The sequence below is a fragment of the Poecile atricapillus genome, chromosome 1 (assembly GCF_030490865.1).
Source record: "Poecile atricapillus isolate bPoeAtr1 chromosome 1, bPoeAtr1.hap1, whole genome shotgun sequence".
Taxonomy (NCBI): Eukaryota; Metazoa; Chordata; class Aves; order Passeriformes; family Paridae; genus Poecile; species Poecile atricapillus.
The window spans coordinates 113905520-114045029 of NC_081249.1; positions in this window are offsets into that span (position 1 = coordinate 113905520).

The following is a 139510-nucleotide window of genomic DNA, read 5'->3' on the forward strand; positions in this document are numbered from 1 at the left end:
TTCATGCATATGGAACCTGCCTCCTTCTACCAGTCTGTTTCTGATGTTTTAAGTTACAATACACTTAGCTACTCAGGAAGGTATTTTGGCATTGTGTTGGCTGGTTCCTGTTTAAAATAAAACACTGTTGTTCAGGACTTGTATTTTCCACCTTAAGAGCATAAATATTAAAATCAAATAAATTCTTGCTTTCCTAAACAATATTTTATAAGCAAATATATAAAAATACCCTCTGAGATTACTGACACTGCTTTTATTGAGGGTGAAACGTGGGCCTTCTATTAAAAGAGTTAATGTAGAACATTGGCATTAATTAGATAATATTTTAAAGTTTTTTTTCAAGAGATATGCCATATTCCATAACTTCCCAGCTCATTTCCAGCCTCCTTGTCAATACCTCCCTTAGGTAAAGCACTGCTTTGGCTTGTCATTTCCCAGTGGCTTGAGAGCTTTTCTGCTTTGGCTTTGGTCTAAGGAAACTCTGCTGTGGTTTGAATGATTCCTACTCCTTTTATTGTTCTCAGCCTGTTTTTCCCCTGCTGTTTCTGTCTGTCTCTCCTCACCCCCTCTCCCAAAAGCCTCCCCCAGCAGGTGTAGCTTGGGCCATCCTTGAATTTCTCTCTTCTCATCCTTATTGGGTATTACCACACTGATTCAGCCTTTTCCATTTGTCCATCTGTCTTGGTTGTGAACTGCAGATAACTTTTTGCATATTTCTGCATTCCCGAATTGATTCCTCTCACATCCTCCTACCCTTGTCCCTCATCCCCCATCCCCCAACAATCCAGGTTTTGAAAATCTGGGGTGTGTTACACTCCGTAATATCTGGTAATTTATAGCAGAATCTAATCCCTTCCCTCTCTGTGGTTCCTGGCTGTACCCTAATAATAATAAGTTATTAAATGCTTTAGACAGCTAAGCAATCTGGTTTGGCTTTTTCAGATCTGTGTTTCAGTGCTCGAAACCCATGTGATTTTGTTTTCCCCCTGTCACATGTGTGTCCATTTGCTTGTCTTGCTCTGTTTCCTGAACTCTGCCATTCTCACTCTTTCCCAGCACTGAAAGCCTTTCCATGCCCTCCACACTTCTGGAATTCTCCTTTCCTGATTTACCTGCCCTCCCAGGGGACACAGAGCAGCTCGGCTCAGCCCAGCTGGGAGATCCCACATGAGGCTGCAGAGGTGTGTGGTGTTCACAGCCCAGAACTCAGGTCTCTTTCCAGAGTTATTCCCTCTGTGGTGACAAATACAGGACTGAACTCCCTGGCTGCTCAAAGGTTTTCTAGTCAGGAGATTAGCCCACAAAGTCACTGCAGGGGTTTCCCCTTAGAAGGGTAACTGTGATTTTGCAAGGCATGTCCTACAATGGAAAGTTTACTGGAATAGGAATTTACTTAACAAAGGAATGTGATTTTTTTAAAATTGTTTTTAGAATAAATACTTGGACCAGCAGACAGGCTATGGTAGGTGGAATGGTATCACTAAAATGTGCTGATATTGAAGATTGGTCTCAAATGCTGCTTCCTCCTGTGAGGCAGAAGTGGTTTTCTAGATTTTTAACCCATAAAATTTCTTGTTCAACCAATCATTCCCTACTGGCAACTATAAAAAATTCTAGAGAAATGAGAATTTTTTCCAAGGTGGTGTAAAAACAATAAATTTCAGACATTGCAATGTCATGTTTATTGATATTTTTAGAGAGAGAGACTTAGCTTTGTGTTCTCAGCCATTCTCTGAGGGATTATTTCAGAAGGTGAGTGGCATTCCAGCCCTTCTGCTATCCATACTGTGTATTTAAAACAAGACATTATCTGCAGAAATTCTGCTTGTAAAATGGAACAGTGTTGAAAATGTGACTGCTTGAAGAAGCCCTGCAGGCTCCTCAGGAGGATTGTCAGGTTAGCACAACGTGGTGGAGAGAGCCCAGGCCAGGGAGGTTATTCCAGCTCCTCAAAAAAGGGGAGAATTCTTGGTGGGGAGAGTCATTACCTAAGGAATGCAATGACAAAACAGCACAGTATTCCAGGCTAGTACTGGACATTTTGCAGGATCATAAAAATCTTGGCTTCCAGTCATGAGGGCCTTTAAGCAGCTGAATGATCCAACTACTTTCAAATGCTTAGCAGAACAAGTGCTTTCTTAGTGTTACATTAGGGTTTGGAAATCTAGCAAGCAAAACTAGGTGAAGTTCATTAAAATGAAAAAGAAAGTATTATATTTCTTTTCTTTTGGGTAGAGAGCTGTGTTCCTCTGTAAATGAGAGGATGGTCAGGGACTTTAAAACTGTCCAAATACTTTCTGGCTTCATAGAAAGTCATTATTGTAATTCATAGTTTTAACACAGGCTCCTCTCAGGAAAGATCTGGAGATTACTGGATTATAGAAATTAACTGTTTGCTTTTTGGGGTTTTGGGTTGGTTTTTTTTTTAATAATTGAGTGGTAAATAATTCTTGTTTTCATTCACATTGAAAAAAAATCATGTGTTTGTTCCAGTTACACTATTTTGCATCTTTTAAAAGTTGAGATGGATTATTCATGTTGCTCCCAGCAAATCTCTGTACAGTAGTAGAATCACTTGGAAAAGCTGATCTTAATTTTAAATGCTCGTTGCTCCAATGTGGCCATTACCTGGTCCTGAAAACACTTGAGTTATAGCACAGCTGAGGCTTTTTTTGGACAACTACTCCAAATTTTTAGGCAAGCTTTGATAACAGTTTGGCTGGACCAGCCTGCCAATCAGTTACAGACAACTCCTCCATTTAACATGAAGTCTAGAGAAATAAATGTGTGGTGGGTTTTTTTATTCATATTTAGGGCGTTGGATAAGCAGGATAGATTTCATGATGACAAACCAGAAGACAAGAATGCAGGCCTACACGTGCCATGTTCCTTCCTGACTCAACTTTCAAGGGCTCCTTCTAAAAATCATGGATTTGTTGGTGTCAGTTTATCCAAAAGCGGGGGAAGGGTGAGCAAGGTATGAACTTAAGGTATTTACATTTGAACACTAAGCAATTTCTGAAGAATGAGGTAGGAACTAGTTATTGCAAGAACTGTTATTTAGTTTAATTGATCCCAGCTGGGCCTGGAAGAAATTCCAGCCAAAAGCCTGGGGCTGCTTGCCAGGAGCCTGTCACATTTGATAGCTCACACTGCTCTGAACTTGGCTGAGAGGGGTCAGGAGCACAGCACAAACTGAGCTCTCCTCCGCTGTATCCAGGCTCGCTCAGAAATGCAGAGAAGCTGCCAGCTGACTCGCAAGCCTCTCTCCCTTCAGCCTTGTTTGAAGAGGCCCCCGGGTTCTTGGAAGTGAGGGAGCCCAGCGCTGGGAAGCCACGGGAAGATGTTCCGCACATGGAGCCAGGGGCAGGCGCAGCTGCTGCGGGATCCTCCGGGCATCTGCTCCCATCAAAGCCTCCCTGGTGCCTCTGACCTGGCAGGGGAAAGGTACACAGTGTGTGCAACACCGCTGATCCATTGCTGCTCTAAAATATCCCTGTGCCAGAAATACCGCCTTCTTTTTAGGGTACCTCTCTCTCGGGTTTTTGATTAGGATTAGGAGATTAGGAAAGTTTGTGCAGCGTAATTTAGCATAAACCGTCACAGCAAATGTCCCATATTCATCACAGGAGCAGGCACCTTAAATCTGATGAATTTTGCATTGCTTTCCTTCGTTGATAACTACCTGAATGATAGGATAAACCAACAGTTTTGAAGGAATAGTAAATGTGTAGTTAAAGACAATTAATTTGCTATTGAATTACACCTTTCCTTGTGAACTCATGTGGTGAGTATAACTATTTATGTTGTTTGAAAGAGCTAAGCAGGCACCTCTCTTTCCCATAGACATCTCTTGGGTTTCCTATGTCCATTTTATCTTTTTTTCTCTTTTCTGTCCATAACCACCATGGGAGAACTTTCTCAGCCTCTCCAGAAATGCATTTCCACTTTGCTTAAATAATTAAATATTCCTTGGACTGGAGGACTGGAACCTCTACAAAGGGTTTATTTTTTCCCCTTTTTCTTTATTCTTTGTTTCTCTGGTACCCAGTGAATACTTAATTACAAGCTGGAAAAGTCCAACTGGAGAGATGAAATCAGGGAAGATCCTCTAGGTCAGGGGAATTGGCTTTCAAACAGCATTGTCCCACTGGAGTGAAACAAAACTATCCTTCCACAGCTGAAGATCTGGCTCATTTAATCCAAAGCACTGCCCTTCTCCTTTTCCTAATAAAGACGTTCAAGGAACACTTTCCGTGACAAAAATCAAACTGCTATGAACCTAATTACTAAACTTCAAAATAAACGTTGCACAGGTTCATTATTATTGAATTTACCAAGTAAGATATAGAACTGGAGTGAATAAAATGAGGGTTTCCCTAGCCTGGGGAATGAGGAATGGGGTATGGAGATTTAGAAAAGAACTCTAGGGATGTGAGTCATCCAGACCACTGTCTGGTTGCAATTAAAGCTTGCTACTAGTGCAATTTAGTGCCTACTAAATTCAAAGATAAGCTATAAATCTCCTTCCTGCTCGTGTGAACATAAATATGTAGCATCTTTGTGATTTTTAGATGGTATTCTCATCAGTTAGGCAGATGCAGGGAATGCATTGTCTTCTCTTGTATTTCCATTTAACAGCACCTACCTAAGTAGAGGGAATGTATTTCAGATGTGGTCTGGACAGAGACAAAAATCAGGAACAGATTTCTTGGCCACTTTATTGTGTAAGCAGAGAGAAACACTGTGAGGGAAACACTCTGAGGGCAAAGTTCAACACTGGGTATTCAAATAGAGTTATTTTGGCAGTCAGGTACTAGAAATGGATATTTAGATGCCAGATGTGTGTGTTTATACTTGAGCTGAGTTCCACCTTTTCAGAGTACAGCACCTCTACTCATTTGGTCAGGTGTAAAAATTGTTTACAGCAAAGAGAGGCAAAGCTGACCTAAGTCTTGGATTCTAACAGTGTGATGTGGGTGGCTGGGCAGAGCCAGGCAGAGATACATCTTTGATTATTTTGTATTCTCTCATACATTGCAAAGGTTGAAATTCTGCCTAATTTAGCCCAGCTCAAGCTTTTAATAACCTGAGTCCCTGAGCATTTGCCCATTTCTGGACTGAGACAGAGCATGAAAGTCAGTGTGGATCCAGTTGAGGCACATGAGTCTGTGATGCTGTAGGACTTTTTTCCTGGTGTTCATGCTAGGAATTCAGTTGCCTGATATCTGCTGGTATTAGCAGCACTCACAGTTGCTTTAGGCTACACCAGCCCCATCTCCTCTCAGGCACTAGACGAAAAACTCAATGTACTTACTGTAGGTACTTGACCCCAATCCCATTTAACTTGAGCAGTCTTCTTGTGGCATTCCTGCCTTGGCTCTTAGTCTTGATTGTAGCAGAAGGACTGGAAGTGGTTTTCATCCTTTGGTCTTACTTCAGTTCTCACTGTTAACCACCAGCAAAGTGTAAAGGGAGCCCATCATGCCTGTGATGCCTGCTGCAATATCAATTTATATTACATTAAAAGCAATGCTGTAGTCTATTAAAGTGACCTTGTGGATTACAGTCTGACCCTCTGTTTTACTTAGCATCAGTGTTGTCAGTTATGGATTAATTCTCATTTTCCTCTGCCCTGAGCTCCAGGGCAACATTTTAAAGTACTGTAGAGGAATTGTTGAGGTTTAAGAATGGTATTCTCCAGTTTAGTGTTCCCACTGAAACACCTTACACCCTATCCTGGCCAAAAGGAGCAGATAGAGGTTTTTTTTTACTGCTTGTATTCACTTCATAATTTTTGTTTTCCCTTTCTTCCCATTACAAGTTTTGTTTAGCTATTTTTTTTCCCTGTCACTCAATTTTTAATTTTTCCAATGGCACTTGAAAGATACTGAATTTCAATAATGTTAATCATAGGTTTAAAGTGCACCTTAATTGTAGATATCTCTATTTATTCATTTTTTCTTTTATACTTCTTTTCAAAAACTTTTTAAATTGGTGAATAGTGGACAACTTCCATTTCAAATCTTGGGTTACAATTTTTTTGGTATATTCTAATGTTTTAATTTCAAGCTCTCTATTTTAAAGCTAACTGAACATTTCATCTGAAGTCTAGATAACTCCTTAGCAATCAGGAGCATTTTCCAAACCATTTTTTTCCCTGTTTTTGACCAAGAAGGGAAAACTGACATTTATTTGTAGCAGCACTAGCTTGTAGTACAGTAAAACTAAAAGCAAAGCACTGCCAAGTTTTCCAGCTGGAATTTCCCCCTTCAGCTGTACTGATCCTCCTTTCTGTTCCTTTGGATAATTAGTGATGTTCCTGAGTGCTTCTTTTATCAGCAGGGATAATCTCTGTACGTCAGCCTTGCAGCTTTCCATGCGCTCCAGGACATGTTTGCCTCAAATATAAACAAATCTTGCAGTACACTTTGTCCACCCCAAATGGCAGCACTTTTTGGATGGGTACAGCCCCACTGCAGACCAGCACAGCCAGGACCACCCTTCCCTCAATATTTTTTCACCCCACCTCTTGATGGTTTAGATATTGTTCTATTTGTGTTGTCACTTCAAAGTCCTCATAATGCAACGACATATCTCAGATTTTTGCATAATTTGTCTTATCCAAAAAGGAAAAATAGATTTATGCTGCTCTTGAGGGAGATATTTCAGCTGCTGGTGACTCAGCAGCTCATGAAAAGTTCTGCAACTCTGATGGTGCATTAGTGAGAAAAGTATATAGAGACTAATCAGGATAAAAAGGGGCAAAGTCTTTTATTAGATTTAGTATTGCATCAATGTTGTGCTTGATGGGAGTTTAGTCATGTCCACAAATATTTAATAAAATAATAAAATTAAAGGATGACTGAATCATGTGTGACTCAGTTTTGTCTTTACTCACGCTTGGACAGGGAATTTAAACAGTAAAGATATAAAATCTATTTGCACTTCATGCCACACATTATTGATGCAATTATTTGTTACTATTTTCACATCCTCTTAAAGAAAAATTTGCAATGTAATGTTGTCCTGCAACGTAACAAATGCCCAGAGATTGCCAAGAGTCCTCAAGCTTCCACCTACTCAACTTTCTCTAATGTGACTTTTATCTAACTTTTAGCTCTAGTTCCTAATGTTTCTTTTGTCTAAGAAAAAAATCCAACTTCACAAACAAAAAACCCACAAACACCTCCAGTAAGTTCCTATATACTACAAATCAAACAAATAAATAAGAAAACAAACAAAAAAAACCCTCAAGGTGGTTTGGTCAGAGGCACTCCTAGTGAGAAAGCACAGTGATGACAAGGCAGGAGAATGCTGAAATTAAGACTTGCAGGCAGGAACAAAGGTAGAAGCATCTGCTTTGAACCTGGGAGCCTCCCAAGCATGTCCCAGGTGTGGGCCACATGAGCTGGGGAAGGAATGTGGCTCTGAGGGGTGATGACAGCTCCCAGTCTGTTCTGCCTCAGTCCCAACATGCACCGGTGCATCTGTTGTGCATTTCCAAAGGGTTTGTCCTTTTCTTGCTTTCTCTTTCCCTTGGTAAATTATTTAAACAATTTAAAGTAAAAATTGAAACCATTATTCTGAATGGAAGCACAGAAAATCTCTGAAAGAAGATGTCTTCTGTGAAGACAGGCTGAGAGTGTTGGGAGAAGAGAAGGCTCTGTGGAAATCTTATAGGATTTTCCAGTACCTGAAAGGAACCTACAAGAGAGCTGAGAGGGAATTTTTAGGATAGGACAATGGGTAAAATCTGCCTCACCATTCAGGCCCTAACCATTAGAGCCAGACTGGAAAGACAAATGTTAAGACATATGTAAAAGGATGTGTGTTCCATCCATTTTCGTCATGCAAGAAATCTGACTGGTTTTATTAAAAGAGAATAGCAACATAATTCTGATATCATACTCAGACTGTAAGATAACACCCAGTCATCAGTGGGGCCTGGATCCTGGCTCAGTGTTAATGTGTTTAAGAGAATAAACTACATGGTATAGAAATCATAAAATCATTTAGGTTGGAAAAGACCTTTAAGACCATTGAGTCCAACTGTAAACTCCATAAAACCATTCCATTAATAATTTGTTCAACTCACTGTGAACACCACGAAATAATAGAAGCTGGAGTGTAGAATACAGTGAGAAAGATGAAGAAATAGGAAAGAGAACAAATGCTTGCTTGGATTTTGTTGTGAATTATATTTCAGAGAGTCCAGTTATTGCACAGAAATTAAGAGCTATGACCTCAAATGGTTGACAAAACCATCTTTCAAAATTCCTAGTAAGTGTTAAAGTTTGCAGTTTTAGAAGGACACAAACAAACCAAACAACCCTCCCAAAGCTAGGGCTCTGTCAAACACCTGCAGAGTCCCAAGGGAGGGCTGGCTGTGCAGCTGGCTGCGGGGAAGATTATTTGTAACCTCCCTGGTCCCCTCTCATAGCCATTATCCAGGGCACTAGGGGCCTTTTTGTTGTCCCCAGAGCTGGCTTGTGCTGGGACAATAAATCTGCTGTAGAAAACGTGAGGTTCTGAACTCGCTTTGGCAGATTTTAAATTTTTTCAAAAGTCCCTGTAGCCAAGCAGAGAGGGACAAAGTTGAGGTCTGTGCAGTTGCCAATATTGAGTCCTTGCCTTATATACCAGGGCTGAAGGGAATCATCTGCTCCTCAGATGTTTTTATTTATTATTTTTGTGCAACAAGAGCTAATCTGCGGTAATAACAAATATTTTTTATAAATGTAATAAACGGCTTTTAAAACTCCAAGTGACTGTGGAGCGGCTTTGGTTCAATGAACCAGTGGAGGTTTCTGGACTTTGAGCATCTCTCGTGAAGGCAGAAGCTTCTGAATTCAGGATTACACTAAAGCAAAAAGAAAACCAAAAAACAAACACATGCAGGAGAAGATCTCAGGCAGGGTGGTCCCCAGGCTTGTTGGTCTCTGTGTTTCTGTTTTGCTGAGGAGAGCAAGCGAGGCAATGTGAGACATTGCCCCAGATGTGGGGCCTTCACGTTGGCCACCAGCCAGGAGAAAGAAGAGGGGAAAAACAACTTCTAAGATGAGATAGGAGAGGGGGAAAGAGGTGGAAAGGAGCAGCACTCAGCTGAGCCAGCCAGCAGTGTACATCTTTGCCTTTCTGCTTTTATTGTGGCTTTGAAATGCACAATATTGCTGCATTTTTGAGGAAAGCTTGGAAATCACCCCTATTTCTCAATTCTTTTGGTAGAGCCTGAGCCTTCTGTTCCTCTTGACCCACAAGACACAGAAAATCAGGTCCATTATTGAGATCTCTCCTCTGCCCTTTACTACTCTGTCTCTACCTATATGACCATGGTTGTGTGGCTTCTGATAGCAAAAAGCCACAAGAAATGGGGATATTTCCCACAGTCCTCCCATTTGAAACTGTTGTGAGTAATCTGACTGGATCTGTAATTATTTTTTTTTCAGATAACAAAAGCAAAGCCACTGGTAAAGACAAGGTCATTTGACCCTAAAATTCATAATGTGAATTCTGTCTCAAAATATTTAGGATGGAGTTTGCATAAAATATTTTCTTTCTTGTTGAGAAGTGGAGATCAAACAAAGCACTTCTTTATTTTCAGTTAAAAAGATCCCAAATGATTTCATCATTAAACCAAAACCTCAGATTGTACCAAAGCGAAATTTTTTATCTATTTTCTCTCCTCCATCCTTTCTTTCCATAACCTGGAATTATTCAGAGTTCCCATTCTATACTGGAAAACTTCTTATTTTTTCATGTGCTTAAAAACAAATTAAACAGAGTCTTTTTGCTTAAGAAAGGGAGAATAAGTGCCCTTCTACAAGTATCATTATAGATTTTCTCTTTCCCAAAGCATCTACCTCCTCAATTAGGATGATTTAATTCATTTTAATGTAGTGCTAGCCACGTGGGATTGTTGCCTCCCATCAGAGAACCACTGTAAGTAGATAACCTCCTTTGTTTATAATATTCTCATGTAGAAGGCTGGTTTCTGTCTCTGGACTTGCTAAATCTTTGGGGATATGTAAGCTCTTTCATCTTTTCCCTGAGCTTGTTTTAGAATGGCATTCAGTGTGACTGTGGATGTGGTAGGATTTGCTGCACAAGTGATAAGGTTATCAAATTTTGAGTCCTTCACCACGCAGTAGTTTAATTTCCCCTTTATAAGCCAAGTTGCCTTTAGGGTTTTTTCTTCTCTCTTTTCCCCTCTCTGTGACAGCAGCCAAAACAAGCAGTTCTTAAAATCTTTACAGATCTGAAGAGGATTTTAAAAACTGGTACCAAAGACTCACAACACCATGTCCTGTGAGATCAAGGCCAGCTTCTTAGTGGTGGGCCTTGCAGAAAATCACACATTTTCCCAGGTGCTAAAGGCAATGATTCCACTCCCATCACTTCATTCACTCATCAGACAGGACTGGATTTAAATACACATCACCCCTGTAAGAATACATGTATTTGGTATAGTTTTTCCATCCTTATTTGTTAAGTAACAGAATTTCTTATCTCATCATGAATTTTCAACCTTTATCTGCAGTGAGTTTATAACTAATTGGCCCTTTTCCTGTTATGATCATATTTTTCCATTGAAATCGATTCTAATTGGATTGAATCGTAGCAAGAAAGGCCAAATTATTTATATGTTGCCAGAGAAAATGTGCTCTAGTCAGTAAATCTTGTGGTTGAATACTGATGCCATAACTGAAATAGATAATGCTCTACAGATGCATTAATTTAATAATCTAAAAATGCTCTCTAAAGTATTTTACAGGAACAAATAAAGGCCAGCTAGATGGCACAGCTTAAGAGGGCAGTGGTAAATAAATAATTGCTAACTCAAGTCTGTGACTTCAAAAAATTTTTAAAACCAGCATCTCCCACTCAGTCAAAATTAGTAAAAACTACTTTTCCCGCAGAATTTCTCTGTAACCATATTTATAAAGTCAGTTATTTTAAAGAAATAGGTGATCAAAGCTTAAAAGAACCTGTAGCAAATCCTGTTGTTTGCTTGACACTTGGATCAGTTGGCATCCAGCCTGGTGTCCTGAGGTTGTGCTGCCAAGGGAAAAAATACGACATGCATCCTTGTAAAACTTGTGCTGCTTTCTTTGGCACTCCCCCCTCTCAGGGCCCGTGTCCATGTAGTAGTTCTGCTTTGTTTTTTCTAATTACAAGCAGCTGAGAGAGCTGGTGTCCAGGGGAAAGATCTTGAAACAGCTCTAACAGGTGTTCCAAGGCCAAAGTTTCTGCGCAACACAGGTGTAAAATGAGATGTTTGCTGCACCTGACCCACTATTGATCAAATGGAACAAGCACTGAACAAGAAAATACAAGCCTGTTTTCCTAAATAGCTGCATTGTCCAAGGCACTGTGCTGAAAGAGGTGTGAAAGAGTGTTCACTTTCCTTTAACAACTCTATTCTCAGTCTTTTCCAAAGGCTTTCAACAAATAGGTTGAAATCCCTTATCTGTCATGGGCATTTCCAACATGCTGGAAGTGTTTCAATGCTCTGGAGAACATGTGTACCTTTCCTGAAATGCATCCTTTTGTTGGCTCTTCAGATATTCCTGGGATCATGGACATGGGCAGCTTTAACTGAGGTTCCTGAAAACTACTTATGAACCTTTTTCCCTTGGAAAATGTTACATTAATCACACTGGTTATGCAATGTTTGGAAACAATTGAAATGTTTATAACAGATGAAAAGAAATAGAAAATATATTCTGCACTTCTACTGCAGTCAGTAACACCTGTGTGAAGTTGTTGTTTTTTGTACTTTGCTATGAGCAAGGTCTTGTACAATCAGGTTTTATTTACACTTTATTTCTTGTAAGTTATTCGTAAAATCCAACATGTAAAATTTAGTACCTCTAGTTAAGTCCAGTCTGTTGGGTCTTTGTGCATCCAAAGGATATTTCAGGCTACGTGTGAGCAGTATTTTCAAAACTGGGTGTTTTGTTTAGATGGAGTGACCTTGATATGATTCTTTGTGCCCTAAATTTTATTGTCTTCACAGTGGAAACCTTTATCCTGCTCCCTGCAGCGAGTGCTGGTGTGGTGCCTCCTCTGTGCCTGAGGCTGGAGTCCCTCTCCCCCTCAGAGTAAGATCCAGGGGACTGGGTTTGGTTTGTCCCTTTTTAAAGAATCACTGGTGATTTGAAGCAAAAAATATGTAGAATGTTACAGATAAAATCAGTACAAAAATAGGGTGTAGGGTCTTTGAGTGATGGGAAAGGACTGGCTTTTCCATGCTTGTGGATGTTTGTGGGTATGGTCATGTTCATAGCTGTGTGCTTTAGAGATGTTCTGACTGAGCCTGAAAATGGAGATATGGCATAAATTGGACTAAATTTCAGCAAAAAACAGTAAATTCACTGAAAATATTATGATGGCACCTGCCCTGTTATGTCAGCCCCCAACTCAAGCTGCAGGTGCTTTGTACTTGGCAATTTTTGTGGGGTCTGGAGGATTTTTGTATGGAAGCTCTAGGCTATATGGCTGACCAGGGACCTGAGTTTTTGTCTAGCAGGATGATGCCCAGGACCTGACTGAGTATGGTTTCCTGCTAACACAAACCTTGCTGCAGTGGCAGTTGCTACTAAATTCATCAAAGTATTATTAACACTAAACCAAAATATCTACACAGAAATCACTGTCAAGTTTCTCTCAACAAAACACCAGCGATGGCACCAGAGGGACAGGCAGGAACTGATACCCAGAAATTCCCCCTGCACAGGAAACAGAACTTCTTCCCTGTGCACTGCCTGAACACTGAACAGATTGTCCAGAGAGGGTGTGCAGCTCTTAAATTAGTGCTAATAAAGCCAAAAACAATGAGAGAAGCCTCAAAGCAAAGAAGAAGAGACCCAGAAGAACAAAAAATATTGGCCTGTAGACAGAATTTCGAGTGTTCTGGCAAAGATGAACACAGAAATGGCTCTACTGGGAATGAAAAAAACACAGGGAACATTTGGAAGAGAAAGCACAATAAATGGGGAAAACTGGCAACAAAGAGCAATCTTAAATTAACTGCAACCTTGTGTTAAGTCTTCTGCTTTGTTGATTCTCACTTTAAATTTATGTGACACCTGATACGTTTCTTAGTTTCTCAATAAAGCATAATCTTGCATTAAAATAATGTAAAATGGGAAAAAAATGTTATTAAGAAAAAAATATATATCTAGGCATCTGAACTGTGTTTATGTGTATTTTTTTAATGGCATAATGACTGTTAAGTACTGCAAACTGTAGAGCAGAAGATCCCGTGCTCCACTTTATAATGTGCAAAATCCCCAAGTGACTAGGAATATACAGATTTAAAAAATAATCAAGTAGCTAATAAGAAGTAAATTAATGTTTTTTAAAGATTTGTGTATTGTGTATTTCAAATAACAGGAAAGGCAGAAAGTGCTGGCCTCAAGGTCTATGGCTTTCTTTTCACTTTTAAACAAAAGTTTAGTGAGAAGGAGGAAGTACTGGTCCCAATTAGAGTTTCTTTCCACATTTTTGTCTCATAAAAGGAAATTCGTGAGCATTTGCCTCAGAAGTGGCATTTGTAAACTCTTCCCTTGTCCTCCTTTCCTCAACTTGTAGGAAATAAGAATTTTATCAGATCTTTGTTTAAGACCCTTAAGACCTTTCATACTTACCTGAAATCAGGTCGAGGGGAAGACTCCATACATGAACACACACTGACCTTAAGTGCAGTAATTTCTTACAGATGAGGTTAAAGTTCTGTCCCAAGTCACTTCTGCTCACAGAAACTTGGGAGGGCTGATGTACCTCACTGTCATCCTCCTTTATTGTGCCACACTTTCTGCCTTTCTTTTAAAATCTGACCTCCTTGTCATAGCATCAATTCCTTTTTGGGTGTAACAATTTCTGAGTTCTCTGTTTATCTTCATGGTGCACTGGCCCTCTAACAGGTGGTGGAAAAAGGCTGATAATGGCTCACCGGATTGCATCCTTTACTGTGAGCACTATTTTGAGCAGGTTTTGGAAATCTGTTTTATCAGAGTTCTTTAATGATAATGTGAGCAGTGAAAGTTCTGTGATCATCTGCTAGATTCTAAATCCTGCAGAATTCCTGTTTGATTCCAGGCCAACTGTGATTCTTCTGTTGCTGTGAAACATTTGCTTCAGTTGTGCTACTATAAACCCTGCAGTACCTCCAAGCCTCTATTGTTATTGATCTCTCAGAAGACAAAAGAGTCTTCCAAGCCCATGTCTGACTTCTCTTTGGTGTATTGAAATTATGGGGGGGTGGGGAATGTCCTTTTTTCCTTTTCTTTAATGAAACAAACCTATTGGCAAGCACATTGAATTAACGCTTTCACATTAGACATGTTTTCTATGGAGACCTGCCATGTTTGTTTCATATGAAGAAATCACACTATTTTGTTCAATCAAATGCATGAAGTGTCTGATCATCCCTCCTAAGCTTTCCTCCCACGGCACTGATTAATCAGTCCCTCTGAAAAGATTGTATTTCTGCAGCTGGAAAGAAAGCATTGATAACAGATTAAGTTCTAGCTCTTCAAATGTTGCATACACATAAATACAGCATTTACACACATAAATAATTATTTAGGTTTTAGACAGACTTGCCTGTAATTTATGCCAAAATATCTGAATACTTGGAGACTTTATGAGTTTACTTTGGGAGTTTGGAGGTATTTCAATCACTGTTATAGAAGACCCACACATTTTGAGTTGTGGAGAGTTTTCCAGCCTTGATGATTCTATGAAACTGTAGATCCCAGGACAGAATTCTGCAGGAATTCCACTGGTAAGTGGCCTTCAACTGAGGTGAAAGAAATATCCCAGACTTTTCCTAAATGCTGAGACCCATGTATGTCTGTCAAAACTTAGTGGATTTTCCAAGATTTACATGTTCCTATAACTCCTAGCAGAATTTGCTTGGTAACTCCCTGAGCACCTATAGTTTGTAACCTAGCTTTTCTCATAGTCGTCACTTTTTACTCTATTATTCCTCTTACTTAGAAGAGAACTCTGAGGTTGTCAGTCCTGTAGCCTGTGAGCTGCAGTTATCTGGGATTCTGTGATAAAGGTTAACACAGCAAGGATTATGTCTTAAGTACCCCCTATACAAGGGAATGTCTCCCTCCATCAGCAAAATTGAATTTCAAGTTGCTGAACTGAAATGGTGTCAGGAATTCTCTGCTTCTTTTTGAAAGTTCAGTGGTGGCAGCTGAAGTGTCTGACACCCACTTAACAGCCTACACTGGAATAATAAAAGCCCTCAGAAACAAACTACCAAGCTTGCTGATTATTGCACTGATTTTGGCATCCTGTGGCCCAGAAATTTTTTTGCAGCATTTCATCTGCTGGGCAGTTGAAGTGTGTGCACCACCAGGACATTCCTTCATACAACTTACAAATATTTTTGTAGATAGCCTGAAATTTTATGTAAATAAAAATTAACTCCACAGCCTTATCATGATTTATACAACCTACACTGGGATTTGAAAGCCTTTTTTTTTGCAGCTTTATGTGACTGCATAGTTTGCAGTGGAACACGAAATGGGACTGGAATGGAGCCTGGTTTGTGTGAGGAGAGAGGCACCAGTAAAGTGAGAGGGAGCCAAAGCATCCAGTCACAAACCTTGTTTCCTGCAGCCCCCAGCTCTTTTCTTGGTGGTCTCCTGCTCCTGTCCAGAACAGCAACATGGCAGAGGGGCAGGTTTCCCTCCAAGCATCCTCAAACTCCCAGCACAGTGTAAATGGGAAAAGCAAAGCCAACACTTAGGAGCATTATCCTGCTACTCAGCTGTATGTGTGAGGCAAACATTAAACATGTTACTGTCCTATATCCCTAGGACGAGGTAAATTTAAACACTTCATCTCATTGGCTAAAAAAACAGGCTGGAATTCACAGGAATATTCACAGGAATATTCATAGGAACCTGTGAGCATTCCTTAATAATGCTTGGACTAAAAATTCTGTCTCAAGTATTCTGGTGAGACCTCACTGTGACCTCATGCACAGCCAAGATTTAGCCAGCTCATGTCTTGTTGGATTTCCCTCTGGAAACTTCACACTGTGACTTGATGCTCTGACCATTTGAATGCTGATTTTTTTTCCTCTGCCCCCCTGCCCACCCCCCCCCCCCTTACCAAATTGCGTGGAGTAGTTCTTGAATTTTGCAGTGGTTGTGAGAAAATAAATGTAATCAAAGGGCCAAATCTGTTAAGAACTGGCAGAGCTCCATGGACTTGCTAAGGTTGTACTGCCCCAGCATTCATAAGGGTCAGATGGTCACAGGCTCGTGAGAGCAACATGACATTTAAGGCTTTGGCCAGATTCCAAATTGGTGTGGTCAGTCTTGCTTTTCTTCATAATTTGGGGCTTATTAGCTTATATCTACTTGCCCTTTGTAAATCTGCAAAATAATAATTTTAAACATGGCCTACTTAGCAAAACAGAACACTCAGCTTGCCAAAATGTGTCTGTGCTTTCTCTTACAGCACCATGGCTTTGTATGGAGTTCTCCCTCAGTGATTTTGCACATCTACAGCTTTTATGGTGTGCTGTGGTTGTGGGTGCAAATCTCACAAGCAGGTGAAGAAAATGGAAGCTCCAGCTCTGATTCTCAGCTGCAGTTCTGAGACTACAGATGAAGATTTTTCTCCAGACAGAAATAGGGAGGAGTTAGGATGCTGTGACTTAATCTATAGGACAGCAGCACCTCTCTTATGGGCCTGACTTTCTTGAGGATGAGAACAAAATAATTTTAGATTAAATTTGGCTTGTTAGAACTGTCAGAGTGCCTTACTCTTCCACAATTTCATTCATCTTCCTGAGGAAAGAAGCCTTTGGATCCAGCAGCTGACAGGAAACAGCAACTAATGATGATTATTTGTATAATCTAGAAGTACTTTCTCTTCCTTTCATTTGGGAACACTTGCACTCTCTCTCTGTGTCCCTGAGTTCATCTGAACAGCAGCCAAACTGCATCACTCACTTATTTCATTAGTCTTTTAGAAAGGACAGGACAAGCAAGTGAGCAAGGCTGAAGTAAGAAGAGCTTCATTTCAGGGATGGAAAAAGGCTTTCTCTGTGCTCTGAGATTGCACTGGGAAACCTGAATTTTTAAGACAAATGAGAAAAAATATTTAATACTCCTGATTGTAGGATAAGCAGGAGAAAAAGAAGAAAAAAATGATGGGTAGAATTCTTTAATTCATTAATATCTTTGGAGAAAAGTTTGTGGTAAAATGTTACCTCTGACTTCTTGCAAGCCTGTGAAACTCTAACAGAGGCTCTGAGTCCTTAAATACATCAAATGCTGAAGAAAATGTGTAAATGGGAAATAAAATTTTATATCAGTTCATTGGTCATTCTTTTCATGGACTCCTAGTGTCACAGGATGGTTTGGGTTGGAAGGGACCTTAAAGCTCATCTCCATTCAGTCCATGCCATGGGCAGGGACACCTTCCACTATGCCAGGCTGCTCCAAGGCCGATCCAACCTGGTCCTGGACACTGCCAGGGGTCCAGGGCAGCCACAGCTTCTCTGGGAACCCTGTCCCAGGGCCCTCACAGCTGAGAATTTCTTCACAGTATCTAATCAGACCTGCCCACTTTCATTTTAAAACCATTCTCCTTTGTCCTGTGACTCCGTGCCCTTGTGTATAGTCCCTCTCCATCTTTTTTGTAGACTCCCCTCAGGTTCTGGATGGCTGCTGGAGGTCACCCTGAAGTCTTCTCCAGGCTGAATAATTCCAGTTTTCTCAGCCTTTCCACTCATCTGTATATTGTACCTTGGCAAGAAAGGCAGGAAGAGACATCTCAGCAGAGATTTTCCATAGGAATTAGTGTTTGATGTAATTGAGATCACTTTTATTTCCATTTCTGATGCAATAGTAGTTTTTCAGCACCTACAGCATTCACCATTTGGAGTTCAAGGAAAGCTGATTTCTGTGATCTTTATTCTGGAAAGACACACAAAGTTTAAGTGAAAAGTAGGTTTAAGTAATATAATGCATTAGTAAGGGAGCAAAATATTCGCACTATTTGCATTATAAATTAGTGTTCTTGTTACTTCACTGTCCAAAGAAAATTTGTGTGTTTCTGTGCCTGAGGACATCGTGTGGGAAGTACAAAGCAGTTTTTGATGGTCTACAAAAAAAAAATATTTTTTTTTTTAATTAAAAAAAATGCAACTTGCCATTTAGTGGGTTCGTCTGATCCTGTACCTGTGTGGTTCCCAGCTTCCAGGTACAATAAAGCGTGTTTGTTTCTGGGGGTTTTCCATTTGATTTTTGAAAAATGATTTCTCTATACCCTTTCTCAACAACATGCTTTGTCCACACCTATTACTCAAGTCTTCTGTGCTGCCAGGAACCTTTCCCAGTTATCCTTTTGCCAGACTGTTTCACTACAGATGTGTTTTGGCGTGGAAATGACATCCACACTTTTTCTTTGCAGTCTGGCAGGGCTGTGAGTGGCAGCCATGACCTCACTGATGCCATCATCACTGTGCAGAAAACATAATTTATGGTGTAGCTCTCTGAGGATCTCTGTGTTTTGTGTGGTGGTACTTTCATGCAGAAGCAAGGATTTCAGGGAGGATTGTTTTTATTCCCTGTCCATTCCTCCCCCATTTGGCTGGTTACCTGTTACCAGTCCTGCCTGCCAGGTGACTCTGCTGAAAGGAAAAAGCAAATGCCCCCTATGCCTGTGGCTGAGGGAGCAGCGTGCAGAGGGAATTTTTCAGCTGCTTGTTTATCAGAGGCTTGGGATTGAGCTGGAAATCAAAGTCTGATTTGCCTGTTAGCATCCAGCTCTGTTTAATATCAAAGACAGCTGTAAGGCTTGCACAAAGCAAAGCCTTAGCTGATCAGCTATCTCGGTTTACTGTGCAGGAAAGGGCCAGAGAATGCTTTCATTTTAATGGAAATGTGGTTCTGCAATACATAAACAAAGTTTACTCAGAAATCCTGAACAACAATCAAGCAGTATGTTGTCTTTTTGTTTTTGTTTCAGGGTTTCTGGTGTCCTTTCCAGTGGAGGGGTTGTTAATGTCTGGTGCTGCGGGCCAAGAAAAGAAGGAACAAGCTTGAAAATCCCCACATCCTCTTGTAGGACCAGATCCTTCCTTTGGATGTGGTTCCTATTGAGTGCACCAGATATTGCCCAAGTGAAGCTAAGCACGGAGCTTGACCTGGTGATTTTGCAAGCCCCAGTTTAAGTTTCATGTGTGCTTTTATCCAGTTAAGCAAACAGCTGTTTCTCCTGTGAGATAAATGCCCTCCTCTGAGATGTCTCCAGGCGATGTTTGGCTGCTCTGGCTTTTCTCCTGCTTCTCACAAACCCCTCTGTCTGGCCACTGGGTGTCAGTAAAAGACTGCAAAGTGATTTTCTGCAATTAAATATACATGGATTCCTCTCAGGTTCTGTGGGTGTTCATTTCTTAAGGTGGCCAAGGCAAATTTGAGTATACAACTGACACACACACACACACACCAAGAGTGTAGAATAATTAACAAAAGCAGCTCAGATCAGTAAGTTTTTCCTGAATCATGTTACTATTCTATTTGAATTAATTCATACTATCAGGAAACTAAATAAATTAAAGAAAAATAGTTTATTTCTTTTTCTTGTTCAAGCAAAACCACTATTCCCAACATAATCACAAAATACAAAGCTGTTGTATTTTACTGTATTCATATTTCTTTTGCATTATCCAATATGTGATTGGAGTTCCCATTCCTGAAAGGTGCTGTCCTCCTGCAAGGATCTGTAGGAAAATGCCCTTAAAAATGTATGAGAATTCAGGGGGTTCCACACCATTAAAAAATAAAAATTAAAAAAAAAAAAAATCTATTTTAAAGGCTTTTCCTCCCTCCACCAATGAGACAAAATTATTTTCTGGATTCTTTGTCAGAATGGACTCAAAAGATGTGAATATCTCACCTGAGACATGAGCTGAAAGGTCAGTCAGCTGAAAAGTGACAGATGAAAAAGAGTTTAATTGAATGGAATGGGTAATTCTGTGTATGCACATAATCACTCTTGTATTTACATGTCACATTTATTATATGTTGAATTTTATTCCAATTTTCAATATATTGAAGGGGTAACACCATTGGAATAAATCTGAAGAGTTTTGGACACTTGTCAGGAAACAAATGACCCTTGGGAGCTGGGCAGGTATCACAAATATTTGGGGTTATGTAATAGGCACATTAATTGTACAGCACTGCAAAAATTATCTGCTGTCAAAAAAAATGAGAGTTTCAGTCACTTTGGTCCTACCTCTTTAGGCTTCAGAGTTCTCTGACCACTAAAGTTAAGTAGTCAAATTACTGTGGTTTGCTGCTCCACAATGGTGCCATGTTCAGAATACTGCTGCATTTGCTCAAACTCTACTCAAACCTTAAGGCAAATTAGAAAAATTAAACCATGTGAATACTTACTTTAAAATAACCTATTTTGATGGTAATTTCTTAGAATTAAAAAAAATAAAATAAAATAAAATAAAAAAATAATATCTGCAGCAAACTCTTGGGCCATTTAAATTAATTACACATTGAACTCCTGTTCAGAGTATGAACAAAACAGTACAAAACAAGATTAGTACAAGAAGATTTCTTTTGCACATTCAAAACTGAATACTGAATTCTCCTCTAGGTGTTCTTTCTCTTTCCAGAGCGGATGGTAAAAGTCACAAGTATTTGAGAGTTACCATGCTACACAGTTGTGGTGTGGAGCAAGGAGCAAGGGTTTAACTAAACTGAAGCTGTGTCAAAAACCTCCTAATATCGTGTTTTGTAAGTGTGCACAACATGTGCGTCTAAATCAGGGGGAAATAACAGCTGAGCACTGCGGAATTCCCATTTTTTCCCTGCCCTGAGTGCCACTAGAGGTCCTTTTGTGCTGCAGACATGTCACAGCTCCTGCCTCTACTCTGTGCTGGTGGAAAAGAGCTGCAAAGTTTCCACCCTTGTCATTAATATGACAGCAGGTCTGGAGGTCAGACAAAATTTCTGGATCTAAAATGAATTACCATTATTTTCCCTGTATTGTCAATCAAATCAAAAAGAGCATTTTTGCTTTACTTTAAAGCTTGAGTTATCAACCTTCTTAAGTGTCCTAGTGAACCAAAGCATTTGCTTTAATTATAAGAATTTCAGTTATATCAAACCTGTGATGCTCAAAATTTTTTTTACAGAAGTTTTTATTTCAGCAACGAAACAAAAGACTCTCAACTGTTCTGTTGTCATTTATAGTGGTTGGAACATGAAATACTTTTCTGTTTTAACAGGATCTAGTACTGAGAGTGTTCTGTGTGTAACATGCTCTTAAATAGTTCAGATCAGAGCCTATAAACATAATGTCTTTCAGCATTAATGAGAACAGATAAGCTGGAGCCACTCTACTTTTACAAACTTGATTTTATTAGATGTAAACAGATCACATCCCAAATTAGATTTGTGCAGTGGCAGAGACCCAGCACATATATTGAATTTGCAGAGCAGAAATTTAATATTTCTTTTTTTTTAAATAGGTACTTTGGGTAAATGTTTCTTTATATATGTACAACATGATTAATTTCAAAGTATTTCAAAGTTGCTCAATAGCAATGTAATAATTTATTATTTTTGTACATTGCCTCTCCATTTTAACTACAATGACTTCAGAGAGGAGTGAAAGTGAAATAAAGGAAGGGTCAAACATCTCAGAATTGTATTTTTTGGGAAATTTGATTAGGAATCTCATCTGGGAGCTTTAGGATGATTATCAGGAGGGTGTTTGCTGGACCTGGTCCAGTTCCTGCCAAGCTGGAATGGAGAATCCTGTTAAATTATATCTCATTTTTTCAGGAAGAACCCCTTGTTTCCAGTGAAGGAATCCCCCCAAACTGTCATAGACCTCCAGGAATGAAGACTTTTATTCTACATTTTAGACTGAGGTCAAATGTAGCAAAAAATGAGTCAGCAGTGAGTGGTGGTTTTTCACAATCACAATAATTCATCACTAGACTGCCCTCATATGAGTGGGTTTTTCACCACTAGCATTTTCTGTCAAAGTCTAATATGGTGTAAAAGACAATAATTAATTTGGGAATGTCCTATGATCTGTGCTGTACAGGAGATCAGCCTCAGTTACTACAGTGGTAACTTCTAGCCTGATGATTTATGCCTGATGTTTGCTTCAGCAGTTATTTCAAATGTTTAATATTTGCAATTTCAGTGTTTTCTTTCATAAAATTAAACCTCTTGTGTTGGTGGCACATGTCATGTTTCCCAAAAGCAAACAGCATAGAAAAAACTACTGCCTTTGGCTGGTTTGAGACTAAACAAAAAAATACTTCAATTAAATCTAAGGGATTAGTGAATGTAAAAAAGAATGAGAACAAACATACAAGTAATTTAAGAGATCAGAAACACAGCCAGCTAACGTCAGGAGAGTAAAAAATGGCTTGAGTTTTAAAAGTGCATGTTAAACAAAACAGCAAAATAGCTCCTACAGCCTCCCCCTGTATAGTTAAACATTTTAAATTATGCCATCAAATTTGGGGAATACTAAACTGTGACTCAAATAAAATTACTTCAAATAACACTTTGTTTTTTAACAGAAGTAGTGATGATTTAAATGCAGTTTGACAAAAAATTTAAGCCTGAGTGTATATATAAATGTATATTCACATAAAAAATCACTTTAGAACAAAGAAAATCTATCTCCTAGGAAGCAGTCTGATAATTTCCAAGATAAACTCTCTTTGAAATGTGGCTCTGCCCCTGAGAGCTCCCTGCCACCGGTGCTGGTCCAAAGTGACCTCCTGAGAGGGTTTTAGGCAGGAAATGCCCACCAGGCTTGGGCTGGAGCTGGTGCAGGATTGGAAAGGACAGGGAGAAGTGACTTTCTGCCTGCCTGGGTTCTGCCTCTCACTCCAGAGCGCTCCACACCTTTCTGAGACATTTCTCAACCTCTCCCACCCTTTCAGTGAAGAAAGTTTTTGGCAGTGGTGTGGGTCAAGCTTTAAAGCTCTCTTAAGGGGTTCAGCATCCTCCTTAATGGAACAGATTAGGGAGTCTGCAGTTAATATTTCTCTGTTTGCTGATGAGGTGTGGAGTGACAGGGACATAGGAAAGCTGTGTTTTTCAGCTTCCCTTGCTTATTTGCTACCTCTCCATCATTTACTTTCAATTAAAAGATTAGTGGTAGTTTACTTCAACTACTGTGGAATGAAGCTCCTGCTTCTCTAATTGCAGTTGAGGAGGGAGGAAGGATAAAGAAATAATCTTGTAGGCTTGGAGAAGGAAAGAAGGAAGAGCTGCCTCCTAGCAAGAAATCTTTGCCCTGAACTCTGCCATGGCCACTGAAATTTGTTATTAAATGTGTCAAGAATGAGATGCAAATTATTACTTGTATCTCAGTATAACCTGCTGGAGTATTTTGCATTTTAAGGGTTTAATTGAAGCTCATTTGTTGCCAATGTATACAATTATTTATTTCAGCTGAAATAACCTGCTTTAAGTGAATATTTGGCCAGTAATGCAGGCTTGCCTCTAAGGGCAAATCCTCTGAATGAGCTGCAGATCACAACACCCAGGCAAGTAGTTCTATACAGAAGGGTTATTTTCTTGGGCTTTTTTTACCTTTTTAACCCTCTTATTCTTTTCTTTGCAAAATAGTGAGGCTTTTTTACAGTTACAGAATGGCCCTTTCATTATGGGTTATATGATTGGTCCTGGAAAAAGGATGTTATGCCTGCAAGTCACCCAGGTCAGTTTATGTGTAATGTGGGTAATGTCTGTTTAAAGCCTGATGTGGTAAATTTAGCCTTGCCATGCCACCTGAAATTGGGCTCTTGGAAACGTTTCCACAGCTTTATCACCAACAATGGGGCTGCTGCTTCTCTCTGATGAGGTATTTTGCAGAGATCTGAAGGGATCCAGAGCTCAGCTGTACCCTTTTGTCAGTCCTGCAGGTGGAGAGACAACGGGAAAGGTTTTTCTCTGAATTTCTCCAAGTGCTAGGAAGCCTGGTCACATTAGGTAAATTTAACATGTCAGCTGTAGCTCTAATTTTCTCAGTGGCAGGCAATGGAAGCACTCCTTCCAGTGTTTGGCATTAAGATGCTAAGCCCACTTATTTCCTTTGTTATTCAAACAAATGTATCCACCTTCAGGCTGCTTGTGTTGGTTCCATGGGAAGCAGAGCCACTGAATTCTTTGTGGTGATACAGGTGGCATTCAGGTACCTGAACACCAGAGTGACTTCAGAACATGTTAAATTTATTGAAAAGGACATTTATGGGAGAAACCAAATAACCAAACCACAGATCAGTATCATTCTGGCCTCAGCTCGGTTTAACTGAGAAGGTCATGGAGCAGAGGGGCTCAGAGTTATGTGGGAACCACACAGGAGCCATCAGGAAATAAATTAACGATGCCCTGTTGAAAAGTGTTTTTTTCTTGGAGTGCTCTTATGGATCAACAGGCTGGAAAGTAATAAAAGGAGAAGGCAAGATGACAGCCAGAGCTGGGCAGCTGTGTGGGGGTTACAGAATACCTTAAATTCACATTTTAGTTGACACTTCTCATTTTTGACCCTTGTCTTTGTACATTAACTCCTCTGGGCAGTCATTCGTGCTCATTTAAAGGCTGAATAACAAAATCTGCACGTTTCCAGACTTAACAGCAATCCACCTTATCTCGTTAAAAGTGCCCTTTTCAGAAGAGATTTCCAATTATCTTGCTGCATTTAAAATTAAATTTATTTGAATAGCGTTGGATTCTACAGCAGTGATATAATGAAACTCTAGATTGTGGCCTGAACAGCTCATTGCATGTGTTCCTTCTTCTTTCAAAAGCATAAAAGCCTATATTATTTTAAATATCCTCTAGTTATTGCTGTACTTCTGTAGTGCTGTACAAATGAGCTTCCACTAGACTCTCTCTGTTTAAGCCAGTAAACCTGAGTCCTCTTTATTCCTATCAACTAAAATGAGATTAATCAGCTTCAACTCACAACTTAGTTAGGAAAATCCATTCATAAAGCATTGTCATTGATTTCATAAATGAAGTAGCCCAAGTCTCCCCCATTTCTTCCACAAAGATGGAGCTGGGAGAAATCACCAGTGCTAAAATTCTCCATCAAGATATGGAAATTATAAATTGCCGAATGGAACTAATAAAATACCCCGAAGGCAAGTTTGCTTTCTACTTCATTGTGGCTGATACTCATCAAAATTAGTGTTAGGAAAAAGTAGGTAGAGTTTAAGGTTGAGAATAGCTCCCTTCCCCTAAAAAATCAGCATCTGTCTCATCCTGCTGCAGCTGAAATCCTATCCTGAATTGTAGGTGTTGATCCCAATGCAGGCTCAGAGAGGGGTGCCCTCAAATTCAGTTTATTTATTCAGGGCAAAATTCAGATCAGAATATTTAAACCAGAGTAAAAATAATTATAAAAATCGTGGTCCATTCCCTTCACTAATATTGTAGCATCTTTTGATCAATTCATACCTTTTAATTTATTTTTTTTTTAAAAGAAAGGTTGATAAAGAGTTTCTGTTAGTTTTGTGTCAGTAATCACTGTGGAGTGTTATCTTTATTAGTGAAATAGGGTGATACCACTTAGTCATGCTCTCATACTGCTTTGTAGTCTGGAAATATGAAACTTTAAACATATGTGGAGCAGTATTAACCCTGCAAACTCATCTGAGAAAGTGTTGCACCCAGCTCTGTTTATTCTAGAAATACATTTTTCTTCAAAGGGATTCAAGTTCCTCGAGCGCCATCCTCCCCTGCCAAAGCAAAGCCATCAAAAGAGATGCCAAGAAATTGGGCATTTGTTACTGGTATCCTCTCACAGCACACTTTCTTTGACAATGGCAGGAATTTTTGCCTTCCTCAGGTGAAGAAGCAGAGCCCCCTGAGTTCACTGCATTCGCTGCTCCTGCTGACTCTCACAAACCCTGCCTTAAAACCCCAAACCCACCAGTGGATTCTGAGCCCTGACAGATGGTCCCAGGCTGAGGGCAGGGTGTTTGGGGTTGAAGCATGAAGTCACGTGTGTGATGGATCTTCACTGCTTCTTGCTTTGACCTTTAAACATCAGTTTATTGGCTGAAAAATGAGGTAGAAGATGGAATTTGTTTGGGATCTTTCATTAAAAGTTGTGTTCTGTTTACAACTCATGCATGCCTTTTCTTTTCTCTTTTTGTGTGTTGCTGTGTTCTGAGCTCAGGGATTCTTTTAAAATGGATAAGGAGCCCCCAGACAATGTTTAGGTCTTGAGTGTGAGTATATGACAGACTGTCAGAAATTTGTGCGGCCACTTGTTGCTGTTGATATCTGCTAAAGGTCTGGATTCCTGCTTTGCTGAAACGTGGAATACTGAGAGAATCCACAGCTGCATTTTAAATATATTTCCTTAACTTGTATTCTATGAACTGTCATATCAGGGCATAAACAGAACACTAAATGAGGCTGCCAAAAAAACAAAAAAAAAACAACAAAAATGAGCTGCTTTTTATTAACCACTCACAGGATGATTGCCAGCAACAGAAATCATAATCATATGAGAAAACTTCAGATCTCATTTTGTAAATTGATAGTGATTTTCTTTTTCTTTTTGGTTTTTGTTTTGTTTTGGGTTTTTTTTGTTTCCCCTATGGGTCTGACACACAAGTTTCCACACCTCTGTGGTGGTGTTTGCCATACAATAGAACCTCTTGAAGGAGAAAAGAGAAGAAACTCCACTTTTTCTGAGAGAAAACTCAAAATGCTCTGGCCTGTCCACATCCTTTGCCTTGCAAATGATTGATGTCACTGTGGTTTCATGCAGTGACATTGTCACTTATGGAGAAAATGGTTTCAGTCTGAAGGAACACTGCCCAAAATGATCAGGGTGTAAATAACACCATATTTGTCATCAAGTTCACCAGGAAAAGGTCACATTATGCAAAGATTTACTGTAAATGGGTAGGGAGCAGGATGGGTTTGGATTTACAGCTGGAAAGCTCAACAAGGCTTGGGAAAGCCAAGGTGAGAAGCCATCCTTGGGGTGCACAAGTGAGGGGTGGCACAGAAGAGAATTCCTCCTGGTGAGGGAAGTTTATGTAAAACCAAGATTTCTTGAGGAAAAAAAGGGTATTATGTTCTCGTTTTCCTCAGCAGTGAAGACACTGTTATGAGGATTGACTAAAAAAGACTGGTGTGTTTTGGGGTGGTTTTATTTGCACCAGTGACAAGATCATTGTCTTCAGGCTCCTGATGGTTTTTATGAGAAGTTGTAATTCCAGATGATCTGTCACTGTGCAAAACTGCAGAGGAAAGAACTAGACCTGCACTCAGAACAGATGGATAGATTGCCTGTATGAAATGGTACTAAGTCACTTTTCAAACTCTCCTCTCACCCAAGTACCTCTGAATTTATCAAATTTCATGTAACTGTGGTGAGTAGAACAAGGTGAAAATTGCCTTCACCAATATTTATAAATTTGCCCCTTAATAGATTTTTGTAGTAAATTGAGGATTTGGCTCATTGGAAATACTAAAACCAGGGAATATCCAGCTCATTAGAGACCCTCAGCTCTTATAAGACCAGAGTGCTCTTACACAGTTCAGAAGTCACTGCCAAATTCAGTTTAAAACATAAAGAATATATTAGTTCTCAAAACATTAATGCTCCAGTGGTTTTAGAAATATCTGGGAAATACAGTCTTCAAGCTGTTTACCCTGTAAAAAAGGGGATTAAAGCCAAAAAAACTGCATCTGAGAAGCATATTTGATCCAAAATCCACCAGAGTTAATTACGATGTACATCATATTCAGTAGCTGTGCTATCAGCACTAAGGCAGAGTGAGATTCAGCTGCCTAATTAGTATAATACAGGAAAAAAAAGTTAATTGTTACACAAGTTTAATGCTCAAATTATTAAATTACAGAAGTCCATGGTGACTGTTCAATGGTCACCACTACACCAGCTTTGTTGGTCTTTGCTACCAGAGTTTCTTGTGATTATTTTAAATGGCTGCATGGCACTTTAGGTCACCCTTTCTAGGAGCTGTCTTCTAAGGATTCAGCTGGAATGCAAACTTCTGCTGCAGAATACCAACCCCAAAACCAATGGGAAATCAGGAACCCAGTGCAGACTCTCTGTGAGACACTTGAGTGCTATTTCCTATGTAACAAATCTTAGCTCTTGGTCCGATGTGTTCAAGTTTTACTGTGAAAATTCACTTTTACTTAAAAAAGTCAAGCTCTTTTCCTCGATAAATTTTCCATAGATTTCACAGAATATTCTGAATGGGAAAAGACCCACAAGGATGAACAAATGCAACTTTTTAATGGAAATCCCATAAGAGGATGGAACCCATGACCTTGGGGTTAAGCACCAAGCTCTGACCAACTGTGCAAATCCCAGGTTTTCCCCAGGGTTTGTGGGTCTCAAGAATATTTTGGTCATTCAAGACTTTCTCTGGTGGAAAAGGCTTTCTGATGGAAAGGGCTGTGTATTAAAAAAACTCAGTCACTTTTTTTTTCAACAAATTAAAAATCACTAAAAAATTTGGGTTTAATAACTACATTAATTTTCTATATTTTATATTTGTCTGTAACACTTAGATAAAACATATACATATAGATGTATATCTAAACATATAACTTATACATATATATTTATATGTATATATATATATATATGCAAATTATATATATAGTATATATTTCCATGCTTTCAGTTTTCATGAAATCACTTATATGGCCTAGCATAGCTTTAAAGCATAACTTTAAAGTTTTTCAGCCTCCATGGATGAGAGATCTTGAAAAATATTTCCCATTGATGTGGAAAAAATTTTGTTAGTAGTAATAATAATAATAATAATAATAATAATAATAATAATAATAATAATAATAATAATAATAATAATAATAATAATAATAATAATAATAATAATAATCTGACAATAGTGACAATGGTAAAGATTTTGGGGGGTTTTAACTGTGAAATCTCTCTACAGTTATTCTTACCTTTGTAAAACTTCATGGAATCATGGAATGGTTTGGGTTGCAAGGGACCTTAAAGCCCATCCAGTGTCACTCCATGCCATGGTAGGGACACCTTCCACTATCCCAGGTGGCTCCAGGTCCTGTCCAGCCTGGCCTTGGACACTTCCAGGGATCCAGGGGCAGCCACAGCTGCTCTGGGCACCCTGTGCCAGGGCCTGCCCACCATCCCAGGGAAGATTTTTTTTGTTTATTCAGCAAGTGTGAGTTTTTGCCCACTTCTTATTACAGAATATCCTGGAGAAGAGTCCAGTCAAGAGAATCTTTTTAAATTGAATGGGATTTTTTTTTTTTTTCCATGGACTTTTCTAGGTTTTGGATGAGTATCCACAGAAAAGCATCTCATAAATTGTAGAATAATTGATAGTTGATGACAAGAGTCTCAAATGCAGGCTTACGACTGCCTTGGGGTGATAGAAGTTATATAAATCTGGGAATAATGAAATCATCCATTTTTGCCACAGACAAATGGGATCCAGAATTGAAGCTGTGAAACCACATCTGACGTTAGACAAAGGGAATATTAACATATGTATGTGCCCAGCTTTGGGAGCATTTCTTCAGATGTCTGTTCTTTTATTCTTGCCTTTTGGGAAGCTTTTTACGAGTCCAGGTTTTCCAGGTAAAGCAGTACACACCACAGGTGAGAAAAGCAGGCCTTTGCTGATGTTGTGTGTTTAAAATCTGCTGATCTCAGGGGCAGGATACAGATGCTGTGTTGTTAATGCAATTTTATTCACCAACCTTTGTGATTTTGAGTAATTTGAAAATGCTAAACAATAAAATATTAAGGATATGCCTTGCATCAGATTTGATAGAACAGATCTGTTACTTTGATCTTGAAAGGATTGCTTATATTCCCAAAATACATTTGCAGAGACCTTTGACCAGTCACCGCCTTGTCTCCAGCCCAGAGCACTGAGTGCTGACATGCCCAGGGATGGGGACTCCAAAACTCCCTGGGCAGTCCCTTACAAGGTCTGACCACCCTTTCCAGGGAGAAATTTCTTCTGGTGTCCAACCTGACCCTTCCCTGCCACAGCCTGAGGCTGTTTCCTGTCTTCCAGTCCCTGTACCCCCAGCTGTCCCCTCCTGGCAGGGAGTTGTGCAGAGCCAGAAGGGCCCCCTGAGCCTCCTTTTCTCCAGGCTGAGCCCCTTTCCCAGCTCCCTCAGCCTCTCCTGGGGCTCCATCCCCTTCCCAGCTCTGTTCCCTTCCCCCTTCCACTCCAGCCCCTCAGTGTCCTTCTTGCAATGAGGGTCCCAAAACTGGACACAGGATTTGAGGTGTGGCCTCAGCAGTGGGAATCAAGTGAAGGAAGTGACAATCACTTCCTCATCAATCCTTCCGCAGTAATCACTTGATATGCATCCAAAAAGTCATCTTGAAATAAACTCATGTGATTGAATACATTCTATTCATTCATTTAGCTCGTTTGCTTGAGCTGTAAATTTGATTTTTACGTAAAATGCAGTCTAACTGCCCTGAAGTCCTTCAGAAGGAGATTAAGTCCACCCTTAACTGTAAATTCTCTTGTGACTTTTACTCAGACCCTACAATACATGTGATTGTCCATTATTTTATATACTATATGATCATTGTAGATTGCTAGAAGAGATCCATCTTTAAGAACATTTGAAATAAATGGAAAGGTTATTTTCAAAGTTGGTGGCAGGCATTCAAAATCTGCTTGTAAATGAGAGTATTTTTAAAATCAAATACAAAGAATCCCTTTAAGTATATATTTTCTTACCTTGAGGCTCAGACTGAAGTTTTTGTGTACGATTTGTTGATACAAAGGTTAGATCTGGCTTCAAAAATGGCAAAGTATCTTTACGTAAAGTCCAAATACGTCAGTGTCCACACAGTGCAGCTTTCTAAGACCCTGCAGAACCCAAATAAAAATGTTTATTTAAACCTGTTCCCTCCTTCCAGAAAGCCAAAAAAAGAAATACAACAAAATTCAAACTGCAACACCTCACTTGGATCCTTTTTCCGTGACGGTCGGTCCAAAAAAAAGCTGTTTCCAACACATTTTTTACAAGCAAACAGAACTCTCAGCTTATCTTGGTACACGGTGTATTTCCATGGAAAACTGCAGCCCCTGTAAATTTGGGGTTCTATGTGTGCTCTCTGTTTGGCTGTGTGCTTGTAAAGCTTCACTTGACGTGTGCAATGCTTGGGTTCTGACCCAATGGTCACCATGCCATGGTTCAGGTTGTTTTAGGGAGTCCCAGAATGAACTGGGGTGGAAGTGACCTTAAGGACCATCCCACCACACCCCCTGCCACGGGTGAGACACTTCCACTATCCCAGGTTCCTCAGAGCTCCATCCAGCCTGGTCTTGGGCACTTCCAGGGATGCAGGGGCAGTTACAGCTTCTCTGGGCACCCCGTGCCCATCCTCCCCACCCTCACAGGGAAGAAATTTTATCTATAAGAAAAATTGTCCAGTTGGTGAATTTTTTTTCACAATTCCCCTTTTTAAAGCAAAAGGAAAAAAGCTTGCCTTGGAAAATAAAAATTTTCCTTAAAGATGTATCAATTTATACTTATATTTTCTGAGTGAATGCAGGATCTGTGACAATGTCACACTTCTTTTCACTATAGACTTTTTTTTCTATTTTCAGGGAAGAATCATATTTACATGATCCCCCTAAAAGAAACAGAAAATTAGATAACACAAATATGCCATTAAAAATCAGTTATTCTACCTAAAAATTATATGCACAAGCTATGAAATAATACACTTGAACATCATGCTATATTCACTTACCCCAAGAAGTAACCAATAGAAACCATCAAATCTTATCTCAGAGCTCTGCTGGGAGGGATGTCCCTTCCTAAGAAGTCTGCTGCAGTCCAGAACTGTTCACATAGTGTAACTCAGCTCTTAAAAGCAAAAACAACCTGGTTTATCTGCCTCCAGAAAAGACTTTTTTTGGGAGACTGTGATGGAGTTTCGTTTTTTTCTGAAGGTTTTTTTTTTTATATTGATTGTTGATCCTGATTCTCAGTTTTTCAGAAGAAAAAATTCCATATTCCAGGCCTAGATCTCACATTTAGATCTCAAAGTACTGAACAAAGGTCAATTCTGCTTTCATTTGGACCTGGCTTTGTCTGTTATTTTCAAGGAGTACAAAATATTTCTGCTTTTAGGGTTTTTGCTAACTCATTCCAGAGCTGATTTATGTAAATAACATATCTCTCCTTCTCTGGCTTTCCTGGCTCCCTCTGTTCTGCTGCTGGTTTTAATTCTGGGTATAAACTCTTCAGTTCAGGCCCTGCTTTCTTGAGGGTCAGTAGAGCTCCCAGTGAAGTAACTCACTGATAAATGGGAGTAAAGCTCTAATTTGGGACTTTGGCTTCTTTAAATTTCTATTATGTACTCCTAGATAGGACATCCTGAAATACTGGGTTTCTTGTTTCTTGGTGCATGAATTCTTTTTGTTCCTTGCATTTCCTGGGTGTTTGAAAAGGCTGGTTAAACTCCTAATGTGGGCACTGTGTAATTGCTGTCCAAATCAGCTCCTCTGACCTCAAACAGATGAGATTTGTGGTTTTCCCAAGCTCAGCTAAACCTATTGAATAACTGCTGCCACAAGCTGCTACTCCAGTGGACTCTGGGAATGAAGGGATTGCTCACATCTTCTGGTGGGACAGCAAAGGCCAAAAGTGACAGTGGCACCATCCCCTGATAAAATTCAAGTCTAGATCCCTCTGACACCCAATGGTGTAACTCCTCTGCTTATACAAAATGTCTGTCAAAGTCAGCACACTTTTGCCCATCATGAAATTTATCCTGCTTTTTTCCAAAATGTGATTATTTACCAAGGCAGGCTGTCCTCACGTTGAATTTTTTGAGCCTCTATGCCTTAAGTCTTGAAGTATGTGTAGTTTATTTTACTGAAAAGAATACTTATGGTGTATAGTGAAAGCATTTGGCTTCTGTCTGCTGGCTCTGGTTCCACCAGTTCAATCATGAGGTGGTTAAGGGTTATTTATAGCTATTAGACATTCTTTGGGGATGAACACATCGGCTGAAAAAACAAACAGCCATGGTACTACTGGGTAATTTATAGCAATTTTTAAGTTAGGAGAAACCTGTGATCTCATACTACAGCTTGAAAACCTGTCCATTCATTACTGCACAGCAGTGGAATTTGGTTGGGACACTGACATACTCTGAGGAAACAGATCCACAGCATCCAGGTACCCCTGAGCTGGGAAAGGCTCAGTTACATGTCCTAAGGAATTACGTAACTTTTCCTTCTCTCATCCTCTACTAGCACAGGCACAGAGTCAGAAAGAACTTTTATTTTCTCAGTACACTCCCCTTGTTCTTTAATTTAATTTAAAAAATGAATCCCACCAGCATTGGAATACATAATTTTACAGAAAGCAGAAACTCAGGGTTTATTTTCAGCAAGATGTTTCTAAATTCTAAATCATATATTTAAATCAAAAGGTTTTTTGGTTTTTTTATATTTCCCACTTCATTGCCTGTAATTTAAATGCACATTTACATCACTCTGGGGGCATAATGAAGTCCAGCCTGGGTGTGATGTCACTACAAGACAGAGAACCTACCACCTCTCCTGTGGAGTTGTGTCACTGCTGAGATGTTTCCTGGCCTCAGGATCAGTGCTGGATTCATTACACATCTACTAATTTTAAATAGACCTTTTCTCACTTCAGACTGAATCCTGTCACAGTAGGTTATAGAGGATGGCAGTGCACCTCTGTGAGCAGCCTCTCTGGCTCTAAATATGAACTGCTGTGCCATGCAAGAGCCATAGATTTGCAGGGGAGGGAAAGGAAATACCTTTATGACCTCATGCTATCCATTTATACTCTGAGTCATTAAAATGATTGCTTCTTATAAAAGTTATCTTTGCTAGCAGAGGAATATGTGGGCAAATGCTCCCTCTGACAGACAATCAGTGTGCTTTGGATCGGACTCAAAACACACATATTTAACTTTCCTTCGCTCCTACTGAATTATTTGCCCCCAAAAGAAAACATCTGACTCTCCATAAAACTGCAGGCGATGGCAAAATTCCTGTCAAGCACTGGAGGTCCAGTGTGCTCCTCAGGTTAATTGTAAATTACTCTGGAACCTGCTGAGCAAAAATGAAATTTTGTTCCACCTGTGGCCCACCAGTGAATATGGAACAAGAGTCTATTGTCAGTAGACCAGATTTATTGCACAGTGTCCTTTCCATCAACGGAAAAAATTAGGGGATCTATAAATAAAAAAAAATTGACAACACTCCACTGTGTCCGAATGTTCAATTTCTAAACAAGTTACCTTTCTGTTTGTCAGTTTTAGTTATAGAATAACTTATAGTTGACTACAAGTTATTTTCTGTAAGTGCTAAAGGACTTACTGAAGGAAAATGAAGAGCAATGGAAGGGCAGAATGATGGACAGATGAATTTCATAAAGCTGTGGTTCAGTTCATGCACACATGTTTAGGTTTTCTTTTGATGGAAATGAAGTTACAGGACGAGGATGATTCAGAACAGATCTCACTCTGATGTGGCAGTAAGGACTGAAGTCCCTGATCAAGGAAGTAGGAATTGCTCCCAGGTCCTGCAGTTTAAATTAGAAGAAAATATATCTTGCTATAGTAGTTAAGACAGCAAACTCCACCAGTTCATCCAGTTAAATCCGCTTTTGCTCAAGCACTCTGCAGGCTAATGCAATTCAGACCCTGTGTCATTCCATTTCTCAATAATTTCATTTCACTTAACCACATTTTGCTAGTCACTATTTGTTTTTGCAACCATAGTGATGAAATATATTTTTTGGCGACATAAGCAGGTGTCTGGCTTTGTCAAATTTCAATAATTCAGAACATCTCCTGTCCATAATAGTAATAATTGAAATTGAAACAATTTTTGTTCTGGTATCAAATCACAAACCTCTAAATTTGGGATTGGCTGAGAAGATATGAGACTATTTATCCACAGTTAAATATTTTTGCCAGTGTCTTGCTAATAATTTTGTCTGATTTTTTAGATTATTGTCATTTGGTAACTGTAGTTCACATTTCCATTGAATTTGTGTCTTTTCCTGTAGGACAATTATAACTGTAATCAGTTATTATATTGTTATGACAGTGACATCGGATATTTATTGCACTGACAATCGATACTTAGAATATATTTGTTGGCTAATTTTTATGCTGGCATTTTCCTTCAGTGGAGTTGGAAATATCCTTATAACCAAAGAGCTCTCAGTTTCAGAGAAAGTTGCTTTCATTACAAAATACAACTACCCCCTTTTTATTATATCTATGTCTATTATATCTATCTTTTATTCTAGGAGATAACAAATCTTATTTGGCTTTTATTTTTGAGTTTCAAAATATTTTTAATCAGTCTTTGACTATATGTTTTTATATTCCCCTCACCTTTTTACAAGTAATCACAGATTCATGAAAATTCACTAAATTTTACATTTGTCTCAGCTATTTCAGTATTGCAAAATGCTGTATAAGATATACTCTAAAAAAGCTAACAAGGAACTTTAATACTTTTAAACTGTGTTTTAGAGGAGAGAACATTTTGTCCTCTGTTCTTCATAAAATTTAATCACCTTTTAATCCATAACAGCATCCCACCCCACAACTATAAATGTCTTGAACTACCTCAAGGGAAAATTTCCACATGGTCAAAATACAGAATATTTAAAATCAATAGCATTATGATGATGGAAATTTATCCAGAAATAGACGCTAAATTATCAGAAGGAAGTCTGCATTAAAAAGGAAGAAGGTTTGCTGATATATTTATATATTGATATAATCTTTATATATTATCAGTCTCAGAAAGCCAACATACAAAGAACATGTTTGAAAAGAGAGATGTGCTTGAATTTGATCACACCAATATTAACATGACTGATTAATTATTTGATATGGCTGAATATTCAGCCATAGAAATCACACAGTGGAAATCAAAATAGTAATAATTTTTAGGACTGTCTGATATGTTAGTGGCAAAAGGCAGATTTTTAACCAGGTGGGAGGAAGCGAGAGGAAGTCTCTATTTTTTGTCTAAATATCTTTGCTGTGGGTGTCCACAGCTGGCACTCTTTGATTCTTCACCTTCCTCCTTCCAGCTCTGTTTGCTGCTGTTTTATTTATCCTTTCCTAAGGAGATATTGAAATGGAGCTAGGCTTGGAACAGGAGTTGATTATAATTTCATCTTGGTTTCAAGTTTTGGCAGCTGAACCTGAAGACTTCTGGAAACCTTGAAAAATATATATGCAAGGGAGTCTACTAAAGCCATTAGTCAATTGGGAAACATCCCCTTTTCCCAGCCACACTGAATGAAATAATGAATAACATGGACAGAAGTACCAGTGATGTCAATTGTTGTCACTGCATCGAAGCTGATGATGAGACACTAACTCAAATTTATGATCTGAACTCTTGCTCCTCTCCGTTTCCCATAAGTAGATGTACTAAAAGTCTTATTAGAGGACATGGAATTTAAAGCAGGAATGACATGTGTCCATGGAATAGACTGAAGCATATTGAAGGAACTCCATTTGTTATTAAAATTTAATTGGAAAGATAAGATGCCAGCAAAATGACTGGAAAAATGTAATTTTCTTTCTCCGAGAAATATTATTAAATACTTACAGCATAAGAGTCCACGTGGTAGATTCCTAAACGATAATTTCCTTTCTCTGCTGCTCTATGGCTCCTTCCATTCCAAGTACTGCATGTTTCTTTTATTTATTTTCCTTTTATACCATAAAACTCCCCTGTCACTTGCTATATTTTGTTAGGATACGAAACAGCCCACTCAGCAATTGTTTTGCATTCACACCTTGCATTTGAAAAGAGAAAAAAGAAGCTGCAGTACAAAGTGCAGCTGAGGACAGGCAATATAATCTGTCTTGCTTGTGTTTCACTCTATGGAAAATAACTGGCACTGTTAATGAAGTCAACTGCACTTCATCCTAAGCAAAGATGGCAGAGTTCAAGTGCTTTTAAGGGAGAGAGAAGTGAAACTGGGTAGTTTTAAATTGTGAACACAGGAAGAGGTTAAAGAAGATTTTTTTTCCCTCTAGTTTTGAAAAACATTTAGCCTGGAAAATACAATAGACACATGATTGCCTATCTCAGGGAGTGCCACCCTTAAGGCTTACATGTCCCTGGATCACAAAGGGGTTATTGTATATAAGAATACTTCAGTTCAGGCATCAAAACTGAGGAGATTGGCATCATCCCTATGTACTTTATATATTAAACATCTCCCCTTCATCTAAAGCAAAGTCTTACACACCTTTTTCATGTTCTCCTGAGCACTTACCAAGAAATCATTTATTAGATTGCTCTAAAGGAGCAATAGTGATATTTTTATAGACAGGTTCCTACTGACTGTTTCCGGAAACCACTGACCTGTGCAGGTGAAAATACAAAGTGTACAAATGATGCAAGTTGATGGGGGCATACAGGACACTGATTATTGATGGGGAGGATGTAGAACACTGACCATTGCCACCTGTGATTCCATAACTCTCAGAACCTCTGGAGAGCCACTGGAGAGCCTGAATTAGTGCCTAAGTGACAGGCCCAGGTCCCCCTGGTAGAGAGGCCCAGAATTGCTCTGTTCTCCTTCCCCATATAATTCTCCTATAATTCTTTATAGGAATTCTTCTTCTCATAGAATTCTGTGTTCCATCCTTGAGCAAAGAATGCTCTGTAACATCCTTCTTTACGTTTGGAGCACCTTCCATCCATTCTGCTCTGAGCTGCAGCATTTGGCATTTTTTAAAATGATATCAATTTATTTTTCTGATTCTTGGCAGAGCCAGCTGTTCTTTGTAACACAGAGTAGCAGTTTCAGTGATTATTCTGTCATTGATCTAGCTTAATATCAGAGGTGCTTCATTCACTTAATCAGTTCACTTGCTCCTAATTAATTTGCTCAAACCATCAACAAAGGATATCCCTTAATAATAATCTCATAGGTGAGATTTTTGGCCAGTACTGTTGCCACAGCCATGGAGATAAAGGTTAAATCTGTCTTCTATGGATATTTACTTTGTCTCATCCATTTTACCAGCAGCTTTTATTTTTCCTCAGTATTTTTTGTTACTCATATTTTATATAATCAAGTATATTCAAGTATTGACAGTAAAACTCATATTGCAGTAACCAGCAGAGTCTCCACAATTAAAAATTAAATACTACATTAAAATACATAAAAATAATGAATTGAAATAGGGAAGGAAAAGAGGCTTGAAACAGAGGCTGGATTTGAAATAATGTATTCTTATGTCAGCCTCAGAAGATCTGCCCAGTATGGAAGGCCCTGCGCTTTAAATGCCAGATTTGTGTTATGCATTGTGACCAAGTATTTTGAAAACTTAAGTAAAATAACAGCTTCAATCACAGATCAGAATTCATAATTCCCACTCTTGTGCTTGGTCTCTTTCCCAGTGGCATCTCTTGGCCTGTGTGGATTTAAATGAGGTGGTGCAAAATTGAAGCTTGCCTGGGAAAACAGACCTCAATGCTTTAATAATGTTGATATTTTAAAAAGTGGTATTTTTTGAATGTTGAACAATGGCTTAGAGAAGATCTTTGGTAATATTTTCTTTTTCAACAATGTGTTAAGAATCATTGCAAGGGAGAAAGGCAGTTTGGTTAATGGATGATGATGGAATTGTAGTTTCTTCTGCAGTGGCAAATATGAGGTGAGTGGTAACTATTGAAAACAGAGAGTTTGGTAATAGGAATAAAAACACAAAAGCCACAGGAGAAACTGAAGTCATAAATTTCCTACAATTTCCAGACTTATCTGGCAGCTGATCTACTTGTGTGTGCAGTAATCATTGGTTTTTCATCACTCAAATTTAAAAGAGTAAAGGAAAGCACTGAGTGTTTATAAATATTATTATTTACAGTAGCTGATGTGCATATACAACAATAAGGTAATGACCTGCTACTGGGTTTTACTGGGTTAAAAGATTGGCAAATAATTCAGTGTTTATAGAACTAATTTTACCAGATGAGAAAAAAAAACAAAAAGAATTTTCTTCATGTGAAGAAAATTCTTCAGACCAGGGAATGGCAGTCAGACATGGATTAGCAGGTTTAGAAGAATCTTTAGGTTAAGAATTATGTTAATTCATATATAACATGGGGAAAAAATGCTGCGTTATATTATTGTCATAGAATTTTCTTGTCAAATTCATCAGTATTAAAGCTGCTCTGAAATTTCAAACAAAGCCATATAATCACCTCTTCCCCCCACCTCCCCCCTCCCACCATAAAATCCTATGGGATGAGGGAAGAAATAATAGCCTGTCAAAATGTTCAAGAAATAGGGTGGGGAAAGGACTCTGACATGCAGGCAGCCATTCTGAGTAGATGTTTTGCCCAAACATGGAATCCCTCATGGCAGAAAGAGGTCACACAGCCTTCCTGGGGCATGGAGTTCTCTCTGCAAGACAAGATTTATGGTTTTGTTGCCTGTTCCTCTAACAAGATAATTCCTGTCAATATAGCAAGATTGTGGGTGAAGCAAGATCCCAGCTGGAACATTCTGCTCTTGTGCCAGGTGGGAGCTGATCCTGGGCACGTGGGCTCTCTGCAAGAGGTGTGCACGTACATCCCGCTCCAGGCAAACCAGTATCAGGGCAAACCCTGGTCAGTGGCAAGGGCAGTGTCCTCTATTTTGGATAAACAAATATATAAACACACAAATAACAGCAATCTCAGGATGCAAAACTCTGTACAGCAACAAGAAATCTTCCTGGTTCAGTTTCAGGGAGGTTGCTGCCAAAGCTGAGAATCATGGAATTATAAAAACATTGAATATCCTGAGTGGGAAGGAATTCACAAGCATCACTGAATCGAGCTCCTGGCCCTGTACAGATGTGGCAGCGGCCTCAGGGAGACAAAGAGTTAACATTGTCCCACCCCAAACCCCTTGTGAAGGGCGGCCCAGGAGTTCTGATTGGGTTTGAGTCCCTGGGGAGTTCTCCCTTGGTGTGTTTCTAATGGTCCCTGACCCTGAACTCCACCCTCAAAGGTGTAAACCCTCGGTTCTGTCCCTCAAAAACCCCTGCTGTGCCCTTGTTCAGGGCTCTCTGTTCTGGACCTGAGTTTCTTCCTATGCTGAATAAATGGTTTCATGAACGGGAGCCCATCTCGTTGGTGTTTGATGCTGGTCCCCAGAATCCTGCAGCTTCCCTGGATGAAATCCTGAGGTTGCTGACTGCAACAAATGGTGAGAGAATGCGTGGCATCCAGCGAAGCACCAGGAGAACAGCAGGACCCGGCTCCATGGACACCTCATAAGTCCCCGGCTGATGGCTTGAGAGCCGGCAAGACCCCCGCCTTGGAAAGGAGGACTCGAGAGTACCTGGCAGGGAGACTGGGTTGAGAGTGCCTCGGGCATGGGGAAGAAAAGGGATTACGGAGGTGTGGGAGCCGAGACCAGACGCTGGGACAAGCACCTAACATCACCCAACGAGACGTATTATGGACGATATCAACATTATGGACGATATCAACATTATGGACGATTATATTAACATTATGGACGATTATGGACGGTATGGCTCTTCCAGTGGATTGTTTTTGTCTTCTGTGGAGTTCCTTTTTTTGGTGTATACCTCCCTGTACCTTCCCCTTTCCTCTGTTCCTAAGGGCAAGACAAAGGGTGAAAAATGCCAAGGTGGCTCGGGGTTGCTGCCGACTCCCCGTCACCCCGGTGTCTCTCTGCCATCCCATCCCCTGTTTTCCTGAAGGCAGGCAAGGGACGGGGAACATCCAGAGTGCTGCGGGTCTGCTGCCGTCTGCCCGCTGTTCCGTGTCCTCCTTCACCCCCTGTCTTTCCATATTCCCCATTCCCTGGCTGGGAAAGTCTGTCCCGGACCGCCCCCCCCATCCCAAGATGGCGCCGGCCACGCGGTCTGGGATCCCTTGTTTCCCGCCTTGCTCCTTCTTTTCCGGTCCCAAACCTTCCCTTCCCGAACCTCCCAGTAACTCCTGCTTCGCTCACACCCCTTTGTTAGGTGCTCCACCCCTGGGGGCTGTGCCTTTCCATGGTGGGCAACACCTCCTCTGGGGAAATCGAAACTGTAACCGAGCTCCCAAAGCCAGTGTTACACCGAGATCACCTAAAGAGCGATGCCCACATGGGAGCCGGAGCCGAAGCTGGAGATCGAAGAATTCTGCCCCTCGTCAGAGGAGATCTAAGAGCTGCACCCTTCCTAACAGAGAATCCTAAAGTGGAAGAGACTGAACAAAAAAAAAAAAAAAATGTTTGCATTAAGTACCATCACCGTTTAATTTGCCCGGCGTAGTCCGAGATTTAAGTGTTTGTTTTCAATTTTGTTTTTTCTGTTTGCTTAATGTATTTTGTTATTGAGCTATTGGTGTCCCACAAAGCAAAGTGGGTGCTCTGTGGAGGAGGTGAGATTTTAAGGTGTATGTTTGGAAACATTTTAAGCTCCTAATTAAAATTTGAAAAAAAAAAAAAAAAAAAAAAAAAAAGGAGCAGATGTGGCAGCGGCCTCAGGGAGACAAAGAGTTCCATTGTCCCACCCCAAACCCCTTGTGAAGGGCGGCCCAGGAGTTCTGATTGGGTTTGAGTCCCTGGGGGGTTCTCCCTTGGTGTGTTTCTACTGGTCCCTGACCCTGAACTCCACCCTCAAAGGTGTAAACCCTCGGTTCTGTCCCTCAAAAACCCCCTGCTGTGCCTCTGTTCAGGGCTGTCTGTTCTGGACCTGACTTTGTTCCCATGCTGAATAAATGGTTTCATGAATGGGAGCCTGGCTCGTTGGTGTTTGATGCTGGTCCCCAGAACCCTGCAGCTTCCCTGGACGAAATTCTGAGGTTGCAGACTGCAACATACAGACACCCCAACAATCCCACCCTGTGCATCCCTGGGAGTGTTATCCAAACACTTCTTGAGCTCTGTCATGTCAGTGCTTGCTGTGACCATTCCCTGGGGAGCCTGCCCCAGTGCTCAACCACCCTGTCCAGTGAAGAAACTTTCCCTAAAATCACAGTTGGTGATTCCCAGCCCTCTCATTTGTCTGGGTCCCTCTGTAAGGTGTCTCTGCTTTGGAGGGAGTCAATATCTCCCCATTTAGTAACTTCTTCTCTCTCGAAATTTCAAGTTCATTCCTCTTGAAGTTGTTACTCAGATAACTCTCACTGTGCCTATTGAAGTTATTTCTGGCTGCTACTCTCCTTTGCTAAAGGCTGATTCCCCTCCACTGTAAAGGGTGCAATTAAAAACACAAAGTAGATGATTTGCACCACAAATGAGCCCAGGCTTTACTGAAATAGCGGTGAACTGCACAGGTTGAAATGCAGAGACTTGGTCTGTTCTGTAAATTTTCACACGGAGGCTGTTGCCATTGGTCATTTAGACAGTAAAATGTTTTGGGAGGCTGGATCTCACTTCGTTTGACCAGGCTGGACTGCAGCAGGTGAGAGGCCAGCACGAACTGGGAGAACACCTGCTCCTTCCCAGCTGGACAATGGGCAGGACAGCATCCTCTGCCAGGACAGCCAGGGCTGGAGCAACACAGCTCATTGCATCCCTGGCTCCATTTTTCTTAGGAGGTCATGAGTTCAGACCAGCCTGTTCAAACCTTTGTCATGTGCAAAATAAAAATAACAGCAGAAAGCCTTTTTTAAGGTTAAAACATTTTTAAAAGCCAACAAATCCCAGATTTTTTTTTTTTTTTTATATATCTATATGCATATGTTTATGTACATGTATTATTCTCTTCTGAAGCTTTTTTGCATATGTGCTTGTTTTGGCTGAGGTAATTTTCTTCCCAGTGACTAGTGTGGGGCTGCGTTTTGGATTTGTGCTGAACACAGCGTTGACAACACAGAAATGTTTTTGTTATTGCTGAGCAGGGCTCACACACAACCAGGTCCTTTCCTGCTTTTCATGTTGTCACATAGGGGAGGAGGTTGTACTTTAGCAACAGGTAAAAGGAGGTGTTGAATAAATGTTTTCTGCTCCTGAATAAAATCCCCTGACTAACTTCTGTGAGGAGATTCTGGAGTTCACAATCTGTTCACAGTCTTTAAGACTGTTATGCTAAAGCTGATCTTGCCACATTAAGCCTTTAAAAAGAAAAGCATAGAGAACAGATTTTTGAACTTTCAGTCTAATGTCTTTCTCTTTACTCACAGTTTATATTCGTGTTGTAAAACTTGTGCTTCCTGGGAACCTTAGCTACTCAGGACATGCAATAAATTCACTGATTTTAGAATTCTGTGACAGGATTATTTATGTCCTTATTCCTACTAAAATTTTCCATGGAATTAGGATTGTCTGCTGCCTGTTAATTGCATTCTTATATGTAGCAAGTTTTCTAATTTTGTAATTGTTTCAGCACTTATCAATAAGAGAAAAACATTTAGTTGGTTTGAATAAATGTGGTGTACTTAAAAAGAAAATACCCAGGACTTCAGAACTGCCTCATGTCCTTGTGAGTTGGCTGCAAATAGGACACTTGGAAATGAAGCATCCTGGTTGAATGGGGTGGTTTCAAAGGATGCCTTGGCCACTTTCCTCCTCCCAGTGCAGTGACATCAAAGAAATCCCATTTCTCCTGGAGAGTTTGTGTTCTCGAGGGACTCTTTGGCCGGGAATAGGATTTCACACTCAGATGATAGCTCACAGCAGTGAGTGATGAAAACATTTTACATAACATTTTCAATAATTTGAAACCAAATTGAATTGCAGAAGGATATGGACAAGTGATGCAGAGGAGGAGGGGAAGGTGGAGGAAAGAAAATCGTGTAAACAGAAATGAAAACTTACATAAGAGCTCAATACTGGGTCAGCCTGAAGTGTCAGATCTTCTATCTCAGCTGATACTCAGTTCTTAAAGAGGAATTCATGTAAAGCAGGCATGCTGAGAGTATTTAAAGTAAGAGAAAGTCTCCTGTTTTTATTCTTCTCCCTGCACTTTGACTGGAAGGTGAGAAGAGTGGTGTTCACAGGGCTGTGTTCATGCTGCAGTCTGTCCTCAGATGCTTCTGATAAAAGCATTAAAACACACTGCTGAACTCAAGCACTGCTTTCATACATTAAAAACTGAAGATCCTGGTGGAGCAGGTGAATATCCCTGAAGATGCTGCCGGTATGGAGCGGGTAGAAGCTGCTATTTCAATCTGTCTTGATTTCTCTCTGTCCAAATGAATTTTATTTGGCAATAAATTTAATTTTTCCTAGGTTGTTTTGCCTGTGATGGCAATTGATAATCTCCCTGTCCTAATCTCAGCCCAAGAACGTTTTCCCATTTACTCTGCTTTTCATGGGTGAGGAAGAGCATGGTGACAGAGTGGCTCAGAGGGAGGCACGGGGTCTGGAAGGACTGTTCCAAACCCTTCTTGGGGTGGTGTAAAAATGCAGAATTATAAAACAGGGAGTTCTCCTGGTTCCAGCCAGGAGAAGTTTAATTTTTTGCAGTAGCCACCAGGGCTCGTGGCCAGGACCTGGAGTTTATTTTTATACCACCCCAAATAATTCCTGGGAACAGAGTAAGGGGTCCTTGGGAAGGACCCAAAGGCCATTGCTGGGGTTTTAGGAGAGCTGCTGTGGAGACAGAGGGAGTTAAAAGAACTGCATCCCAAGGTATTATCCAGATGGTAACATTATATTCTTTCACAGCTGACTTAAGTTTAAAAAGCACCTCTCACTGAAAGCAAGCAGGCTAGAACTTAAATAAATATTTTGATGACTTTCTTGCATGATTTTAATGACAAGTAAGCTACTATACACTCAAAACTGATTAAAATGTGAACTAAGCTGCTGAAAAATTCAGAATGTTTCCTTTCATTCAGACACATTAATCTTTCCTTATTTGTTTTAAGAAGGTTCTTCCTGGTTCCCTTAAGAGGCTTTTTACTATCAGCAAAAGAGCAAATTGTCTTGATGTGCAGAGGTGTTCCTTTAGAGGCACTACTGTTATGGGATGAACACCAGTAAGTTCAAGGGTAATGATAATAGGATGAGGCAAAGAACGGGGAAAGCTGTCAGAAAATGGAATATATCAGGCCCCACAATGGCATGCAAACAAAAGGAACAGAGAAATCCTGCCTAGTTCTTTATCTTTTCTGGCCTTGTTTTCTTTGCCAAGTTACAAGGTCCCTGTACCTAATTGTGGATCAAGGTCTTCCCCTTCCCCAGGAAAGAGCAGGGCTGGCCAGCCCTTGGGTCACACCACTTCTGTATTTGCCTCTTGTTTCACTCTCCCCACCCTTGAACATCTGAGGGCTGGGAACTCCACTTTGTGTCTGTGCTAAAAAACCCTTGGGAGTGAGATAATATGATCAATTAAACAGGAAGAATGCCACAACAAAAAAACACCCAAAACCCCCGAAAAAACCAACAAAAAAAAAAAATCCAAGCCAGCTGAATTTCATGCATGCTCAGATAAAGAATGCTTGGATGTAGCATCAAAACCTTGATGTCAACCAATTTTATGCAGTTCCTTAGCTAAGAATTGCATTTGGAGAAAGTAGAGGGTGAATGGGGTTTATAAGACACCAAGAAATATATTAAGTTCTTCGAAAAAGAAAGCAAACAATAGATGGGGGAAAAAATACCACTGATGCCTGAATAAAATCAGCAATTCTAAGGTGTAAATAAGGCCTGAATAAGATTGGCAATCATAAGGTATAACATAATAATTTAATATAAAATACTAACAAACCTCTTGGCCTTACTGCATACAATTCAGCTAATTTCTTTGCATCTATTTAAAAAGAAAATAAAAATTGTTTTAATTCTGGTGAAGTGTTAAAACACTCCAAAACCATGCTTTGTATATGAAAATGGTAGCTCCAGTCCTGTCCCAGACAATGGGATTGAAACCCATCTCAGAAAAATGTTCAGTGTGATATTGCCAGACCCTCTTTGCAGACCAACAATGTGTTTATATTCTGAACTTAGGATAGGATTCAGATAAGAGCCCATTTTCAGTTATTTGTTCTAACATAAGTGACAGGTTTTACAGTTTGCCAGTTGCTGAAATGCTTCGTATGAAGATAAAAGAAAAATGTTTCATTTGCGTGAGGGGGAAGTATTTGTGTGTGAATATTTGGGGCATTTTTCTTATGTAAAATGATATTTTTTAAACATGGAATTTCTAGAACTCTCTTCTGAATGAACCAATATCTGTTGTATTTTTTTAATGTTTCTTAAATGCAAGACAAACCAGGCTGTTATGCTGGCTCTGTGTTTGCCCTCTGTTTATAAACAATATTAAGGATCATCCATCATCTGCCCTGGACTTCAAAATTATGACATCTGGACTTCATCCTTGCAATTCTGTAGCACTGACACTTCAAACAAACTCAGAAAATGCTAAAAAAGAGCACAACTTGCAACCATTCAACAAGCATAATATCTGTATGCAAACAAAAGGCTAAAAGACTCATTTTGCTGGAAATAATTAAAGTTTTGGGATTTTTTTTTTGTCCTGTCTTTTTTTTTTTTTTTCCCTTCTTCCCTTTTCCTGGCTCTAACTTATTGAACTTTTTAGTTAAGGCATCCTGAAGGCATGAAATTACAGATGGTGCTCACTCATCCTAAAATTGAAGACTTCCTCTTTCCAAAGGTAATTGTTTCCAGTTGATACTTGTCACTTGAAGGGGATAAGTCAATCATTTCTAGAATGAAAATAGCTCTTATATTCATGAGAAGGGAAACTCCCTGAAAAGATCTGTGTCCTCAGAAAAGGGATTGCATCTTCTTTCCTTCACATATAATCTAACTTTAGGTGTCAAATCCACACACAGAAACTTTGGCAGAAACAGATAAAAGTAAAGAGAGTTCCTTGATTTTTGTAGTCTATGAATGCAAAAATATAAGTGGAAAAAGCAGATAATATATTTGAAAATATTCAATATTTCAAAACTTTCTTACAAAGGCTGCTCTTAGAGAGCTAGAGCCTGTAGCCTTTTGAAATTCGGAGCATTTTGAACAGCTGATCACGGAACAACTGCAAGAGTATGTAAAAAGAATATGCCAATTATGGTGTGTTTGATTATGTTTGTAACCTTCATTAAAAAAAAATAATCCTGTATAATAGTATCTATTTAAATAAATATTTTACAGTCAGAAATAAGTTAGGTTCTTTCTATGACTTTTGATAATCTTCTTGAGGGCATGCTGACCAATAAGGATGTTCTAATTAATTAGCAGCTCCAGACTGGGAGTAGGAATCTCTGGTTTTTGTCTTTACTGCCCAGCACAGATGTGAGTGCAGACCTTGGAGGGAAGTGAACTGTGCCTTTTCTCATTTGGTTTAATAAATATATGCAGACAGTAGAGGTCTGCTGAGTTTTAGGATTTATTTCATTTATTTCAGCTCTGAAGAATATCTCCTTTAGGGTTCCAAATTCCTTTTTCACTGAACATTTCCCTTTTGAGTTTCCTCTCATTGCTTTTTTCTCCCAACTCTTCTCTCTGACCCTTATTCCAGGCTTGTATTGGCCCTGTTTGCCCTCTTGGAAATAAACAAGCAAACAAACAATTGACAGCTTCTATCTGTGTCTTTCAAACACAAATTTGACAACTTTTATTTGTGTCTTTGAGCTATTTCTGAGCTGTTTCTGTCTTCTGACAAGCAGAAAAGCTGCCCTGAGTGCATACTTGCAAGAGCTTTGAATGCAAGCTCTCAGAAACGCTTCTGTGACTGAGATCTGAACATCAAGACCTAAATCTGGTGCTTAATTTGAATCGTCCCAGTGAGCTGGACTCAATCAATAGCTGCCTTTGCTTTATTCAGGAACAAACACACTCCAGGTTATTCCTGGAGTCAAAACAAAACACAAAAGTGTTCCTGTCAAAACAAGGCCATTTCCTACTGTCTGTTTGCACCTTGATTTACTTTAGCTGAATCTGATAAGGGTTGCATTTTAGGACATCGGAAATTAGCAGCAGCTACCTAAAAACTGTGTTCTCTGAGGGAAACCAGGTTGCTTGTATGTCCCATTTGTGATTCATTTTTTCAAGGAGAGCAAGGAGGAGTGAGGTCTAAAGAACAGCTACATGAAATTATTGTAAAATGTTCAAAGGAAGGCATAAGAGCTATAATTCTAGTAAAAGGGGAGGGGGGGGGGAGAAGGGGAAAAAATGAGAAAATAAAAGAACAGGAACTGCAGAACCTGCCCCAGTAATGGAAGAGAAGGACTTCACACACAAAGCCTCCAGGTCCATGGAACACCCTGGGGCTCCTGAGGTATTACAGGATCTGTCTCAATGCCTGACTTAATAAAACTCAACTGAAAAACTCCTTGTGCTTTTCAGGACTCCTGTTTTGGAAATGAAGAAGGGTTTGCAGGCTGGAAAGTTTGTCCGTGTTTTTTTTCTCCCGCTGTGCCAGCTGCTCTAGGAAAAGTTGTTATCTCCTGCAAAGCTTTCTCCTCAGAAAAAAAAAAAAAAAAAAGTGTATTTTTGCTGTTTGCTTTGGTTGGGTTTTTTTCACTTTCAGGATTGATTCACACAAGTAAAAACCTCATTTCTGTTTTAACAGAATTCTAAGGGATATAAAACCACTTGTAAATCCCTCTACTTTCTGAAAAAGGACTTAAGGGCTAGCAAAGTTAAGGAGGCCACTTTAAAATAAAAATAAAAGATAAAGCACAGCATGTGCCCAAGTATTTTGCTGACTATGATAAAATTAGGCATATTCTTGAGTGAAATGGGGCCAAAATATCCTCGTTCTCCCTGCTGGAAGGTTCAGGGGGGATGGAGGTGCCAAGGGAAGGCTTTTAAACAAAGCTGTGTTAAGTGAGTAATTCCAGTTTCCAGGCACAGTCTGTTTATGAGAGACTGAGGCTGGCCAATGATAAACACACTGCAGAGGAACTCTTTGGAATTATTTCATGCTTCCAATGCAAACTTAGTGAAAAATATCAATTAAACCCACGAGTCTTAGGAAATACACATAGCTTTTGTATATCTTCACAATGTAATTTAAATTGTTCTTTTAATTAAGGTTTCTTGATGATGAAACTAAAAGCATAATGTTTAACATAATTTAAGTTCAAAGCTGAAGAGAAAACCCAAAGAGTTTTAACTTTAGTGGCTCCAGTTCTCCTTTCCATCCCACTCTGGGGAGGAGGGAGCGGTTTTACTGGGAGGACTAAATGGGAGAATACCATTCCCAAATCATGACATGACCCTCTAAAAAAGTAATGACTGAAATTTTGCTTTTTTCTGTCTGTAGTTAAAGACAGAATAATCAGAACTGCATTAACTGAGCAAAGACTGCTTGCTCTTCGTGAAATTTGGTTGGCTTCAAAGCATACAGGTAGTAGGTAAGTATCATGATCAAGCAATATACAGAAAATTTGTCCATGAATGACAGAGTATTTGCAGAGAGATTGAAAATCAGTTTCAATCAATCCAATTTTAAAAGTTGGTAATGAGAACCTTGGCACTCAGCACCTTGGCACTCAGGCAGGTCTTTCTCATCATGTTTTTCCTACCAAATTTGCTTGTGAAAAATAATGCTTAGAGAGAAGCAAACCAGCAACTACATTTCCCTTTTTCTTTGTTTTTTTAAGTTCCAATTTGCCTCCAGAAACTGATAATTTGGCAAGACACAGAAGTTAAACTTTTTAAAAATGTAGCTCTATTTAGTTTTTGTTACACTGAGAAAGAGAACATGTATTATAATAGATGGCACTAGAAGCCAGTCTGGTAGCTTGAGAAAGCAGCCCAGGTCAAAGTAGTGAGGGTGTTGAGGGGTGAGGAGAGAAGGTGATCTCATTAATGAAACAAAGCCTGGAGTGTCTACAGAAGGACGGATTATGTTGACAATCAAGTGAAGGATGCACTTGAAAGGCAAAGGTGCCGCTGGGATATTTGACCGTGGTGCTCTGAGACAAAGCTTGATTAAAAAACGGAGAGAGCAGTCAATCCTCCATAAATGCAGGATTGTGTCCTGCTGCTCCCCACACAATGGCTCCTTTATGGGCTGCCTCCTGCTCTCTGTGCTGAGCCCCTGCTCTGACAGGACAGGTATGACTTGGACCTTGAAGATTTTTAATGTTGGGTTGTTGTTTTTTTTTTAAAGCACTTCAGATCTCCTGAGGAACACAAAGGCTCAGCTTGTTCTGAATCCAGGATTTTAAAATTCCCCCCAAGTATAAAGAGGAAAAATTAGTACTTTACTACCTGAAATACAAATAAAGCATCCTTTGACTACAATTATTGAACCCTAGCAAAATATTATTTTAAGCTGGGTAATCTAATGCTATTTCCATGCTAAACAGCACTCAAGTCCTATGATAGTAATGTGGCTGAAGCAGGGGGTGTGTGAGGGGGAATTAGTGCTCATGAAAAAGCAAAGGAATGCAGTTAAGCAGCTAGAAAAGAAAACATGAAATTAATGCATTTCCCTTGTTGTTTTAACAATGCATGTTTGCTGTGGAAGAAGAAAGGTCTTCTGATTAGGAAATCTCATTTCTGGATTAGGAAAAGGCCTCCATCACATCCACCAGTTTTTCCCAGGATATATTGTTATATTTTGCCTGAACTGTTCTATTATGAAAGAGCTGCTGTCTTAAGTGAAAAAAAATACTACAATATTTCCATCTCCAAGGTACAGAAGTTTTATTGTTTCTGTGAAATCGTTGCTTTGGTCTCTGCCAGACACTTGAGTTGTCTGAACACCTGATGCCTGCACTTGCAGTGTCTCCCCCTGAAGAGATCTGCCAGAGGTCCCTCGTCAGCTGAAGCCACCAGAGTTCCACACTGATGCAAGAGGAGCATCTCTGCCTTTGAAGTGGGAGCTCTGCTTGCTGTGCATCCAACAAAAATTGTCCTTTCCATGCATTTTGTTGAGTCAGCTCAAAGCACAAAGTGCTTGTTAGTTTTCCCATCCAGTGTTGGACCTCACTCAACAAATAATGAATCATGGGTGTGTTCTGCTTCTATCCTTTTTCACCTTTACCACTTGCTAATTTTGGAACTTGCAGTTTATAATTACAGCACTGAGCCCGAGCTCTTGGCTTGGGAAATAAGAATGTTTTAAAGGGAAGCTTAATAGCTGCATCTTGGTTGAATACACCATGAAAAGCTGAGTGTGACCTACATTAAAAGCTTAGAGCACTTTTCATTCTGCAAATGAATAGAGGGCCCTACAACTGAAGGAAAAGCACATATTAATTTCTCTCTAAATCACTGGGATCCACAGAAACAGAAATGGAAGGGGTTTTACAGCACCTCTCAGTGCTTGTTTCAGGATGATATGTGGCAGTGCATTTTGTCAGGGTTTGAGTCAGTGCCTGATGCAGTACCCTGCTGTAAACTGGACTAAGCAGACAATTTGATTTGCTCTAAAACATCTCCTGAATGCCAGAAAATTAAAGGCCACTTCTATGTTGCATGTTTAATTAGTTGCTATGTAATATAGGTAAAAGAACAGCTGATTAAGTTATTTGAAAGATTTTTCTGATGCTGTATCAGAGAAGTTTGTCTTTTAAGCACAAGACATCCATGACACCTTGGTTCAGAGTCTGCATCTATTACACTCTTGTCATGAAGAAGGGAAGCTTTTGATAAGGGGGAAGACAATTTGAGGATAATTTCATTTCCTGAGGCTGCACTTACAATCAAAGGAGGATATCAACTATCAAAAAACTCCGAGCATGGGGAATTTTACTCCAGAGAAAGTCAGTGATCAGGGTTCTTCTCTCTTTTTCTTGGGTTATTAAATATTCTCTCATAGTAAACCATCTGTCTGATGATTTTCCACTGACTGATATTTAGTTCTGGGAAAGAAAAAACTCATTTTGCCAAAATTGCCTCTGGATTAGGATGTTGCATACCTCACTGCTAGGAACCTGGCCTACTGCAGAAAACACTAAAGTTCAACTCTATTGGTGAATGCAATATTATTTGTAAAATAAAATTGCCTTATTAGGATATTTAGTCTTCTTGGGTCTTTAGAGAATAATTGTACATGATACTTCCTGGGGTTCTTTTTTTTTTATTTTATTTTTTCATTTTCCCTTAAAGAGTAGGTAAATTGTAAAACAAAATGCCAAAACTATGAAACCTAATGGAACATTTCCTTTTGAAATTCTTATGTATTTTGATATTTTACAATGGAATTCTTCCTTGAAAAAATATTGACCTTAATAGGACTTAAAATGCTTCTCAGTGTAACTTGAATTAATGAAAAGATGAAGTTATCAGTGAATTTAATGTCCATAGAAAATTTGTGGCCATGCCTACATAGAAACAATGAGTAATAATATACTGTCACTCCTATTGATGTTGTATGCTTTGGGGTAACAAGACAGTTTTAACTGTCTTGTTAAAACAATTTCAAAATACGTTCTGATTTCAATAAATGCCCCTAGTGCTTCTGATGAACAGTGTGTTGTCTGCAATCAACTTTGAAATTTGAAGCCTTTGGATTTAAGGGGGGGACTTTCAAATTAATTCAATGTTAGATATTTCTATATGTTTCATAGAAATACCTTCCATCTCTTGAAATTTCTAATCTAAAGGCTATAAAATAACTAGATGATCTTGCAAGATCTCTGCCTTATTGAATAGGAGAAGAACTTCCAGCATGCTTGATCTCTTGAGGGTTTGTTTCATGGCAGATTTCAGGCTCCGCTCAAATTTGCCCTTGAATGTAAATGCTGTTCACCATCTGCCTGTACATCTCTGTTTTATTTATCTGAGTTCTGGTGGTACAGCTCATTGTTTCAGAGGAATTAAAACAGCACCTGAATGCATCTCAGTTGTGCATTTCTTCTGGTTGTCAAGGAAACCACCCCAGGATTCCTGGCACTGGACTTCATCTCACTCAGTAATGGAAGCACCACAGGTATTGGCCAGTCAGGCACCTCCCAGGGTGCTATTTTGGGAACAAGTCAATGCATCAGATTCTCCCCTCCCAGAAGCTCTGAAGCTGTGTGAGGGTTTGCAGCGTGCCTTTGTCTCCACAGGGATCGGCTCTCTGGCAGTTTCTCTGGCAGAGAGCCATCCTCATCAGAGGTGAGACTGTTAAACACTGCTCTCGAGGTACAAAAAAGCCTTCAAAGCACTAAGATAAACCTGTCTATAACTTTCCTAAAGTCTGGGGTGAGGGCTAAAAATTATCAGGGGGAAGAACATGGTAGATTTTATTTCAGAACAACATTCTCTTCATGTACCAAAACTGTACAGAAGTGTTTACATCTAAACAAAAACCAATAATTTCACAGTTGTAGTGGATTTGTAATTTAGTCATTAAATGTCCTGAAGAAGATGACTGATATCTCCAGCCCTGGGAATGGCAGAGCATGGTGGTTGTTGTTCTGGGGTCACCTGTGAGTGCTACAGGCAGTCACCCAGACTGAGGGTGATGGTGCCCCTGCAGCTGCCTGGTCCCAAACAGAGATTGTCCAAAAGCATGCAGAGGGCTCAAGTGCTTTATTTCCATGAAGGGAAAGGTGAAGCTTTGGGTGTTTCTGGGGATGTTCATAGGAAATGACAGAGCAAGCTGGAAGGAGGTCACCTGAATGCTAAGGGGGAAAAACTGGGCAGGATAATGAGGAAGAGAGAGGCTAGGGAAGAGAAGAAAAGCTGTGATGCACAGCTGAAATGGAGACGTAAAACAGGGACTGATCACCCGGGGGATGACAATGAAAGAATTATAAGAAATGTCACTACAAGATATTGTCAGAAAGCGTTGTGGACAATTGGGAAACCAAGAACAGGGAATTTATGGTATGAAATGGATGGTTCTGCACTGTCACAGGGCTGCACGGTGTTTCAGTTTGTGAGGGGAAATGCTGAGGTAACTCAGAGGAAACAGTAAGAACTTCAGAGCTGAGGAATGGAATTCCCTGGCATCTCCTGTAGGGCCTGGAACAAAGATTTTTGGGGGAAAGTTGAGGAGTTTTATTTCCACCGCACTGTGGGAATAAAAGCTGGGCTAAACTCTGGAGGACACAGAGGGCACATTTTTGGCGGGAAAACCTGAGGGCACCTCTAGGGGAGATGGTTCTGGGAGAAGGCGGGAAAACTCTGAGGGCATTTGGGGAGGAGTGGCAGAGAAAATGGTGTGACCAAAACCTGAGGTAATTTTTAAGGGCCAGAAAGAACATTTTTTCAGGTAAAATCTCATGTAATCAGCAGGGGAGTTAATGAATATTTTGGAGGCAAAATCTGAGGTAATTTGCACGGAACAAATAGGGAACTTTTGTGAAGGAAAATCTGAGGGGAATCAGAAGGGGGGGAAAAGGGACATTTGGAGATAAAATCTGAGGTAATTATTAGGTGGCATTATGAGGCTTAAATCAGAAGTAATGTATAGATGCAGATGGGGTCGTTATGAAGGGAAAATCTGAGGCAATGTCAATGGAATAGAACATTTTGGTTGAAAAATCTGAGGTAATCAGTAAGGAGCAGAATGAAGACTGAGGGAGAGACGGGTGATGGGTCACTGAGGGAATATGAGTGTCACTGAGGGGACGCATGTCCCTGAGCGAGCGGCGGGTGCTGCACGTGTCCCTGAGGGCACAACAGGTCCCTGAAGGAATGGCCGATTCCCCGTGTGCTGCCGAGGGGACACGAGGGTCCCTGACACGATGCCACTCGTGCTGCCGATGGCACGGCAGGGCGGCGTTTCCCGCCCGGGTGCGGTGGCCTCGCCCCTCAGGCCCCTCAGCCGCGGCCCCGGGAACTCGAAGCCGCTGTGTCCGTCGCTCTGGGCGAGGCGCCGGGCGGCTTCCAGGCCGCTCTGGGACTGGCCCTGCGGCAGCCCTGCGGTGAGGAGACGCGGAGGAGCAGCGGCTGGGACAGGGCCACGCCGGGCTGCAGGTGCCGAGGACAAAGGATGAGGTAAGGCACGGGGGACAGCAAGAACTCGATCGGGGAGGGATGCGGGAATTGTGGGGTGAAATTGGGAAGAGTGGGAACAAAAACTGCGGAAATGTGTGGCCTTTATGTAGGGGACATTTTTGGCGGCAAAAGCTGAGGTGATCTCTAGGGGAGAAAGATGTTTTTGGGGAAAAGTGTGTGGTAATCTGGGGAGGACAGGCAAAGAAAACTTTGTCCATGAATAAAATATGTAATAAAATACATTATAAACAAAATATTGCATAAATATTATTTAATATTAAATAGTTAAGATTACTTGCTAATATTTAAAGTATTTATCTCTTGTTGTATTAAATATATTAATATTTATTATTTTTAATAATAAATATTGAGCCTTTAAATACAAAATCAAATATGAAATTAAAACCTGAGGTAATTTTAAAAGGCCTCAAGGAACGTGTTGGGGATAAAATGTAAGGTAATCTGCAAGAGACGGAATGAGTATTTTGGAAGCAAAATCTGAGGTAATCTCTAAGGAGCAGAATGAACTCTGAGGGGGAGGAGGGGTCTCCAGCTGATGCTGAGAGGGTGTGAGGGTCACTGAGGCAATATGATTGTCACCAGGCAGACACGTGTCCCTCTGCGACTGGCAGGTGTCCCACGTGCCACCGAGGACATATTAGGTCACTGAAGGAATGGCCAATTCCCCATGTGCTGCTGAGGGGACCTGAGTGTCACTGGGGGGATGCAGATGTGAAGCCCAAATCTGGGCAAGAAAGTACAACTCTACAGTCAGATGGCTCCAGAGCAGGTGTTGGTTTATTTGGAGGTGGGAGTGAGGTGGAGCTCTGAGCCAAACCTCACTCAATCTTCTTTAGCCTCCAGCTACATTTTCAAAGTCCCCTCAGGTAATGGCACAGTTACAGTGTACCATTAGAGAACTCATATTTGTATAAAGTTGTGCCATGGTTTTATAAGAGTTTGTTGGTTTTGTGCATGCCACAGTTCCTTCTGTGCTGGTCGTCAGGCTTCTGGTGGGCTTGTGATGCAAAGTAGTCTTCCTTTGAAATTTTTACCTCTATCTTCAGCGCATGCCTTGCTCTTCTTGTTTATTCAGTCTGAGTTGTTTTTAGCTAATTTTGCAGTTTGCAAGTTCCACTAAAACTTGGCATTTTGCACTTGATGGTGCTTGTAATTTTCCTGGCTTTGCTGTCTTGCTGGTTTTACCTGCCCATCTTGCTACAATGGTACCTGTTACAATTGCTTGTTACAATTACTCGGTACAATATTACTTGTGACCTTTTGTTACATCCCACTCCGCATTCAGATGGCACTTTTGTGTTCCTCTGAAGGGGAATATGAGGGTCATTTGAGGGGAGGCAGGTACCCTCAGGTGTTCCTCGGGGGGACATGAGGGTCTCTGAAGGAGAGGTGTGTGTGCTGGGTGTTGCTGAGGGGACGCACAGGTCATTTGAGGGGATGCAGGTGCCTCGAATGTCGCTGAGGAAGCGTGCGGGGCTCTGAGAGGCACATGGGGTTCCGTGCTCGTGTCACTGAGGCGGTGGCAGATGCCCTGAGCGCCACTGAGGGGCAGGATGCGGCTTTGCCGTGGCTCGATGCTGGGGATGCGGGTGTGCCCTGAGGGACACGGGAGGGCCGGGCGGGTTCCCGTCCTGCGGCGGCCGCTCCCCGCTGGCAACGCAGGGGGACGAGTCCCGCCCCGGAGCGGAAACTTCACTTGAAAATTAAGTGCACTTTTAAAATAATTTTGAAGGGCCAGAAGGAACAGTTTTGGGCTCAAATCTCAGATAATCTGCAAGGGACTGGATGAAAGTAAAATTTGAAGTAATCACTATGCTATTGAGCATTTTGTAGAATGTACAGAACAGATTTTGGAGCAAAATCTCAGCTAATCTGTAGGAGATATTTTGAAGGGAAAATCTGAAGGTGTGTGTTTAGGGAGAGAACAAACATTTTTGGGCTAAAATCTCAGGTTATGTATAGGACACAGTTTGGGGACATTTTGGAGGGAAATCAGAGGCAGCCTTTTGAGCAGTCCAAAGTCTCTTTCTTGTCAGACAACCTGAGGTAACTTACATGAAAGAAATCAGCGCTTTTTTATTGGGTGAATTTGAGGTAATGAAAAATGGGCACATCTGGGGAGAATCTGTTGTCAGGCAGCAGTCAGAGGCAGCATCTTTGACAGAAAATCTGAGATGATTTAGAAGGGAATGAGGTGACATTTTTAGGTGAAAACCTGGGATATTTCAGAAGGGTACTGCCATAGACAAAGTGGGAGCTGAAGACAAAATCTGTTAGAAAAGCCCTCCTGATGAGTCATGAGGTGCAAAAATGACCCCCTTGCTTTCTAAACTTCTCAGAGAGGAACCTGGGTGTGGCATAAACTCATCATAGCCCAGTATTTGTCATTGGTTAATGGGGAAAAGATCTGATAGACTAACTGGAATTTCAGAGAATTTTCTCCTTCAGGAAAAAGGCATATAAATGACATATGTTCCTAAAAATTCCATGATTTATTATGGTGACACCTACACAAAAGGCCCTTAAAAAGAATTATTTACTACACAATATAGACTCTATAAACACCACTGCAATATAATGCAGTTTCTAACCAACAGTGATAGTAATAAAGGTAGGAAGAAGAACAATTCAATGAAACATACTATAACATACCATTGGCAAAAATAAAATTGAGGAAAATTTTATTTCCTTATAAGAGAGATGGGTCTGATGAGAATTGAAAATCAGGCAGGAATACTTAATCAAATCATTCCAATAAAGAATCGGATACAAGATTTACTGTTAATATTTGGGAGAGAGTGGCTCAAGGCTCAGACTGTGATTGTCTTGTGTGGTGGTTCCCTTGGGGAGTTGGAGCTTCTGAAGCCTGAGTGTGTCATAGTCCATTGGCAGAAGTCACGGGACGGCGGGGCAAGAGCGAGCAAGAGGAGCAGCGGCTTCGAGCTCAAGAGTGGAACGGCGAGGCAAGAGCGAGCTTGGAGCTGAAGAGGGGGCATGAGAGGCCCTCTGGGCTAAGGGCCCTCCTGGCATGGCCAGGGCACCTTCAGGGTGTCGTGGCTGGCTTGGCAATGAGTGACCTGCCTGTGTGCAGGGCTGGGTCTTTGCTGCGCTTGGCCTTTTGCCATTGTGCTCCTTTGGCTGCCCGGAGGGAGGGGCAACCCAGTAAGGAGGGTGAGAGCCCCTGTCTCCGCACCTGAGGGGGGAAATGGAGCTCTCCCAGCCCCCAGCCCAGCCGCCCTGTAAGCAGGGCAGGGCTTTCCCCCAGCCCCGGCAGCTTTCTGCCTGCTGCTGGCCCCTGGCCAATGGCACCCCCTGTACCCGGGGCGCATCACAGCCTTTGGCCCTGTGCCAGCCCTGAAGCACTTTGGCGCCTCAAGGCCCCTGGGCCCTCCGTGCCGTGCACTGCTGATGCCTAGAGAGGCTCCCTAGAACAGAGGCTAGGCAGCGTTAAAGGAATAAAGTAGATGTTTCTGAAAAAGGCCTTCAAAGGATGCACCTTGGCATATGAAGGCCACAGTTCTATGCTAATGCAGTAGAGAATCTGGAAAATAGAAAAGCCCAAACTTAAGGTGTGGGGGTTCAAGCAAGGCTGGTACCCTGGCTGGAACCAGCACGGGCGGCTATCCTCAGCCGCGCAGTCCATATCCCACTGCATCAATGTGATGGATGGCAATATGGCGATTTATTGCAGGGAAACTTAATATTTTATAGTCTGGGGTCACTGTGTTACTCCCATCTGCTTACATCACAGTTAGGTGCTATTGGCTAATTGCAGGGGGGCCCTGCTATCCTAACAGAGAGGGGTGGGTTTCTGGCTTTCCCGTTACATCCCGAGTTCTTCCGCAGCGCAAGGCCTTAACTACAACATATCCCCTCTCTCCATGAATAACTAGTTTGCTAAAATATAAAAGTATTGAAAATGGATAATATAAAATTGAGTCCAAAGATTAACACAAGTAAAATCATTACAACTGGTCTAATTAGGGTAGACACCAGGGTGGTTAGCCACGAAGACTGATCGAACCAGGATTGGAACCAGCTTTGCTGGGCTTCTCTCTCTGCTTTTCGTTGAGACAGCCTGTCTCGTAGCTCTGCCATGGTGTCTCTCACTATTCTGGTGTGGTCAGCGTAGAAGCAGCACTCTTCTTTCAGGGCAATGCAGAGGCCTCTTTGCTGCATGAATAGAAGGTCGAGACTTCGTCTGTTCTGCGAAACAACTTCAGAGAGTGAGGAGACTGATTTTCTAGAAAGGATATGGATTTCTCAATTCTTTGTAGATCTTCATCTACAGTCATCTGTAGCTGAAACAGTCTCTGTTGTTGGGTCACAATGGCAGAGACACCTGTGGCAGCACCAGTTGCTCTCAGGTTAAGCAGCATCACTATGGTTACACCTGTTACCACTTCTCTTTTCTGAAGTCAGGTGAGTTTCTCCACTTGCAGGCCCAACTCTTCATCCAGGTGGTACAGGACTCTGGGGATGATAACAGCTAATACACAAAAGTCAACAGAGGAGTTAAGCTTTGGGTATAAATGCAAGGGCTAGACTATTAGATCATGGGTTTTCAGCTTGTACCACAAGGTTGGGGCTCACTGCTTCAGGTGTTATGACTATAAACAGCACAATTACTATAAGCAGTTTACCATGTAAATGGCACCATACTTACAAACTCACAGCTAAAACTTTAACGTTAAATGAACCTTCAAACGACTTCAACAACCCAACGCCTTGTAATAACAAGTGAATTAGGTTTACAACTTAATTAATTTACAACTTACTATCTAACCTTTTTCGATGATTCCATCATCCTTCTGGGCCCATGCTCTCCCGTCAAGAATAGACTCACTATCTTGACCGCTGCTCCTTGACTCAGCGTATCCTTGCTTTCTTCTTGTCCCACTTATATTGTTCCCGGGTTTCGGGCACCATATGTGGGGGTTCAAGCAAGGCTGGTACCCTGGCTGGAACCAGCACGGGCGGCTATCCTCAGCCGTGCAGTCCATATCCCACTGCATCAATGGGATGGATGGCAATATGGCGATTTATTGCAGGGAAACTTAATATTTTATAGTCTGGGGTCACTGTGTTACTCCCATCTGCTTACATCACAGTTAGGTGCTATTGGCTAATTGCAGGGGGGTCCTGCTGTCCTAACAGAGAGGGGTGGGTTTCTAGCTTTCCCGTTACATCCCGAGTTCTTCCGCAGCGCAAGGCCTTAACTACAAACTTAAGGCATCAGTGCCGGGGCAGGTCTGACGCTTTCCTCTGCCACTTAGCACTAGGAATGGCTCCCTTGAGCGGGTTGGCTGCACGCAACTTTCTCCCTCTTCTGGGACTGTCTTGCCCTCACCTCCCCTCCCCAGTCTCCCCCTCCTCTCCCCTGTCTTCCCCTTAGTTGGTGTGTGTGAGCAAGTGCGTTTGTGCTTTAGCCCCCGCTTTAGAAATAGAGCAGCGGGGCTTAGACCTCCCAGGAGGGAAAGAGGAGTTCTGGGCAGCCACAGGCAGGGCCCCAAAATGCACGGCTGGAGAAGGTGTCCGGCCTTGCCCCTGCTTCCTGAGGACGGCACGAAGCCGCTTAGCTACGGTAGCGTGGGCGCCGGGACCCGCCTGTAGCCAGGGCCTGGGTGTGTGCCTGTGCTGCCGGCGGTGCCGCCGAGCTGCCAGCGTGCCGGCCGCGTAGTCGGGGCAGGTGTCAGGACCCTGCGGCGCCCTTTGTCCCCAGGAGCAGCCCCAGCTCCCTGTAAGCAGGGCCGGGGAGGCTGCTTTAGCCAGGTGACAGGAACGAGCGCTCCCGGGCCCCTGCCAGGGTGCAGCTGGAAGAAGCACCGTGCCGCAGGGCGCTGCTTTGGGCCGGTGCCACCTCCGTGGCAGCCGTGTTGAAGAGGCTCCCGGGGCTGCAGCAGACGGCTGTGTTGCCGTGCTGCTCCGGCCGGCCCCTAAGTGGGGCGCAGGCCCGGAGCCTGTGCTCCGTGCCGCTTCTTGGGGGTGCCGGGCTGCGGGGGACGGCCCCGTAAGTGGGGTTGTGTGCGTCCCCCGGCCTCGGCGGGCGGTCGGAGGGACCCCCTGTAATCAGGCGGGTATCCCTGGCCCCGGCCTTTCAGAGGCGCGGGACCAGGAGTCACGGAGCCAGGCGTGTGCCCTCCCTGTCCTCGGGGCTGGGCTCCCGGGCCCTGGGGCCCCTGGGCTTTAGGCCTTTAGGCTGGACTGCCCGACTGTAGAGTCCCGTTCCTGTTGCCGTGGGGGAAGGCCGAGCTCTGTGGCTCCCTGGGTGTGGACCGGCCTGTAGGCAGGCTGTGGGTCTGGGAGCCTTCGTGCAACCCTGTAAGGAGGGTGAGAGCCCCTGTCTCCGCACCTGAGGGGGGAAATGGAGCTCTCCCAGCCCCCAGCCCAGCCGCCCTGTAAGCAGGGCAGGGCTTTCCCCCAGCCCCGGCAGCTTTCTGCCTGCTGCTGGCCCCTGGCCAATGGCACCCCCTGTACCCGGGGCGCATCACAGCCTTTGGCCCTGTGCCAGCCCTGAAGCACTTTGGCGCCTCAAGGCCCCTGGGCCCTCCGTGCCGTGCACTGCTGATGCCTAGAGAGGCTCCCTAGAACAGAGGCTAGGCAGCGTGAAAGGAATAAAGTAGATGTTTCTGAAAAAGGCCTTCAAAGGATGCACCTTGGCATATGAAGGCCACAGTTCTATGCTAATGCAGTAGAGAATCTGGAAAATAGAAAAGCCCAAACTTAAGGTGTGGGGGTTCAAGCAAGGCTGGTACCCTGGCTGGAACCAGCACGGGCGGCTATCCTCAGCCGCGCAGTCCATATCCCACTGCATCAATGTGATGGATGGCAATATGGCGATTTATTGCAGGGAAACTTAATATTTTATAGTCTGGGGTCACTGTGTTACTCCCATCTGCTTACATCACAGTTAGGTGCTATTGGCTAATTGCAGGGGGGCCCTGCTATCCTAACAGAGAGGGGTGGGTTTCTGGCTTTCCCGTTACATCCCGAGTTCTTCCGCAGCGCAAGGCCTTAACTACAACATATCCCCTCTCTCCATGAATAACTAGTTTGCTAAAATATAAAAGCATTGAAAATGGATAATATAAAATTGAGTCCAAAGATTAACACAAGAAAAATCATTACAACTGGTCTAATTAGGGTAGACACCAGGGTGGTTAGCCACGAAGACTGATCGAACCAGGATTGGAACCAGCTTTGCTGGGCTTCTCTCTCTGCTTTTCGTTGAGACAGCCTGTCTCGTAGCTCTGCCATGGTGTCTCTCACTATTCTGGTGTGGTCAGCGTAGAAGCAGCACTCTTCTTTCAGGGCAATGCAGAGGCCTCTTTGCTGCATGAATAGAAGGTCGAGACTTCGTCTGTTCTGCGAAACAACTTCAGAGAGTGAGGAGACTGATTTTCTAGAAAGGATATGGATTTCTCAATTCTTTGTAGATCTTCATCTACAGTCATCTGTAGCTGAAACAGTCTCTGTTGTTGGGTCACAATGGCAGAGACACCTGTGGCAGCACCAGTTGCTCTCAGGTTAAGCAGCATCACTATGGTTACACCTGTTACCACTTCTCTTTTCTGAAGTCAGGTGAGTTTCTCCACTTGCAGGCCCAACTCTTCATCCAGGTGGTACAGGACTCTGGGGATGATAACAGCTAATACACAAAAGTCAACAGAGGAGTTAAGCTTTGGGTATAAATGCAAGGGCTAGACTATTAGATCATGGGTTTTCAGCTTGTACCACAAGGTTGGGGCTCACTGCTTCAGGTGTTATGACTATAAACAGCACAATTACTATAAGCAGTTTACCATGTAAATGGCACCATACTTACAAACTCACAGCTAAAACTTTAACGTTAAATGAACCTTCAAAGATACTTACACTACCTCTTAAAGGAAAATACTTATATTTTATACTAACATAACAATTACTGCACAGGCTAAACTCTTTACCTTAAACTATTATCTAACTACTTTTAACATACGTGTTCTGGTATATATGTAGTCTAAACATAAAAACAATTTGCTAAAAGGATAAACACACAATTACTATTTGCTTTGTATATAGTTAGATGGAGTCTCTACATCTCTCAAATCTTTTACAGAATTTCTCTAACACGATTTAGTCCTGGAATGTTCACTGCTCCCGTGATGTCAGCTGGCAGCTGATCGGTGACTGAGGGCTTTGATGTTCAAGTTGTTCTTCAGACCCTTCTAAATCTTAAAACAAAGGATAACTGAAAAATTAATAGAAACACCACATCATAATAACAGTATAAAATTTCTGTTGGCAGCTGTCTGTATAGTGTTCAGACACAACTGTGTCCTGACAGGTCCACTTCTGATCCATGTCTGGAGTACCAAGACTGTGATGACTTCTCTGTTCACTGGATCTCATGTGTTCAGAGGCACACAGTCTGGTCAGATGAACAGGTGACCTTTCTGAATCTGTCAACAAAACACAGGCACTTCTCTCCTTGAAGTTAATGAAATACACTAATCAAATTGCTTTTAGGGAATCAATTTCCCCCGTTTTCTAAAAAATAAAAATGAGATGTATTTCTGTTCAACATTAACACAAAACCTTATCTACAATTAGTAAGAACCTATAACAGTTAAAAATCAATTAATATGAAGGTACTGTTAATTATTAAAACACTGCACCAGCATCCCATAGTTAATAAACAAACAAAACGAAAAATCATCAGTGAAGGATTGGATCATCATCTCCAGAAATGATTCTCCAAGCTCACTTCAAAATTGATCCAGCTGTCATATTAATAGGGTCAAATTGCAAAGTCAAAAAGTGACTCAAATACTGATTTGGGACAGAAAACATCTGGATCTGTTAGCAAACATTCTGTCCAGGTAAAGTTAAGACTTGGCCAGGGCCTTAGACTTTAAACTGGAAAGGTGTCTCTTAATATATTTTTAGAACAAGATTTTCAATAGCAACAGCTATGAGATGCTTACAGCACAACAAACTGTTAAACTGCATTTGTACAAAGCAAATAATTAAAAACCTTAGGTACCAGACTAATTAAATCATCCAGCAGTTGGTTTAATTTGAGGCTTCTTCAATGGCAGCTAATACTTAGCAATGGTACATCTTTTTAAAATTCTGAAAACACTGAAAAATAAAAAGTTATAGCAAACAAAACTGCAAAAATTACAACAACTAAATAGAACACCCAATGAAGTCTAGGGTGTCAGTCTGCATTCATTTCTGTCCACAAGCAGGTGTTCATCAGTGGTTTATCACAGTTGCTTCAGTTGTAGCTGTCTTCATATTTCTAGGAAAATAACTATACTTTGCAATTTAAACAAGTGTTTTCAATAAAACATAAAACAATTCAAATTAAACAAAATTCAAACTTAACAATAATTATTTATAACAAAAGGAAATAGCAAAACCTAACTTTAAAAAAATATCTAAGTTATACAGCTTAACTTAAAAACATTTAAGTCAACAGTAACATGGATTCACTATAAAATTATAAAAATTTAACAAATACATCACAATTCCACGTCATCTAGCTTTGAGAATAACCCATAATAACTGCAAATGTTACTAAAAACACTCATTCACAACAAGAATTTGCCTAGTATATGCTCAAATTAGCTAAGACTCCAAAGTGCAGCCTTTCTAAAAAAAGCCACAACACAGGATTGGGCAAGTTGTCATTTAGCTTTTGCAGCACTTCTCAAAAATATCAAGTCCAATTTTTAAACTAAAATCCAAAATCCAAATTGGTATATATGCAGTTATATGTGTTTTGTATAACAAAAATATTCACATTAAAATTTCCTTAGTAAAATTGTCAAAAACTCAGCAAATGGGTAATATATGATTAACATAACTTTGAAATTACTGAAACAAAACAAGAATCTTTTAAGTTTCTTGGGATGCAAAAATACAACATTTAAACCTTTTAATCTATTTTTAAAGGCACTTAATTCAATAGAAACTTATTTTTAAATCTCAATTTTAATTACAACAATTTGCTAATTTATAAACAATACAATTTACAAAGCTTCTAATTTTTAAATTGTCTAATTAAAACTCTCTCTTTTTCTTATCCTTCTCAAAAATGTCCAGCTTTCTGTTGTTTTTTGTTGTTTTATTGCTTTACTTTCCACGGTTTCTTTGAAGTCGCTGTTACTTGTTTCACCGGTGGTTGCCATGGCGACAGCGTTCTGCCGTGTGTGTTTTCCTCAACTCGGCCGTGCCGGGCTACTTTTTAAATCTGAGAAAAACTCTGAAAACTCCAACTGCATAAACTCATAATTACTTAAAACACAAAATTAACTCCAAAAGGGTACATAAACACCTTTTAAAACCTCAGTAAATTATGACTTTGTAACAAACTCGGTATTGTCCCGCCGCTTCTCAGAGAGGGAGTGGGGGTGTGTGTGTGTGAACCGCTGGTGTCTCGGTTAGAGTCAAAATTGGTCGGTTACTTCCTGTTTGCCGTGCCTTTTCTTGGGCCCCGGCCTCGCTACCACCCCCGTGGGCAGGCTGTTCCCTCCCCCCTGGTTCCACTCCGCCTCCATCCCACCTTTCCTTCCACCTTCTGCTCCCCCCTCTCTACCTCCTGCATTCCAATCCCTGTGCCTCCCGCGTCTTATCTCTTTCAAATTCCTTATCTTTCTTCTTCACATTCTTTTTCTTTCTATCCCCCCGACCACGTTCCTCTTTCTTTGTTAGAGACATATTTTTCCCGCGCTACAACTTCTTTCTCTGTGCCATCTTTATGTCTTTGGGGGGATGTTTTCTTCTTATATTTTCTGCCACACCTCTGGCTATTTCTGTTAACTTTTTCCAAAAATCTTCTGCTCTTCGCTGTTTCTCTGAGAGCAGATAAGAATTTAGGGACTGAGGGGACTCCCAGCCCCCCTCCCGGCTCAGTTGAACTTCTCCTGTCTGGGGGCTGTAAAGGTCTAACCCTAAATTTCAGGGTAGCCAGCATACAGTTCCTTCTTGTTCCCCAGATCTCTTTGGCAAGCGTTTTAGTACATCTGTCCCACACCTTAGGGTGGATAAACCTTACAAACTCATTTACGACTTCAACAACCCAACGCCTTGTAATAACAAGTGAATTAGGTTTACAACTTAATTAATTTACAACTTACTATCTAACCTTTTTCGATGATTCCATCATCCTTCTGGGCCCATGCTCTCCCGTCAAGAATAGACTCACTATCTTGACCGCTGCTCCTTGACTCAGCGTATCCTTGCTTTCTTCTTGTCCCACTTATATTGTTCCCGGGTTTCGGGCACCATATGTGGGGGTTCAAGCAAGGCTGGTACCCTGGCTGGAACCAGCACGGGCGGCTATCCTCAGCCGTGCAGTCCATATCCCACTGCATCAATGGGATGGATGGCAATATGGTGATTTATTGCAGGGAAACTTAATATTTTATAGTCTGGGGTCACTGTGTTACTCCCATCTGCTTACATCACAGTTAGGTGCTATTGGCTAATTGCAGGGGGGTCCTGCTGTCCTAACAGAGAGGGGTGGGTTTCTAGCTTTCCCGTTACATCCCGAGTTCTTCCGCAGCGCAAGGCCTTAACTACAAACTTAAGGCATCAGTGCCGGGGCAGGTCTGACGCTTTCCTCTGCCACTTAGCGCTAGGAATGGCTCCCTTGAGCGGGTTGGCTGCACGCAACTTGCTCCCTCTTCTGGGACTGTCTTGCCCTCACCTCCCCTCCCCAGTCTCCCCCTCCTCTCCCCTGTCTTCCCCTTAGTTGGTGTGTGTGAGCAAGTGCGTTTGTGCTTTAGCCCCCGCTTTAGAAATAGAGCAGCGGGGCTTAGACCTCCCAGGAGGGAAAGAGGAGTTCTGGGCAGCCACAGGCAGGGCCCCAAAATGCACGGCTGGAGAAGGTGTCCGGCCTTGCCCCTGCTTCCTGAGGACGGCACGAAGCCGCTTAGCTACGGTAGCGTGGGCGCCGGGACCCGCCTGTAGCCAGGGCCTGGGTGTGTGCCTGTGCTGCCGGCGGTGCCGCCGAGCTGCCAGCGTGCCGGCCCCGTACTCGGGGCAGGTGTCAGGACCCTGCGGCGCCCTTTGTCCCCAGGAGCAGCCCCAGCTCCCTGTAAGCAGGGCCGGGGAGGCTGCTTTAGCCAGGTGACAGGAACGAGCGCTCCCGGGCCCCTGCCAGGGTGCAGCTGGAAGAAGCGCCGTGCTGCAGGGCGCTGCTTTGGGCCGGTGCCACCTCCGTGGCAGCCGTGTTGAAGAGGCTCCCGGGGCTGCTGCAGACGGCTGTGTTGCCGTGCTGCTCCGGCCGGCCCCTAAGTGGGGCGCAGGCCCGGAGCCTGTGCTCCGTGCCGCTTCTTGGGGGTGCCGGGCTGCGGGGGACGGCCCCGTAAGTGGGGTTGTGTGCGTCCCCCGGCCTCGGCGGGCGGTCGGAGGGACCCCCTGTAATCAGGCGGGTATCCCTGGCCCCGGCCTTTCAGAGGCGCGGGGCCAGGAGTCACGGAGCCAGGCGTGTGCCCTCTCTGTCCTCGGGGCTGGGCTCCCGGGCCCTGGGGCCCCTGGGCTTTAGGCCTTTAGGCTGGACTGCCCGACTGTAGAGTCCCTTTCCTGTTGCCGTGGGGGAAGGCAGAGCTCTGTGGCTCCCTGGGTGTGGACCGGCCTGTAGGCAGGCTGTGGGTCTGGGAGCCTTTGTGCTCCCTTCAGCTGGCAGCCTGCGTGGGGCGCCTGCCCCGTTAGTGGGGAGCGCCCCACAAAGGGAGATAAGGAGCCTCCCTCCGCAGGCCTTGGGGACCAGGGCCGCCCCGTAAGTCGGGGCCAGTGCTCTGCAGTCCTGGGCACTTTGCAGTCCAGGCAGCGGCTGGAGGCCCCTGTAAGCAGGGCTGCAGCCTCTTGGCCGCTGCTTTGCATGCCCAGCTCCATTTGCCCAGAGGGCCTGGCCCCCAGCACGGCGTGGGACTGCGCTGGTCGTCGCGATGGTGAGTCAAGCTGAAGTTGGAGGCTTCTGGGCAGCGGGGTTGGGGGGGCTCTGTGAGTGATGGCTTGAGGATCTCGCTTGTGGGGCTGTTGGCTGGCGGTTCCCATGGGGAGCTGGAGCTTCTCAGGCCTGAGTGTGTCATCATCCATTGGCAGAAGTCACGGGACGGCACGGCAAGAGCGAGCAAGAGGAGCAGCTGCTTCGAGGTCAAGTGTGGAACGGCAGGGCAAGGGCAAGGAAGAGGAGCGGCGGCTTCGAGGTCAAGTGTGGAACGGCGAGGTAAGAGCAGCCACTTGGTGGTGAAGTTGGAGGCTTTTGGGCAGCTGGGGGGTCTGTGGGTGGTTGCTTGTGGATCTAGCTCGGGGGCTCTTGGGTGGCAGTTCCCATGGGCAGCTGGTGATTCTCAGGCCTGAGTGTGTCATCATCCATTGGTAGAAGTCACGGGACGGCGGGGCAAGAGCGAGCAAGAGGAGCGGCGGCTTCGAGCTCAAGAGTGGAACGGCGGGGCAAGGGCAAGGAAGAGGAGCGGCGGCTTCGAGGTCAAGAGTGGAACGGCGAGGTAAGAGCAGCCACTTGGTGGTGAAGTTGGAGGCTTTTGGGCAGCTGGGGGGTCTGTGGGTGGTTGCTTGTGGATCTAGCTCGGGGGCTCTTGGGTGGCAGTTCCCATGGGCAGCTGGTGATTCTCAGTCCTGAGTGTGTCATCATCCATTGGCAGAAGTCACGGGACGGCGGGGCAAGAGCGAGCAAGAGGAGCGGCGGCTTCGAGGTCAAGAGTGGAACGGCGAGGTAAGAGCAGCCACTTGGTGGTGAAGTTGGAGGCTTTTGGGCAGCTGGGGGGTCTGTGGGTGGTTGCTTGTGGATCTAGCTCGGGGGCTCTTGGGTGGCAGTTCCCTTGGGCAGCTGGTGATTCTCAGGCCTGAGTGTGTCGTCGTCCATTGGCAGAAGCCGTGGGACGACGAGGCAAGTGCGGCAGTGGCTTCGAGCTCAAGAGTGGAACGGCGAGGCAAGAGCGAGCTTGGAGCTGAAGAGGGGGCATGAGAGGCCCTCTGGGCAAAGGGCCCTCCTGCCATGGCCAGGGCACCTTCAAGGTGTCGCGGCTGGCTTGGCAATGAGCGACCTGCCTGTGTGCAGGGCTGGGTCTTTGCTGCGCTTGGCCATTTGCCATTGTGCTCATTTGGCTGCCCGGAGGGAGGGGCAACCCTGTAAGGAGGGTGAGAGCCCCTGTCTCCGCACCTGAGGGGGGAAATGGAGCTCTCCCAGCCCCCAGCCCAGCCGCCCTGTAAGCAGGGCAGGGCTTTCCCCCAGCCCCGGCAGTTTTCTGCCAGCTGCTGGCCCCTGGCCAATGGCACCCCCTGTACCCGGGGCGCATCACAGCCTTTGGCCCTGTGCCAGCCCTGAAGCACTTTGGCGCCTCAAGGCCCCTGGGCCCTCCGTGCCGTGCACTGCTGATGCCTAGAGAGGCTCCCTAGAACAGAGGCTAGGCAGCGTGAAAGGAATAAAGTAGATGTTTCTGAAAAAGGCCTTCAAAGGATGCACCTTGGCATATGAAGGCCACAGTTCTATGCTAATGCAGTAGAGAATCTGGAAAATAGAAAAGCCCAAACTTAAGGCATCAGTGCCGGGGCAGGTCTGACGCTTTCCTCTGCCACTTAGCGCTAGGAATGGCTCCCTTGAGCGGGTTGGCTGCACGCAACTTGCTCCCTCTTCTGGGACTGTCTTGCCCTCACCTCCCCTCCCCAGTCTCCCCCTCCTCTCCCCTGTCTTCCCCTTAGTTGGTGTGTGTGAGCAAGTGCGTTTGTGCTTTAGCCCCCGCTTTAGAAATAGAGCAGCGGGGCTTAGACCTCCCAGGAGGGAAAGAGGAGTTCTGGGCAGCCACAGGCAGGGCCCCAAAATGCACGGCTGGAGAAGGTGTCCGGCCTTGCCCCTGCTTCCTGAGGACGGCACGAAGCCGCTTAGCTACGGTAGCGTGGGCGCCGGGACCCGCCTGTAGCCAGGGCCTGGGTGTGTGCCTGTGCTGCCGGCGGTGCCGCCGAGCTGCCAGCGTGCCGGCCCCGTAGTTGGGGCAGGTGTCAGGACCCTGCGGCGCCCTTTGTCCCCAGGAGCAGCCCCAGCTCCCTGTAAGCAGGGCCGGGGAGGCTGCTTTAGCCAGGTGACAGGAGCGAGCGCTCCCGGGCCCCTGCCAGGGTGCAGCTGGAAGAAGCCCCGTGCCGCAGGGCGCTGCTTTGGGCCGGTGCCACCTCCGTGGCGGCCGTGTTGAAGAGGCTCCCGGGGCTGCTGCAGACGGCTGTGTTGCCGTGCTGCTCCGGCCGGCCCCTAAGTGGGGCGCAGGCCCAGAGCCTGTGCTCCGTGCCGCTTCTTGGGGGTGCCGGGCTGCGGGGGACGGCCCCGTAAGTGGGGTTGTGTGCGTCCCCCGGCCTTGGCGGGCGGTCGGAGGGACCCCCTGTAATCAGGCGGGTATCCCTGGCCCCGGCCTTTCAGAGGCGTGGGGCCAGGAGTCACGGAGCCAGGCGTGTGCCCTCTCTGTCCTCGGGGCTGGGCTCCCGGGCCCTGGGGCCCCTGGGCTTTAGGCCTTTAGGCTGGACTGCCTGACTGTAGAGTCCCTTTCCTGTTGCCGTGGGGGAAGGCAGAGCTCTGTGGCTCCCTGGCTGTGGACCGGCCTGTAGGCAGGCTGTGGGTCTGGGAGCCTTTGTGCTCCCTTCAGCTGGCAGCCTGCGTGGGGCGCCTGCCCCGTTAGTGGGGAGCGCCCCACAAAGGGAGATAAGGAGCCTCCCTCCACAGGCCTTGGGGACCAGGGCCGCCCCGTAAGTCGGGGCCAGTGCTCTGCAGTCCTGGGCACTTTGCAGTCCAGGCAGCGGCTGGAGGCCCCTGTAAGCAGGGCTGCAGCCTCTTGGCCGCTGCTTTGCATGCCCAGCTCCATTTGCCCAGAGGGCCTGGCCCCCAGCACGGCGTGGGACTGCGCTGGTCGTCGCGATGGTGAGTCAAGCTGAAGTTGGAGGCTTCTGGGCAGCGGGGTTGGGGGGGCTCTGTGAGTGATGGCTTGAGGATCTCGCTTGTGGGGCTGTTGGCTGGCGGTTCCCATGGGGAGCTGGAGCTTCTCAGGCCTGAGTGTGTCATCATCCATTGGCAGAAGTCACGGGACGGCGGGGCAAGAGCGAGCAAGAGGAGCAGCTGCTTCGAGGTCAAGTGTGGAACGGCGGGGCAAGGGCAAGGAAGAGGAGCGGCGGCTTCGAGGTCAAGTGTGGAACGGCGAGGTAAGAGCAGCCACTTGGTGGTGAAGTTGGAGGCTTTTGGGCAGCTGGGGGGTCTGTGGGTGGTTGCTTGTGGATCTAGCTCGGGGGCTCTTGGGTGGCAGTTCCCATGGGCAGCTGGTGATTCTCAGGCCTGAGTGTGTCATCATCCATTGGTAGAAGTCACGGGACGGCGGGGCAAGAGCGAGCAAGAGGAGCGGCGGCTTCGAGGTCAAGAGTGGAAGGGCGAGGTAAGAGCAGCCACTTGGTGGTGAAGTTGGAGGCTTTTGGGCAGCTGGGGGGTCTGTGGGTGGTTGCTTGTGGATCTTGCTCGGGGGCTCTTGGGTGGCAGTTCCCTTGGGCAGCTGGTGATTCTCAGGCCTGAGTGTGTCGTCGTCCATTGGCAGAAGCCGTGGGACGACGAGGCAAGTGCGGCAGTGGCTTCGAGCTCAAGAGTGGAACGGCGAGGCAAGAGCGAGCTTGGAGCTGAAGAGGGGGCATGAGAGGCCCTCTGGGCAAAGGGCCCTCCTGGCATGGCCAGGGCACCTTCAGGGTGTCGCGGCTGGCTTGGCAATGAGCGACCTGCCTGTGTGCAGGGCTGGGTCTTTGCTGCGCTTGGCCATTTGCCATTGTGCTCCTTTGGCTGCCCGGAGGGAGGGGCAACCCTGTAAGGAGGGTGAGAGCCCCTGTCTCCGCACCTGAGGGGGGAAATGGAGCTCTCCCAGCCCCCAGCCCAGCCGCCCTGTAAGCAGGGCAGGGCTTTCCCCCAGCCCCGGCAGTTTTCTGCCAGCTGCTGGCCCCTGGCCAGTGGCACCCCCTGTACCCGGGGCGCATCACAGCCTTTGGCCCTGTGCCAGCCCTGAAGCACTTTGGCGCCTCAAGGCCCCTGGGCCCTCCGTGCCGTGCACTGCTGATGCCTAGAGAGGCTCCCTAGAACAGAGGCTAGGCAGCGTTAAAGGAATAAAGTAGATGTTTCTGAAAAAGGCCTTCAAAGGATGCACCTTGGCATATGAAGGCCACAGTTCTATGCTAATGCAGTAGAGAATCTGGAAAATAGAAAAGCCCAAACTGAAGGCATCAGTGCCGGGGCAGGTCTGACGCTTTCCTCTGCCACTTAGCGCTAGGAATGGCTCCCTTGAGCGGGTTGGCTGCACGCAACTTGCTCCCTCTTCTGGGACTGTCTTGCCCTCACCTCCCCTCCCCAGTCTCCCCCTCCTCTCCCCTGTCTTCCCCTTAGTTGGTGTGTGTGAGCAAGTGCGTTTGTGCTTTAGCCCCCGCTTTAGAAATAGAGCAGCGGGGCTTAGACCTCCCAGGAGGGAAAGAGGAGTTCTGTGCAGCCACAGGCAGGGCCCCAAAATGCACGGCTGGAGAAGGTGTCCGGCCTTGCCCCTGCTTCCTGAGGACGGCACGAAGCCGCTTAGCTACGGTAGCGTGGGCGCCGGGACCCGCCTGTAGCCAGGGCCTGGGTGTGTGCCTGTGCTGCCGGCGGTGCCGCCGAGCTGCCAGCGTGCCGGCCCCGTACTCGGGGCAGGTGTCAGGACCCTGCGGCGCCCTTTGTCCCCAGGAGCAGCCCCAGCTCCCTGTAAGCAGGGCCGGGGAGGCTGCTTTAGCCAGGTGACAGGAACGAGCGCTCCCGGGCCCCTGCCAGGGTGCAGCTGGAAGAAGCCCCGTGCCGCAGGGCGCTGCTTTGGGCCGGTGCCACCTCCGTGGCGGCCGTGTTGAAGAGGCTCCCGGGGCTGCTGCAGACGGCTGTGTTGCCGTGCTGCTCCGGCCGGCCCCTAAGTGGGGCGCAGGCCCGGAGCCTGTGCTCCGTGCCGCTTCTTGGGGGTGCCGGGCTGCGGGGGACGGCCCCGTAAGTGGGGTTGTGTGCGTCCCCCGGCCTCGGCGGGCGGTCGGAGGGACCCCCTGTAATCAGGCGGGTATCCCTGGCCCCGGCCTTTCAGAGGCGTGGGGCCAGGAGTCACGGAGCCAGGCGTGTGCCCTCCCTGTCCTCGGGGCTGGGCTCCCGGGCCCTGGGGCCCCTGGGCTTTAGGCCTTTAGGCTGGACTGCCCGACTGTAGAGTCCCGTTCCTGTTGCCGTGGGGGAAGGCAGAGCTCTGTGGCTCCCTGGGTGTGGACCGGCCTGTAGGCAGGCTGTGGGTCTGGGAGCCTTCGTGCTCCCTTCAGCTGGCAGCCTGCGTGGGGCGCCTGCCCCGTTAGTGGGGAGCGCCCCACAAAGGGAGATAAGGAGCCTCCCTCCGCAGGCCTTGGGGACCAGGGCCGCCCCGTAAGTCGGGGCCAGTGCTCTGCAGTCCTGGGCACTTTGCAGTCCAGGCAGCGGCTGGAGGCCCCTGTAAGCAGGGCTGCAGCCTCTTGGCCGCTGCTTTGCATGCCCAGCTCCATTTGCCCAGAGGGCCTGGCCCGCAGTAAGGCGTGGGACTGCGCTGGTCGTCGCGATGGTGAGTCAAGCTGAAGTTGTAGGCTTCTGGGCAGAGGGGGTGGGGGGGCTCTATGAGTGATGGCTTGAGGATCTCGCTTGTGGGGCTGTTGGCTGGCGGTTCCCTTGGGGAGCTGGAGCTTCTCAGGCCTGAGTGTGTCATCATCCATTGGCAGAAGTCACGGGACGGCGGGGCAAGAGCGAGCAAGAGGAGCAGCGGCTTCAAGGTCAAGAGTGGAACGGCGGGACAAGGGCAAGGAAGAGGAGCGGCGGCTTCGAGGTCAAGAGTGGAACGGCGAGGTAAGAGCAGCCACTTGGTGGTGAAGTTGGAGGCTTTTGGGCAGCTGGGGGGTCTGTGGGTGGTTGCTTGTGGATCTAGCTCGGGGGCTCTTGGGTGGCAGTTCCCATGGGCAGCTGGTGATTCTCAGTCCTGAGTGTGTCATCATCCATTGGCAGAAGTCACGGGACGGCGGGGCAAGAGCGAGCAAGAGGAGCGGCGGCTTCGAGGTCAAGAGTGGAAAGGCGGGACAAGGGCAAGGAAGAGGAGCGGCGGCTTCGAGCTCAAGAGTGGAACGGCGAGGTAAGAGCAGCCACTTGGTGGTGAAGTTGGAGGCTTTTGGGCAGCTGGGGGGTCTGTGGGTGGTTGCTTGTGGATCTAGCTCGGGGGCTCTTGGGTGGCAGTTCCCATGGGCAGCTGGTGATTCTCAGGCCTGAGTGTGTCATCATCCATTGGCAGAAGTCACGGGACGGCAAGGCAAGAGCGAGCAAGAGGAGCGGCGGCTTCGAGATCAAGAGTGGAACGGCGAGGTAAGAGCAGCCACTTGGTGGTGAAGTTGGAGGCTTTTGGGCAGCTGGGGGGTGTGTGGGTGGTTGCTTGTGGATCTAGCTCGGGGGCTCTTGGGTGGCAGTTTCCATGGGCAGCTGGTGATTCTCAGGCCTGAGTGTGTCATCATCCATTGGCAGAAATCACGGGACGGCGGGGCAAGAGCGAGCAAGAGGAGCAGCGGGTTCGAGGTCAAGAGTGGAACGGCGGGGCAAGGGCAAGGAGGAGGAGCGGCGGCTTCGAGGTCAAGAGTGGAACGGCGAGGTAAGAGCAGCCACTTGGTGGTGAAGTTGGAGGCTTTTGGGCAGCTGGGGGGTCTGTGGGTGGTTGCTTGTGGATCTAGCTCGGGGGCTCTTGGGTGGCAGTTCCCTTGGGCAGCTGGTGATTCTCAGGCCTGAGTGTGTCGTCGTCCATTGGCAGAAGCCGTGGGACGACGAGGCAAGTGCGGCAGCGGCTTCGAGCTCAAGAGTGGAACGGCGAGGCAAGAGCGAGCTTGGAGCTGAAGAGGGGGCATGAGAGGCCCTCTGGGCAAAGGGCCCTCCTGGCATGGCCAGGGCACCTTCAGGGTGTCGCGGCTGGCTTGGCAATGAGCGACCTGCCTTTGTGCAGGGCTGGGTCTTTGCTGCGCTTGGCCTTTTGCCATTGTGCTCCTTTGGCTGCCCGGAGGGAGGGGCAACCCTGTAAGGAGGGTGAGAGCCCCTGTCTCCGCACCTGAGGGGGGAAATGGAGCTCTCCCAGCCCCCAGCCCAGCCGCCCTGTAAGCAGGGCAGGGCTTTCCCCCAGCCCCGGCAGCTTTCTGCCTGCTGCTGGCCCCTGGCCAATGGCACCCCCTGTACCCGGGGCGCATCACAGCCTTTGGCCCTGTGCCAGCCCTGAAGCACTTTGGCGCCTCAAGGCCCCTGGGCCCTCCGTGCCGTGCACTGCTGATGCCTAGAGAGGCTCCCTAGAACAGAGGCTAGGCAGCGTTAAAGGAATAAAGTAGATGTTTCTGAAAAAGGCCTTCAAAGGATGCACCTTGGCATATGAAGGCCACAGTTCTATGCTAATGCAGTAGAGAATCTGGAAAATAGAAAAGCCCAAACTGAAGGCATCAGTGCCGGGGCAGGTCTGACGCTTTCCTCTGCCACTTAGCGCTAGGAATGGCTCCCTTGAGTGGGTTGGCTGCACGGAACTTGCTCCCTCTTCTGGGACTGTCTTGCCCTCACCTCCCCTCCCCAGTCTCCCCCTCCTCTCCCCTGTCTTCCCCTTAGTTGGTGTGTGTGAGCAAGTGCATTTGTGCTTTAGCCCCCGCTTTAGAAATAGAGCAGCGGGGCTTAGACCTCCCAGGAGGGAAAGAGGAGTTCTGTGCAGCCACAGGCAGGGCCCCAAAATGCATGGCTGGAGAAGGTGTCCGGCCTTGCCCCTGCTTCCTGAGGACGGCACGAAGCCGCTTAGCTACGGTAGCGTGGGCGCCGGGACCCGCCTGTAGCCAGGGCCTGGGTGTGTGCCTGTGCTGCCGGCGGTGCCGCCGAGCTGCCAGCGTGCCGGCCCCGTACTCGGGGCAGGTGTCAGGACCCTGCGGCGCCCTTTGTCCCCAGGAGCAGCCCCAGCTCCCTGTAAGCAGGGCCGGGGAGGCTGCTTTAGCCAGGTGACAGGAGCGAGCGCTCCCGGGCCCCTGCCAGGGTGCAGCTGGAAGAAGCGCCGTGCCGCAGGGCGCTGCTTTGGGCCGGTGCCACCTCCGTGGCGGCCGTGTTGAAGAGGCTCCCAGGGCTGCTGCAGACGGCTGTGTTGCCGTGCTGCTCCGGCCGGCCCCTAAGTGGGGCGCAGGCCCGGAGCCTGTGCTCCGTGTCGCTTCTTGGGGGTGCCGGGCTGCGGGGGACGGCCCCGTAAGTGGGGTTGTGTGCGTCCCCCGGCCTCGGCGGGCGGTCGGAGGGACCCCCTGTAATCAGGCGGGTATCCCTGGCCCCGGCCTTTCAGAGGCGCGGGGCCAGGAGTCACGGAGCCAGGCGTGTGCCCTCCCTGTCCTCGGGGCTGGGCTCCCGGGCCCTGGGGCCCTTGGGCTTTAGGCCTTTAGGCTGGACTGCCCGACTGTAGAGTCCCTTTCCTGTTGCCGTGGGGGAAGGCAGAGCTCTGTGGCTCCCTGGCTGTGGACCGGCCTGTAGGCAGGCTGTGGGTCTGGGAGCCTTCGTGCTCCCTTCAGCTGGCAGCCTGCGTGGGGCGCCTGCCCCGTTAGTGGGGAGCGCCCCACAAAGGGAGATAAGGAGCCTCCCTCCGCAGGCCTTGGGGACCAGGGCCGCCCCGTAAGTCGGGGCCAGTGCTCTGCAGTCCTGGGCACTTTGCAGTCCAGGCAGCGGCTGGAGGCCCCTGTAAGCAGGGCTGCAGCCTCTTGGCCGCTGCTTTGCATGCCCAGCTCCATTTGCCCAGAGGGCCTGGCCCCCAGCACGGCGTGGGACTGCGCTGGTCGTCGCCATGGTGAGTCAAGCTGAAGTTGGAGGCTTCTGGGCAGCGGGGCTGGGGGGGCTCTGTGAGTGATGGCTTGAGGATCTCGCTTGTGGGGCTGTTGGCTGGTGGTTCCCTTGGGGAGCTGGAGCTTCTCAGGCCTGAGTGTGTCATCATCCATTGGCAGAAGTCACGGGACAGCGGGGCAAGAGCGAGCAAGAGGAGCGGCGGCTTCGAGGTCAAGAGTGGAACGGCGGGGCAAGGGCAAGGAAGAGGAGCGGCGGCTTCGAGCTCAAGAGTGGAACGGCGGGACAAGGGCAAGGAAGAGGAGCGGCGGCTTCGAGCTCAAGAGTGGAACGGCGAGGTAAGAGCAGCCACTTGGTGGTGAAGTTGGAGGCTTTTGGGCAGCTGGGGGGTCTGTGGGTGGTTGCTTGTGGATCTAGGTCGGGGGCTCTTGGGTGGCAGTTCCCATGGGCAGCTGGTGATTCTCAGGCCTGAGTGTGTCATCATCCATTGGCAGAAGTCACGGGACGGCAGGGCAAGAGCGAGCAAGAGGAGCGGCGGCTTCGAGGTCAAGAGTGGAACGGCGGGACAAGGGCAAGGAAGAGGAGCGGCGGCTTCGAGGTCAAGAGTGGAACGGCGAGGTAAGAGCAGCCACTTGGTGGTGAAGTTGGAGGCTTTTGGGCAGCTGGGGGGTCTGTGGGTGGTTGCTTGTGGATCTAGCTCGGGGACTCTTGGGTGGCAGTTCCCATGGGCAGCTGGTGATTCTCAGGCCTGAGTGTGTCATCATCCATTGGCAGAAATCACGGGACGGCGGGGCAAGAGCGAGCAAGAGGAGCAGCGGCTTCGAGGTCAAGAGTGGAACGGCGGGGCAAGGGCAAGGAAGAGGAGCGGCGGCTTCGAGGTCAAGAGTGGAACGGCGAGGTAAGAGCAGCCACTTGGTGGTGAAGTTGGAGGCTTTTGGGCAGCTGGGGGGTCTGTGGGTGGTTGCTTGTGGATCTAGGTCGGGGGCTCTTGGGTGGCAGTTCCCATGGGCAGCTGGTGATTCTCAGGCCTGAGTGTGTCATCATCCATTGGCAGAAGTCACGGGACGGCGGGGCAAGAGCGAGCAAGAGGAGCAGCGGCTCCGAGCTCAAGAGTGGAACGGCGGGGCAAGGGCAAGGACGAGGAGCGGCGGCTTCGAGCTCAAGAGTGGAACGGCGAGGCAAGAGCGAGCTTGGAGCTGAAGAGGGGGCATGAGAGGCCCTCTGGGCAAAGGGCCCTCCTGGCATGGCCAGGGCACCTTCAGGGTGTCGCGGCTGGCTTGGCAATGAGCGACCTGCCTGTGTGCAGGGCTGGGTCTTTGCTGCGCTTGGCCTTTTGCCATTGTGCTCCTTTGGCTGCCCGGAGGGAGGGGCAACCCTGTAAGGAGGGTGAGAGCCCCTGTCTCCGCACCTGAGGGGGGAAATGGAGCTCTCCCAGCCCCCAGCCCAGCCGCCCTGTAAGCAGGGCAGGGCTTTCCCCCAGCCCCGGCAGCTTTCTGCCTGCTGCTGGCCCCTGGCCAATGGCACCCCCTGTACCCGGGGCGCATCACAGCCTTTGGCCCTGTGCCAGCCCTGAAGCACTTTGGCGCCTCAAGGCCCCTGGGCCCTCCGTGCCGTGCACTGCTGATGCCTAGAGAGGCTCCCTAGAACAGAGGCTAGGCAGCGTTAAAGGAATAAAGTAGATGTTTCTGAAAAAGGCCTTCAAAGGATGCACCTTGGCATATGAAGGCCACAGTTCTATGCTAATGCAGTAGAGAATCTGGAAAATAGAAAAGCCCAAACTTAAGGCATCAGTGCCGGGGCAGGTCTGACGCTTTCCTCTGCCACTTAGCGCTAGGAATGGCTCCCTTGAGCGGGTTGGCTGCACGCAACTTGCTCCCTCTTCTGGGACTGTCTTGCCCTCACCTCCCCTCCCCAGTCTCCCCCTCCTCTCCCCTGTCTTCCCCTTAGTTGGTGTGTGTGAGCAAGTGCGTTTGTGCTTTAGCCCCCGCTTTAGAAATAGAGCAGCGGGGCTTAGACCTCCCAGGAGGGAAAGAGGAGTTCTGTGCAGCCACAGGCAGGGCCCCAAAATGCACGGCTGGAGAAGGTGTCCGGCCTTGCCCCTGCTTCCTGAGGACGGCACGAAGCCGCTTAGCTACGGTAGCGTGGGCGCCGGGACCCGCCTGTAGCCAGGGCCTGGGTGTGTGCCTGTGCTGCCGGCGGTGCCGCCGAGCTGCCAGTGTGCCGGCCCCGTACTCGGGGCAGGTGTCAGGACCCTGCGGCGCCCTTTGTCTCCAGGAGCAGCCCCAGCTCCCTGTAAGCAGGGCCGGGGAGGCTGCTTTAGCCAGGTGACAGGAGCGAGCGCTCCTGGGCCCCTGCCAGGGTGCAGCTGGAAGAAGCGCCGTGCCGCAGGGCGCTGCTTTGGGCCGGTGCCACCTCCGTGGCGGCCGTGTTGAAGAGGCTCCCGGGGCTGCTGCAGACGGCTGTGTTTCCGTGCTGCTCCGGCCGGCCCCTAAGTGGGGCGCAGGCCCGGAGCCTGTGCTCCGTGCCGCTTCTTGGGGGTGCCGGGCTGCGGGGGACGGCCCCGTAAGTGGGGTTGTGTGCGTCCCCCGGCCTCGGCGGGCGGTCGGAGGGACCCCCTGTAATCAGGCGGGTATCCCTGGCCCCGGCCTTTCAGAGGCGCGGGGCCAGGAGTCACGGAGCCAGGCGTCTGCCCTCCCTGTCCTCGGGGCTGGGCTCCCGGGCCCTGGGGCCCTTGGGCTTTAGGCCTTTAGGCTGGACTGCCCGACTGTAGAGTCCCTTTCCTGTTGCCGTGGGGGAAGGCAGAGCTCTGTGGCTCCCTGGGTGTGGACCGGCCTGTAGGCAGGCTGTGGGTCTGGGAGCCTTCGTGCTCCCTTCAGCTGGCAGCCTGCGTGGGGCGCCTGCCCCGTTAGTGGGGAGCGCCCCACAAAGGGAGATAAGGAGCCTCCCTCCGCAGGCCTTGGGGACCAGGGCCGCCCCGTAAGTCGGGGCCAGTGCTCTGCAGTCCTGGGCACTTTGCAGTCCAGGCAGCGGCTGGAGGCCCCTGTAAGCAGGGCTGCAGCCTCTTGGCCGCTGCTTTGCATGCCCAGCTCCATTTGCCCAGAGGGCCTGGCCCCCAGCACGGCGTGGGACTGCGCTGGTCGTCGCGATGGTGAGTCAAGCTGAAGTTGGAGGCTTCTGGGCAGCGGGGCTGGGGGGGCTCTGTGAGTGATGGCTTGAGGATCTCGCTTGTGGGGCTGTTGGCTGGTGGTTCCCTTGGGGAGCTGGAGCTTCTCAGGCCTGAGTGTGTCATCATCCATTGGCAGAAGTCACGGGACGGCGGGGCAAGAGTGAGCAAGAGGAGCGGCGGCTTCGAGGTCAAGAGTGGAACGGCGGGGCAAGGGCAAGGAAGAGGAGCGGCGGCTTCGAGCTCAAGAGTGGAACGGCGGGACAAGGGCAAGGAAGAGGAGCGGCGGCTTCGAGGTCAAGAGTGGAACGGCGAGGTAAGAGCAGCCACTTGGTGGTGAAGTTGGAGGCTTTTGGGCAGCTGGGGGGTCTGTGGGTGGTTGCTTGTGGATCTAGCTCGGGGGCTCTTGGGTGGCAGTTCCCATGGGCAGCTGGTGATTCTCAGGCCTGAGTGTGTCATCATCCATTGGCAGAAGTCACGGGACGGCGGGGCAAGAGTGAGCAAGAGGAGCAGCGGCTTCGAGCTCAAGAGTGGAACGGCGGGACAAGGGCAAGGAAGAGGAGCGGCGGCTTCGAGGTCAAGAGTGGAACGGCGAGGTAAGAGCAGCCACTTGGTGGTGAAGTTGGAGGCTTTTGGGCAGCTGGGGGGTCTGTGGGTGGTTGCTTGCGGATCTAGCTCGGGGGCTCTTGGGTGGCAGTTCCCATGGGCAGCTGGTGATTCTCAGGCCTGAGTGTGTCATCATCCATTGGCAGAAGTCACGGGACGGCAGGGCAAGAGCGAGCAAGAGGAGCGGCGGCTTCGAGGTCAAGAGTGGAACGGCGGGGCAAGAGCGAGCAAGAGGAGCGGCGGCTTCGAGCTCAAGAGTGGAACGGCGGGACAAGGGCAAGGAAGAGGAGCGGCGGCTTCGAGGTCAAGAGTGGAACGGCGAGGTAAGAGCAGCCACTTGGTGGTGAAGTTGGAGGCTTTTGGGCAGCTGTGGGGTCTGTGGGTGGTTGCTTGTGGATCTAGCTCGGGGGCTCTTGGGTGGCAGTTCCCATGGGCAGCTGGTGATTCTCAGGCCTGAGTGTGTCATCATCCATTGGCAGAAGTCACGGGACGGCGGGGCAAGAGCGAGCAAGAGGAGCAGCGGCTTCGAGGTCAAGAGTGGAACGGCGGGGCAAGGGCAAGGAAGAGGAGCGGCGGCTTCGAGGTCAAGAGTGGAACGGCGAGGTAAGAGCAGCCACTTGGTGGTGAAGTTGGAGGCTTTTGGGCAGCTGGGGGGTCTGTGGGTGGTTGCTTGTGGATCTAGCTCGGGGGCTCTTGGGTGGCAGTTCCCATGGGCAGCTGGTGATTCTCAGGCCTGAGTGTGTCATCATCCATTGGCAGAAGTCACGGGACGGCAAGGCAAGAGCGAGCAAGAGGAGCGGCGGCTTCGAGATCAAGAGTGGAAGAACGGGGCAAGGGCAAGGAAGAGGAGCGGCGGCTTCGAGCTCAAGAGTGGAACGGCGGGACAAGGGCAAGGAAGAGGAGCGGCGGCTTCGAGGTCAAGATTGGAACGGCGGGGCAAGGGCAAGGTAGAGGAGCGGCGGCTTCGAGCTCAAGAGTGGAACGGCGAGGTAAGAGCAGCCACTTGGTGGTGAAGTTGGAGGCTTTTGGGCAGCTGGGGGGTCTGTGGGTGGTTGCTTGTGGATCTAGCTCGGGGGCTCTTGGGTGGCAGTTCCCTTGGGCAGCTGGTGATTCTCAGGCCTGAGTGTGTCGTCGTCCATTGGCAGAAGCCGTGGGACGACGAGGCAAGTGCGGCAGCGGCTTCGAGCTCAAGAGTGGAACGGCGAGGCAAGAGCGAGCTTGGAGCTGAAGAGGGGGCATGAGAGGCCCTCTGGGCAAAGGGCCCTCCTGGCATGGCCAGGGCACCTTCAGGGTGTCGCGGCTGGCTTGGCAATGAGCGACCTGCCTGTGTGCAGGGCTGGGTCTTTGCTGCGCTTGGCCTTTTGCCATTGTGCTCCTTTGGCTGCCCGGAGGGAGGGGCAACCCTGTAAGGAGGGTGAGAGCCCCTGTCTCCGCACCTGAGGGGGGAAATGGAGCTCTCCCAGCCCCCAGCCCAGCCGCCCTGTAAGCAGGGCAGGGCTTTCCCCCAGCCCCAGCAGCTTTCTGCCTGCTGCTGGCCCCTGGCCAATGGCACCCCCTGTACCCGGGGCGCATCACAGCCTTTGGCCCTGTGCCAGCCCTGAAGCACTTTGGCGCCTCAAGGCCCCTGGGCCCTCCGTGCCGTGCACTGCTGATGCCTAGAGAGGCTCCCTAGAACAGAGGCTAGGCAGCGTTAAAGGAATAAAGTAGATGTTTCTGAAAAAGGCCTTCAAAGGATGCACCTTGGCATATGAAGGCCACAGTTCTATGCTAATGCAGTAGAGAATCTGGAAAATAGAAAAGCCCAAACTTAAGGCATCAGTGCCGGGGCAGGTCTGACGCTTTCCTCTGCCACTTAGCGCTAGGAATGGCTCCCTTGAGCGGGTTGGCTGCACGCAACTTGCTCCCTCTTCTGGGACTGTCTTGCCCTCACCTCCCCTCCCCAGTCTCCCCCTCCTCTCCCCTGTCTTCCCCTTAGTTGGTGTGTGTGAGCAAGTGCGTTTGTGCTTTAGCCCCCGCTTTAGAAATAGAGCAGCGGGGCTTAGACCTGCCAGGAGGGAAAGAGGAGTTCTGTGCAGCCACAGGCAGGGCCCCAAAATGCACGGCTGGAGAAGGTGTCCGGCCTTGCCCCTGCTTCCTGAGGACGGCACGAAGCCGCTTAGCTACGGTAGCGTGGGCGCCGGGACCCGCCTGTAGCCAGGGCCTGGGTGTGTGCCTGTGCTGCCGGCGGTGCCGCCGAGCTGCCAGTGTGCCGGCCCCGTACTCGGGGCAGGTGTCAGGACCCTGCGGCGCCCTTTGTCTCCAGGAGCAGCCCCAGCTCCCTGTAAGCAGGGCCGGGGAGGCTGCTTTAGCCAGGTGACAGGAGCGAGCGCTCCTGGGCCCCTGCCAGGGTGCAGCTGGAAGAAGCGCCGTGCCGCAGGGCGCTGCTTTGGGCCGGTGCCACCTCCGTGGCGGCCGTGTTGAAGAGGCTCCCGGGGCTGCTGCAGACGGCTGTGTTTCCGTGCTGCTCCGGCCGGCCCCTAAGTGGGGCGCAGGCCCGGAGCCTGTGCTCCGTGCCGCTTCTTGGGGGTGCCGGGCTGCGGGGGACGGCCCCGTAAGTGGGGTTGTGTGCGTCCCCCGGCCTCGGCGGGCGGTCGGAGGGACCCCCTGTAATCAGGCGGGTATCCCTGGCCCCGGCCTTTCAGAGGCGCGGGGCCAGGAGTCACGGAGCCAGGCGTCTGCCCTCCCTGTCCTCGGGGCTGGGCTCCCGGGCCCTGGGGCCCTTGGGCTTTAGGCCTTTAGGCTGGACTGCCCGACTGTAGAGTCCCTTTCCTGTTGCCGTGGGGGAAGGCAGAGCTCTGTGGCTCCCTGGGTGTGGACCGGCCTGTAGGCAGGCTGTGGGTCTGGGAGCCTTCGTGCTCCCTTCAGCTGGCAGCCTGCGTGGGGCGCCTGCCCCGTTAGTGGGGAGCGCCCCACAAAGGGAGATAAGGAGCCTCCCTCCGCAGGCCTTGGGGACCAGGGCCGCCCCGTAAGTCGGGGCCAGTGCTCTGCAGTCCTGGGCACTTTGCAGTCCAGGCAGCGGCTGGAGGCCCCTGTAAGCAGGGCTGCAGCCTCTTGGCCGCTGCTTTGCATGCCCAGCTCCATTTGCCCAGAGGGCCTGGCCCCCAGCACGGCGTGGGACTGCGCTGGTCGTCGCGATGGTGAGTCAAGCTGAAGTTGGAGGCTTCTGGGCAGCGGGGCTGGGGGGGCTCTGTGAGTGATGGCTTGAGGATCTCGCTTGTGGGGCTGTTGGCTGGTGGTTCCCTTGGGGAGCTGGAGCTTCTCAGGCCTGAGTGTGTCATCATCCATTGGCAGAAGTCACGGGACGGCGGGGCAAGAGCGAGCAAGAGGAGCGGCGGCTTCGAGGTCAAGAGTGGAACGGCGGGGCAAGGGCAAGGAAGAGGAGCGGCGGCTTCGAGCTCAAGAGTGGAACGGCGGGACAAGGGCAAGGAAGAGGAGCGGCGGCTTCGAGGTCAAGAGTGGAACGGCGAGGTAAGAGCAGCCACTTGGTGGTGAAGTTGGAGGCTTTTGGGCAGCTGGGGGGTCTGTGGGTGGTTGCTTGTGGATCTAGCTCGGGGGCTCTTGGGTGGCAGTTCCCATGGGCAGCTGGTGATTCTCAGGCCTGAGTGTGTCATCATCCATTGGCAGAAGTCACGGGACGGCGGGGCAAGAGTGAGCAAGAGGAGCAGCGGCTTCGAGCTCAAGAGTGGAACGGCGGGACAAGGGCAAGGAAGAGGAGCGGCGGCTTCGAGGTCAAGAGTGGAACGGCGAGGTAAGAGCAGCCACTTGGTGGTGAAGTTGGAGGCTTTTGGGCAGCTGGGGGGTCTGTGGGTGGTTGCTTGCGGATCTAGCTCGGGGGCTCTTGGGTGGCAGTTCCCATGGGCAGCTGGTGATTCTCAGGCCTGAGTGTGTCATCATCCATTGGCAGAAGTCACGGGACGGCAGGGCAAGAGCGAGCAAGAGGAGCGGCGGCTTCGAGGTCAAGAGTGGAACGGCGGGGCAAGAGCGAGCAAGAGGAGCGGCGGCTTCGAGCTCAAGAGTGGAACGGCGGGACAAGGGCAAGGAAGAGGAGCGGCGGCTTCGAGGTCAAGAGTGGAACGGCGAGGTAAGAGCAGCCACTTGGTGGTGAAGTTGGAGGCTTTTGGGCAGCTGGGGGGTCTGTGGGTGGTTGCTTGTGGATCTAGCTCGGGGGCTCTTGGGTGGCAGTTCCCATGGGCAGCTGGTGATTCTCAGGCCTGAGTGTGTCATCATCCATTGGCAGAAGTCACGGGACGGCGGGGCAAGAGCGAGCAAGAGGAGCAGCGGCTTCGAGGTCAAGAGTGGAACGGCGGGGCAAGGGCAAGGAAGAGGAGCGGCGGCTTCGAGGTCAAGAGTGGAACGGCGAGGTAAGAGCAGCCACTTGGTGGTGAAGTTGGAGGCTTTTGGGCAGCTGGGGGGTCTGTGGGTGGTTGCTTGTGGATCTAGCTCGGGGGCTCTTGGGTGGCAGTTCCCATGGGCAGCTGGTGATTCTCAGGCCTGAGTGTGTCATCATCCATTGGCAGAAGTCACGGGACGGCGGGGCAAGAGCGAGCAAGAGGAGCGGCGGCTTCGAGGTCAAGAGTGGAAGAACGGGGCAAGGGCAAGGAAGAGGAGCGGCGGCTTCGAGCTCAAGAGTGGAACGGCGGGACAAGGGCAAGGAAGAGGAGCGGCGGCTTCGAGGTCAAGAGTGGAACGGCGAGGTAAGAGCAGCCACTTGGTGGTGAAGTTGGAGGCTTTTGGGCAGCTGGGGGGTCTGTGGGTGGTTGCTTGCGGATCTAGCTCGGGGGCTCTTGGGTGGCAGTTCCCATGGGCAGCTGGTGATTCTCAGGCCTGAGTGTGTCATCATCCATTGGCAGAAGTCACGGGACGGCAGGGCAAGAGCGAGCAAGAGGAGCGGCGGCTTCGAGGTCAAGAGTGGAACGGCGAGGTAAGAGCAGCCACTTGGTGGTGAAGTTGGAGGCTTTTGGGCAGCTGGGGGGTCTGTGGGTGGTTGCTTGTGGATCTAGCTCGGGGGCTCTTGGGTGGCAGTTCCCATGGGCAGCTGGTGATTCTCAGGCCTGAGTGTGTCGTCGTCCATTGGCAGAAGCCGTGGGACGACGAGGCAAGTGCGGCAGCGGCTTCGAGCTCAAGAGTGGAACGGCGAGGCAAGAGCGAGCTTGGAGCTGAAGAGGGGGCATGAGAGGCCCTCTGGGCAAAGGGCCCTCCTGGCATGGCCAGGGCACCTTCAGGGTGTCGCGGCTGGCTTGGCAATGAGCGACCTGCCTGTGTGCAGGGCTGGGTCTTTGCTGCGCTTGGCCTTTTGCCATTGTGCTCCTTTGGCTGCCCGGAGGGAGGGGCAACCCTGTAAGGAGGGTGAGAGCCCCTGTCTCCGCACCTGAGGGGGGAAATGGAGCTCTCCCAGCCCCCAGCCCAGCCGCCCTGTAAGCAGGGCAGGGCTTTCCCCCAGCCCCAGCAGCTTTCTGCCTGCTGCTGGCCCCTGGCCAATGGCACCCCCTGTACCCGGGGCGCATCACAGCCTTTGGCCCTGTGCCAGCCCTGAAGCACTTTGGCGCCTCAAGGCCCCTGGGCCCTCCGTGCCGTGCACTGCTGATGCCTAGAGAGGCTCCCTAGAACAGAGGCTAGGCAGCGTTAAAGGAATAAAGTAGATGTTTCTGAAAAAGGCCTTCAAAGGATGCACCTTGGCATATGAAGGCCACAGTTCTATGCTAATGCAGTAGAGAATCTGGAAAATAGAAAAGCCCAAACTTAAGGCATCAGTGCCGGGGCAGGTCTGACGCTTTCCTCTGCCACTTAGCGCTAGGAATGGCTCCCTTGAGCGGGTTGGCTGCACGCAACTTGCTCCCTCTTCTGGGACTGTCTTGCCCTCACCTCCCCTCCCCAGTCTCCCCCTCCTCTCCCCTGTCTTCCCCTTAGTTGGTGTGTGTGAGCAAGTGCGTTTGTGCTTTAGCCCCCGCTTTAGAAATAGAGCAGCGGGGCTTAGACCTGCCAGGAGGGAAAGAGGAGTTCTGGGCAGCCACAGGCAGGGCCCCAAAATGCACGGCTGGAGAAGGTGTCCGGCCTTGCCCCTGCTTCCTGAGGACGGCACGAAGCCGCTTAGCTACGGTAGCGTGGGCGCCGGGACCCGCCTGTAGCCAGGGCCTGGGTGTGTGCCTGTGCTGCCGGCGGTGCCGCCGAGCTGCCAGCGTGCCGGCCCCGTACTCGGGGCAGGTGTCAGGACCCTGCGGCGCCCTTTGTCTCCAGGAGCAGCCCCAGCTCCCTGTAAGCAGGGCCGGGGAGGCTGCTTTAGCCAGGTGACAGGAGCGAGCGCTCCTGGGCCCCTGCCAGGGTGCAGCTGGAAGAAGCGCCGTGCCGCAGGGCGCTGCTTTGGGCCGGTGCCACCTCCGTGGCGGCCGTGTTGAAGAGGCTCCCGGGGCTGCTGCAGACGGCTGTGTTGCCGTGCTGCTCCGGCCGGCCCCTAAGTGGGGCGCAGGCCCGGAGCCTGTGCTCCGTGCCGCTTCTTGGGGGTGCCGGGCTGCGGGGGACGGCCCCGTAAGTGGGGTTGTGTGCGTCCCCCGGCCTCGGCGGGCGGTCGGAGGGACCCCCTGTAATCAGGCGGGTATCCCTGGCCCCGGCCTTTCAGAGGCGCGGGGCCAGGAGTCACGGAGCCAGGCGTGTGCCCTCCCTGTCCTCGGGGCTGGGCTCCCGGGCCCTGGGGCCCTTGGGCTTTAGGCCTTTAGGCTGGACTGCCCGACTGTAGAGTCCCTTTCCTGTTGCCGTGGGGGAAGGCAGAGCTCTGTGGCTCCCTGGGTGTGGACCGGCCTGTAGGCAGGCTGTGGGTCTGGGAGCCTTCGTGCTCCCTTCAGCTGGCAGCCTGCGTGGGGCGCCTGCCCCGTTAGTGGGGAGCGCCCCACAAAGGGAGATAAGGAGCCTCCCTCCGCAGGCCTTGGGGACCAGGGCCGCCCCGTAAGTCGGGGCCAGTGCTCTGCAGTCCTGGGCACTTTGCAGTCCAGGCAGCGGCTGGAGGCCCCTGTAAGCAGGGCTGCAGCCTCTTGGCCGCTGCTTTGCATGCCCAGCTCCATTTGCCCAGAGGGCCTGGCCCCCAGCACGGCGTGGGACTGCGCTGGTCGTCGCGATGGTGAGTCAAGCTGAAGTTGGAGGCTTCTGGGCAGCGGGGCTGGGGGGGCTCTGTGAGTGATGGCTTGAGGATCTCGCTTGTGGGGCTGTTGGCTGGTGGTTCCCTTGGGGAGCTGGAGCTTCTCAGGCCTGAGTGTGTCATCATCCATTGGCAGAAGTCACGAGACGGCGGGGCAAGAGTGAGCAAGAGGAGCGGCGGCTTCGAGGTCAAGAGTGGAACGGCGGGGCAAGGGCAAGGAAGAGGAGCGGCGGCTTCGAGCTCAAGAGTGGAACGGCGGGACAAGGGCAAGGAAGAGGAGCGGCGGCTTCGAGGTCAAGAGTGGAACGGCGAGGTAAGAGCAGCCACTTGGTGGTGAAGTTGGAGGCTTTTGGGCAGCTGGGGGGTCTGTGGGTGGTTGCTTGTGGATCTAGCTCGGGGGCTCTTGGGTGGCAGTTCCCATGGGCAGCTGGTGATTCTCAGGCCTGAGTGTGTCATCATCCATTGGCAGAAGTCACGGGACGGCGGGGCAAGAGTGAGCAAGAGGAGCAGCGGCTTCGAGCTCAAGAGTGGAACGGCGGGACAAGGGCAAGGAAGAGGAGCGGCGGCTTCGAGGTCAAGAGTGGAACGGCGAGGTAAGAGCAGCCACTTGGTGGTGAAGTTGGAGGCTTTTGGGCAGCTGGGGGGTCTGTGGGTGGTTGCTTGCGGATCTAGCTCGGGGGCTCTTGGGTGGCAGTTCCCATGGGCAGCTGGTGATTCTCAGGCCTGAGTGTGTCATCATCCATTGGCAGAAGTCACGGGACGGCAGGGCAAGAGCGAGCAAGAGGAGCGGCGGCTTCGAGGTCAAGAGTGGAACGGCGGGACAAGGGCAAGGAAGAGGAGCGGCGGCTTCGAGGTCAAGAGTGGAACGGCGAGGTAAGAGCAGCCACTTGGTGGTGAAGTTGGAGGCTTTTGGGCAGCTGGGGGGTCTGTGGGTGGTTGCTTGTGGATCTAGCTCGGGGGCTCTTGGGTGGCAGTTCCCATGGGCAGCTGGTGATTCTCAGGCCTGAGTGTGTCATCATCCATTGGCAGAAGTCACGGGACGGCAGGGCAAGAGCGAGCAAGAGGAGCGGCGGCTTCGAGGTCAAGAGTGGAACGGCGGGGCAAGAGCGAGCAAGAGGAGCGGCGGCTTCGAGCTCAAGAGTGGAACGGCGGGACAAGGGCAAGGAAGAGGAGCGGCGGCTTCGAGGTCAAGAGTGGAACGGCGAGGTAAGAGCAGCCACTTGGTGGTGAAGTTGGAGGATTTTGGGCAGCTGGGGGGTCTGTGGGTGGTTGCTTGTGGATCTAGCTCGGGGGCTCTTGGGTGGCAGTTCCCATGGGCAGCTGGTGATTCTCAGGCCTGAGTGTGTCATCATCCATTGGCAGAAGTCACGGGACGGCGGGGCAAGAGCGAGCAAGAGGAGCAGCGGCTTCGAGGTCAAGAGTGGAACGGCGGGGCAAGGGCAACGAAGAGGAGCGGCGGCTTCGAGGTCAAGAGTGGAACGGCGAGGTAAGAGCAGCCACTTGGTGGTGAAGTTGGAGGCTTTTGGGCAGCTGGGGGGTCTGTGGGTGGTTGCTTGTGGATCTAGCTCGGGGGCTCTTGGGTGGCAGTTCCCATGGGCAGCTGGTGATTCTCAGGCCTGAGTGTGTCATCATCCATTGGCAGAAGTCACGGGACGGCGGGGCAAGAGCGAGCAAGAGGAGCGGCGGCTTCGAGGTCAAGAGTGGAACGGCGGGGCAAGGGCAAGGAAGAGGAGCGGCGGCTTCGAGGTCAAGAGTGGAACAGCGAGGTGAGAGCAGCCACTTGGTGGTGAAGTTGGAGGCTTTTGGGCAGCTGGGGGGTCTGTGGGTGGTTGCTTGTGGATCTAGCTCGGGGGCTCTTGGGTGGCAGTTCCCTTGGGCAGCTGGTGATTCTCAGGCCTGAGTGTGTCGTCGTCCATTGGCAGAAGCCGTGGGACGACGAGGCAAGTGCGGCAGCGGCTTCGAGCTCAAGAGTGGAACGGCGAGGCAAGAGCGAGCTTGGAGCTGAAGAGGGGGCATGAGAGGCCCTCTGGGCAAAGGGCCCTCCTGGCATGGCCAGGGCACCTTCAGGGTGTCGCGGCTGGCTTGGCAATGAGCGACCTGCCTGTGTGCAGGGCTGGGTCTTTGCTGCGCTTGGCCTTTTGCCATTGTGCTCCTTTGGCTGCCCGGAGGGAGGGGCAACCCTGTAAGGAGGGTGAGAGCTCCTGTCTCCGCACCTGAGGGGGGAAATGGAGCTCTCCCAGCCCCCAGCCCAGCCGCCCTGTAAGCAGGGCAGGGCTTTCCCCCAGCCCCGGCAGCTTTCTGCCTGCTGCTGGCCCTTGGCCAATGGCACCCCCTGTACCCGGGGCGCATCACAGCCTTTAGCCCTGTGCCAGCCCTGAAGCACTTTGGCGCCTCAAGGCCCCTGGGCCCTCCGTGCCGTGCACTGCTGATGCCTAGAGAGGCTCCCTAGAACAGAGGCTAGGCAGCGTTAAAGGAATAAAGTAGATGTTTCTGAAAAAGGCCTTCAAAGGATGCACCTTGGCATATGAAGGCCACAGTTCTATGCTAATGCAGTAGAGAATCTGGAAAATAGAAAAGCCCAAACTTAAGGCATCAGTGCCGGGGCAGGTCTGACGCTTTCCTCTGCCACTTAGCGCTAGGAATGGCTCCCTTGAGTGGGTTGGCTGCACGGAACTTGCTCCCTCTTCTAGGACTGTCTTGCCCTCACCTCCCCTCCCCAGTCTCCCCCTCCTCTCCCCTGTCTTCCCCTTAGTTGGTGTGTGTGAGCAAGTGCGTTTGTGCTTTAGCCCCCGCTTTAGAAATAGAGCAGCGGGGCTTAGACCTCCCAGGAGGGAAAGAGGAGTTCTGTGCAGCCACAGGCAGGGCCCCAAAATGCACGGCTGGAGAAGGTGTCCGGCCTTGCCCCTGCTTCCTGAGGACGGCACGAAGCCGCTTAGCTACGGTAGCGTGGGCGCCGGGACCCGCCTGTAGCCAGGGCCTGGGTGTGTGCCTGTGCTGCCGGCGGTGCCGCCGAGCTGCCAGCGTGCCGGCCCCGTAGTTGGGGCAGGTGTCAGGACCCTGCGGCGCCCTTTGTCCCCAGGAGCAGCCCCAGCTCCCTGTAAGCAGGGCCGGGGAGGCTGCTTTAGCCAGGTGACAGGAGCGAGCGCTCCCGGGCCCCTGCCAGGGTGCAGCTGGAAGAAGCGCCGTGCCGCAGGGCGCTGCTTTGGGCCGGTGCCACCTCCGTGGCGGCCGTGTTGAAGAGGCTCCCGGGGCTGCTGCAGACGGCTGTGTTGCCGTGCTGCTCCGGCCGGCCCCTAAGTGGGGCGCAGGCCCGGAGCCTGTGCTCCGTGCCGCTTCTTGGGGGTGCCGGGCTGCGGGGGACGACCCCGTAAGTGGGGTTGTGTGCGTCCCCCGGCCTCGGCGGGCGGTCGGAGGGACCCCCTGTAATCAGGCGGGTATCCCTGGCCCCGGCCTTTCAGAGGCGCGGGGCCAGGAGTCACGGAGCCAGGCGTGTGCCCTCCCTGTCCTCGGGGCTGGGCTCCCGGGCCCTGGGGCCCCTGGGCTTTAGGCCTTTAGGCTGGACTGCCCGACTGTAGAGTCCCTTTCCTGTTGCCGTGGGGGAAGGCAGAGCTCTGTGGCTCCCTGGGTGTGGACCGGCCTGTAGGCAGGCTGTGGGTCTGGGAGCCTTCGTGCTCCCTTCAGCTGGCAGCCTGCGTGGGGCGCCTGCCCCGTTAGTGGGGAGCGCCCCACAAAGGGAGATAAGGAGCCTCCCTCCGCAGGCCTTGGGGACCAGGGCCGCCCCGTAAGTCGGGGCCAGTGCTCTGCAGTCCTGGGCACTTTGCAGTCCAGGCAGCGGCTGGAGGCCCCTGTAAGCAGGGCTGCAGCCTCTTGGCCGCCGCTTTGCATGCCCAACTCCATTTGCCCAGAGGGCCTGGCCCCCAGCACGGCGTGGGACTGCGCTGGTCGTCGCGATGGTGAGTCAAGCTGAAGTTGGAGGCTTCTGGGCAGCGGGGCTGGGGGGGCTCTGTGAGTGATGACTTGAGGATCTCGCTTGTGGGGCTGTTGGCTGGTGGTTCCCTTGGGGAGCTGGAGCTTCTCAGGCCTGAGTGTGTCATCATCCATTGGCAGAAGTCACGGGACGGCGGGGCAAGAGCGAGCAAGAGGAGCGGCGGCTTCGAGGTCAAGAGTGGAACGGCGGGGCAAGGGCAAGGAAGAGGAGCGGCGGCTTCGAGCTCAAGAGTGGAACGGCGGGACAAGGGCAAGGAAGAGGAGCGGCGGCTTCGAGGTCAAGAGTGGAACGGCGAGGTAAGAGCAGCCACTTGGTGGTGAAGTTGGAGGCTTTTGGGCAGCTGGGGGGTCTGTGGGTGGTTGCTTGTGGATCTAGCTCGGGGGCTCTTGGGTGGCAGTTCCCATGGGCAGCTGGTGATTCTCAGGCCTGAGTGTGTCATCATCCATTGGCAGAAGTCACGGGACAGCGGGGCAAGAGTGAGCAAGAGGAGCGGCGGCTTCGAGCTCAAGAGTGGAACGGCGGGACAAGGGCAAGGAAGAGGAGCGGCGGCTTCGAGATCAAGAGTGGAACGGCGAGGTAAGAGCAGCCACTTGGTGGTGAAGTTGGAGGCTTTTGGGCAGCTGGGGGGTCTGTGGGTGGTTGCTTGTGGATCTAGCTCGGGGGCTCTTGGGTGGCAGTTCCCATGGGCAGCTGGTGATTCTCAGGCCTGAGTGTGTCATCATCCATTGGCAGAAGTCACGGGACGGCGGGGCAAGAGCGAGCAAGAGGAGCGGCGGCTTCGAGGTCAAGAGTGGAACGGCGGGGCAAGGGCAAGGAAGAGGAGCGGCGGCTTCGAGGTCAAGAGTGGAACAGCGAGGTAAGAGCAGCCACTTGGTGGTGAAGTTGGAGGCTTTTGGGCAGCTGGGGGGTCTGTGGGTGGTTGCTTGTGGATCTAGCTCGGGGGCTCTTGGGTGGCAGTTCCCATGGGCAGCTGGTGATTCTCAGGCCGGAGTGTGTCATCATCCATTGGCAGAAGTCACGGGACGGCGGGGCAAGAGCGAGCAAGAGGAGCAGCGGCTTCGAGGTCAAGAGTGGAACGGCGGGTCAAGGGCAAGGAAGAGGAGCGGCGGCTTCGAGGTCAAGAGTGGAACGGCGAGGTAAGAGCAGCCACTTGGTGGTGAAGTTGGAGGCTTTTGGGCAGCTGGGGGGTCTGTGGGTGGTTGCTTGTGGATCTAGCTCGGGGGCTCTTGGGTGGCAGTTCCCATGGGCAGCTGGTGATTCTCAGGCCTGAGTGTGTCGTCGTCCATTGGCAGAAGCCGTGGGACGACGAGGCAAGTGCGGCAGCGGCTTCGAGCTCAAGAGTGGAACGGCGAGGCAAGAGCGAGCTTGGAGCTGAAGAGGGGGCATGAGAGGCCCTCTGGGCAAAGGGCCCTCCTGGCATGGCCAGGGCACCTTCAGGGTGTCGCGGCTGGCTTGGCAATGAGCGACCTGCCTGTGTGCAGGGCTGGGTCTTTGCTGCGCTTGGCCTTTTGCCATTGTGCTCCTTTGGCTGCCCGGAGGGAGGGGCAACCCTGTAAGGAGGGTGAGAGCCCCTGTCTCCGCACCTGAGGGGGGAAATGGAGCTCTCCCAGCCCCCAGCCCAGCCGCCCTGTAAGCAGGGCAGGGCTTTCCCCCAGCCCCGGCAGCTTTCTGCCTGCTGCTGGCCCCTGGCCAATGGCACCCCCTGTACCCAGGGCGCATCACAGCCTTTAGCCCTGTGCCAGCCCTGAAGCACTTTGGCGCCTCAAGGCCCCTGGGCCCTCCGTGCCGTGCACTGCTGATGCCTAGAGAGGCTCCCTAGAACAGAGGCTAGGCAGCGTTAAAGGAATAAAGTAGATGTTTCTGAAAAAGGCCTTCAAAGGATGCACCTTGGCATATGAAGGCCACAGTTCTATGCTAATGCAGTAGAGAATCTGGAAAATAGAAAAGCCCAAACTGAAGGCATCAGTGCCGGGGCAGGTCTGACGCTTTCCTCTGCCACTTAGCGCTAGGAATGGCTCCCTTGAGTGGGTTGGCTGCACGGAACTTGCTCCCTCTTCTAGGACTGTCTTGCCCTCACCTCCCCTCCCCAGTCTCCCCCTCCTCTCCCCTGTCTTCCCCTTAGTTGGTGTGTGTGAGCAAGTGCGTTTGTGCTTTAGCCCCCGCTTTAGAAATAGAGCAGTGGGGCTTAGACCTCCCAGGAGGGAAAGAGGAGTTCTGTGCAGCCACAGGCAGGGCCCCAAAATGCACGGCTGGAGAAGGTGTCCGGCCTTGCCCCTGCTTCCTGAGGACGGCACGAAGCCGCTTAGCTACGGTAGCGTGGGCGCCGGGACCCGCCTGTAGCCAGGGCTTGGGTGTGTGCCTGTGCTGCCGGCGGTGCCGCCGAGCTGCCAGCGTGCCGGCCCCGTAGTTGGGGCAGGTGTCAGGACCCTGCGGCGCCCTTTGTCCCCAGGAGCAGCCCCAGCTCCCTGTAAGCAGGGCCGGGGAGGCTGCTTTAGCCAGGTGACAGGAGCGAGCGCTCCCGGGCCCCTGCCAGGGTGCAGCTGGAAGAAGCGCCGTGCCGCAGGGCGCTGCTTTGGGCCGGTGCCACCTCCGTGGCGGCCGTGTTGAAGAGGCTCCCGGGGCTGCTGCAGACGGCTGTGTTGCCGTGCTGCTCCGGCCGGCCCCTAAGTGGGGCGCAGGCCTGGAGCCTGTGCTCCGTGCCGCTTCTTGGGGGTGCCGGGCTGCGGGGGACGGCCCCGTAAGTGGGGTTGTGTGCGTCCCCCGGCCTCGGCGGGCGGTCGGAGGGACCCCCTGTAATCAGGCGGGTATCCCTGGCCCCGGCCTTTCAGAGGCGCGGGGCCAGGAGTCACGGAGCCAGGCGTCTGCCCTCCCTGTCCTCGGTGCTGGGCTCCCGGGCCCTGGGGCCCTTGGGCTTTAGGCCTTTAGGCTGGACTGCCCGACTGTAGAGTCCCTTTCCTGTTGCCGTGGGGGAAGGCAGAGCTCTGTGGCTCCCTGGCTGTGGACCGGCCTGTAGGCAGGCTGTGGGTCTGGGAGCCTTCGTGCTCCCTTCAGCTGGCAGCCTGCGTGGGGCGCCTGCCCCGTTAGTGGGGAGCGCCCCACAAAGGGAGATTAGGAGCCTCCCTCCGCAGGCCTTGGGGACCAGGGCCGCCCCGTAAGTCGGGGCCAGTGCTCTGCAGTCCTGGGCACTTTGCAGTCCAGGCAGCGGCTGGAGGCCCCTGTAAGCAGGGCTGCAGCCTCTTGGCCGCTGCTTTGCATGCCCAGCTCCATTTGCCCAGAGGGCCTGGCCCCCAGCACGGCGTGGGACTGCGCTGGTCGTCGCGATGGTGAGTCAAGCTGAAGTTGGAGGCTTCTGGGCAGCGGGGCTGGGGGGGCTCTGTGAGTGATGGCTTGAGGATCTCGCTTGTGGGGCTGTTGGCTGGTGGTTCCCTTGGGGAGCTGGAGCTTCTCAGGCCTGAGTGTGTCATCATCCATTGGCAGAAGTCACGGGACGGCGGGGCAAGAGCGAGCAAGAGGAGCGGCGGCTTCGAGGTCAAGAGTGGAACGGCGGGGCAAGAGTGAGCAAGAGGAGCGGCGGCTTCGAGCTCAAGAGTGGAACGGCGGGACAAGGGCAAGGAAGAGGAGAGGCGGCTTCGAGGTCAAGAGTGGAACGGCGAGGTAAGAGCAGCCACTTGGTGGTGAAGTTGGAGGCTTTTGGGCAGCTGGGGGGTCTGTGGGTGGTTGCTTGTGGATCTAGCTCGGGGGCTCTTGGGTGGCAGTTCCCATGGGCAGCTGGTGATTCTCAGGCCTGAGTGTGTCATCATCCATTGGCAGAAGTCACGGGACGGCGGGGCAAGAGCGAGCAAGAGGAGCGGCGGCTTCGAGGTCAAGAGTGGAACGGCGGGGCAAGGGCAAGGAAGAGGAGCGGCGGCTTCGAGCTCAAGAGTGGAACGGCGAGGTAAGAGCAGCCACTTGGTGGTGAAGTTGGAGGCTTTTGGGCAGCTGGGGGGTCTGTGGGTGGTTGCTTGTGGATCTAGCTCGGGGGCTCTTGGGTGGCAGTTCCCTTGGGCAGCTGGTGATTCTCAGGCCTGAGTGTGTCGTCGTCCATTGGCAGAAGCCGTGGGACGACGAGGCAAGTGCGGCAGCGGCTTCGAGCTCAAGAGTGGAACGGCGAGGCAAGAGCGAGCTTGGAGCTGAAGAGGGGGCATGAGAGGCCCTCTGGGCAAAGGGCCCTCCTGGCATGGCCAGGGCACCTTCAGGGTGTCGCGGCTGGCTTGGCAATGAGCGACCTGCCTGTGTGCAGGGCTGGGTCTTTGCTGCGCTTGGCCTTTTGCCATTGTGCTCCTTTGGCTGCCCGGAGGGAGGGGCAACCCTGTAAGGAGGGTGAGAGCCCCTGTCTCCGCACCTGAGGGGGGAAATGGAGCTCTCCCAGCCCCCAGCCCAGCCGCCCTGTAAGCAGGGCAGGGCTTTCCCCCAGCCCCGGCAGCTTTCTGCCTGCTGCTGGCCCCTGGCCAATGGCACCCCCTGTACCCGGGGCGCATCACAGCCTTTAGCCCTGTGCCAGCCCTGAAGCACTTTGGCGCCTCAAGGCCCCTGGGCCCTCCGTGCCGTGCACTGCTGATGCCTAGAGAGGCTCCCTAGAACAGAGGCTAGGCAGCGTTAAAGGAATAAAGTAGATGTTTCTGAAAAAGGCCTTCAAAGGATGCACCTTGGCATATGAAGGCCACAGTTCTATGCTAATGCAGTAGAGAATCTGGAAAATAGAAAAGCCCAAACTTAAGGCATCAGTGCCGGGGCAGGTCTGACGCTTTCCTCTGCCACTTAGCGCTAGGAATGGCTCCCTTGAGCGGGTTGGCTGCACGCAACTTGCTCCCTCTTCTGGGACTGTCTTGCCCTCACCTCCCCTCCCCAGTCTCCCCCTCCTCTCCCCTGTCTTCCCCTTAGTTGGTGTGTGTGAGCAAGTGCGTTTGTGCTTTAGCCCCCGCTTTAGAAATAGAGCAGCGGGGCTTAGACCTCCCAGGAGGGAAAGAGGAGTTCTGTGCAGCCACAGGCAGGGCCCCAAAATGCACGGCTGGAGAAGGTGTCCGGCCTTGCCCCTGCTTCCTGAGGACGGCACGAAGCCGCTTAGCTACGGTAGCGTGGGCGCCGGGACCCGCCTGTAGCCAGGGCCTGGGTGTGTGCCTGTGCTGCCGGCGGTGCCGCCGAGCTGCCAGCGTGCCGGCCCCGTACTCGGGGCAGGTGTCAGGACCCTGCGGCGCCCTTTGTCTCCAGGAGCAGCCCCAGCTCCCTGTAAGCAGGGCCGGGGAGGCTGCTTTAGCCAGGTGACAGGAACGAGCGCTCCTGGGCCCCTGCCAGGGTGCAGCTGGAAGAAGCGCCGTGCCGCAGGGCGCTGCTTTGGGCCGGTGCCACCTCCGTGGCGGCCGTGTTGAAGAGGCTCCCGGGGCTGCTGCAGACGGCTGTGTTTCCGTGCTGCTCCGGCCGGCCCCTAAGTGGGGCGCAGGCCCGGAGCCTGTGCTCCGTGCCGCTTCTTGGGGGTGCCGGGCTGCGGGGGACGGCCCCGTAAGTGGGGTTGTGTGCGTCCCCCGGCCTCGGCGGGCGGTCGGAGGGACCCCCTGTAATCAGGCGGGTATCCCTGGCCCCGGCCTTTCAGAGGCGCGGGGCCAGGAGTCACGGAGCCAGGCGTCTGCCCTCCCTGTCCTCGGGGCTGGGCTCCCGGGCCCTGGGGCCCTTGGGCTTTAGGCCTTTAGGCTGGACTGCCCGACTGTAGAGTCCCTTTCCTGTTGCTGTGGGGGAAGGCAGAGCTCAGTGGCTCCCTGGGTGTGGACCGGCCTGTAGGCAGGCTGTGGGTCTGGGAGCCTTCGTGCTCCCTTCAGCTGGCAGCCTGCGTGGGGCGCCTGCCCCGTTAGTGGGGAGCGCCCCACAAAGGGAGATAAGGAGCCTCCCTCCGCAGGCCTTGGGGACCAGGGCCGCCCCGTAAGTCGGGGCCAGTGCTCTGCAGTCCTGGGCACTTTGCAGTCCAGGCAGCGGCTGGAGGCCCCTGTAAGCAGGGCTGCAGCCTCTTGGCCGCTGCTTTGCATGCCCAGCTCCATTTGCCCAGAGGGCCTGGCCCCCAGCACGGCGTGGGACTGCGCTGGTCGTCGCGATGGTGAGTCAAGCTGAAGTTGGAGGCTTCTGGGCAGCGGGGCTGGGGGGGCTCTGTGAGTGATGGCTTGAGGATCTCGCTTGTGGGGCTGTTGGCTGGTGGTTCCCTTGGGGAGCTGGAGCTTCTCAGGCCTGAGTGTGTCATCATCCATTGGCAGAAGTCACGGGACGGCGGGGCAAGAGCGAGCAAGAGGAGCGGCGGCTTCGAGGTCAAGAGTGGAACGGCGGGGCAAGGGCAAGGAAGAGGAGCGGCGGCTTCGAGCTCAAGAGTGGAACGGCGGGACAAGGGCAAGGAAGAGGAGCGGCGGCTTCGAGGTCAAGAGTGGAACGGCGAGGTAAGAGCAGCCACTTGGTGGTGAAGTTGGAGGCTTTTGGGCAGCTGGGGGGTCTGTGGGTGGTTGCTTGTGGATCTAGCTCGGGGGCTCTTGGGTGGCAGTTCCCATGGGCAGCTGGTGATTCTCAGGCCTGAGTGTGTCATCATCCATTGGCAGAAGTCACGGGACGGCGGGGCAAGAGTGAGCAAGAGGAGCAGCGGCTTCGAGCTCAAGAGTGGAACGGCGGGACAAGGGCAAGGAAGAGGAGCGGCGGCTTCGAGGTCAAGAGTGGAACGGCGAGGTAAGAGCAGCCACTTGGTGGTGAAGTTGGAGGCTTTTGGGCAGCTGGGGGGTCTGTGGGTGGTTGCTTGCGGATCTAGCTCGGGGGCTCTTGGGTGGCAGTTCCCATGGGCAGCTGGTGATTCTCAGGCCTGAGTGTGTCATCATCCATTGGCAGAAGTCACGGGACGGCAGGGCAAGAGCGAGCAAGAGGAGCGGCGGCTTCGAGGTCAAGAGTGGAACGGCGGGGCAAGAGCGAGCAAGAGGAGCGGCGGCTTCGAGCTCAAGAGTGGAACGGCGGGACAAGGGCAAGGAAGAGGAGCGGCGGCTTCGAGGTCAAGAGTGGAACGGCGAGGTAAGAGCAGCCACTTGGTGGTGAAGTTGGAGGCTTTTGGGCAGCTGGGGGGTCTGTGGGTGGTTGCTTGTGGATCTAGCTCGGGGGCTCTTGGGTGGCAGTTCCCATGGGCAGCTGGTGATTCTCAGGCCTGAGTGTGTCATCATCCATTGGCAGAAGTCACGGGACGGCGGGGCAAGAGCGAGCAAGAGGAGCAGCGGCTTCGAGGTCAAGAGTGGAACGGCGGGGCAAGGGCAAGGAAGAGGAGCGGCGGCTTCGAGGTCAAGAGTGGAACGGCGAGGTAAGAGCAGCCACTTGGTGGTGAAGTTGGAGGCTTTTGGGCAGCTGGGGGGTCTGTGGGTGGTTGCTTGTGGATCTAGCTCGGGGGCTCTTGGGTGGCAGTTCCCATAGGCAGCTGGTGATTCTCAGGCCTGAGTGTGTCATCATCCATTGGCAGAAGTCACGGGACAGCGGGGCAAGAGTGAGCAAGAGGAGCGGCGGCTTCGAGCTCAAGAGTGGAACGGCGGGACAAGGGCAAGGAAGAGGAGCGGCGGCTTCGAGGTCAAGAGTGGAACGGCGAGGTAAGAGCAGCCACTTGGTGGTGAAGTTGGAGGCTTTTGGGCAGCTGGGGGGTCTGTGGGTGGTTGCTTGTGGATCTAGCTCGGGGGCTCTTGGGTGGCAGTTCCCATGGGCAGCTGGTGATTCTCAGGCCTGAGTGTGTCATCATCCATTGGCAGAAGTCACGGGACGGCAGGGCAAGAGCGAGCAAGAGGAGCGGCGGCTTCGAGGTCAAGAGTGGAACGGCAAGGTAAGAGCAGCCACTTGGTGGTGAAGTTGGAGGCTTTTGGGCAGCTGGGGGGTCTGTGGGTGGTTGCTTGTGGATCTAGCTCGGGGGCTCTTGGGTGGCAGTTCCCATGGGCAGCTGGTGATTCTCAGGCCTGAGTGTGTCGTCGTCCATTGGCAGAAGCCGTGGGACGACGAGGCAAGTGCGGCAGCGGCTTCGAGCTCAAGAGTGGAACGGCGAGGCAAGAGCGAGCTTGGAGCTGAAGAGGGGGCATGAGAGGCCCTCTGGGCAAAGGGCCCTCCTGGCATGGCCAGGGCACCTTCAGGGTGTCGCGGCTGGCTTGGCAATGAGCGACCTGCCTGTGTGCAGGGCTGGGTCTTTGCTGCGCTTGGCCTTTTGCCATTGTGCTCCTTTGGCTGCCCGGAGGGAGGGGCAACCCTGTAAGGAGGGTGAGAGCCCCTGTCTCTGCACCTGAGGGGGGAAATGGAGCTCTCCCAGCCCCCAGCCCAGCCGCCCTGTAAGCAGGGCAGGGCTTTCCCCCAGCCCCGGCAGCTTTCTGCCTGCTGCTGGCCCCTGGCCAATGGCACCCCCTGTACCCGGGGCGCATCACAGCCTTTAGCCCTGTGCCAGCCCTGAAGCACTTTGGCGCCTCAAGGCCCCTGGGCCCTCCGTGCCGTGCACTGCTGATGCCTAGAGAGGCTCCCTAGAACAGAGGCTAGGCAGCGTTAAAGGAATAAAGTAGATGTTTCTGAAAAAGGCCTTCAAAGGATGCACCTTGGCATATGAAGGCCACAGTTCTATGCTAATGCAGTAGAGAATCTGGAAAATAGAAAAGCCCAAACTTAAGGCATCAGTGCCGGGGCAGGTCTGACGCTTTCCTCTGCCACTTAGCGCTAGGAATGGCTCCCTTGAGCGGGTTGGCTGCACGGAACTTGCTCCCTCTTCTGGGACTGTCTTGCCCTCACCTCCCCTCCCCAGTCTCCCCCTCCTCTCCCCTGTCTTCCCCTTAGTTGGTGTGTGTGAGCAAGTGCATTTGTGCTTTAGCCCCCGCTTTAGAAATAGAGCAGCGGGGCTTAGACCTCCCAGGAGGGAAAGAGGAGTTCTGTGCAGCCACAGGCAGGGCCCCAAAATGCACGGCTGGAGAAGGTGTCCGGCCTTGCCCCTGCTTCCTGAGGACGGCACGAAGCCGCTTAGCTACGGTAGCGTGGGCGCCGGGACCCGCCTGTAGCCAGGGCCTGGGTGTGTGCCTGTGCTGCCGGCGGTGCCGCCGAGCTGCCAGCGTGCCGGCCCCGTACTCGGGGCAGGTGTCAGGACCCTGCGGCGCCCTTTGTCCCCAGGAGCAGCCCCAGCTCCCTGTAAGCAGGGCCGGGGAGGCTGCTTTAGCCAGGTGACAGGAGCGAGCGCTCCCGGGCCCCTGCCAGGGTGCAGCTGGAAGAAGCGCTGTGCCGCAGGGCGCTGCTTTGGGCCGGTGCCACCTCCGTGGCGGCCGTGTTGAAGAGGCTCCCAGGGCTGCTGCAGACGGCTGTGTTGCCGTGCTGCTCCGGCCGGCCCCTAAGTGGGGCGCAGGCCCGGAGCCTGTGCTCCGTGTCGCTTCTTGGGGGTGCCGGGCTGCGGGGGACGGCCCCGTAAGTGGGGTTGTGTGCGTCCCCCGGCCTCGGCGGGCGGTCGGAGGGACCCCCTGTAATCAGGCGGGTATCCCTGGCCCCGGCCTTTCAGAGGCGCGGGGCCAGGAGTCACGGAGCCAGGCGTGTGCCCTCCCTGTCCTCGGGGCTGGGCTTCCGGGCCCTGGGGCCCTTGGGCTTTAGGCCTTTAGGCTGGACTGCCCGACTGTAGAGTCCCTTTCCTGTTGCCGTGGGGGAAGGCAGAGCTCTGTGGCTCCCTGGCTGTGGACCGGCCTGTAGGCAGGCTGTGGGTCTGGGAGCCTTCGTGCTCCCTTCAGCTGGCAGCCTGCGTGGGGCGCCTGCCCCGTTAGTGGGGAGCGCCCCACAAAGGGAGATAAGGAGCCTCCCTCCGCAGGCCTTGGGGACCAGGGCCGCCCCGTAAGTCGGGGCCAGTGCTCTGCAGTCCTGGGCACTTTGCAGTCCAGGCAGCGGCTGGAGGCCCCTGTAAGCAGGGCTGCAGCCTCTTGGCCGCTGCTTTGCATGCCCAGCTCCATTTGCCCAGAGGGCCTGGCCCCCAGCACGGCGTGGGACTGCGCTGGTCGTCGCGATGGTGAGTCAAGCTGAAGTTGGAGGCTTCTGGGCAGCAGGGCTGGGGGGGCTCTGTGAGTGATGGCTTGAGGATCTCGCTTGTGGGGCTGTTGGCTGGTGGTTCCCTTGGGGAGCTGGAGCTTCTCAGGCCTGAGTGTGTCATCATCCATTGGCAGAAGTCACGGGACGGCGGGGCAAGAGCGAGCAAGAGGAGCGGCGGCTTCGAGGTCAAGAGTGGAACAACGGGGCAAGGGCAAGGAAGAGGAGCGGCGGCTTCGAGCTCAAGAGTGGAACGGCGGGACAAGGGCAAGGAAGAGGAGCGGCGGCTTCGAGCTCAAGAGTGGAACGGCGAGGTAAGAGCAGCCACTTGGTGGTGAAGTTGGAGGCTTTTGGGCAGCTGGGGGGTCTGTGGGTGGTTGCTTGCGGATCTAGCTCGGGGGCTCTTGGGTGGCAGTTCCCATGGGCAGCTGGTGATTCTCAGGCCTGAGTGTGTCATCATCCATTGGCAGAAGTCACGGGACGGCAGGGCAAGAGCGAGCAAGAGGAGCGGCGGCTTCGAGGTCAAGAGTGGAACGGCGAGGTAAGAGCAGCCACTTGGTGGTGAAGTTGGAGGCTTTTGGGCAGCTGGGGGGTCTGTGGGTGGTTGCTTGTGGATCTAGCTCGGGGGCTCTTGGGTGGCAGTTCCCATGGGCAGCTGGTGATTCTCAGGCCTGAGTGTGTCGTCGTCCATTGGCAGAAGCCGTGGGACGACGAGGCAAGTGCGGCAGCGGCTTCGAGCTCAAGAGTGGAACGGCGAGGCAAGAGCGAGCTTGGAGCTGAAGAGGGGGCATGAGAGGCCCTCTGGGCAAAGGGCCCTCCTGGCATGGCCAGGGCACCTTCAGGGTGTCGCGGCTGGCTTGGCAATGAGCGACCTGCCTGTGTGCAGGGCTGGGTCTTTGCTGCGCTTGGCCTTTTGCCATTGTGCTCCTTTGGCTGCCCGGAGGGAGGGGCAACCCTGTAAGGAGGGTGAGAGCCCCTGTCTCTGCACCTGAGGGGGGAAATGGAGCTCTCCCAGCCCCCAGCCCAGCCGCCCTGTAAGCAGGGCAGGGCTTTCCCCCAGCCCCGGCAGCTTTCTGCCTGCTGCTGGCCCCTGGCCAATGGCACCCCCTGTACCCGGGGCGCATCACAGCCTTTGGCCCTGTGCCAGCCCTGAAGCACTTTGGCGCCTCAAGGCCCCTGGGCCCTCCGTGCCGTGCACTGCTGATGCCTAGAGAGGCTCCCTAGAACAGAGGCTAGGCAGCGTTAAAGGAATAAAGTAGATATTTCTGAAAAAGGCCTTCAAAGGATGCACCTTGGCATATGAAGGCCACAGTTCTATGCTAATGCAGTAGAGAATCTGGAAAATAGAAAAGCCCAAACTGAAGGCATCAGTGCCGGGGCAGGTCTGACGCTTTCCTCTGCCACTTAGCGCTAGGAATGGCTCCCTTGAGCGGGTTGGCTGCACGCAACTTGCTCCCTCTTCTGGGACTGTCTTGCCCTCACCTCCCCTCCCCAGTCTCCCCCTCCTCTCCCCTGTCTTCCCCTTAGTTGGTGTGTGTGAGCAAGTGCGTTTGTGCTTTAGCCCCCGCTTTAGAAATAGAGCAGCGGGGCTTAGACCTGCCAGGAGGGAAAGAGGAGTTCTGTGCAGCCACAGGCAGGGCCCCAAAATGCACGGCTGGAGAAGGTGTCCGGCCTTGCCCCTGCTTCCTGAGGACGGCACGAAGCCGCTTAGCTACGGTAGCGTGGGCGCCGGGACCCGCCTGTAGCCAGGGCCTGGGTGTGTGCCTGTGCTGCCGGCGGTGCCGCCGAGCTGCCAGCGTGCCGGCCGCGTAGTCGGGGCAGGTGTCAGGACCCTGCGGCGCCCTTTGTCCCCAGGAGCAGCCCCAGCTCCCTGTAAGCAGGGCCGGGGAGGCTGGTTTAGCCAGGTGACAGGAGCGAGCGCTCCTGGGCCCCTGCCAGGGTGCAGCTGGAAGAAGCGCCGTGCCGCAGGGCGCTGCTTTGGGCCGGTGCCACCTCCGTGGCGGCCGTGTTGAAGAGGCTCCCGGGGCTGCTGCAGACGGCTGTGTTTCCGTGCTGCTCCGGCCGGCCCCTAAGTGGGGCGCAGGCCCGGAGCCTGTGCTCCGTGCCGCTTCTTGGGGGTGCCGGGCTGCGGGGGACGGCCCCGTAAGTGGGGTTGTGTGCGTCCCCCGGCCTCGGCGGGCGGTCGGAGGGACCCCCTGTAATCAGGCGGGTATCCCTGGCCCCGGCCTTTCAGAGGCGCGGGGCCAGGAGTCACGGAGCCAGGCGTCTGCCCTCCCTGTCCTCGGGGCTGGGCTCCCGGGCCCTGGGGCCCTTGGGCTTTAGGCCTTTAGGCTGGACTGCCCGACTGTAGAGTCCCTTTCCTGTTGCCGTGGGGGAAGGCAGAGCTCTGTGGCTCCCTGGGTGTGGACCGGCCTGTAGGCAGGCTGTGGGTCTGGGAGCCTTCGTGCTCCCTTCAGCTGGCAGCCTGCGTGGGGCGCCTGCCCCGTTAGTGGGGAGCGCCCCACAAAGGGAGATAAGGAGCCTCCCTCCGCAGGCCTTGGGGACCAGGGCCGCCCCGTAAGTCGGGGCCAGTGCTCTGCAGTCCTGGGCACTTTGCAGTCCAGGCAGCGGCTGGAGGCCCCTGTAAGCAGGGCTGCAGCCTCTTGGCCGCTGCTTTGCATGCCCAGCTCCATTTGCCCAGAGGGCCTGGCCCCCAGCACGGCGTGGGACTGCGCTGGTCGTCGCGATGGTGAGTCAAGCTGAAGTTGGAGGCTTCTGGGCAGCGGGGCTGGGGGGGCTCTGTGAGTGATGGCTTGAGGATCTCGCTTGTGGGGCTGTTGGCTGGTGGTTCCCTTGGGGAGCTGGAGCTTCTCAGGCCTGAGTGTGTCATCATCCATTGGCAGAAGTCACGAGACGGCGGGGCAAGAGTGAGCAAGAGGAGCGGCGGCTTCGAGGTCAAGAGTGGAACGGCGGGGCAAGGGCAAGGAAGAGGAGCGGCGGCTTCGAGCTCAAGAGTGGAACGGCGGGACAAGGGCAAGGAAGAGGAGCGGCGGCTTCGAGGTCAAGAGTGGAACGGCGAGGTAAGAGCAGCCACTTGGTGGTGAAGTTGGAGGCTTTTGGGCAGCTGGGGGGTCTGTGGGTGGTTGCTTGTGGATCTAGCTCGGGGGCTCTTGGGTGGCAGTTCCCATGGGCAGCTGGTGATTCTCAGGCCTGAGTGTGTCATCATCCATTGGCAGAAGTCACGGGACGGCGGGGCAAGAGTGAGCAAGAGGAGCAGCGGCTTCGAGCTCAAGAGTGGAACGGCGGGACAAGGGCAAGGAAGAGGAGCGGCGGCTTCGAGGTCAAGAGTGGAACGGCGAGGTAAGAGCAGCCACTTGGTGGTGAAGTTGGAGGCTTTTGGGCAGCTGGGGGGTCTGTGGGTGGTTGCTTGCGGATCTAGCTCGGGGGCTCTTGGGTGGCAGTTCCCATGGGCAGCTGGTGATTCTCAGGCCTGAGTGTGTCATCATCCATTGGCAGAAGTCACGGGACGGCAGGGCAAGAGCGAGCAAGAGGAGCGGCGGCTTCGAGGTCAAGAGTGGAACGGCGGGACAAGGGCAAGGAAGAGGAGCGGCGGCTTCGAGGTCAAGAGTGGAACGGCGAGGTAAGAGCAGCCACTTGGTGGTGAAGTTGGAGGCTTTTGGGCAGCTGGGGGGTCTGTGGGTGGTTGCTTGTGGATCTAGCTCGGGGGCTCTTGGGTGGCAGTTCCCATGGGCAGCTGGTGATTCTCAGGCCTGAGTGTGTCATCATCCATTGGCAGAAGTCACGGGACGGCAGGGCAAGAGCGAGCAAGAGGAGCGGCGGCTTCGAGGTCAAGAGTGGAACGGCGGGGCAAGAGCGAGCAAGAGGAGCGGCGGCTTCGAGCTCAAGAGTGGAACGGCGGGACAAGGGCAAGGAAGAGGAGCGGCGGCTTCGAGCTCAAGAGTGGAACGGCGAGGTAAGAGCAGCCACTTGGTGGTGAAGTTGGAGGCTTTTGGGCAGCTGGGGGGTCTGTGGGTGGTTGCTTGTGGATCTAGCTCGGGGGCTCTTGGGTGGCAGTTCCCATGGGCAGCTGGTGATTCTCAGGCCTGAGTGTGTCATCATCCATTGGCAGAAGTCACGGGACGGCGGGGCAAGAGCGAGCAAGAGGAGCAGCGGCTTCGAGGTCAAGAGTGGAACGGCGGGGCAAGGGCAAGGAAGAGGAGCGGCGGCTTCGAGGTCAAGAGTGGAACGGCGAGGTAAGAGCAGCCACTTGGTGGTGAAGTTGGAGGCTTTTGGGCAGCTGGGGGGTCTGTGGGTGGTTGCTTGTGGATCTAGCTCGGGGGCTCTTGGGTGGCAGTTCCCATGGGCAGCTGGTGATTCTCAGGCCTGAGTGTGTCATCATCCATTGGCAGAAGTCACGGGACGGCGGGGCAAGAGCGAGCAAGAGGAGCGGCGGCTTCGAGGTCAAGAGTGGAACGGCGGGGCAAGGGCAAGGAAGAGGAGCGGCGGCTTCGAGGTCAAGAGTGGAACAGCGAGGTGAGAGCAGCCACTTGGTGGTGAAGTTGGAGGCTTTTGGGCAGCTGGGGGGTCTGTGGGTGGTTGCTTGTGGATCTAGCTCGGGGGCTCTTGGGTGGCAGTTCCCTTGGGCAGCTGGTGATTCTCAGGCCTGAGTGTGTCGTCGTCCATTGGCAGAAGCCGTGGGACGACGAGGCAAGTGCGGCAGCGGCTTCGAGCTCAAGAGTGGAACGGCGAGGCAAGAGCGAGCTTGGAGCTGAAGAGGGGGCATGAGAGGCCCTCTGGGCAAAGGGCCCTCCTGGCATGGCCAGGGCACCTTCAGGGTGTCGCGGCTGGCTTGGCAATGAGCGACCTGCCTGTGTGCAGGGCTGGGTCTTTGCTGCGCTTGGCCTTTTGCCATTGTGCTCCTTTGGCTGCCCGGAGGGAGGGGCAACCCTGTAAGGAGGGTGAGAGCTCCTGTCTCCGCACCTGAGGGGGGAAATGGAGCTCTCCCAGCCCCCAGCCCAGCCGCCCTGTAAGCAGGGCAGGGCTTTCCCCCAGCCCCGGCAGCTTTCTGCCTGCTGCTGGCCCTTGGCCAATGGCACCCCCTGTACCCGGGGCGCATCACAGCCTTTAGCCCTGTGCCAGCCCTGAAGCACTTTGGCGCCTCAAGGCCCCTGGGCCCTCCGTGCCGTGCACTGCTGATGCCTAGAGAGGCTCCCTAGAACAGAGGCTAGGCAGCGTTAAAGGAATAAAGTAGATGTTTCTGAAAAAGGCCTTCAAAGGATGCACCTTGGCATATGAAGGCCACAGTTCTATGCTAATGCAGTAGAGAATCTGGAAAATAGAAAAGCCCAAACTTAAGGCATCAGTGCCGGGGCAGGTCTGACGCTTTCCTCTGCCACTTAGCGCTAGGAATGGCTCCCTTGAGTGGGTTGGCTGCACGGAACTTGCTCCCTCTTCTAGGACTGTCTTGCCCTCACCTCCCCTCCCCAGTCTCCCCCTCCTCTCCCCTGTCTTCCCCTTAGTTGGTGTGTGTGAGCAAGTGCGTTTGTGCTTTAGCCCCCGCTTTAGAAATAGAGCAGCGGGGCTTAGACCTCCCAGGAGGGAAAGAGGAGTTCTGTGCAGCCACAGGCAGGGCCCCAAAATGCACGGCTGGAGAAGGTGTCCGGCCTTGCCCCTGCTTCCTGAGGACGGCACGAAGCCGCTTAGCTACGGTAGCGTGGGCGCCGGGACCCGCCTGTAGCCAGGGCCTGGGTGTGTGCCTGTGCTGCCGGCGGTGCCGCCGAGCTGCCAGCGTGCCGGCCCCGTAGTTGGGGCAGGTGTCAGGACCCTGCGGCGCCCTTTGTCCCCAGGAGCAGCCCCAGCTCCCTGTAAGCAGGGCCGGGGAGGCTGCTTTAGCCAGGTGACAGGAACGAGCGCTCCCGGGCCCCTGCCAGGGTGCAGCTGGAAGAAGCGCCGTGCCGCAGGGCGCTGCTTTGGGCCGGTGCCACCTCCGTGGCGGCCGTGTTGAAGAGGCTCCCGGGGCTGCTGCAGACGGCTGTGTTGCCGTGCTGCTCCGGCCGGCCCCTAAGTGGGGCGCAGGCCCGGAGCCTGTGCTCCGTGCCGCTTCTTGGGGGTGCCGGGCTGCGGGGGACGACCCCGTAAGTGGGGTTGTGTGCGTCCCCCGGCCTCGGCGGGCGGTCGGAGGGACCCCCTGTAATCAGGCGGGTATCCCTGGCCCCGGCCTTTCAGAGGCGCGGGGCCAGGAGTCACGGAGCCAGGCGTGTGCCCTCCCTGTCCTCGGGGCTGGGCTCCCGGGCCCTGGGGCCCCTGGGCTTTAGGCCTTTAGGCTGGACTGCCCGACTGTAGAGTCCCTTTCCTGTTGCCGTGGGGGAAGGCAGAGCTCTGTGGCTCCCTGGGTGTGGACCGGCCTGTAGGCAGGCTGTGGGTCTGGGAGCCTTCGTGCTCCCTTCAGCTGGCAGCCTGCGTGGGGCGCCTGCCCCGTTAGTGGGGAGCGCCCCACAAAGGGAGATAAGGAGCCTCCCTCCGCAGGCCTTGGGGACCAGGGCCGCCCCGTAAGTCGGGGCCAGTGCTCTGCAGTCCTGGGCACTTTGCAGTCCAGGCAGCGGCTGGAGGCCCCTGTAAGCAGGGCTGCAGCCTCTTGGCCGCCGCTTTGCATGCCCAACTTCATTTGCCCAGAGGGCCTGGCCCCCAGCACGGCGTGGGACTGCGCTGGTCGTCGCGATGGTGAGTCAAGCTGAAGTTGGAGGCTTCTGGGCAGCGGGGCTGGGGGGGCTCTGTGAGTGATGACTTGAGGATCTCGCTTGTGGGGCTGTTGGCTGGTGGTTCCCTTGGGGAGCTGGAGCTTCTCAGGCCTGAGTGTGTCATCATCCATTGGCAGAAGTCACGGGACGGCGGGGCAAGAGCGAGCAAGAGGAGCGGCGGCTTCGAGGTCAAGAGTGGAACGGCGGGGCAAGGGCAAGGAAGAGGAGCGGCGGCTTCGAGCTCAAGAGTGGAACGGCGGGACAAGGGCAAGGAAGAGGAGCGGCGGCTTCGAGGTCAAGAGTGGAACGGCGAGGTAAGAGCAGCCACTTGGTGGTGAAGTTGGAGGCTTTTGGGCAGCTGGGGGGTCTGTGGGTGGTTGCTTGTGGATCTAGCTCGGGGGCTCTTGGGTGGCAGTTCCCATGGGCAGCTGGTGATTCTCAGGCCTGAGTGTGTCATCATCCATTGGCAGAAGTCACGGGACAGCGGGGCAAGAGTGAGCAAGAGGAGCGGCGGCTTCGAGGTCAAGAGTGGAACGGCGGGACAAGGGCAAGGAAGAGGAGCGGCGGCTTCGAGATCAAGAGTGGAACGGCGAGGTAAGAGCAGCCACTTGGTGGTGAAGTTGGAGGCTTTTGGGCAGCTGGGGGGTCTGTGGGTGGTTGCTTGTGGATCTAGCTCGGGGGCTCTTGGGTGGCAGTTCCCATGGGCAGCTGGTGATTCTCAGGCCTGAGTGTGTCATCATCCATTGGCAGAAGTCACGGGACGGCGGGGCAAGAGCGAGCAAGAGGAGCGGCGGCTTCGAGGTCAAGAGTGGAACGGCGGGGCAAGGGCAAGGAAGAGGAGCGGCGGCTTCGAGGTCAAGAGTGGAACGGCGAGGTAAGAGCAGCCACTTGGTGGTGAAGTTGGAGGCTTTTGGGCAGCTGGGGGGTCTGTGGGTGGTTGCTTGCGGATCTAGGTCGGGGGCTCTTGGGTGGCAGTTCCCATGGGCAGCTGGTGATTCTCAGGCCTGAGTGTGTCGTCGTCCATTGGCAGAAGCCGTGGGACGACGAGGCAAGTGCGGCAGCGGCTTCGAGCTCAAGAGTGGAACGGCGAGGCAAGAGCGAGCTTGGAGCTGAAGAGGGGGCATGAGAGGCCCTCTGGGCAAAGGGCCCTCCTGGCATGGCCAGGGCACCTTCAGGGTGTCGCGGCTGGCTTGGCAATGAGCGACCTGCCTGTGTGCAGGGCTGGGTCTTTGCTGCGCTTGGCCTTTTGCCATTGTGCTCCTTTGGCTGCCCGGAGGGAGGGGCAACCCTGTAAGGAGGGTGAGAGCCCCTGTCTCCGCACCTGAGAGGGGAAATGGAGCTCTCCCAGCCCCCAGCCCAGCCGCCCTGTAAGCAGGGCAGGGCTTTCCCCCAGCCCCGGCAGCTTTCTGCCTGCTGCTGGCCCCTGGCCAATGGCACCCCCTGTACCCGGGGCGCATCACAGCCTTTAGCCCTGTGCCAGCCCTGAAGCACTTTGGCGCCTCAAGGCCCCTGGGCCCTCCGTGCCGTGCACTGCTGATGCCTAGAGAGGCTCCCTAGAACAGAGGCTAGGCAGCGTTAAAGGAATAAAGTAGATGTTTCTGAAAAAGGCCTTCAAAGGATGCACCTTGGCATATGAAGGCCACAGTTCTATGCTAATGCAGTAGAGAATCTGGAAAATAGAAAAGCCCAAACTTAAGGCATCAGTGCCGGGGCAGGTCTGACGCTTTCCTCTGCCACTTAGCGCTAGGAATGGCTCCCTTGAGTGGGTTGGCTGCACGGAACTTGCTCCCTCTTCTAGGACTGTCTTGCCCTCACCTCCCCTCCCCAGTCTCCCCCTCCTCTCCCCTGTCTTCCCCTTAGTTGGTGTGTGTGAGCAAGTGCGTTTGTGCTTTAGCCCCCGCTTTAGAAATAGAGCAGCGGGGCTTAGACCTCCCAGGAGGGAAAGAGGAGTTCTGTGCAGCCACAGGCAGGGCCCCAAAATGCACGGCTGGAGAAGGTGTCCGGCCTTGCCCCTGCTTCCTGAGGACGGCACGAAGCCGCTTAGCTACGGTAGCGTGGGCGCCGGGACCCGCCTGTAGCCAGGGCCTGGGTGTGTGCCTGTGCTGCCGGCGGTGCCGCCGAGCTGCCAGCGTGCCGGCCCCGTACTCGGGGCAGGTGTCAGGACCCTGCGGCGCCCTTTGTCCCCAGGAGCAGCCCCAGCTCCCTGTAAGCAGGGCCGGGGAGGCTGCTTTAGCCAGGTGACAGGAGCGAGCGCTCCCGGGCCCCTGCCAGGGTGCAGCTGGAAGAAGCGCCGTGCCGCAGGGCGCTGCTTTGGGCCGGTGCCACCTCCGTGGCGGCCGTGTTGAAGAGGCTCCCGGGGCTGCTGCAGACGGCTGTGTTGCCGTGCTGCTCCGGCCGGCCCCTAAGTGGGGCGCAGGCCCGGAGCCTGTGCTCCGTGCCGCTTCTTGGGGGTGCCGGGCTGCATGGGACGGCCCCGTAAGTGGGGTTGTGTGCGTCCCCCGGCCTCGGCGGGCGGTCGGAGGGACCCCCTGTAATCAGGCGGGTATCCCTGGCCCCGGCCTTTCAGAGGCGCGGGGCCAGGAGTCACGGAGCCAGGCGTGTGCCCTCCCTGTCCTCGGGGCTGGGCTCCCGGGCCCTGGGGCCCCTGGGCTTTAGGCCTTTAGGCTGGACTGCCCGACTGTAGAGTCCCTTTCCTGTTGCCGTGGGGGAAGGCAGAGCTCTGTGGCTCCCTGGGTGTGGACCGGCCTGTAGGCAGGCTGTGGGTCTGGGAGCCTTCGTGCTCCCTTCAGCTGGCAGCCTGCGTGGGGCGCCTGCCCCGTTAGTGGGGAGCGCCCCACAAAGGGAGATAAGGAGCCTCCCTCCGCAGGCCTTGGGGACCAGGGCCGCCCCGTAAGTCGGGGCCAGTGCTCTGCACTCCTGGGCACTTTGCAGTCCAGGCAGCGGCTGGAGGCCCCTGTAAGCAGGGCTGCAGCCTCTTGGCCGCCGCTTTGCATGCCCAACTCCATTTGCCCAGAGGGCCTGGCCCCCAGCACGGCGTGGGACTGCGCTGGTCGTCGCGATGGTGAGTCAAGCTGATGTTGGAGGCTTCTGGGCAGCGGGGCTGGGGGGGCTCTGTGAGTGATGGCTTGAGGATCTCGCTTGTGGGGCTGTTGGCTGGTGGTTCCCTTGGGGAGCTGGAGCTTCTCAGGCCTGAGTGTGTCATCATCCATTGGCAGAAGTCACGGGACGGCGGGGCAAGAGTGAGCAAGAGGAGCGGCGGCTTCGAGCTCAAGAGTGGAACGGCGGGACAAGGGCAAGGAAGAGGAGCGGCGGCTTCGAGCTCAAGAGTGGAACGGCGAGGTAAGAGCAGCCACTTGGTGGTGAAGTTGGAGGCTTTTGGGCAGCTGGGGGGTCTGTGGGTGGTTGCTTGTGGATCTAGGTCGGGGGCTCTTGGGTGGCAGTTCCCATGGGCAGCTGGTGATTCTCAGGCCTGAGTGTGTCATCATCCATTGGCAGAAGCCACGGGACGGCAGGGCAAGAGCGAGCAAGAGGAGCGGCGGCTTCGAGGTCAAGAGTGGAACGGCGGGACAAGGGCAAGGAAGAGGAGCGGCGGCTTCGAGGTCAAGAGTGGAACGGCGAGGTAAGAGCAGCCACTTGGTGGTGAAGTTGGAGGCTTTTGGGCAGCTGGGGGGTCTGTGGGTGGTTGCTTGTGGATCTAGCTCGGGGACTCTTGGGTGGCAGTTCCCATGGGCAGCTGGTGATTCTCAGGCCTGAGTGTGTCATCATCCATTGGCAGAAATCACGGGACGGCGGGGCAAGAGCGAGCAAGAGGAGCAGCGGCTTCGAGGTCAAGAGTGGAACGGCGGGGCAAGGGCAAGGAAGAGGAGCGGCGGCTTCGAGGTCAAGAGTGGAACGGCGAGGTAAGAGCAGCCACTTGGTGGTGAAGTTGGAGGCTTTTGGGCAGCTGGGGGGTCTGTGGGTGGTTGCTTGTGGATCTAGCTCGGGGGCTCTTGGGTGGCAGTTCCCATGGGCAGCTGGTGATTCTCAGGCCTGAGTGTGTCGTCGTCCATTGGCAGAAGCCGTGGGACGACGAGGCAAGTGCGGCAGCGGCTTCGAGCTCAAGAGTGGAACGGCGAGGCAAGAGCGAGCTTGGAGCTGAAGAGGGGGCATGAGAGGCCCTCTGGGCAAAGGGCCCTCCTGGCATGGCCAGGGCACCTTCAGGGTGTCGCGGCTGGCTTGGCAATGAGCGACCTGCCTGTGTGCAGGGCTGGGTCTTTGCTGCGCTTGGCCTTTTGCCATTGTGCTCCTTTGGCTGCCCGGAGGGAGGGGCAACCCTGTAAGGAGGGTGAGAGCCCCTGTCTCCGCACCTGAGGGGGGAAATGGAGCTCTCCCAGCCCCCAGCCCAGCCGCCCTGTAAGCAGGGCAGGGCTTTCCCCCAGCCCCGGCAGCTTTCTGCCTGCTGCTGGCCCCTGGCCAATGGCACCCCCTGTACCCAGGGCGCATCACAGCCTTTAGCCCTGTGCCAGCCCTGAAGCACTTTGGCGCCTCAAGGCCCCTGGGCCCTCCGTGCCGTGCACTGCTGATGCCTAGAGAGGCTCCCTAGAACAGAGGCTAGGCAGCGTTAAAGGAATAAAGTAGATGTTTCTGAAAAAGGCCTTCAAAGGATGCACCTTGGCATATGAAGGCCACAGTTCTATGCTAATGCAGTAGAGAATCTGGAAAATAGAAAAGCCCAAACTGAAGGCATCAGTGCCGGGGCAGGTCTGACGCTTTCCTCTGCCACTTAGCGCTAGGAATGGCTCCCTTGAGTGGGTTGGCTGCACGGAACTTGCTCCCTCTTCTAGGACTGTCTTGCCCTCACCTCCCCTCCCCAGTCTCCCCCTCCTCTCCCCTGTCTTCCCCTTAGTTGGTGTGTGTGAGCAAGTGCGTTTGTGCTTTAGCCCCCGCTTTAGAAATAGAGCAGTGGGGCTTAGACCTCCCAGGAGGGAAAGAGGAGTTCTGTGCAGCCACAGGCAGGGCCCCAAAATGCACGGCTGGAGAAGGTGTCCGGCCTTGCCCCTGCTTCCTGAGGACGGCACGAAGCCGCTTAGCTACGGTAGCGTGGGCGCCGGGACCCGCCTGTAGCCAGGGCTTGGGTGTGTGCCTGTGCTGCCGGCGGTGCCGCCGAGCTGCCAGCGTGCCGGCCCCGTAGTTGGGGCAGGTGTCAGGACCCTGCGGCGCCCTTTGTCCCCAGGAGCAGCCCCAGCTCCCTGTAAGCAGGGCCGGGGAGGCTGCTTTAGCCAGGTGACAGGAGCGAGCGCTCCCGGGCCCCTGCCAGGGTGCAGCTGGAAGAAGCGCCGTGCCGCAGGGCGCTGCTTTGGGCCGGTGCCACCTCCGTGGCGGCCGTGTTGAAGAGGCTCCCGGGGCTGCTGCAGACGGCTGTGTTGCCGTGCTGCTCCGGCCGGCCCCTAAGTGGGGCGCAGGCCCGGAGCCTGTGCTCCGTGCCGCTTCTTGGGGGTGCCGGGCTGCGGGGGACGGCCCCGTAAGTGGGGTTGTGTGCGTCCCCCGGCCTCGGCGGGCGGTCGGAGGGACCCCCTGTAATCAGGCGGGTATCCCTGGCCCCGGCCTTTCAGAGGCGCGGGGCCAGGAGTCACGGAGCCAGGCGTCTGCCCTCCCTGTCCTCGGTGCTGGGCTCCCGGGCCCTGGGGCCCTTGGGCTTTAGGCCTTTAGGCTGGACTGCCCGACTGTAGAGTCCCTTTCCTGTTGCCGTGGGGGAAGGCAGAGCTCTGTGGCTCCCTGGCTGTGGACCGGCCTGTAGGCAGGCTGTGGGTCTGGGAGCCTTCGTGCTCCCTTCAGCTGGCAGCCTGCGTGGGGCGCCTGCCCCGTTAGTGGGGAGCGCCCCACAAAGGGAGATTAGGAGCCTCCCTCCGCAGGCCTTGGGGACCAGGGCCGCCCCGTAAGTCGGGGCCAGTGCTCTGCAGTCCTGGGCACTTTGCAGTCCAGGCAGCGGCTGGAGGCCCCTGTAAGCAGGGCTGCAGCCTCTTGGCCGCTGCTTTGCATGCCCAGCTCCATTTGCCCAGAGGGCCTGGCCCCCAGCACGGCGTGGGACTGCGCTGGTCGTCGCGATGGTGAGTCAAGCTGAAGTTGGAGGCTTCTGGGCAGCGGGGCTGGGGGGGCTCTGTGAGTGATGGCTTGAGGATCTCGCTTGTGGGGCTGTTGGCTGGTGGTTCCCTTGGGGAGCTGGAGCTTCTCAGGCCTGAGTGTGTCATCATCCATTGGCAGAAGTCACGGGACGGCGGGGCAAGAGCGAGCAAGAGGAGCGGCGGCTTCGAGGTCAAGAGTGGAACGGCGGGGCAAGAGTGAGCAAGAGGAGCGGCGGCTTCGAGCTCAAGAGTGGAACGGCGGGACAAGGGCAAGGAAGAGGAGCGGCGGCTTCGAGGTCAAGAGTGGAACGGCGAGGTAAGAGCAGCCACTTGGTGGTGAAGTTGGAGGCTTTTGGGCAGCTGGGGGGTCTGTGGGTGGTTGCTTGCGGATCTAGCTCGGGGGCTCTTGGGTGGCAGTTCCCATGGACAGCTGGTGATTCTCAGGCCTGAGTGTGTCATCATCTATTGGCAGAAGTCACGGGACGGCGGGGCAAGAGCGAGCAAGAGGAGCGGCGGCTTCGAGGTCAAGAGTGGAACGGCGGGGCAAGGGCAAGGAAGAGGAGCGGCGGCTTCGAGGTCAAGAGTGGAACGGCGAGGTAAGAGCAGCCACTTGGTGGTGAAGTTGGAGGCTTTTGGGCAGCTGGGGGGTCTGTGGGTGGTTGCTTGTGGATCTAGCTCGGGGGCTCTTGGGTGGCAGTTCCCATGGGCAGCTGGTGATTCTCAGGCCTGAGTGTGTCATCATCCATTGGCAGAAGTCACGGGACGGCGGGGCAAGAGCGAGCAAGAGGAGCGGCGGCTTCGAGGTCAAGAGTGGAACGGCGGGGCAAGGGCAAGGAAGAGGAGCGGCGGCTTCGAGCTCAAGAGTGGAACGGCGAGGTAAGAGCAGCCACTTGGTGGTGAAGTTGGAGGCTTTTGGGCAGCTGGGGGGTCTGTGGGTGGTTGCTTGTGGATCTAGCTCGGGGGCTCTTGGGTGGCAGTTCCCTTGGGCAGCTGGTGATTCTCAGGCCTGAGTGTGTCGTCGTCCATTGGCAGAAGCCGTGGGACGACGAGGCAAGTGCGGCAGCGGCTTCGAGCTCAAGAGTGGAACGGCGAGGCAAGAGCGAGCTTGGAGCTGAAGAGGGGGCATGAGAGGCCCTCTGGGCAAAGGGCCCTCCTGGCATGGCCAGGGCACCTTCAGGGTGTCGCGGCTGGCTTGGCAATGAGCGACCTGCCTGTGTGCAGGGCTGGGTCTTTGCTGCGCTTGGCCTTTTGCCATTGTGCTCCTTTGGCTGCCCGGAGGGAGGGGCAACCCTGTAAGGAGGGTGAGAGCCCCTGTCTCCGCACCTGAGGGGGGAAATGGAGCTCTCCCAGCCCCCAGCCCAGCCGCCCTGTAAGCAGGGCAGGGCTTTCCCCCAGCCCCGGCAGCTTTCTGCCTGCTGCTGGCCCCTGGCCAATGGCACCCCCTGTACCCGGGGCGCATCACAGCCTTTGGCCCTGTGCCAGCCCTGAAGCACTTTGGCGCCTCAAGGCCCCTGGGCCCTCCGTGCCGTGCACTGCTGATGCCTAGAGAGGCTCCCTAGAACAGAGGCTAGGCAGCGTTAAAGGAATAAAGTAGATGTTTCTGAAAAAGGCCTTCAAAGGATGCACCTTGGCATATGAAGGCCACAGTTCTATGCTAATGCAGTAGAGAATCTGGAAAATAGAAAAGCCCAAACTGAAGGCATCAGTGCCGGGGCAGGTCTGACGCTTTCCTCTGCCACTTAGCGCTAGGAATGGCTCCCTTGAGTGGGTTGGCTGCACGGAACTTGCTCCCTCTTCTAGGACTGTCTTGCCCTCACCTCCCCTCCCCAGTCTCCCCCTCCTCTCCCCTGTCTTCCCCTTAGTTGGTGTGTGTGAGCAAGTGCGTTTGTGCTTTAGCCCCCGCTTTAGAAATAGAGCAGTGGGGCTTAGACCTCCCAGGAGGGAAAGAGGAGTTCTGTGCAGCCACAGGCAGGGCCCCAAAATGCACGGCTGGAGAAGGTGTCCGGCCTTGCCCCTGCTTCCTGAGGACGGCACGAAGCCGCTTAGCTACGGTAGCGTGGGCGCCGGGACCCGCCTGTAGCCAGGGCTTGGGTGTGTGCCTGTGCTGCCGGCGGTGCCGCCGAGCTGCCAGCGTGCCGGCCCCGTAGTTGGGGCAGGTGTCAGGACCCTGCGGCGCCCTTTGTCCCCAGGAGCAGCCCCAGCTCCCTGTAAGCAGGGCCGGGGAGGCTGCTTTAGCCAGGTGACAGGAGCGAGCGCTCCCGGGCCCCTGCCAGGGTGCAGCTGGAAGAAGCGCCGTGCCGCAGGGCGCTGCTTTGGGCCGGTGCCACCTCCGTGGCGGCCGTGTTGAAGAGGCTCCCGGGGCTGCTGCAGACGGCTGTGTTGCCGTGCTGCTCCGGCCGGCCCCTAAGTGGGGCGCAGGCCCGGAGCCTGTGCTCCGTGCCGCTTCTTGGGGGTGCCGGGCTGCGGGGGACGGCCCCGTAAGTGGGGTTGTGTGCGTCCCCCGGCCTCGGCGGGCGGTCGGAGGGACCCCCTGTAATCAGGCGGGTATCCCTGGCCCCGGCCTTTCAGAGGCGCGGGGCCAGGAGTCACGGAGCCAGGCGTCTGCCCTCCCTGTCCTCGGGGCTGGGCTCCCGGGCCCTGGGGCCCTTGGGCTTTAGGCCTTTAGGCTGGACTGCCCGACTGTAGAGTCCCTTTCCTGTTGCCGTGGGGGAAGGCAGAGCTCTGTGGCTCCCTGGCTGTGGACCGGCCTGTAGGCAGGCTGTGGGTCTGGGAGCCTTCGTGCTCCCTTCAGCTGGCAGCCTGCGTGGGGCGCCTGCCCCGTTAGTGGGGAGCGCCCCACAAAGGGAGATTAGGAGCCTCCCTCCGCAGGCCTTGGGGACCAGGGCCGCCCCGTAAGTCGGGGCCAGTGCTCTGCAGTCCTGGGCACTTTGCAGTCCAGGCAGCGGCTGGAGGCCCCTGTAAGCAGGGCTGCAGCCTCTTGGCCGCTGCTTTGCATGCCCAGCTCCATTTGCCCAGAGGGCCTGGCCCCCAGCACGGCGTGGGACTGCGCTGGTCGTCGCGATGGTGAGTCAAGCTGAAGTTGGAGGCTTCTGGGCAGCGGGGCTGGGGGGGCTCTGTGAGTGATGGCTTGAGGATCTCGCTTGTGGGGCTGTTGGCTGGTGGTTCCCTTGGGGAGCTGGAGCTTCTCAGGCCTGAGTGTGTCATCATCCATTGGCAGAAGTCACGGGACGGCGGGGCAAGAGCGAGCAAGAGGAGCGGCGGCTTCGAGGTCAAGAGTGGAACGGCGGGGCAAGAGTGAGCAAGAGGAGCGGCGGCTTCGAGCTCAAGAGTGGAACGGCGGGACAAGGGCAAGGAAGAGGAGCGGCGGCTTCGAGGTCAAGAGTGGAACGGCGAGGTAAGAGCAGCCACTTGGTGGTGAAGTTGGAGGCTTTTGGGCAGCTGGGGGGTCTGTGGGTGGTTGCTTGCGGATCTAGCTCGGGGGCTCTTGGGTGGCAGTTCCCATGGACAGCTGGTGATTCTCAGGCCTGAGTGTGTCATCATCTATTGGCAGAAGTCACGGGACGGCGGGGCAAGAGCGAGCAAGAGGAGCGGCGGCTTCGAGGTCAAGAGTGGAACGGCGGGGCAAGGGCAAGGAAGAGGAGCGGCGGCTTCGAGGTCAAGAGTGGAACGGCGAGGTAAGAGCAGCCACTTGGTGGTGAAGTTGGAGGCTTTTGGGCAGCTGGGGGGTCTGTGGGTGGTTGCTTGTGGATCTAGCTCGGGGGCTCTTGGGTGGCAGTTCCCATGGGCAGCTGGTGATTCTCAGGCCTGAGTGTGTCATCATCCATTGGCAGAAGTCACGGGACGGCGGGGCAAGAGCGAGCAAGAGGAGCGGCGGCTTCGAGGTCAAGAGTGGAACGGCGGGGCAAGGGCAAGGAAGAGGAGCGGCGGCTTCGAGCTCAAGAGTGGAACGGCGAGGTAAGAGCAGCCACTTGGTGGTGAAGTTGGAGGCTTTTGGGCAGCTGGGGGGTCTGTGGGTGGTTGCTTGTGGATCTAGCTCGGGGGCTCTTGGGTGGCAGTTCCCTTGGGCAGCTGGTGATTCTCAGGCCTGAGTGTGTCGTCGTCCATTGGCAGAAGCCGTGGGACGACGAGGCAAGTGCGGCAGCGGCTTCGAGCTCAAGAGTGGAACGGCGAGGCAAGAGCGAGCTTGGAGCTGAAGAGGGGGCATGAGAGGCCCTCTGGGCAAAGGGCCCTCCTGGCATGGCCAGGGCACCTTCAGGGTGTCGCGGCTGGCTTGGCAATGAGCGACCTGCCTGTGTGCAGGGCTGGGTCTTTGCTGCGCTTGGCCTTTTGCCATTGTGCTCCTTTGGCTGCCCGGAGGGAGGGGCAACCCTGTAAGGAGGGTGAGAGCCCCTGTCTCCGCACCTGAGGGGGGAAATGGAGCTCTCCCAGCCCCCAGCCCAGCCGCCCTGTAAGCAGGGCAGGGCTTTCCCCCAGCCCCGGCAGCTTTCTGCCTGCTGCTGGCCCCTGGCCAATGGCACCCCCTGTACCCGGGGCGCATCACAGCCTTTGGCCCTGTGCCAGCCCTGAAGCACTTTGGCGCCTCAAGGCCCCTGGGCCCTCCGTGCCGTGCACTGCTGATGCCTAGAGAGGCTCCCTAGAACAGAGGCTAGGCAGCGTTAAAGGAATAAAGTAGATGTTTCTGAAAAAGGCCTTCAAAGGATGCACCTTGGCATATGAAGGCCACAGTTCTATGCTAATGCAGTAGAGAATCTGGAAAATAGAAAAGCCCAAACTGAAGGCATCAGTGCCGGGGCAGGTCTGACGCTTTCCTCTGCCACTTAGCGCTAGGAATGGCTCCCTTGAGTGGGTTGGCTGCACGGAACTTGCTCCCTCTTCTGGGACTGTCTTGCCCTCACCTCCCCTCTCCAGTCTCCCCCTCCTCTCGCCTGTCTTCCCCTTAGTTGGTGTGTGTGAGCAAGTGCGTTTGTGCTTTAGCCCCCGCTTTAGAAATAGAGCAGCGGGGCTTAGACCTCCCAGGAGGGAAAGAGGAGTTCTGTGCAGCCACAGGCAGGGCCCCAAAATGCACGGCTGGAGAAGGTGTCCGGCCTTGCCCCTGCTTCCTGAGGACGGCACGAAGCCGCTTAGCTACGGTAGCGTGGGCGCCGGGACCCGCCTGTAGCCAGGGCCTGGGTGTGTGCCTGTGCTGCCGGCGGTGCCGCCGAGCTGCCAGCGTGCCGGCCCCGTAGTTGGGGCAGGTGTCAGGACCCTGCGGCGCCCTTTGTCCCCAGGAGCAGCCCCAGCTCCCTGTAAGCAGGGCCGGGGAGGCTGCTTTAGCCAGGTGACAGGAGCGAGCGCTCCCGGGCCCCTGCCAGGGTGCAGCTGGAAGAAGCGCCGTGCCGCAGGGCGCTGCTTTGGGCCGGTGCCACCTCCGTGGCGGCCGTGTTGAAGAGGCTCCCGGGGCTGCTGCAGACGGCTGTGTTGCCGTGCTGCTCCGGCCGGCCCCTAAGTGGGGCGCAGGCCCGGAGCCTGTGCTCCGTGCCGCTTCTTGGGGGTGCCGGGCTGCGGGGGACGGCCCCGTAAGTGGGGTTGTGTGCGTCCCCCGGCCTCGGCGGGCGGTCGGAGGGACCCCCTGTAATCAGGCGGGTATCCCTGGCCCCGGCCTTTCAGAGGCGCGGGGCCAGGAGTCACGGAGCCAGGCGTCTGCCCTCCCTGTCCTCGGGGCTGGGCTCCCGGGCCCTGGGGCCCTTGGGCTTTAGGCCTTTAGGCTGGACTGCCCGACTGTAGAGTCCCTTTCCTGTTGCCGTGGGGGAAGGCAGAGCTCTGTGGCTCCCTGGCTGTGGACCGGCCTGTAGGCAGGCTGTGGGTCTGGGAGCCTTCGTGCTCCCTTCAGCTGGCAGCCTGCGTGGGGCGCCTGCCCCGTTAGTGGGGAGCGCCCCACAAAGGGAGATAAGGAGCCTCCCTCCGCAGGCCTTGGGGACCAGGGCCGCCCCGTAAGTCGGGGCCAGTGCTCTGCACTCCTGGGCACTTTGCAGTCCAGGCAGCGGCTGGAGGCCCCTGTAAGCAGGGCTGCAGCCTCTTGGCCGCTGCTTTGCATGCCCAGCTCCATTTGCCCAGAGGGCCTGGCCCCCAGCACGGCGTGGGACTGCGCTGGTCGTCGCGATGGTGAGTCAAGCTGAAGTTGGAGGCTTCTGGGCAGCGGGGCTGGGGGGGCTCTGTGAGTGATGGCTTGAGGATCTCGCTTGTGGGGCTGTTGGCTGGTGGTTCCCTTGGGGAGCTGGAGCTTCTCAGGCCTGAGTGTGTCATCATCCATTGGCAGAAGTCACGGGACGGCGGGGCAAGAGCGAGCAAGAGGAGCGGCGGCTTCGAGGTCAAGAGTGGAACGGCGGGGCAAGGGCAAGGAAGAGGAGCGGCGGCTTCGAGCTCAAGAGTGGAACGGTGGGACAAGGGCAAGGAAGAGGAGCGGCGGCTTCGAGGTCAAGAGTGGAACGGCGAGGTAAGAGCAGCCACTTGGTGGTGAAGTTGGAGGCTTTTGGGCAGCTGGGGGGTCTGTGGGTGGTTGCTTGTGGATCTAGCTCGGGGGCTCTTGGGTGGCAGTTCCCATGGGCAGCTGGTGATTCTCAGGCCTGAGTGTGTCATCATCCATTGGCAGAAGTCACGGGACGGCGGGGCAAGAGTGAGCAAGAGGAGCGGCGGCTTCGAGCTCAAGAGTGGAACGGCGGGACAAGGGCAAGGAAGAGGAGCGGCGGCTTCGAGGTCAAGAGTGGAACGGCGGGGCAAGGGCAAGGAAGAGGAGCGGCGGCTTCGAGGTCAAGAGTGGAACAGCGAGGTAAGAGCAGCCACTTGGTGGTGAAGTTGGAGGCTTTTGGGCAGCTGGGGGGTCTGTGGGTGGTTGCTTGTGGATCTAGCTCGGGGGCTCTTGGGTGGCAGTTCCCATGGGCAGCTGGTGATTCTCAGGCCTGAGTGTGTCATCATCTATTGGCAGAAGTCACGGGACGGCGGGGCAAGAGCGAGCAAGAGGAGCGGCGGCTTCGAGGTCAAGAGTGGAACGGCGGGGCAAGGGCAAGGAAGAGGAGCGGCGGCTTCGAGGTCAAGAGTGGAACGGCGAGGTAAGAGCAGCCACTTGGTGGTGAAGTTGGAGGCTTTTGGGCAGCTGGGGGGTCTGTGGGTGGTTGCTTGCGGATCTAGGTCGGGGGCTCTTGGGTGGCAGTTCCCATGGGCAGCTGGTGATTCTCAGGCCTGAGTGTGTCGTCGTCCATTGGCAGAAGGCGTGGGACGACGAGGCAAGTGCGGCAGCGGCTTCGAGCTCAAGAGTGGAACGGCGAGGCAAGAGCGAGCTTGGAGCTGAAGAGGGGGCATGAGAGGCCCTCTGGGCAAAGGGCCCTCCTGGCATGGCCAGGGCACCTTCAGGGTGTCGCGGCTGGCTTGGCAATGAGCGACCTGCCTGTGTGCAGGGCTGGGTCTTTGCTGCGCTTGGCCTTTTGCCATTGTGCTCCTTTGGCTGCCCGGAGGGAGGGGCAACCCTGTAAGGAGGGTGAGAGCCCCTGTCTCCGCACCTGAGAGGGGAAATGGAGCTCTCCCAGCCCCCAGCCCAGCCGCCCTGTAAGCAGGGCAGGGCTTTCCCCCAGCCCCGGCAGCTTTCTGCCTGCTGCTGGCCCCTGGCCAATGGCACCCCCTGTACCCGGGGCGCATCACAGCCTTTAGCCCTGTGCCAGCCCTGAAGCACTTTGGCGCCTCAAGGCCCCTGGGCCCTCCGTGCCGTGCACTGCTGATGCCTAGAGAGGCTCCCTAGAACAGAGGCTAGGCAGCGTTAAAGGAATAAAGTAGATGTTTCTGAAAAAGGCCTTCAAAGGATGCACCTTGGCATATGAAGGCCACAGTTCTATGCTAATGCAGTAGAGAATCTGGAAAATAGAAAAGCCCAAACTTAAGGCATCAGTGCCGGGGCAGGTCTGACGCTTTCCTCTGCCACTTAGCGCTAGGAATGGCTCCCTTGAGTGGGTTGGCTGCACGGAACTTGCTCCCTCTTCTAGGACTGTCTTGCCCTCACCTCCCCTCCCCAGTCTCCCCCTCCTCTCCCCTGTCTTCCCCTTAGTTGGTGTGTGTGAGCAAGTGCGTTTGTGCTTTAGCCCCCGCTTTAGAAATAGAGCAGCGGGGCTTAGACCTCCCAGGAGGGAAAGAGGAGTTCTGTGCAGCCACAGGCAGGGCCCCAAAATGCACGGCTGGAGAAGGTGTCCGGCCTTGCCCCTGCTTCCTGAGGACGGCACGAAGCCGCTTAGCTACGGTAGCGTGGGCGCCGGGACCCGCCTGTAGCCAGGGCCTGGGTGTGTGCCTGTGCTGCCGGCGGTGCCGCCGAGCTGCCAGCGTGCCGGCCCCGTAGTTGGGGCAGGTGTCAGGACCCTGCGGCGCCCTTTGTCCCCAGGAGCAGCCCCAGCTCCCTGTAAGCAGGGCCGGGGAGGCTGCTTTAGCCAGGTGACAGGAGCGAGCGCTCCCGGGCCCCTGCCAGGGTGCAGCTGGAAGAAGCCCCGTGCCGCAGGGCGCTGCTTTGGGCCGGTGCCACCTCCGTGGCGGCCGTGTTGAAGAGGCTCCCGGGGCTGCTGCAGACGGCTGTGTTGCCGTGCTGCTCCGGCCGGCCCCTAAGTGGGGCGCAGGCCCGGAGCCTGTGCTCCGTGCCGCTTCTTGGGGGTGCCGGGCTGCATGGGACGGCCCCGTAAGTGGGGTTGTGTGCGTCCCCCGGCCTCGGCGGGCGGTCGGAGGGACCCCCTGTAATCAGGCGGGTATCCCTGGCCCCGGCCTTTCAGAGGCGCGGGGCCAGGAGTCACGGAGCCAGGCGTGTGCCCTCCCTGTCCTCGGGGCTGGGCTCCCGGGCCCTGGGGCCCCTGGGCTTTAGGCCTTTAGGCTGGACTGCCCGACTGTAGAGTCCCTTTCCTGTTGCCGTGGGGGAAGGCAGAGCTCTGTGGCTCCCTGGGTGTGGACCGGCCTGTAGGCAGGCTGTGGGTCTGGGAGCCTTCGTGCTCCCTTCAGCTGGCAGCCTGCGTGGGGCGCCTGCCCCGTTAGTGGGGAGTGCCCCACAAAGGGAGATAAGGAGCCTCCCTCCGCAGGCCTTGGGGACCAGGGCCGCCCCGTAAGTCGGGGCCAGTGCTCTGCAGTCCTGGGCACTTTGCAGTCCAGGCAGCGGCTGGAGGCCCCTGTAAGCAGGGCTGCAGCCTCTTGGCCGCCGCTTTGCATGCCCAACTCCATTTGCCCAGAGGGCCTGGCCCCCAGCACGGCGTGGGACTGCGCTGGTCGTCGCGATGGTGAGTCAAGCTGAAGTTGGAGGCTTCTGGGCAGCGGGGCTGGGGGGGCTCTGTGAGTGATGGCTTGAGGATCTCGCTTGTGGGGCTGTTGGCTGGCGGTTCCCTTGGGGAGCTGGAGCTTCTCAGGCCTGAGTGTGTCATCATCCATTGGCAGAAGTCACGGGACGGCGGGGCAAGAGCGAGCAAGAGGAGCGGCGGCTTCGAGGTCAAGAGTGGAACGGCGGGGCAAGGGCAAGGAAGAGGAGCGGCGGCTTCGAGCTCAAGAGTGGAACGGCGGGACAAGGGCAAGGAAGAGGAGCGGCGGCTTCGAGCTCAAGAGTGGAACGGCGAGGTAAGAGCAGCCACTTGGTGGTGAAGTTGGAGGCTTTTGGGCAGCTGGGGGGTCTGTGGGTGGTTGCTTGTGGATCTAGCTCGGGGGCTCTTGGGTGGCAGTTCCCATGGGCAGCTGGTGATTCTCAGGCCTGAGTGTGTCATCATCCATTGGCAGAAGTCACGGGACGGCGGGGCAAGAGTGAGCAAGAGGAGCGGCGGCTTCGAGCTCAAGAGTGGAACGGCGGGACAAGGGCAAGGAAGAGGAGCGGCGGCTTCGAGGTCAAGAGTGGAACGGCGAGGTAAGAGCAGCCACTTGGTGGTGAAGTTGGAGGCTTTTGGGCAGCTGGGGGGTCTGTGGGTGGTTGCTTGTGGATCTAGCTCGGGGGCTCTTGGGTGGCAGTTCCCATGGGCAGCTGGTGATTCTCAGGCCTGAGTGTGTCATCATCTATTGGCAGAAGTCACGGGACGGCGGGGCAAGAGCGAGCAAGAGGAGCGGCGGCTTTGAGGTCAAGAGTGGAACGGCGGGGCAAGGGCAAGGAAGAGGAGCGGCGGCTTCGAGGTCAAGAGTGGAACAGCGAGGTAAGAGCAGCCACTTGGTGGTGAAGTTGGAGGCTTTTGGGCAGCTGGGGGGTCTGTGGGTGGTTGCTTGTGGATCTAGCTCGGGGGCTCTTGGGTGGCAGTTCCCATGGGCAGCTGGTGATTCTCAGGCCGGAGTGTGTCATCATCCATTGGCAGAAGTCACGGGACGGCGGGGCAAGAGCGAGCAAGAGGAGCAGCGGCTTCGAGGTCAAGAGTGGAACGGCGGGTCAAGGGCAAGGAAGAGGAGCGGCGGCTTCGAGGTCAAGAGTGGAACGGCGAGGTAAGAGCAGCCACTTGGTGGTGAAGTTGGAGGCTTTTGGGCAGCTGGGGGGTCTGTGGGTGGTTGCTTGTGGATCTAGCTCGGGGGCTCTTGGGTGGCAGTTCCCATGGGCAGCTGGTGATTCTCAGGCCTGAGTGTGTCGTCGTCCATTGGCAGAAGCCGTGGGACGACGAGGCAAGTGCGGCAGCGGCTTCGAGCTCAAGAGTGGAACGGCGAGGCAAGAGCGAGCTTGGAGCTGAAGAGGGGGCATGAGAGGCCCTCTGGGCAAAGGGCCCTCCTGGCATGGCCAGGGCACCTTCAGGGTGTCGCGGCTGGCTTGGCAATGAGCGACCTGCCTGTGTGCAGGGCTGGGTCTTTGCTGCGCTTGGCCTTTTGCCATTGTGCTCCTTTGGCTGCCCGGAGGGAGGGGCAACCCTGTAAGGAGGGTGAGAGCCCCTGTCTCCGCACCTGAGGGGGGAAATGGAGCTCTCCCAGCCCCCAGCCCAGCCGCCCTGTAAGCAGGGCAGGGCTTTCCCCCAGCCCCGGCAGCTTTCTGCCTGCTGCTGGCCCCTGGCCAATGGCACCCCCTGTACCCGGGGCGCATCACAGCCTTTAGCCCTGTGCCAGCCCTGAAGCACTTTGGCGCCTCAAGGCCCCTGGGCCCTCCGTGCCGTGCACTGCTGATGCCTAGAGAGGCTCCCTAGAACAGAGGCTAGGCAGCGTTAAAGGAATAAAGTAGATGTTTCTGAAAAAGGCCTTCAAAGGATGCACCTTGGCATATGAAGGCCACAGTTCTATGCTAATGCAGTAGAGAATCTGGAAAATAGAAAAGCCCAAACTGAAGGCATCAGTGCCGGGGCAGGTCTGACGCTTTCCTCTGCCACTTAGCGCTAGGAATGGCTCCCTTGAGTGGGTTGGCTGCACGGAACTTGCTCCCTCTTCTAGGACTGTCTTGCCCTCACCTCCCCTCCCCAGTCTCCCCCTCCTCTCCCCTGTCTTCCCCTTAGTTGGTGTGTGTGAGCAAGTGCGTTTGTGCTTTAGCCCCCGCTTTAGAAATAGAGCAGCGGGGCTTAGACCTGCCAGGAGGGAAAGAGGAGTTCTGTGCAGCCACAGGCAGGGCCCCAAAATGCACGGCTGGAGAAGGTGTCCGGCCTTGCCCCTGCTTCCTGAGGACGGCACGAAGCCGCTTAGCTACGGTAGCGTGGGCGCCGGGACCCGCCTGTAGCCAGGGCTTGGGTGTGTGCCTGTGCTGCCGGCGGTGCCGCCGAGCTGCCAGCGTGCCGGCCCCGTAGTTGGGGCAGGTGTCAGGACCCTGCGGCGCCCTTTGTCCCCAGGAGCAGCCCCAGCTCCCTGTAAGCAGGGCCGGGGAGGCTGCTTTAGCCAGGTGACAGGAGCGAGCGCTCCCGGGCCCCTGCCAGGGTGCAGCTGGAAGAAGCGCCGTGCCGCAGGGCGCTGCTTTGGGCCGGTGCCACCTCCGTGGCGGCCGTGTTGAAGAGGCTCCCGGGGCTGCTGCAGACGGCTGTGTTGCCGTGCTGCTCCGGCCGGCCCCTAAGTGGGGCGCAGGCCCGGAGCCTGTGCTCCGTGCCGCTTCTTGGGGGTGCCGGGCTGCGGGGGACGGCCCCGTAAGTGGGGTTGTGTGCGTCCCCCGGCCTCGGCGGGCGGTCGGAGGGACCCCCTGTAATCAGGCGGGTATCCCTGGCCCCGGCCTTTCAGAGGCGCGGGGCCAGGAGTCACGGAGCCAGGCGTCTGCCCTCCCTGTCCTCGGTGCTGGGCTCCCGGGCCCTGGGGCCCTTGGGCTTTAGGCCTTTAGGCTGGACTGCCCGACTGTAGAGTCCCTTTCCTGTTGCCGTGGGGGAAGGCAGAGCTCTGTGGCTCCCTGGGTGTGGACCGGCCTGTAGGCAGGCTGTGGGTCTGGGAGCCTTCGTGCTCCCTTCAGCTGGCAGCCTGCGTGGGGCGCCTGCCCCGTTAGTGGGGAGCGCCCCACAAAGGGAGATTAGGAGCCTCCCTCCGCAGGCCTTGGGGACCAGGGCCGCCCCGTAAGTCGGGGCCAGTGCTCTGCAGTCCTGGGCACTTTGCAGTCCAGGCAGCGGCTGGAGGCCCCTGTAAGCAGGACTGCAGCCTCTTGGCCGCTGCTTTGCATGCCCAGCTCCATTTGCCCAGAGGGCCTGGTCCCCAGCACGGCGTGGGACTGCGCTGGTCGTCGCGATGGTGAGTCAAGCTGAAGTTGGAGGCTTCTGGGCAGCGGGGCTGGGGGGGCTCTGTGAGTGATGGCTTGAGGATCTCGCTTGTGGGGCTGTTGGCTGGTGGTTCCCTTGGGGAGCTGGAGCTTCTCAGGCCTGAGTGTGTCATCATCCATTGGCAGAAGTCACGGGACGGCGGGGCAAGAGCGAGCAAGAGGAGCGGCGGCTTCGAGGTCAAGAGTGGAACGGCAGGGCAAGGGCAAGGAAGAGGAGCGGCGGCTTCGAGCTCAAGAGTGGAACGGCGGGACAAGGGCAAGGAAGAGGAGAGGCGGCTTCGAGGTCAAGAGTGGAACGCCGAGGTAAGAGCAGCCACTTGGTGGTGAAGTTGGAGGCTTTTGGGCAGCTGGGGGGTCTGTGGTTGGTTGCTTGTGGATCTAGCTCGGGGGCTCTTGGGTGGCAGTTCCCATGGGCAGCTGGTGATTCTCAGGCCTGAGTGTGTCATCATCCATTGGCAGAAATCACGGGACGGCGGGGCAAGAGTGAGCAAGAGGAGCAGCGGCTTCGAGCTCAAGAGTGGAACGGCGGGACAAGGGCAAGGAAGAGGAGCGGCGGCTTCGAGGTCAAGAGTGGAACGGCGAGGTAAGAGCAGCCACTTGGTGGTGAAGTTGGAGGCTTTTGGGCAGCTGGGGGGTCTGTGGGTGGTTGCTTGCGGATCTAGGTCGGGGGCTCTTGGGTGGCAGTTCCCATGGGCAGCTGGTGATTCTCAGGCCTGAGTGTGTCGTCGTCCATTGGCAGAAGGCGTGGGACGACGAGGCAAGTGCGGCAGCGGCTTCGAGCTCAAGAGTGGAACGGCGAGGCAAGAGCGAGCTTGGAGCTGAAGAGGGGGCATGAGAGGCCCTCTGGGCAAAGGGCCCTCCTGGCATGGCCAGGGCACCTTCAGGGTGTCGCGGCTGGCTTGGCAATGAGCGACCTGCCTGTGTGCAGGGCTGGGTCTTTGCTGCGCTTGGCCTTTTGCCATTGTGCTCCTTTGGCTGCCCGGAGGGAGGGGCAACCCTGTAAGGAGGGTGAGAGCCCCTGTCTCCGCACCTGAGAGGGGAAATGGAGCTCTCCCAGCCCCCAGCCCAGCCGCCCTGTAAGCAGGGCAGGGCTTTCCCCCAGCCCCGGCAGCTTTCTGCCTGCTGCTGGCCCCTGGCCAATGGCACCCCCTGTACCCGGGGCGCATCACAGCCTTTAGCCCTGTGCCAGCCCTGAAGCACTTTGGCGCCTCAAGGCCCCTGGGCCCTCCGTGCCGTGCACTGCTGATGCCTAGAGAGGCTCCCTAGAACAGAGGCTAGGCAGCGTTAAAGGAATAAAGTAGATGTTTCTGAAAAAGGCCTTCAAAGGATGCACCTTGGCATATGAAGGCCACAGTTCTATGCTAATGCAGTAGAGAATCTGGAAAATAGAAAAGCCCAAACTTAAGGCATCAGTGCCGGGGCAGGTCTGACGCTTTCCTCTGCCACTTAGCGCTAGGAATGGCTCCCTTGAGTGGGTTGGCTGCACGGAACTTGCTCCCTCTTCTAGGACTGTCTTGCCCTCACCTCCCCTCCCCAGTCTCCCCCTCCTCTCCCCTGTCTTCCCCTTAGTTGGTGTGTGTGAGCAAGTGCGTTTGTGCTTTAGCCCCCGCTTTAGAAATAGAGCAGCGGGGCTTAGACCTCCCAGGAGGGAAAGAGGAGTTCTGTGCAGCCACAGGCAGGGCCCCAAAATGCACGGCTGGAGAAGGTGTCCGGCCTTGCCCCTGCTTCCTGAGGACGGCACGAAGCCGCTTAGCTACGGTAGCGTGGGCGCCGGGACCCGCCTGTAGCCAGGGCCTGGGTGTGTGCCTGTGCTGCCGGCGGTGCCGCCGAGCTGCCAGCGTGCCGGCCCCGTAGTCGGGGCAGGTGTCAGGACCCTGCGGCGCCCTTTGTCCCCAGGAGCAGCCCCAGCTCCCTGTAAGCAGGGCCGGGGAGGCTGCTTTAGCCAGGTGACAGGAGCGAGCGCTCCCGGGCCCCTGCCAGGGTGCAGCTGGAAGAAGCGCCGTGCCGCAGGGCGCTGCTTTGGGCCGGTGCCACCTCCGTGGCGGCCGTGTTGAAGAGGCTCCCGGGGCTGCTGCAGACGGCTGTGTTGCCGTGCTGCTCCGGCCGGCCCCTAAGTGGGGCGCAGGCCCGGAGCCTGTGCTCCGTGCCGCTTCTTGGGGGTGCCGGGCTGCATGGGACGGCCCCGTAAGTGGGGTTGTGTGCGTCCCCCGGCCTCGGCGGGCGGTCGGAGGGACCCCCTGTAATCAGGCGGGTATCCCTGGCCCCGGCCTTTCAGAGGCGCGGGGCCAGGAGTCACGGAGCCAGGCGTCTGCCCTCCCTGTCCTCGGGGCTGGGCTCCCGGGCCCTGGGGCCCCTGGGCTTTAGGCCTTTAGGCTGGACTGCCCGACTGTAGAGTCCCTTTCCTGTTGCCGTGGGGGAAGGCAGAGCTCTGTGGCTCCCTGGGTGTGGACCGGCCTGTAGGCAGGCTGTGGGTCTGGGAGCCTTCGTGCTCCCTTCAGCTGGCAGCCTGCGTGGGGCGCCTGCCCCGTTAGTGGGGAGCGCCCCACAAAGGGAGATTAGGAGCCTCCCTCCGCAGGCCTTGGGGACCAGGGCCGCCCCGTAAGTCGGGGCCAGTGCTCTGCAGTCCTGGGCACTTTGCAGTCCAGGCAGCGGCTGGAGGCCCCTGTAAGCAGGGCTGCAGCCTCTTGGCCGCTGCTTTGCATGCCCAGCTCCATTTGCCCAGAGGGCCTGGCCCCCAGCACGGCGTGGGACTGCGCTGGTCGTCGCGATGGTGAGTCAAGCTGAAGTTGGAGGCTTCTGGGCAGCGGGGCTGGGGGGGCTCTGTGAGTGATGGCTTGAGGATCTCGCTTGTGGGGCTGTTGGCTGGTGGTTCCCTTGGGGAGCTGGAGCTTCTCAGGCCTGAGTGTGTCATCATCCATTGGCAGAAGTCACGGGACGGCAGGGCAAGAGCGAGCAAGAGGAGCGGCGGCTTCGAGGTCAAGAGTGGAACGGCGGGGCAAGGGCAAGGAAGAGGAGCGGCGGCTTCGAGCTCAAGAGTGGAACGGCGGGACAAGGGCAAGGAAGAGGAGCGGCGGCTTCGAGCTCAAGAGTGGAACGGCGAGGTAAGAGCAGCCACTTGGTGGTGAAGTTGGAGGCTTTTGGGCAGCTGGGGGGTCTGTGGGTGGTTGCTTGTGGATCTAGCTCGGGGGCTCTTGGGTGGCAGTTCCCATGGGCAGCTGGTGATTCTCAGGCCTGAGTGTGTCATCATCCATTGGCAGAAGTCACGGGACGGCGGGGCAAGAGTGAGCAAGAGGAGCGGCGGCTTCGAGCTCAAGAGTGGAACGGCGGGACAAGGGCAAGGAAGAGGAGCGGCGGCTTCGAGGTCAAGAGTGGAACGGCGAGGTAAGAGCAGCCACTTGGTGGTGAAGTTGGAGGCTTTTGGGCAGCTGGGGGGTCTGTGGGTGGTTGCTTGTGGATCTAGCTCGGGGGCTCTTGGGTGGCAGTTCCCATGGGCAGCTGGTGATTCTCAGGCCTGAGTGTGTCATCATCCATTGGCAGAAGTCACGGGACGGCGGGGCAAGAGCGAGCAAGAGGAGCGGCGGCTTCGAGGTCAAGAGTGGAACGGCGGGGCAAGGGCAAGGAAGAGGAGCGGCGGCTTCGAGGTCAAGAGTGGAACGGCGAGGTAAGAGCAGCCACTTGGTGGTGAAGTTGGAGGCTTTTGGGCAGCTGGGGGGTCTGTGGGTGGTTGCTTGTGGATCTAGCTCGGGGGCTCTTGGGTGGCAGTTCCCTTGGGCAGCTGGTGATTCTCAGGCCTGAGTGTGTCGTCGTCCATTGGCAGAAGCCGTGGGACGACGAGGCAAGTGCGGCAGCGGCTTCGAGCTCAAGAGTGGAACGGCGAGGCAAGAGCGAGCTTGGAGCTGAAGAGGGGGCATGAGAGGCCCTCTGGGCAAAGGGCCCTCCTGGCATGGCCAGGGCACCTTCAGGGTGTCGCGGCTGGCTTGGCAATGAGCGACCTGCCTGTGTGCAGGGCTGGGTCTTTGCTGCGCTTGGCCTTTTGCCATTGTGCTCCTTTGGCTGCCCGGAGGGAGGGGCAACCCTGTAAGGAGGGTGAGAGCCCCTGTCTCCGCACCTGAGGGGGGAAATGGAGCTCTCCCAGCCCCCAGCCCAGCCGCCCTGTAAGCAGGGCAGGGCTTTCCCCCAGCCCCGGCAGCTTTCTGCCTGCTGCTGGCCCCTGGCCAATGGCACCCCCTGTACCCAGGGCGCATCACAGCCTTTAGCCCTGTGCCAGCCCTGAAGCACTTTGGCGCCTCAAGGCCCCTGGGCCCTCCGTGCCGTGCACTGCTGATGCCTAGAGAGGCTCCCTAGAACAGAGGCTAGGCAGCGTTAAAGGAATAAAGTAGATGTTTCTGAAAAAGGCCTTCAAAGGATGCACCTTGGCATATGAAGGCCACAGTTCTATGCTAATGCAGTAGAGAATCTGGAAAATAGAAAAGCCCAAACTGAAGGCATCAGTGCCGGGGCAGGTCTGACGCTTTCCTCTGCCACTTAGCGCTAGGAATGGCTCCCTTGAGTGGGTTGGCTGCACGGAACTTGCTCCCTCTTCTGGGACTGTCTTGCCCTCACCTCCCCTCTCCAGTCTCCCCCTCCTCTCGCCTGTCTTCCCCTTAGTTGGTGTGTGTGAGCAAGTGCGTTTGTGCTTTAGCCCCCGCTTTAGAAATAGAGCAGCGGGGCTTAGACCTCCCAGGAGGGAAAGAGGAGTTCTGTGCAGCCACAGGCAGGGCCCCAAAATGCACGGCTGGAGAAGGTGTCCGGCCTTGCCCCTGCTTCCTGAGGACGGCACGAAGCCGCTTAGCTACGGTAGCGTGGGCGCCGGGACCCGCCTGTAGCCAGGGCCTGGGTGTGTGCCTGTGCTGCCGGCGGTGCCGCCGAGCTGCCAGCGTGCCGGCCCCGTAGTTGGGGCAGGTGTCAGGACCCTGCGGCGCCCTTTGTCCCCAGGAGCAGCCCCAGCTCCCTGTAAGCAGGGCCGGGGAGGCTGCTTTAGCCAGGTGACAGGAGCGAGCGCTCCCGGGCCCCTGCCAGGGTGCAGCTGGAAGAAGCGCCGTGCCGCAGGGCGCTGCTTTGGGCCGGTGCCACCTCCGTGGCGGCCGTGTTGAAGAGGCTCCCGGGGCTGCTGCAGACGGCTGTGTTGCCGTGCTGCTCCGGCCGGCCCCTAAGTGGGGCGCAGGCCCGGAGCCTGTGCTCCGTGCCGCTTCTTGGGGGTGCCGGGCTGCGGGGGACGGCCCCGTAAGTGGGGTTGTGTGCGTCCCCCGGCCTCGGCGGGCGGTCGGAGGGACCCCCTGTAATCAGGCGGGTATCCCTGGCCCCGGCCTTTCAGAGGCGCGGGGCCAGGAGTCACGGAGCCAGGCGTGTGCCCTCCCTGTCCTCGGGGCTGGGCTCCCGGGCCCTGGGGCCCTTGGGCTTTAGGCCTTTAGGCTGGACTGCCCGACTGTAGAGTCCCTTTCCTGTTGCCGTGGGGGAAGGCAGAGCTCTGTGGCTCCCTGGGTGTGGACCGGCCTGTAGGCAGGCTGTGGGTCTGGGAGCCTTCGTGCTCCCTTCAGCTGGCAGCCTGCGTGGGGCGCCTGCCCCGTTAGTGGGGAGCGCCCCACAAAGGGAGATAAGGAGCCTCCCTCCGCAGGCCTTGGGGACCAGGGCCGCCCCGTAAGTCGGGGCCAGTGCTCTGCAGTCCTGGGCACTTTGCAGTCCAGGCAGCGGCTGGAGGCCCCAGTAAGCAGGGCTGCAGCCTCTTGGCCGCTGCTTTGCATGCCCAGCTCCATTTGCCCAGAGGGCCTGGTCCCCAGCACGGCGTGGGACTGCGCTGGTCGTCGCGATGGTGAGTCAAGCTGAAGTTGGAGGCTTCTGGGCAGCGGGGCTGGGGGGGCTCTGTGAGTGATGGCTTGAGGATCTCGCTTGTGGGGCTGTTGGCTGGTGGTTCCCTTGGGGAGCTGGAGCTTCTCAGGCCTGAGTGTGTCATCATCCATTGGCAGAAGTCACGGGACGGCGGGGCAAGAGCGAGCAAGAGGAGCGGCGGCTTCGAGGTCAAGAGTGGAACGGCAGGGCAAGGGCAAGGAAGAGGAGCGGCAGCTTCGAGCTCAAGAGTGGAACGGCGGGACAAGGGCAAGGAAGAGGAGAGGCGGCTTCGAGGTCAAGAGTGGAACGGCGAGGTAAGAGCAGCCACTTGGTGGTGAAGTTGGAGGCTTTTGGGCAGCTGGGGGGTCTGTGGTTGGTTGCTTGTGGATCTAGCTCGGGGGCTCTTGGGTGGCAGTTCCCATGGGCAGCTGGTGATTCTCAGGCCTGAGTGTGTCATCATCCATTGGCAGAAGTCACGGGACGGCGGGGCAAGAGTGAGCAAGAGGAGCAGCGGCTTCGAGCTCAAGAGTGGAACGGCGGGACAAGGGCAAGGAAGAGGAGCGGCGGCTTCGAGGTCAAGAGTGGAACGGCGAGGTAAGAGCAGCCACTTGGTGGTGAAGTTGGAGGCTTTTGGGCAGCTGGGGGGTCTGTGGGTGGTTGCTTGTGGATCTAGCTCGGGGGCTCTTGGGTGGCAGTTCCCTTGGGCAGCTGGTGATTCTCAGGCCTGAGTGTGTCGTCGTCCATTGGCAGAAGCCGTGGGACGACGAGGCAAGTGCGGCAGCGGCTTCGAGCTCAAGGGTGGAACGGCGAGGCAAGAGCGAGCTTGGAGCTGAAGAGGGGGCATGAGAGGCCCTCTGGGCAAAGGGCCCTCCTGGCATGGCCAGGGCACCTTCAGGGTGTCGCGGCTGGCTTGGCAATGAGCGACCTGCCTGTGTGCAGGGCTGGGTCTTTGCTGCGCTTGGCCTTTTGCCATTGTGCTCCTTTGGCTGCCCGGAGGGAGGGGCAACCCTGTAAGGAGGGTGAGAGCCCCTGTCTCCGCACCTGAGAGGGGAAATGGAGCTCTCCCAGCCCCCAGCCCAGCCGCCCTGTAAGCAGGGCAGGGCTTTCCCCCAGCCCCGGCAGCTTTCTGCCTGCTGCTGGCCCCTGGCCAATGGCACCCCCTGTACCCGGGGCGCATCACAGCCTTTAGCCCTGTGCCAGCCCTGAAGCACTTTGGCGCCTCAAGGCCCCTGGGCCCTCCGTGCCGTGCACTGCTGATGCCTAGAGAGGCTCCCTAGAACAGAGGCTAGGCAGCGTTAAAGGAATAAAGTAGATGTTTCTGAAAAAGGCCTTCAAAGGATGCACCTTGGCATATGAAGGCCACAGTTCTATGCTAATGCAGTAGAGAATCTGGAAAATAGAAAAGCCCAAACTTAAGGCATCAGTGCCGGGGCAGGTCTGACGCTTTCCTCTGCCACTTAGCGCTAGGAATGGCTCCCTTGAGTGGGTTGGCTGCACGGATCTTGCTCCCTCTTCTAGGACTGTCTTGCCCTCACCTCCCCTCCCCAGTCTCCCCCTCCTCTCCCCTGTCTTCCCCTTAGTTGGTGTGTGTGAGCAAGTGCGTTTGTGCTTTAGCCCCCGCTTTAGAAATAGAGCAGCGGGGCTTAGACCTCCCAGGAGGGAAAGAGGAGTTCTGTGCAGCCACAGGCAGGGCCCCAAAATGCACGGCTGGAGAAGGTGTCCGGCCTTGCCCCTGCTTCCTGAGGACGGCACGAAGCCGCTTAGCTACGGTAGCGTGGGCGCCGGGACCCGCCTGTAGCCAGGGCCTGGGTGTGTGCCTGTGCTGCCGGCGGTGCCGCCGAGCTGCCAGCGTGCCGGCCCCGTAGTTGGGGCAGGTGTCAGGACCCTGCGGCGCCCTTTGTCCCCAGGAGCAGCCCCAGCTCCCTGTAAGCAGGGCCGGGGAGGCTGCTTTAGCCAGGTGACAGGAGCGAGCGCTCCCGGGCCCCTGCCAGGGTGCAGCTGGAAGAAGCGCCGTGCCGCAGGGCGCTGCTTTGGGCCGGTGCCACCTCCGTGGCGGCCGTGTTGAAGAGGCTCCCGGGGCTGCTGCAGACGGCTGTGTTGCCGTGCTGCTCCGGCCGGCCCCTAAGTGGGGCGCAGGCCCGGAGCCTGTGCTCCGTGCCGCTTCTTGGGGGTGCCGGGCTGCATGGGACGGCCCCGTAAGTGGGGTTGTGTGCGTCCCCCGGCCTCGGCGGGCGGTCGGAGGGACCCCCTGTAATCAGGCGGGTATCCCTGGCCCCGGCCTTTCAGAGGCGCGGGGCCAGGAGTCACGGAGCCAGGCGTCTGCCCTCCCTGTCCTCGGGGCTGGGCTCCCGGGCCCTGGGGCCCCTGGGCTTTAGGCCTTTAGGCTGGACTGCCCGACTGTAGAGTCCCTTTCCTGTTGCCGTGGGGGAAGGCAGAGCTCTGTGGCTCCCTGGGTGTGGACCGGCCTGTAGGCAGGCTGTGGGTCTGGGAGCCTTCGTGCTCCCTTCAGCTGGCAGCCTGCGTGGGGCGCCTGCCCCGTTAGTGGGGAGCGCCCCACAAAGGGAGATTAGGAGCCTCCCTCCGCAGGCCTTGGGGACCAGGGCCGCCCCGTAAGTCGGGGCCAGTGCTCTGCAGTCCTGGGCACTTTGCAGTCCAGGCAGCGGCTGGAGGCCCCTGTAAGCAGGGCTGCAGCCTCTTGGCCGCTGCTTTGCATGCCCAGCTCCATTTGCCCAGAGGGCCTGGCCCCCAGCACGGCGTGGGACTGCGCTGGTCGTCGCGATGGTGAGTCAAGCTGAAGTTGGAGGCTTCTGGGCAGCGGGGCTGGGGGGGCTCTGTGAGTGATGGCTTGAGGATCTCGCTTGTGGGGCTGTTGGCTGGTGGTTCCCTTGGGGAGCTGGAGCTTCTCAGGCCTGAGTGTGTCATCATCCATTGGCAGAAGTCACGGGACGGCAGGGCAAGAGCGAGCAAGAGGAGCGGCGGCTTCGAGGTCAAGAGTGGAACGGCGGGGCAAGGGCAAGGAAGAGGAGCGGCGGCTTCGAGCTCAAGAGTGGAACGGCGGGACAAGGGCAAGGAAGAGGAGCGGCGGCTTCGAGCTCAAGAGTGGAACGGCGAGGTAAGAGCAGCCACTTGGTGGTGAAGTTGGAGGCTTTTGGGCAGCTGGGGGGTCTGTGGGTGGTTGCTTGTGGATCTAGCTCGGGGGCTCTTGGGTGGCAGTTCCCATGGGCAGCTGGTGATTCTCAGGCCTGAGTGTGTCATCATCCATTGGCAGAAGTCACGGGACGGCGGGGCAAGAGTGAGCAAGAGGAGCGGCGGCTTCGAGCTCAAGAGTGGAACGGCGGGACAAGGGCAAGGAAGAGCAGCGGCGGCTTCGAGGTCAAGAGTGGAACGGCGAGGTAAGAGCAGCCACTTGGTGGTGAAGTTGGAGGCTTTTGGGCAGCTGGGGGGTCTGTGGGTGGTTGCTTGCGGATCTAGGTCGGGGGCTCTTGGGTGGCAGTTCCCATGGACAGCTGGTGATTCTCAGGCCTGAGTGTGTCATCATCTATTGGCAGAAGTCACGGGACGGCGGGGCAAGAGCGAGCAAGAGGAGCGGCGGCTTCGAGGTCAAGAGTGGAACGGCGGGGCAAGGGCAAGGAAGAGGAGCGGCGGCTTCGAGGTCAAGAGTGGAACGGCGAGGTAAGAGCAGCCACTTGGTGGTGAAGTTGGAGGCTTTTGGGCAGCTGGGGGGTCTGTGGGTGGTTGCTTGTGGATCTAGCTCGGGGGCTCTTGGGTGGCAGTTCCCTTGGGCAGCTGGTGATTCTCAGGCCTGAGTGTGTCGTCGTCCATTGGCAGAAGCCGTGGGACGACGAGGCAAGTGCGGCAGCGGCTTCGAGCTCAAGAGTGGAACGGCGAGGCAAGAGCGAGCTTGGAGCTGAAGAGGGGGCATGAGAGGCCCTCTGGGCAAAGGGCCCTCCTGGCATGGCCAGGGCACCTTCAGGGTGTCGCGGCTGGCTTGGCAATGAGCGACCTGCCTGTGTGCAGGGCTGGGTCTTTGCTGCGCTTGGCCTTTTGCCATTGTGCTCCTTTGGCTGCCCGGAGGGAGGGGCAACCCTGTAAGGAGGGTGAGAGCCCCTGTCTCCGCACCTGAGGGGGGAAATGGAGCTCTCCCAGCCCCCAGCCCAGCCGCCCTGTAAGCAGGGCAGGGCTTTCCCCCAGCCCCGGCAGCTTCCTGCCTGCTGCTGGCCCTTGGCCAATGGCACCCCCTGTACCCGGGGCGCATCACAGCCTTTGGCCCTGTGCCAGCCCTGAAGCACTTTGGCGCCTCAAGGCCCCTGGGCCCTCCGTGCCGTGCACTGCTGATGCCTAGAGAGGCTCCCTAGAACAGAGGCTAGGCAGCGTGAAAGGAATAAAGTAGATGTTTCTGAAAAAGGCCTTCAAAGGATGCACCTTGGCATATGAAGGCCACAGTTCTATGCTAATGCAGTAGAGAATCTGGAAAATAGAAAAGCCCAAACTTAAGGCATCAGTGCCGGGGCAGGTCTGACGCTTTCCTCTGCCACTTAGCGCTAGGAATGGCTCCCTTGAGCGGGTTGGCTGCACGCAACTTGCTCCCTCTTCTGGGACTGTCTTGCCCTCACCTCCCCTCCCCAGTCTCCCCCTCCTCTCCCCTGTCTTCCCCTTAGTTGGTGTGTGTGAGCAAGTGCGTTTGTGCTTTAGCCCCCGCTTTAGAAATAGAGCAGCGGGGCTTAGACCTCCCAGGAGGGAAAGAGGAGTTCTGTGCAGCCACAGGCAGGGCCCCAAAATGCACGGCTGGAGAAGGTGTCCGGCCTTGCCCCTGCTTCCTGAGGACGGCACGAAGCCGCTTAGCTACGGTAGCGTGGGCGCCGGGACCCGCCTGTAGCCAGGGCCTGGGTGTGTGCCTGTGCTGCCGGCGGTGCCGCCGAGCTGCCAGCGTGCCGGCCGCGTAGTTGGGGCAGGTGTCAGGACCCTGCGGCGCCCTTTGTCCCCAGGAGCAGCCCCAGCTCCCTGTAAGCAGGGCCGGGGAGGCTGCTTTAGCCAGGTGACAGGAACGAGCGCTCCCGGGCCCCTGCCAGGGTGCAGCTGGAAGAAGCGCCGTGCCGCAGGGCGCTGCTTTGGGCCGGTGCCACCTCCGTGGCGGCCGTGTGGAAGAGGCTCCCGGGGCTGCTGCAGACGGCTGTGTTTCCGTGCTGCTCCGGCCGGCCCCTAAGTGGGGCACAGGCCCGGAGCCTGTGCTCCGTGCCGCTTCTTGGGGGTGCCGGGCTGCGGGGGACGGCTCCGTAAGTGGGGTTGTGTGCGTCCCCCGGCCTCGGCGGGCGGTCGGAGGGACCCCCTGTAATCAGGCGGGTATCCCTGGCCCCGGCCTTTCAGAGGCAAGGGGTCAGGAGTCACGGAGCCAGGCGTGTGCCCTCCCTGTCCTCGGGGCTGGGCTCCCGGGCCCTGGGGCCCCTGGGCTTTAGGCCTTTAGGCTGGACTGCCCGACTGTAGAGTCCCTTTCCTGTTGCCGTGGGGGAAGGCAGAGCTCTGTGGCTCCCTGGGTGTGGACCGGCCTGTAGGCAGGCTGTGGGTCTGGGAGCCTTCGTGCTCCCTTCAGCTGGCAGCCTGCGTGGGGCGCCTGCCCCGTTAGTGGGGAGCGCCCCACAAAGGGAGATAAGGAGCCTCCCTCCGCAGGCCTTGGGGACCAGGGCCGCCCCGTAAGTCGGGGCCAGTGCTCTGCAGTCCTGGGCACTTTGCAGTCCAGGCAGCGGCTGGAGGCCCCTGTAAGCAGGGCTGCAGCCTCTTGGCCGCTGCTTTGCATGCCCAGCTCCATTTGCCCAGAGGGCCTGGCCCCCAGCACGGCGTGGGACTGCGCTGGTCGTCGCCATGGTGAGTCAAGCTGAAGTTGGAGGCTTCTGGGCAGCGGGGCTGGGGGGGCTCTGTGAGTGATGGCTTGAGGATCTCGCTTGTGGGGCTGTTGGCTTGTGGTTCCCTTGGGGAGCTGGAGCTTCTCAGGCCTGAGTGTGTCATCATCCATTGGCAGAAGTCACGGGACGGCGGGGCAAGAGCGAGCAAGAGGAGCGGCGGCTTCGAGGTCAAGAGTGGAACGGCGGGGCAAGAGCGAGCAAGAGGAGCGGCGGCTTCGAGCTCAAGAGTGGAACGGCGGGACAAGGGCAAGGAAGAGGAGCGGCGGCTTCGAGGTCAAGAGTGGAACGGCGAGGTAAGAGCAGCCACTTGGTGGTGAAGTTGGAGGCTTTTGGGCAGCTGGGGGGTCTGTGGGTGGTTGCTTGTGGATCTAGCTCGGGGGCTCTTGGGTGGCAGTTCCCATGGGCAGCTGGTGATTCTCAGGCCTGAGTGTGTCGTCGTCCATTGGCAGAAGCCGTGGGACGATGAGGCAAATGCGGCAGCGGCTTCGAGCTCAAGAGTGGAACGGCGAG